Raw genomic sequence first — 138,990 nt, 5'->3', positions numbered from 1 at the left:
GTCCCTTGTGGTGTAATTTCCTACCCCTGTGCAACACAGCCAGGCCACAGACACAGAGCATGTTTGTTTTGCGCACACACACACCATATATCATGTGCTCCAGGCATGGCCAGCCAATGAAACCTACATTGAAAATAAACACCTGCTTTTTCAGTTTCTTTTACCTTTTAATCTGATGCTTTGGAGCAAACATCTTCCTCCTTTGGATGTAGTCTTACAATAGCTTTCCACTCTTGCCAAGTGGATTTGCAGACACAGCCGTGTGGATTATGCTGTGGAAGGGAGCCTGAGGGGCGCTGGACCACAAAGTTCCAAAAACTTTTTTGGGGGTGGCTATTTAAAAAGCTATTTATTGACAAACAAGTATACAAACATAACAAAAAAGAAAGAAATTTAAACTGTAAAGGACCACAATCTGGAAGGAGAAAAAGCAGTGCTTTAAAAAAAATGTTTAAGGGTACTCTCATTTTGACTCAAGAAAATCACTATTTTATAGTTAAAATCGGGAAAAATAAATACAGTAGATGGACAAAAGTACAAAGATTCACAAAATGTTTAGGGGTATGCGTACCTCTGTATGTCCCCCCCCCCCAGGAAAAAAAGCACTGGAGAAAAGTACAGAGATCCAGCACAGCTCCAAAGGATAATAGTACAGTATTTAACAAAGGTTCCCTTTACAAATAGTAATGATTTATTAAAAAATAACAACATTCTTCACCTGTAAGTTCCATCTTTATTGAGAACAAAGGTTCTACATACAGTAGTCTTAAATGAACCATATATTTGCATGTACTGATGGTACTGAGCAACCCTATGCCTCAATATTTGCATAAGAAATAAAATGCCATATGCAAAAAAACCCCAACAACCCACATTTGAGCTTTGCCCTTCAGATGCTTTGTGAGAGATCCAGACAGGCAATTTGAACCCTGCTTTTTAAGGCTTGCCATTTCCCTCTCTTAGATATTTGGAAGTCTCCACCTGCCTCTGTCGTCCCCTTTCCCCTATCCTCCTCAATGATTGACGCATTTTTTTCTTGGTCCAGGATATAGTTTGGAACATACACTGAACATACACTGCAGAGTAATGCTATTTCTGTCTTAAATGTGAGGTGCCACAGTGGGGAGTAAACGCCATGGTTGCTTCAAAATCCAAACCGTAACCAGATATATATCCTGCTTGTTATAAAGGTAAAGGGTAAAGGGACCCCTGACCATTAGGTCCAGTCGTGGCCGATTCTGGGGTTGCGGCGCTCATCTCGCTTTATTGGCCGAGGGAGCTGGCGTACAGCTTCCGGGTCATGTGGCCAGCATGACTAAGCCGCTTATGGAGAACCAGAGCAGTGCATGGAAATGCCATTTACCTTCCCGCCGGAGTGGTACCTATTTATCTACTTGCACTTTGAGGTGCTTTCGAACTGCTAGGTTGGCAGGAGCAGGGACCGAGCAACGGGAGCTCACCCCGGAGCGGGGATTCGAACCGCTGACCTTCTGATCGGCAAGTCCTAGGCTCTGTGGTTTAGCCCACTGCACCACCCGTGTCCTCCTGCTTGTCATATCTACCCTCATTTATTCACTAGAACGCATGGATATCCGATGAATCTTAAGACAGATGAAAGAAAGGACTTCTTCACACAGCACACAGTTGAACTATGGTACTTGCTCCCACAGGAGGCAGAGATGGTCACCAACTTGGATCACTTTAAAAGAGGATTAGACAGATTCTTTTTTAAAATTTTTATTCTTTATATTATAAATTTTATTAGTATTTTCCACACAACAACACAAAAAATATTGAAAAATAACAATACACAAAACACAAAAACCAACATTCAAAAAAAACATACACAAATCCATATCTTACAAGTTAATAATATAAACACTAAAAAGAAAAACAAACATTGACTTCCACCAACCCCACAGCACCTCCTTTATCTCTCATTGTGTCTTCCTGTTTTCCTGATCATCTCTATCCTAGCATCTAGATATAAATCCCTCTTTCTTATCCTTTCACTTCACAAGGTTATTCCAGGCTCGGCCAGTTTTTCTGTCCTCGAACCTTGGCTTTTAAGGTATTCATTTAGACACTCCCATTCCTTTTTCACTTCACTTTTGGGTTTTTGTCTTATTATATCTGTCAATTTGGCTAATTCTAAATATTCTGAAAGCTTACATAACCAGGATTGGACAGATTCATGGAGGAGAGGGCGATGGATGGCTACACAATGGCTATGCTCTGCCTCCAAAGTTTGAGGCAGGAGTGCTTCTGAATACCAGTTGCTGGAAACTACAGGAGAGGAGATCACCCTTGTGCTCAAATCCTGCTTGTTGGTTTCCCACTGAGGCATCTGTTTGGCCACCGGGAGAACAGAACTAGACGGGCTCCCTTGGGCCTGATCCAAAAGGCTCATCTTGTTGTCGTTTAGTCGTGTCCGACTCTTCGTGACCCCCTGGACCAGAGCACGCCAGGCACTCCTGTCTTCCACTGCCTCCCGCAGCTTGGTCAAACTCATGCTGGTAGGTTCAAGAACACTGTCCAACCATCTCGTCCTCTGTCATCCCCTTCTCCTTGTGCCCTCCATCTTTCCCAACATCAGGGTCTTTTCCAGGGAGTCTTCTCTTCTCATGAGGTGGCCAAAGCATTGGAGCCTCAGCTTCAGGATCTGTCTTTCCAGTGAGCACTCAGGGCTGATTTCCTTCAGAATGGGTAGGTTTGATCTTCTTGGGACTCTCAAGAGTCTTCTCCAGCACCAGAATTCAAAAGCATCTTATTCATGCCAAGTCCTCCCACACTGAACCCTATATTGTTTGTGCAATTGAAAGTGGAAGGCACCAGACTTCTTGAGGGTGAATTCACACGTGACTTCCAAAGGCAGCACAGCTGGAGGCCAGAGCGGAGGTTCCCTCCAGAACAGTGTGGCAGGATCCCAGAGGAGCCATAACTTAGCTGGTCCACAGCTGGCTGCCTCATCTGTGCCGGCCTCGTTACTCCCACACAGCCAGAAGGAGTCAACCGAAAGCGACCCAAACCAAGCTTGGAAAAGCTGCTCCACAGTGACTCATGAAAGGACCTCTTGTCTGGAAGATGAGGGTAGGTGTTTTGCTCCAGTCTCAAGAGGAAAGGAGTCTGGAAACACTGGTGGGAACAAGAAACAGGCCTTTGCAGGATGGAGCTTTTGCATCCCGACCTACAGAATTTTGTTTTGTGATCTGAAGTCATGGGACTTCAATCAGAGACAGCTATATTGCCAACTGAGGGCTTAGGTGATTGTTGTTACTTTTTTAAGGGTTTAGGCCACACACCGTAGCCTAGAAACCTGCTTCAGTGTAGAGGGGAAATGTTAAGATGCTTATTATTAGCCATTTTCCAGGACTGATCTCAGTTCTGAAAAACAGGTTTCAGGGCTGGGGCCTGATCAGCACCTCTCTGGTTGCTCATAAGGAGGACCTGCTGGATCAGAACAATGGCATCCTGTTCTCACAGTGACTAATCTCATGCCCATGGGAGACCTTCAGGCAGGACTTAAGCATGAGAGGATTCTTTCTGCCCCTTGTGGAGTCCAGCAATTGGGCTTGCTAACTTGCAAGAGCTTCTGGGCCAGACACTAGGCACTTCCTGTGTCCTGCTTTTGCTGTACAGTGGTACCCCGGGTTACAGACGCTTCAGGTTACAGACGCTTCAGGTTACAGACTCCACTAACCCAGAAATAGTCCCTCGGGTTAAGAACTTTTCTTCAGGATGAGAACAGAAATTGTGCGGCAGCAGCAGGAGGCCCCATTAGCTAAAGTGGTACCTCAGGTTAAGAATGGTTTCAGGTTAAGAACAGACCTCCAGAACGAATTAAGTTCTTAACCCCAGGTACCACTGTATTTCCCCTCTGAAAAAGCAGAGCAGCTTTCAACAATTAAACGTAAAACCATACGGTAAAAAAGGGTTGCCATATGTCTGTAATTCCCCAGACATACCCGGAAAACGGCAGTTGGAAGCAGCGTCCGGGCAGAAATAGCTGGAGTGCCTGGGAAAATCTGGACGTATGGCTAAACTTCCTTTAAAGAGCTCCACAACTTTTGTGTCCGGATTATAACCTTTTGAAATATGGCAACCCTGCTAGAAACCGTATAAAAATTAAAATCAGAAATCAGTGAACGATTATGGAAGGATGCATTCTTAATTGCCTGCGCAATCCTGATCGAATAGAAAAGTCCGTAGTTGAAACAGAAAGCAGCTGCTGAATCTCTCCTGGCAGAGCATGCCACATGACAGGGGTGATAATCATTTTCCTGGCTCCCATCTCTGCCAGTAGCTTTTTAATCCCCAGAGGTCATCAGAAATTCCCCTGTTGTGATTGTACGTGGCCATCCTTCAAAGGCGACATGCCTCACATGAGGGGTAACTGGGTACTTAGGTTTCCACCGTTCAGCCTCGAAGAGTTCGCATGTCCCGAGTCACAGGGCTTAATGAGCCTAGTTGCGTAACCCCAGCGCATGTGAGCATGTCCTTCCAAGGTGAGCCCTACAGACTCCGCCTGCCCAGGGGGAAAGGGCTGCAAAGACCTCGTTGCCCTCTTGCAAGCCAAAGCCTCCCCACCCAAGATGTACCAACAGCTGCCGGCGAAAAAGTTAAGAATTAACAGAGCCAACCCTTCTACCAGCCCATCTCCAAAGCCCTCCAGAGAGATGATTAAACTTATTCCAGAGTGTGCACATGCATGTCTTTTGTTCCTTTCCACAATGAGGCAGCATGCAATTTCCCTAGTGGCCCAGGATAAGGTTGCTGCCTCACTGTGATCACCATTCTGTTCATCTGTTGATGTTTCCCCCAGGTACCTGGACATGCAGACATACATTCCTGGCGATCCTATGTGCATTGGTGGAGCTATCTGAGAACAGACTTCCCCGGGCTCTTGTCCCAGGGGAGCTAGAGCAGGACCGGTCCACCCATTGGCCTCACGGGGGCAGTCGCCTCAGGCAGCAGATTGGGGATGGCTGGGAGGGGTGGCAGATCTGGAAAAAAGAGCATCCTTATGTGCTTTTGATGCTCCTTTGGCTGCAGATAGTAGTCGCCATAGCCACCCCAGTTATCCCTCAGGACGGGGAGTTCCCTCTGCCACTTCCTGCTCCTCTCCAGCCTCACCCCCCCCCCAAAGCTGCAGCATGCCCCTCAGGCCACCTGCAGTCACCTCAAGTGATGGTAAAGGAGGTGAAATAAAAAAATTTAAGGTCATATATATAGGGACACGGATGGCGCTGTGGGTTAAACCACAGAGCCTAGGACTTACCGATCAGAAGGTTGGCGGTTTGAATTCCCGCAATGGGGTGAGCTCCCGTTGCTCGGTCTCTGCTCCTGCCAACCTAGCAGTTCGAAAGCACCTCAAAGTGCAAGTAGATAAATAGGTACCGCTCCATCGGGAAGGTCAACGGCGTATCCGTGCACTGCTCTGGTTCGCCAGAAGCGGCTTAGTCATGCTGGCCACATGACCCAGAAGCTGTACGCTGGCTCCCTCAGCCAATAAAGCAAGATGAGCGCCGCAACCCCAGAGTCATCCACGACTGGACCTAATGGTCAGGGGTCCCTTTACTCTCTCTCTCTCTCTATATATATATATATATTCATAAATGTACCAACAAAGCGCATACATAGATGTGTGGACCACATGTCTGGAGCAGACAGGAGGACTGCCCTGAAACCATTTTCACTCCCAAACGGACCAAATGTTTTCTCTGCAAGGATGGAGGAGGTGGGGGAGCCTTCCCATTGTCTTTTTGTTCACAAATCCTGTCTTAAGGGTATGTCTATACATGAATAGGGTGAGCCTGTGACCTGGCTCAGGAACTAAGTATTTGTCATTACAAAAGACTGGCCAGGCTCCCCAGGGTATCCAATCAAGTAAGCATTAACAGGTAACCTGCCAGACAGGAGGTAAACAACGCACTCAGATTTCTGTGATGTAGGTATGATGTATCTGTGGGGTGGTCTTAAGCTACACCCCTTCTGTGATGTAGTTATGATGTTTCCGTTTAATACAGAGGTGAAATGTATTGGGCCAGGCCTGAGCTGGAGGGAATTGTCCCTGCTGCTGGGCAGCAGGTAAGCATCACCCACCTTCTGTCAGGCTCTTTCCTGACCTAGGAGAGGCCTCCTTTGGGAAAGAGGCAGGAGGATCTGTGGAGGAGCCCAGCGCCACTGAGGAAGGACCTGCAAGAGTCCTAAGGCAGCCTGCTATAATATATTAAGATTAAGGATCAGGATAAAATAAGGAGGGAAAGGAATTGCCGAACTAATAAATTGAACTGGAATACAAAAAAGGGAGGTATGAGGAGGTCTGGGAAACAAGTAAATGAAAGATAAGTGACAAAAAGATGGAATGTTTTTAACTGTTTTTTATTTTGTATTTTTTCTTTTTTCTTTTTCATTATGTAATATTGTGAAAACTTTAATAAATATTTATTTTAAAAAAAGAGTCCTAAGGCAGCCTGAGGGAGGGCCTCAGTACGGGGCTCCCCTATACTACGACGCATCCAGCCATGTCCTGAGCCCCACTGACACTCCCACTTCACCCACTAGGCCTCAAGATCAATAGCCAGAGGCCTCAGAAGCCTGGAGTCAGCCTACAAGCACTCACTGGGCTGCCCAAAGGCTCTAGCACAGGAGGAAGGGTCTGCTTGGAAGAAGGGAGAAGATCTGGCTGTAAGCAATGACTCTGCAGATGACCAGGGAGAGGAAATGCGGCCATGAGGATGCTGGCCTCCTGATCATCGTAGGGTTCACCTCGCTTGCTCCAGTTCCTCACTTGTGGGGATAGTCATGGGAACCCTCTCACAGCCATGGCAGACTTCTCAGGCCATGTTGTTGTTGTTTAGTCGTGTCCGACTCTTCGTGACCCCATGGACCAGAGCACGCCAGGCACTCCCGTCTTCCACTGCCTCCCGCAGTTTGGTCAAACTCATGTTTGTAGCTTCGAGAACACTATCCAACCATCTCGTCCTCTGTCGTCCCCTTCTCCTTGTGCCCTCCATCTTTCCCAACATCAGGGTCTTTTCCAGGGAGTCTTCTCTTCTCATGAGGTGGCCAAAGTATTGGAGCCTCAGCTTCAGGATCTGTCCTTCCACTGAACACTCAGGGCTGATTTCCTTCAGAATGGATAGGTTTGATCTTCTTGCAGTCCATGGGACTTGACCCTGATACAAGTCCTTATTCCGAACAGGCTTGCAATGCTTCCTAATCTAAGACACTGCAGTAATCTGGAGTTACCAAAGTTTAATATGCCCCTCCTGTAAAAGGAGTGGGTTCCACATAGACAATAGTAAAAGCAACTTAGAATTTAGGGAACAAGCAAAGATAACCAGTTCATTTCTCACTAGCATTATATTATTTCAGCTTACAACTAAGTTTGACCAAACTGCGGGAGGCAGTGGAAAACAGGAGTGCCTGGCATGCTGTGGTCCATGGGGTCATGAAGAGTTGGACATGACTAAATGACTAAACAACAACAACAAAGTCAGGTAAGCAGAATACAGTGGTACCTCGGGTTACAGGCGCTTCAGGTTACAGACACTTCAGGTTACAGACTCTGCTAACCCAGAAATAGTACCTCGGGTTAAGAACTTTGCTTCAGGATGAGAACAGAAATCGTGCTTTGGCGGCGCGGCAGCAGCGGGAGGCCCCATTAGCTAAAGTGGTACTTCAGGTTAAGAACAGTTTCAGGTTAAGAATGGACCTCCGGAACGAATTAAGTTCTTAACCCAAGGTACCACTGTAGCTGGCAGACACAAACTTGTAAGAAATGAATAATCAAGGTGTTCTTACCGAATTACTCATCTAAAATACCCCCTTCCCTTCTCCATAAGCTAACATTGGCCCCTGCCTTCCTCCACCTGGAGGACTGGGGTTTTAGGGGGGAAGTTTTGTTGGAAGCTTTTGCTGTTGTTATTGATGTTAACTGATATTACTGATATTAACTTTTTGTATCTTTATCTTTATGTGGAAAATGTTCAGTTTGGTTGTGTAGTTTTTAATGTGTTTTGTTTATTTTTACGACTACTTTGCTTTACTTGTAATTATGTAAATCTTTTCATACTTAAGCCGCCTTGAGCCTTGTTTTAACTGTGGAAAGGCAGCATACAAATAAAATGATGATTTTCAATGGCTGCTCCAGCATGGACCCCTTTTTACTCTGTGCTCTGTAGGACCAGCCTGACAGCTTTGCTTCAGGTATCCGCTCCCCTCTCCCTTTCTTGCTCTACTTTTAGACTGAGTGTGTCAAACGTCACACATTCTCTGTCTAAGCTTTTGACAAGGAACCTCCTTGTCCTCTTTAGATCAAGCTGTGTTTGTAGTGTGCAAGTTGCTGCCTGCTTCTACTGTAACTTTGCTCTCTGAAGCAGCATTTACCGTATTTTTTGCTCTATAACTCACTTTTCCCCTCCTAAAAAGTAAGGGGAAATGTGTATGCGTCTTATGGAGTGAATGCAGGCTGTGCAGCTATCACAGAAGCCAGAACAGCAAGAGGGATTGCTGCTTTCACTGTGCAGCGATCCCTCTTGCTGTTCTGGCTTCTGAGCCAGTGTGGTGTAGTGGTTAAGAGCGGTAGTCTCCTAATCTGGGAAACCGGGTTCGTGTCTCCGCTCCTCCACATGCAGCTGCTGGGTGACCTTGGGCCAGTCACACTTCTGTGAAGTCTCTCAGCCCCACTCACCTCACAGAGTGTTTGTTGTGGGGGAGGAAGGGAAAGGAGAATGTTAGCCGCTTTGAGACTCCTGAAGGGGAGTGAAAGGCGGGATATCAAATCCAAACTCTTCTTCTTCTTCTTGAGATTCAGAATATTTTTTTTCTTGTTTTCCTCCTCCAAAAACTAGGTCGTCTTGTGGTCTGGTGCGTCTTATGGAGTGAAAAATATGGTATATATGCTGTCAATTTCATCACTACTACTATTATTCCCCTTCGTGGATCACTGCCTTGCCGTGGTGAAGGGGCTTGAATAACTCAGAGAAGCTATGAGCTATGCCTTGCAGCGCCACCCAAGATGGACAGGTCATAGTGGAGAGTTTTGACCAAACGTGATCCACCTGGAGCAGGAACTGGCAAGCCACTCCAGTATCCCTGCCAAGAAAACTCCATGAGGCTCCAAGACTTTGGCCACCTCATGAGAAGAGAAGACTCCCTGGAAAAGACCCTGATGTTGGGAAAGATGGAGGGCACAAGGAGAAGGGAACGACGGAGGACGAGATGGTGGGACAGTGTTGTCGAAGCCACCAGCATGAGTTTGACCAAACTGCGGGAGCCAGGGGAAGACAGGAGTGCCTGGCTTGCTCTGGTCCATGGGGTCATGAAGAGTCAGACACGACTAAACGACTAAACAACAACAACTACTACTACTACTACTATCTGAAGGCAGCCCTGTTTAGGGAAACTTTAAATGTTTGATTTATTACGGTATTTTAATATTTTGTTGGAAGCCGCCCAGAGTGGCTGGGAAAGCCCAGCCAGATGGGCGGGGTATAAATAATAATAAATATTAGTATTATTATTATTATTATTATTATTATTATTATTAATTGCTTTAGCAGCCCAGGGCAATCAAATCTATATGCATATATGCTTCTGAGAGTACAGTTTCACTTTTTAAAAAATGTATTTTTATTAAAGATTTTCTTGGTTTACAAAAGTATGTGCAATGTCTCTCTCGCTCTCTCTTTTTTCTCCAAGTAACATTTTTTTACAGATCAATTTCATCTGTTGAGACATTAGGAAGAAGAGAGGGAAAGTAGGGGAGGAGTACAGTTTCACTTATAGCAATTAACTGCTTAGGAGCATTCTCACCAGGGAACTAAGCCAACCTTTCTTTATCCCTTGTGTGAGTGAGCTTTTGGGGGTAGGGTTAAGGGGGGAAACACATATTCATAACAAACACACACTATAACTCTAGCAAAAGGTCCTAAAGCTCTTGGTAGTGTATGTAAGGATATGAGTGCTAGACATGTATCTTGTAACAAACTTACTTGGGTACAGTGCCCAATCAGGTATATCATTTGAACAGATCCAGAGCTTTTGTCTTGGTTACTTAATGCTGCAGTCTTGGCTATACAATACTATCTGGATTGTACATGTTGCTGTGTGTGAGAGAGAGGTGGGGGAATCAAATAATCCTTCTCAGTACCCAGTTCTGGGACCTGGAAGTGCTCATGGATCCAGAAGACTGAATCATAGCCTGGAGGAACCTCATCAGCCCCTCGCTGAATGGAAGAGGCCACAGGGGAACCCAGAATGGGTCACCTTGGGGTCTCTGGTGAAAGGGAAGTGAGATGTAAATGTAGCAAATAAATAGATGTATTAATTGGGCCTCTGAAGGACTTGCCTGAGTGGCCTTTAGCTTCTAAAGCTGAGAGTGAGACAGAGATAAAAGACTTTCAGTTGAGGAACCCAATGGCCCAACTGGGCTGTGTTGACATCCAAAGATCTAGGACCAGAGTGGTTGGGTGGGAGGAGCAGGATTGGCGGAAGCTGCTCTGACCTTTGAAAGGTCCTGAGGTGGGACTGTGTGCTCCAGCCAGCTGGCAAGGAGTGTTGAACTTAGTGCCTTGTTGGGTTGAGCAACTAGTCAACAGGTGAGTCACACAAGTGCAGCAAGTTTACTGTGCCCTCGTGATGACTTGTGGTCATGATGGTGTTTGGGTGGTTATACGCAGTCTCGCTTTCAGCACTGTTGGCCCTTGCAAAAGTAAAGGCAGGGGACAGCTTGCTTCGCCTCCAATTTGCTTTCTGCTACAGTCCTAAAACTTTTGCATACCGCAGATGTCCCAGTTGTTGTTTGTGGTCCTGCTTTTCTTATGCTGTAGTGCAGGAGTGGCTTTCCAGTCAGCCATAATTGCATAAACCTGGAGGAAAAAACCCATGAGGCACAGATCTTCCATGCCCTCAGACGAGAGCTCTCTCCAAGGATAACAACAGTCCGAAAGGATGAGGCATAAACAAGACCCAACGGCCAAGCCTGGAGGATAAAGGAGTGTCATATTGCTCTCTCTCGGGAGTTTTCCACCAGCCAGAAGGCAGTGACTGTGCCCTAACAGCTCCCACCAACTGAACTGGAATCCTGCATGGTTAATACTATGCGTTAACTACCTGCAGTTTACAGTTTCTAAGGATCAGGGTGACTGGAGGAAAGGTGGGAAAGGACCTTTTAAGGAAAAGCAATTTCCCCCTGTTTAATAAATGCTGTTTTATTTTCTCCATTACAGTGGTACCTCAGGTTAAGTACTTAATTAGTTCTGGAGGTCCGTTCTTAACCTGAAACTGTTTTTAACCTGAAGCACCACTTTAGCTGCCGCTGCGCCACCAGAGCACGATTTCTGTTCTCACCCTGAAGCAAAGTTCTTAACCCGAGGTACTATTTCTGGGTTAGCGGAGTCTGTAACCTGAAGCGTCTGTAACCTGAAGGTACCACTGTATGTGTATTGAGCAATGCCGGTGACCAGGATTTGTACTGCCTTTTGGAGCTTGCCTGTTGACTTTGTTGGAAGATTCAAGACAGATAAAAGAAAGGACTTCTACAGGCAGTGCATAGTTAAACTACGGAACCACCTTCAACAGGAGGCAGTGATGGCCAATAGCTCAGGTAGCTTTAAAAGAGGATTAGACAAATTAATAGAGAGGGGTTATCAAGGCTACTAGCCATGACAGCAGTGGTGGACCTTGGGGTCTCAAATTTCAGCAGACCCCTTTTCCAACTCCAAAATTCGCCCACCGCCTCTCACCTTCAATCCTACGTAACAGCTGTGGTGCCCACAAGAAGAAGAAGAGTTTGGATTTGATATCCCGCCGTATCACTACCCCAAGGAGTCTCAAAGCAACTAACAATCTCCTTTTCCCTTCCTCCCCCACAACAAACACTCTGTGAGGTGAGCGGGGCTGAGAGACCTCAGAGAAGTGTGACTGGCCCAAAGTCACCCAGCAGCTGCATGTGGAGGAGCAGGGAAGTGAACCCGGTTCACCAGAATACGAGTCCACTGCTCTTAACCACTACACTACACAAGTCTCTGCACCCAGTGTAACTGAACCGGCCACACATCCTCCTCTGGGGATTGCTATGCTCTGCTCCACAGCTGAAGGCAGCAAACCACCGGAAGGGAGAGGGCTCTGCTTACAGGTTTTCTTTTGGGGCATCTGGTTCACCACTGTTAGGACAGGATGTGGGACTGGATGGGCGATTGGCCTGATCCAGCAAGCTCTTGTTATGTTCTTATGGCTCTTTTTTATCTATTGGGCGAGACACCTGGGACCTGGATCTCACCCGAATTTGCAATTGTGAACATTTAAGCGTTTTGACAGCAAGGCGTGCTGTGGCATTAAGAAGAGACATATCCCTGCAGTGGGAATGTAGAGAAATTTGGGAAATGATATACAATGAGTTGAAGAAAATGTTTAAAATGACATTTGTAAAAAAAAAAACCAAACCCAGATGCATTTTTGTTAGGGATTGTAGGACAAGACCTGCCAAGGAAAATAAACAACTTATTTATGTATGCGACAAGAGCGGCAAGAGTCTTAATAGCACAAGGATGGAAGAATGAGGAAACCCCGACAAAAGAACAGTGGCAAGAGAAATTGATGAACTGGTGAAATTGGCATGCAAATTGCGAGATAAGGACAGGTGTTACTTTAAAGAAGAATGGGAGCCTTTTGCAAATTATTTTAAAAGATAACAAAATGAACTGGACTCCTTGGCAGCTTTTGAATAAACATACAAATTGATGGTGTTTCCTGCTTGGCAGGGGGTTGGACTCGATGGCCCTTGTGGTCTCTTCCAACTCTATGATTTTATGATTCTATGATACACAAATTTATTGAGGGTTAATATAGTAGATAATATAAGGATGTATAAAATTTTACAATATGCAGAGAATAACATGAGATGAGAAATCAGAGAGAGGAGCTGAGGGAAGTCTTGGGGGAGGGATGGAGGGTTTGCTGGGGAGGTGGGAGGGGAAAAAAGGGGGAAATAATGAAGATGATTTGTTTTAATAATTTGTTATGCTGAAATTGTTAATATTTTTTTTTAATAAAAAGAAGAGACATATCCCTATCTAAACACAACCAAGTAGACGGAAAGAAAAAGAGCCCTGCTGAATCTAGCCCACTTCCTCTTATCTCCATGGCCAGCTAGATGCCCGAACGGGAAGACCACAAGCAGGTAAAAGTAAAGGTAAAGGACCCCTGACCATTAGGTCCAGTCGTGACTGACTCTGGGGTTGCGGCGCTCATCTTGCTTTATTGGCCAAGGGAGCCGGCGTACAGCTTCTGGGTCATGTGGCCAACATGACTAAGCTGCTTCTGGTGACCCAGAGCAGCGCACGGAAACACCGTTTTACCTTCCCGCCAGAGTGGTACCTATTTATCTACTTGCACTTTGACGCTTTTTTGAACTGCTAGGTTGGCAGGAGCTGGGGCCGAGCAATGGGAGCTCACCCCGTGGCGGGGATTCGAACCACCGACCTTCTGATCAGCAAGTCCTAGGCTCTGTGGTTTAACCCACAGCGCCACTCGCGTCCCAAGCAGGACATGAGTGCAAACATGGCACCCTCCCCACTGGTGATTCCCAGGAACTGGAATTCAGAACCAGACCACCACTTAAAGCAAAATCATGGTGGCTATCAGCCACCCACCGCCAGAACACCAAGCAGTGAATGCACATCAAGCATGGTGCGTTCAGATGCCGCCGCCCCTGACCTTGCTTCTTCTTCCACACCACAATTTTAAAATAACGCTGTGCCTAGCATAACAAGCCCTGGAGCAAAGATTCTCACCCTCCAAGAATGTTGCTTTTAACACACACATAATGGCAAGAAGAATCATGCAGGAAACACTGAATTTATTTAGATGTAACCCGACATTTAAGCAGTCTGAACTTAGCAAGGTGCAGAGAGGCTTGCAACGGCCACAGAGCCTGGATCTCTCTGCACATGCACCAAAGCTGAACCGGACACCATGAGGCCTGCCAAGCTCAAAGGCAAGAGAGGATTGGGTTTGGGGGTGTGTGGAGGGTGGCTGCTTTCTTAAGCCCCGTTGGGCCAGCCTGGGAGTCTCAGGACGGGATCTGCATCCTGGACCAACCAGTGACAAAACGTGAACCTGGGTCTTCTGTGCCCCACCGTTGCAGACGCTGCACTATGCCCAGTTGAGCCAGCATGCCTGCTGAGGAATACCCAGCGGCCAGAGGGCTAGTAGAGACCAAAGAGGCTTGCCAAAGCTACCTTAGCCTTTGCATGTTCTGCAACCTTGTCCTTTCTCTGCATGGGCTCCCATAGTTTTCCAAGCAGGAAGAGGCACCAGCCACCCAATGAAATTTTGCTGGGAGGAGGGAAGCAATCTTAAGGCGCACCAGTCATGCTTCTGAATACCAGTTGCGAGAGACCACAGGAAAAGAGTGTTATTGTGCTTGAGTCCTGCATGCAAGCTTCCCACAGGCATTTGGCTGGCCACTGTGAGAATACAATGCTGGGCTGGATGGGCTCTTGGCCTCATCCAGTAGTAGTTCTGTTCTCATGCAAAAGAGCATCTACAGAGGGCTTTTCATGAGACCACTGAACGTTTCAAGGATATGGTTCATGAGGAAGCTTGACACAGAAATTCCTTTTAGTCAGTAAGGGAAATGGGTTTGTTTATTTATTAGTTTCTTCTGTTTACATCTTGATGATCTTAGAGCAGGTTACATTTTAACACACTACTATAAAACAATACAGTGCTATTTTTAAAAGATAAAGTAGCACAAACATATCTGCAGTGATAAGATTGCAGCAGAACAGCACTAGCAGCCAGTGGAACATTTGCTTGGCTCTCCCCTCTTTGCATATGATGATAAAAATATCTTTTGGGGTTGTTGTTTTTTGCATCATATTCAAAGCAAGTTCCATGGAGGAAAGGAAGGAAAAACTTATTGGCAGCTTTATTTGAATGCCTGGGGCCAAACTACAAGTTCAGTCTTTTTCAGAAAAGCAGCCACCGGAGGGAGCAAGTTTGGATTGGAAGGACGATCTAACCCAGGGCTAGGCAACCTAAGGCCCGGGGGCCAGGTGCGGCCCAATCACTTTCTTGGGAATCAGTGTGCTTTTACATGAGTAAAAAGTTTGCTGGCCCCTGATCTAACCATTTGCCCCAACGCAAATCCTCTTCCCTTGACAACTGCTATAACATGTAGGAGGAAAAGTCTTTAAGAGGTCTGGATTGGGAGAGGATTTTGGCCAGGGCTTAGGCACAGAGGTTAGGCTGCTTCCCCTGCTCCCCCGCAGCATGGCCAGGATCCAAATTGTCTCTTCTAGTGGGTTGCTTTTAAAAACAGAATACAGTATTGCAATAAGCAGTCGTGGAGCTTTCAATACCATGTGTGGTTTGTTCTTGAGATTTCGTGGGTTACAAAATATAAAAGCACAAAACCAAAAAGTTACAACAAAGTGCTACTCTCATTCTAAGAAAGTAATACTGGCTGCCCCCCCAACCAACCTGTGGTGGCAAAAAGACTGCTTTTCTGGGTTGCAGACCTGTGAATTTCAGTTCTGCCTCCTATGACAGCCATGCTGCATTGGAAGAAGCGCTGCTGGTTATGGAATAAATGAAAGTAAACAACCCCATGTGCACATCAAATTGTGGCATAGCAGTCAACCTTCCCTTTTTTGGTGGGAAATTCCCTTATTCCAGCGCCGTTTCCCGCTGCTATCCCGGATTGTTAGACATCCCGTAGGCTGTCCCCGGGACAGGTGAGGCTGCTGATCCCTTATTTTCAAGGCTACTGATCCCTTATTTTCAAATTCAGCTATGAATTGTGGTCCTTGCAATCAGAATTCCTGCAGAATCTGGGAAGCTTATGTTTTGATCAGAAGCCCAGTAAGCCAAAGCAAAATTTGTTGTTGGACTGCCTTGTGCCTGCTGGAATTTGTTTGTTTTAAAAGCCTGTTTTGTACCCTCTTAAGCAAGAGCACATGCTCAGGATAAAAGATTTGCTTACTCTAACGATGATATTCAGGATATGGACTCATGTTCTAAGTTTGTAACACACATCAGTGGGTCTCAAGGAGCTGTGATTCCTGCCTCGCAGGCGGTTGAACTAGATGATTCTGGGTCCTTTCCAACTCTGTAGTTCCGATTCTATTACCCTGCCCCCTACAACAAAGAGGACCTGCCAATTTTGCCACCGGGATGAGCTCCCACTGGCGGCTGAAAAATCATTGCAAGCAATGATTTGGCACTGCTTTTGACCTCTCCTGTGCACATCGGCCACTTCGCTTGACAGACTTCCACCTGCACGAAGTCAGAAGCTGGGCATCATTCGAGGAAATCCAGAGGTGCCAGACAGTTACTGAAGCCAGGCAACCCACCTAAAGCCAAGATAATTATCCATACACAACTGCTCCAAGAACCCACTGCTTGCAGACCTTGTCCTGGAAGATGAGAGGTGGTATGCTTTTGAATGCCAGATGCAGATGTGGGGATGGGGGTGTTGCTTCTGTGCTCCTGTTGTTTGTGGGCGACTTTCCATTGGGGCACCTGGGTGGCTGCTGTGAGAACAGGATGCTAGTCTAGATGTGCCCCCATTAGGTTGATCCAGCTGGTACTGGGCTCTTCTTCAAACTCCCCCTATTTGAGTTTGTGGGTACCCATGATTTGCCAAACATCAGATTACTCCGCCAGGAGGGAGGCAAAAAGAGAAGCAACGGGACTACCAGGGGCTCAAGCACTCCTGGCTTTCCTAAACTGCTTTGATGCAGTCAGTGGGCTGCAGAGGGTCAGATCTCATTGACGTTAATGAGCAGGCTTTGGACTGCAGTCTGAAAGTCAAAAATGTCCCTGCACACCGCAGGACATGCAGAAGAGTGATATGAAGGAGGAAGCGCAAAAATACCCCACTGTGGGCGAGGGTCTGCTTACATGTGCAAAGGCATGGATCAGTGGGAGAGGACCAGTCTGGCATACAGGTCCCAGCTTCCATCCCAAATGGAATCTCCCAGTGGGGCTGGGCGTGTCTCCTGCCTCAAACCTTGGAGTGTCAGTCACCAACGGCCAATGAGGAAAACACTGAGCTTGACAGAGTCAGGTCACTTCTGCCAGAAACCCTGGAGAGCAGCTGTTGGTCAGTATAGATGGACAAATGGTTTGATTCAGTATTAAGGCAGCTTCTATGCTATGCTCCTGCCAACCCAGCAGTTCGAAAGCACATCATATTGCAAGTAGATAAATAGGTACCACTCTGGCGGGAAGGTAAACGGCGTTTCCGTGAGCTGCTCTGGTTCGCCAGAAGTGGCTTAGTCATGCTGGCCACATGACCCAGAAGCTGTACGCTGGCTCCCTCGGCCAATAAAGTGAAATGAGCGCCGCAATCCCAATCGGCTACAACTGGACCTAATGGTCAGGGGTCCCTTTACCTTTACCTATGCTATGCTCAGAGGACCAACTTCTCCACAGGATTGGGGGGGGGGGAGCTGACACGATGGTGCAGAATGTCCAGACCTGTCATGAGGAACTAGGGGGCTGGCTCCCTCAAAAACTAAATGGGGGGGATTGTCTTGGCCCCCAGGAGTCAGCGTCTATGGCTATGCTATTATGTACAGGTAACCTAAATGTGTATTTTCTTGCCGGGGGGGGGGGCTGGTTACAAATTTGCTGAGTTCCCCTTACTCTGCTGAGAAAGTTCCCACCCAGGCCTGAGAAAATTGTCTACACTCTTCTGAGAGGAACAATTTGTTGCTAGGCCTGTAATCCATCAGGATGGGAGGACGCTGGTGGTGGTTCCCACTTTTAGTAATATCAGTCGCCACAGACTGAACCAAAGCACAATGAGCAAGTGGCCATTCAGGCTTCCTCGACTGATCCAAACCTCCTTCATCCACAGATCTGGAATCATCCATTCATCTGAACCATTTCCCTGTTCCAAAATGAGTGTTTGTGAATGCTTCAGTGCTGGTTGGCAGACCCTCCTGCTTTTGGAGGTGAGCTTTTGACAGCAATAGGGCTGCAGTCAGCACAACTCCCTCCACATGCTCTCTGTCCAGGTATGCCAGCTCCCTCCCTGGCCAACCAGCCCGTTTTCAGGAAGGAAGGAAGGAAGAGGGCAAGCAGGGTTGCACAAGCAGAGTTGCACAAGCACAGCTGCTAGGTTTTGGCCTCATCTCAGGGCGGCACACAGGGGAGGGAGAGAGCTTGCTTAGTGTTCAAGCCAAGGAAGCCCATGCCAAGAGTGACCAGCTTCCACACTTGCCCACCTGTCAATGATTGACTCTCTGCAACTGCCTCAAGCCAGTTTCCTGGCTGCCACCTGCCCTCCATTGGCACCCAGCCTGGCCAGTCACTGAGGCAGCTGTTGAGATGGTGGAGAAACGGAGGCCAAAGGAGTGTGTAGCTCATATTCAAGGCCCTCCATTGACCCACATCCAATTGGGGCTCATGCACCACATGCAACTCAAGCTCAGGCACAGATCCCTGGATCCCTTGGCAGAGTCTGGGCTCCGCCCACAAACCTATCAAATAACACACAAGAGCTTCTGAGCATGTGCAGAGACCTGCCTCCTGGATATAGCAGCAGGGAGGTATCATTATGGCAGGAGTGACAAGATAAGATCTGATGGGCCTCTTCAAATACAGTGGTATCTCGGGTTACATACACTTCAGGTTACATACGCTTCAGGTTGCAGACTCTGCTAACCAAGAAATAATACCTTGGGTTAAGAACTTTGCTTCAGGATGAGAACAGAAATCACGCGGTGGCGGCGCAGCAGCAGTGGGAGGCCCCATTAGTTAAAGTGGTGCTTCAGGTTAAGAACAGTTTCAGGTTAAGTACGGACCTCCGGAACGAATTAAGTACTTAACCTGACGTACCACTGTACCTAAACGGCTGTCACATGGAAGACGGAGCAAGATTGCTTTCCGCTGCTCCAGAGGGGAGGACCCAAGCCAATGGATACAAATTATAATAAAAGAAATTCTGACTAAACGTTAAGAAAAACTTTCTGAAGTTAAGAGCAGCTTGACAGTGGAACCGAATCCCTTAAGTGGTGGTGGACTACCCTTCACTGGAGGTTTTTAAACAGAGGTTGGAAGGCCATCTGTCAGTGATTCCTTGGCTGTGGTTCTTGCTTGCAGGGGGTTCTATTAGATAGCTCATGGGTCCCTTCCAATTCTCCAATGATTCTATGACCTTCTTTATTGTGAGGACAGGATGCCCCCAGGAGTGTCCACAACCACTAGGTGCAGTGGAAAAAGCACTAAGCACGTGAGGTCTACCCCCCCCTCAAAATGCCGCCTCCCCCCTCCCCCAGCTATCAGCTGGGAAGGGAGGAAGAAGCCTCCCTTCCACCACACCCAGCACAGAAAACAGGCAGCCGGTTTGTGCAATGTGGGCCTACAAGCCAACTGCTTGCATCATTCTTTCAGCTCCCTAATTTTTAACAAGGTCAGTGGCTGGGCACTTGCCCTATTTACCACTCCAGCACAAAAGTGACGGCATAATCCAGACCGTTCTCTCTTTCTTTTATGGAGGAGAGCCAAAGACAATTGCTTTATAGCGCATCAAAGACAGTTATTACTCATAATACTGCCCAGGACCCAGCTGCCTTATACTGCTCCAGGGAATTTACATTTCCTGTATCTGTGCTGGGAAAGTACAATTCTCTGCTGTGTTGGTGCTAGCTGGGTGCTGGCTGCACAAGTATGAGTGGCCCCAAGCAAAGAGTGATGTCACCGTCACTGATGACAAAGGACAAGGTCCACAACCCATCTATCAGAAGAGCAGCAAAAAACACACAAAACCTCTCCAGGGCGCAAGACTGGGCAGTGTGTACGGAGGTCCAGGGCTGTCCAGATGACAAGACCCCCCCAGCCTTACTGATGTGGTCCAAAAGAAAGCAGAGAAGTACATTTGGCACCAGCTTGGCTGCAGGAGTTGCCGGAAGGAGGCGTACAAGGTGCCACACAACCGTCTTAGGGACTCCGCTTCAGATTTGTATAGGGTTTACTCCTTGGCCTTTTCTTCTCCCAGAGAAAAGCGTCCAGTTCCCTGAACAGTAAAGTTATCTCCTGCAGAAGGAATGCACTGCCACCCACTGCCTGTGTGAACCAGATATTCTGTAAAGGTAAAGGGACCCCTGACCATTAGGTGCAGTCGTGGCCAACTCTGGGGTTGCGGCGCTCATCTCGCTTTATTGGCCGAAAGAGCCGGTGTACAGCTTCCGGGTCATTTGGCCAACATGACTAAGCCGCTTCTGGCGAACCAGAGCAGTGCATGGAAACGCCGTTTACCTTCCCACCAGAGTGCTACCTATTTATCTACTTGCACTTTGACATGCTTTCAAACTGCTATGTTGGCACGAGCAGGGACCGAGCAATGGGAGCTCACCCCATCACGGGGATTCGAACCGCCAATCTTCTGATCAGCAAGTCCTAGGCTCTGTGGTTTAACCCACAGCACCACCCACATCCCTAATATTCTGTAATTGGCACCAAACGGAAACCTGCAGGACCACCCCAAAGAGGCTGCCATATAGGAGGGGATGCTTTGAGCAGTTTCTGCACCACAGCTGCTATAGCCACAAAGATACTTCAAGCCCCTGCCTGGAGCAGGGCTAAGCCCAATGGATGTCAACAGCTTCTGGGATGCTCCTGGCATATAAGTCAGGAGTCCAGGAAAACAGATCTGGAAAGAGCCACAAATAAGGGGCACAAACATTCTTTGTTTGGATTTCAACAAAAAACCCCAAAACCCCAGCTCCTTTCACAGCAAGAGTCCAGGGCTCAGTCATTCTCTGAGCCTTCACAAGCAAACTGAGTGTCTTCCTTACAAGGTGGCAGCCAAGAAGAAGTTCCCAGGTGCCCATAACTCCCTCTGAAGTCCCTGGCTGGAAGGCTCCTGCTCCTGGCTCAAGAAGCAGGGGACCCAGCTGGGTCTTGGCTCAAAGACAAGCTCTCCCCAGCAGGGACGTCCTGAACTAAATATACTTGTAGACCACCTTCTCACGAACCGTCTGCACTTCCATCTTGACGGGGCACTTGTACAGAAAGGAGAGCAATGTCTCTGTGTAGCCAATCAGGAAGTAGAACTTGGAAGGCCGCAGCTTCTGCAGGAAAATGGCGCAGATTATCAGCGTGTTGGCACGGCGCTTCAACACAATATCGCTGGCCAGGCAGCCATGGAAGGTGCCGTAGATTAACTTGCGGATGAAGACATCCTCCACAGAGCGTTCAGCTGCCCCTCCTTCGCCACTCAGGTTACCTACAGGGCAGGCAACAAGACCAGGGGAAGGGGGGGAGGTCATTAATTCATTAATTATTGTATTTTGATCCCAATTTTTCCTCCAAGGAGCTCAAGGTGGTATACATAGTTCTCATCCTCCCCATTTCATCCTTACTGTGAGGTAGGTTAGGCGAGTGTGAGTGACTAGCCCAACATCACCCAGTGGGCTTCAGGGCTGAGTGGGGATTCAAACCCTGGTCTCCCAGGTCCTAATCTGACACTCTAACCACTACACCACACTGCCTTTCTGTATCAGGGAGCACCAGCCTTGCTGTGCTCTGCATTCAGGGGGGTCATAGCTAGTGCTGGTGGTTTCAACCAGCCCTTTGGTTCACAACTTTCACTGGGTGGCAAAATGGCCGAGCCAATGAGGACATGGCTCTCAACCTAGGTCAATTCCAGGGGGAATTATTATGCCTTTATCGAATTGCATTAATTGTTTTGATGAATTGATGGTTGTCTTTTTGCTTTATTTATATGCTGCTGTGTTCGATATGATCGTGATTGAAATGTATGTTTGTGATTTAAGGCTCTTGTGGTTGTTGTGAGCTGCTTTGAGCTCAGCATCTGTTGTTGGAAAAGCAGAATTACAAATGTTAAATCAAATCAAAGTGACTGAATACCCTTCCAAGGAGACCAGGTTTGGAAGAACTTTGTATGCAGCTCATAACGAGTCCCAAGGAAGTATCTATACCTACCAAGAAAACCCCCCATTGCAGACAAGAACACTGAATGAGTTTCTCCTTTCAAGACACAAGCAGTGTGGAAGATGTCAGGAGTGATGACCCCCACCCCCACCTCCTTTCTCCAACAATAGCGTCCTAGGCCCCGTTTGATGACAACAGCCCCAAACCCAAAACCTTCCAGGAAGGAGTGGCGGCAGACCACTTGTACATCTCCACCTTTTCCAAATACAAGTGCCAGAACAGCCCATTCCCTCCCCCCCCCCACTGCCCCCCAACTCACTTGTGTGCTGGGAGAGCCAGCCCTTGCGGTGTGCAATGAAGTGGGGTGGGTGGGCTTCCTCATAGGTTACGGGCTTGTCTCCTTTCCCAACACGAACCCGAGCTGCTCGGTTCTGCAAGAGAGGTGTTGCAGGAGGTGTTTACCTCTCTCACACAAACAGCATGTGTGCGCACAGGAGAATCCTATGCCATCTTTATAATAATGGAAGGCATCTTGCCCTTGCCTGTAGTGCCACAATACACAGGAAGCCAGGGGTAGGCAGAGCCTCACAGCCCTCTGGGTGATTTACAATACATCCACAAGGACCTTTGACTCTGGATTTGGCACCAAAGGGAGTGGTTTTTTTCTAATGCAGATTGCTGTGCAAGGAACTTTTATACAAGAGAAAGAAGACTCTTGGGGAAAGAATACTCAACCCCCCCAACCCCTGCTTGAACGCTGTGGTGCTGATTATGATCCCCTTCCTGACCTGGCCTTTCTATTGAAAGGTCCTGACAGGGGTGGGGGGTAGAGGCTCCCTTGAACCCAACTCAGCTGTGGCATGCTCAGGGCCCCTCACAGGCCTAAAAGGAAAGGTAAAGGGACTCCTGATCATTAGGTCCAGTCGTGACCGACTCTGGGGTTGCGGCACTCATCTCGCTTTATTGGCTGAGGGAGCCGGCATACAGCTTCCGGGTCATGCGGCCAGCAGGACTAAGCTGCTTCTGGCGAACCAGAGCAGAACACGGAAATGCTGTTTACCTTCCCACCAGAGTGGTACCTATTTATCTACTTGCACTTGGACGTGCTTTCGAACTGCTAGGTGGGCAGGAGCAGGGACCGAGCAACGGGAGCTCACCCCGTCGTAGGGATTCGAACCGCCGACCTTCTGATCGGCAAGTCCTAGACTTTGTAGTTTAATCCACAGCGCCACCTGCGTCCCTGGCCTAAATGTGAGGGGACCTAATTCATACAGAAAAATCCCTCTGCAGACAAAATGAAAGGTGCTCCCAACACCTTTTAGCACGGTATGTGGTTAGTTTTCTGCAGCAAGCAAAGTCAGAGAACCCCATTTGAAACCCTGGCCCTAGAAGGACAAAAAGCCAGTCTTTCCTGCAAAAAGGCCGAGTGCTCCACAGCATTCCCAGGACAGCAGCCACCCAAGTATCTTTTAGATCTCTCAGGCTCTTACCTTACAGCAGGCAACACTGGTCCGGAAATCCCGCCTTGTAGAGAGGTGCCAAGAAGTATTGCCAGGACTCCCTACAAAGGCCTGAAAACAGAATGAAAATCAGGTACTCATCTGACACAATGGAGAACTAAACCAAACACCTCTATGCATATTTTTAGGTTAGCTCAACAGCTCCCCTGTAGTACAGGGGACACACCACACACCACACTTTCTAGGTCTCTAGCACCCACTACTCAGAGATGCTGTTGCCTCTGAACAAAGAGGTGCCATTTAGTTATCAAGAACCAACAATTTTGGCAGCACTCATAGCCTCCAAGAAGGTTATGTCCTCAAAAAAGAGAAAAAAAACAACTAGAATTAAGGGACGATACTCAATAGCCATTACTGAAACCTGGTGGAATGAGATTCATGAATGGAATGGAGGAACTGAAGGGCTTAGATTATTTTAAAAGAACAGATCATTAAAAGGATGCATACACGAATGAAGAAATCTACAAACCTAAACACTTGGGTAAAAAGTTTTTTAAAGAGGGAAATAACAGCTACATCTTTGTGGGAGCATGCTGCAGACTGTCATGCCAAAAAGAAGACTTGAATGATGCCTTCCTAGATCTAGAATCATAGGACCCTCAGGGTCATCTAGTCCAACTGTCTACAACGCAGGAATCTTTTATCCAATGCAGGGCTTCTGTTTGAGGACCCTGAGATTAAAAGTCTCATGCTCTACCGACTGAGCTATCACAGCCAGATGAGCACATTTTCAAAGAGGAGATTTCAACTATCCTGATATATACTGGAAGGCAAGCTTTGCTGAATCTAAAATTCCTGATGCCTGGCTGACAACTTCATCTTCCAGAAGCACTGGAAGCTGCTTGCATGTGGGCTAGATAATACGGGCTATTTTTAGGTGATGGACCATACCAAAGAGTGGCTCCTGGAGAGAAGAGGCAAGTTGGATGCCCTAGGGTTCCATTCTGGGCCTGGCATAGTTGAACATATTCCTCTATGACTTAGATGGAGGATGCTCATTAAATCTGCAGAAGACACCAAACTGTGAGGGGTAGTGGATACATTTGAAGGCAGGAGAAGGATGCAATATTTATCCTGACAGGAGAAGAACAGGATGGGTGACACCTGGCTTAGCAGGAGCACGTGTGAAAAGGAACTAGGGGTCTTAGTAGAACACAAACTAAACAGGAGTCAGGAGTGCACTACTTCCGGGTTAGCGCCTCCGGCAATGGCGGATTTCCTCTGATCGGGAGGAATCTGCTCCGTGGAAATCAGGGTCTGGCCACCACGGCGAGGTGGAGACCCACTAAAAACCACAGGCGGGAGAAGCCTGTGGACGTGGGATTCGGCTGGCACCTTTTGCGCCTCCCCTACTCGCGGGGAAACTCGTTTTCGGGGATCCGGAGCGACGTGGGATGAGCGGCGCGGTGCTTCGAATCGACTGCTTCTTTCACGGAGTGAAGTCGCATTGCTGTTGCCGGAGAGCGCTGACTTTTTCCTGTGGACAATTGGACTCTAAACAACTACCCGTGAGTAGAATGGAAAATTGGATTTCTAAACTTCTTAATTTGGCATCGAAACGGGAAGGTTTCAAACAGGAAGTCCGCCTTCCTCTTTTGTAAATAGATTGAAGCAAAGACGTGGCAAGCTAAAGCCTGGAAAGTCTTTTGTAAAGAATTAAATCTCCATCGGTTAAAATTACTAAACCCCCCTTGGAAGCAGGAGAAGAGGGGGGAAATTCTAGATCATTTAATGCCTGCAGGAGAGAGAGTGAAGAAAGATAAATCACCACCGTTTCGAACCTGGGAACGGGCTGCCAGTAAGACTGACATTTTGGGAAAGTTTATTGACTGTGAATAAAACGTATGTTGACAGATAGTTAAATAAGAGAAATATATTGCTTCCATTGTTTCCTTTTGCACTTAAAAAGGAGCAAAAAAAGTAACTGAAAATCGAAACTAATTCTGTCGCTGGATCTGCGTTTAAAAGGATGGATACAAATAGAAATTGTTTCCCCTAGAAGGAGCTTTTGAAACTGTTGCAGGAGTGGAGCTGGGGAATTTTCCAGCTGCAGAGATTAAAGAGCGTGAGAATCAGAATCTGACCTTGGACAAGAATGTTGACAGAAGAAGCCTTAGTGATTGCATTTTGCAAGACAAGTGCTTTATTGGAACAGCTTCATGAGAAGATGGATGTGATGATTATTAAAATTGACAATTTGGGACAAAAAATGACTGAGTTGGGACTAAAAGGGAATACCTATACAGAAATTACTCAGGAATTGACCCAGGAATCTGTTTTGACATGGCAAGCTGTGGAGAAGACGAAGGAGAAAGTTGTTGTTGAACCTCAAGTAATTCAAGTGGAGAGAGCCCTGGCCTCACAGAGGCAATTTGATGAACATAAGCTGTTGCCCTTTATGATCGAATCTAGAGAAAGCCAGATTTGGTGGGATGGAGCCCTGCTTGGATTGGAGAAGGAAAGTTGGATAGATCCTCCTATGCAGGGATGCTCTGGCCTTTGAGATCTGGATTTGGGTCAGGGGGAGAGTGGCGCTCTGAAAAATCTTTTGGACTTTAGTTTTGACTATGGAGAATGGGCTGACCTGTCAATTAGGAATAAAGACATTGTTAGGTTGGAGTTTCCCCGAGATCTACTCCTCAGTGCCAAAGGAAGGAAATTAAGAACAAGATCAGCAGAAGATAAAGTAAAGTGCATGTATAAATATGAAGAAGATCTGCAGAAGGGACATGGAAGAGAGTTAAGAGCCTCGGACAGAAGATCACCAGGTTGATGGACTATATGGTATTGATAGAAAGGACTGACAGAATCCGAGACCAGGGAGAAGAGACGGTGGAAGACGATTGGAAAAAAAAGTTTAAAAAAATTATTTAGAGAAATGTTGCAAAATTAATGAGTGTTAGAAAAATGTTGGAATGAAATTATATGGCTTTAGTAGAAATGTTATAAGGAGTTAAGTATAAATAAGTTTTAGGGTTTTAATGGTTAAGATAAGGTTAAAATAAATTAAGATAATTAAATGACAGAAAACAGTGAAAGATGGAAAGGATTTGCTGAAATAATTAATAACTAGAACACAAAAAGGGAGGTGTGAGGAGGTCGATGAAACAAGTCAATGAAAGATAAAGATATGGAAATATTGGATGTGTTTTTAACTGTTTTTGCTTTTGTTTTGATGTATTGTGTCTTTTGCTTTTTTATATGTATTGTAATGTATTGATTTGTATTGTTTATTTTTTTCTCTTTCTTTTTTACTTTTTTCCTTAATTCTTAAACTTTTAATAAATATTTTTTTTTTTTAAAAAAAGGAGTCGGGAGTGCACTGTGGAGTAGCTAAAAAGGCTAATGCAATTCTAAGTTGTACCACCAGAAATCATACAGTGTTTAGACTGTGAGAAGCAAGGTCTCACCTGGAGTGCCCAATTCTGGGCCACGTACAGTTTAAGGATGATGTTGACATAGTGAGACATGCCCAGGAGAGGAGGAACAAAGATGGTGAAGGTGCTATGAGGAAAAGTTGAAGGCATTGGGCATGTGCAACATACAGAGACAATTAGGAGACATAAAGGTCACCTTTATATCTAGACAGCATCTTAAAAAGCAGAGACATCACCTTGCCAACAAAGGTCTGTATAGTTAAAGCTATGGTTTTCCCAGTAGTGATGTATGGAAGTGAGAGCTGGACCATAAAGAAGGCTGATCGCCAAAGAATTGATGCTTTTGAATTCTGGTGCTGGAGGAGACTCTTGAGAGTCCCATGGACTGCAAGATCAAACCTCTCCATTCTGAAGGAAATCTGCCCTGAGTGCTCCCTGGAAGGACAGATCGTGAAGCTGAGGCTTCAGTACTTTGGCCACCTCAGGAGAAGAGAAGACTCCCTGGAAAAGACCCTGAGGTTGGGAAAGATTGAGGGCACAAGGAGAAGGGGACAACAGAGGACGAGATGGTTGGACAGTGTTCTCGAAGCTACCAGCATGAGTTTGGCCAAACTGCGGGAGGCAGTGGAAGACAGGAGTGTCTGGCGTGCTCTGGTCCGTGAGGCTATCAAGAGTCAGACAGGACTCAACAACTAAACAACAACAACAAAAGGTCACCTTCAAGGTGGCGGTTGTTGGACCACAATTTCCCTCATCCCTAGCTGGGTCTGATGGCTGCTGTGGCCCAACATCTGCAGGCCACCACCCTAGCTGCCCCTGACGCACATGAAGTTGGGCAGGGCAGGAACTGAAGGTGAAGAGATTTAGGCAGCCCTGTTTAGGGAAGCTTTTAATGTTTGATGTATCACAGTATTTTAATATTCTTTTGGAAGCCGCCCAGAGTGGCTGGGGAAACCCAGCCAGATGGGCGGGGTATAAATAATAAATAATAATAATTATTATTATTATTCAGGAAAAACTTCCTGATGGTGAAAGCAGCTGAAGGTTCACCGCGCCTGTTCCAGGCTTCGTTGGAGGCTTTTAAGCGAAGGCCCCTTAAACGTAATTTGTCACGTTTATATCCCGCCTTTTCCCCTCCAAGGAGCTCAGAGTGGCGCGCAAGGCTCTCCCCACTTCCCTCAATAAATCCCACCACCACAACAACCCTGCGAGGTAGGCTGAGAGGCAGCGACGCCCCCCCCCCAGGTCACATGCGGGGAGCTTCCTGGCCGAGTGGGGGCGTCTGAACCCTCCGCGGTAGCGCGTGGAGCCCCTTCCAGCCCCACCCCCCAAAAAAACGACTTCCTGACCGCCCTCAGACTCGCCTCAAGGCCCCGCCGAGCCGCCACCGCCGTCCTCCACCAGGGGGCCGCCATCTTGGGACGCGACGTAGGGAAAAAGGATGAACCGGCCAAGTCTCGCGAGAAGAGGGGAGGGCGAAGGTGCCCGGATGTACTCGGAGACTGGGGGGGGGGGAGGAGGGGAGAACCCGAGCCTCAGCACGTTATGGGTCGAGTCCAAAGAGAGAAGCCGAGCACGTGCTGCCTCACAACTTCCGGTCGCAGTGCGACACCTCCTGGAGCATGCCAGTTCTGAATTCCAGTGACTTCATCTAGATTTAAAACGGGCATCCAGTCTTTCAGTGACTATTCCAGGGGTGATCGGAGCTGATGCGATTTCACCCGCAAGTTGCGCGGGGGGGGGGGGAATTTGTCCAGAAAGTTGTCTGGCAAGGATGGCTATATCCAGAGAGAAAATGGGCTCTTCTTGCTGTTTTTTTGTAATTTAAAAACGAAATCCAGTCGAACAGCAAAATATAAAACTTGGAATCACAGAATTGTATAGTTGGAAGGGATCGCGAGGGTCATCTAGTCCAGCCCCCTGCAATGCGGGAATGTTTTGCCCAATTTGGGGCTTGAACCCATGTCCTTGAGATTAAGAGTCTACGGAGTGAGCTATCAGTTGTTAAAACAAGAGGGAAAAGGTCATGTAATTTTCTCAGTTGGAATTCTTGTATGGGTAAAGAACATAAAAAGAGCCTTCTCCCGTTCTCACAGTGACCAACCAGATGCCTGTGGAGAATCTCATAAGAGCGCTCTCCGCAACTGGGATTCAGATCCATTATTTCTGCCTCCGACTGTGGAGGTAGAGCATAGCCATGCTGGCTAGTACCCATTGATGGCCCTCTCCTCCCTGAATTTGTCCAGCCCTCTTTGGAAGCCATCCAGGTTATTGGCCATCACTCTCTCCTGTGGCAGCGAGTTCCATAGTTTAACTGCACTGCATGAAGGACTTTCTCTTACCTGTCTTGCTTCTTCCAACATTCAGTTTCATTGGACGTCCGTGGGTTCTAGTGTTATGAGTTTCATATTCATCTTTACGCCCCCCCCCCATCCTCAGATGTAAGATGGGGCAGCTGCTGAGTGCCATATGGTAGCATATGTTCTGTCCCCTCCTCATAGGCTTGTTGTCTAGTGCCCTGTTTCTGACATCCAGGCACATTGACACCAAATGGTTTCTTTGCAAGCCCCGTCAACCAGCCAGTGATCAGCCTTGCCTTCCAGCCCAGCCATATTGAGAATGACCCTGGCATCACCCATGACACCCGAAGTTGGGCAAGCAGGTGTTGTTCTGCGGCCCTGATTAGCCCATGGCTGCTTTCTATAGGATTACTTTCATACACACCCTGGATCCACCATATGGAAAGGGGGAAAATCACTAAAGCAAAATTATATTTTATTTTATGGAGGAGAGAGTAAAACAGGGGAAGAGGGGGTCTCTATGTCTCCTCCTGTGTTCTGGAGGAAAGAAGGCACGGTGACGTCTTAGCGAAGGACCCATTTGCTGGCCTTGGAGCAGTTAGCCATTTACCTCCCTCCTCCATACCTGTCCTGTTTATATGGGGTTATGCCAAGTTCTGATGACACCAGATGTTTCTGATAAAACCAACCAGTCCACAGAAGCTTGTGACTCAAGGTCACCCTTTGCTCTCTGTTGCCCCAAGCAGGCCGACTAAGGTGAAAGCTATTTGGTAGGTTATGGGATGCGGTAGGTTAAACCACAGAGCCTAGGACTTGCTGATCAGAAGGTCGGCGGTTCAAATCCGCACAACGGGGTGAGCTCCCATTGCTCGGTCCCTGCTCCTGCCAACCTAGCAGTTCGAAAGCATGTCAAAGTGCAAGTAGATAAATAGGTACCGCTCCGGCAGGAAGGTAAACGGCGTTTCCATGCGCTGCTCTGGTTCGCCAGAAGCAGCTTAGTCATGCTGGCCACATGACCCGGAAGCTGTACACCGGCTCCCTCGGCCAATAGAGCGAGATGAGCGCCCCAACCCCAGAGTCGGCCACGACTGGACCTAATGGTCAGGGGTCCCTTTACCTTTACTTGGTAGTGGCTTCAATAGGAGGGGGTCAAAAACGGGTGTTGGGGGTGGGCCATTATTATTCCCCCTCCCGCCTAGAGCCGCAGCTCTGCAACCCTGTGCAACCTCTGAAGCCCCATTGTTAGAGGGAAGGGCAGCTTTGACCAAGAGACAAACCACCAGAGAATTGCCGAGGAACACAAAGAAATGTGTTTGTGCTGCTTTTGATCTTTATTCCATTTCCACCCCATCTTTCGCACACGGAACTCAAGGGAACGTCCATGGGGTTCTCAGACAGGCCCCAAGCACCAGAAGCACAGAAGCATTGGCAAGGCGGCCCCATCGCACATCTGTCCCAGTCTTATGTCCTGGTTCTCCTTCCTCTTCAGAGGAGCATCTTGTGGAGGAAGAAACACCTGGAGTCACATCCTCCACCAGGCTGGTGGCTGCAGAAAGTGGGGGAACCACAGGCGACCAGTTCGTGGGGTTCTCCAGCTCTTCTTGGTTGGCTGGGACAAGGCCAGAACTCTGGTTTGCAAAGCGCCCACATTCGGCAGATTCTTGCAGTTAGGAACCAGGTTCTTACGGATAACACTGTACTGTTGCGCTCTTGCTCACAGTGATGCGGGCTGGAGAATAATTATTATTTGGGGTGTGCGCACAATCACGCACACACACGGCACTCGCTTGCGGGGGGTGCTGTGGTTGCTCCCCAGACTGGCCAGCATCCTTGCTTGCCCAGAGCCTCTGTCCCGTGTCTGCCTAGATGTCCGCTCCTTCTGGGCAGCTGCCACCCACTCCTTCAGATCCCTCCTGCTTGGGCCTGTCCTTTGGAGCCTCGCTGAAGCCACTAAAGGCTTGGTTCTGGATCCCGTTGCTGCTTTCAAGAGCAAGGCTGTTGGCGATGACTAGGCTGCTTTTTGTCTTCTGCTGCACACTCAAGTGGATGCTATCAGGCCCTAGTTGGTGGGAGGGAGAGAGAAAGAGGTAAAGTCAGCCACCAGGCTCCCTAACCTCACATGAAGCACCCCCACCTCCTGGCAGGTGTTGTGTATTGAAGTGCTTACCCTGGTCACCAGGGGTATTGTGTATACAGTGGTACCTCTGGATGCGAACGGGATCTGTTCCGGAGCCCCATTCGCATCCTGAAGCGAACACAACCCGCGTCTGCGCAGGTCACGATTTGCTGCTTCCTCGCATGCACGTGACATCATTTTGAGCGTCTGCGCATGCGAGAGCCGCAAAACCCAGAAGTTACACACCCTTTTACTTCCGGGTCACCGCAGAGCGCAACCCAAAAATACTCACCCTGAAGCTACTTCAACCCAAGGTATGACTGTATTGTATAGTTTTCACTCAGGTCCACATCAGTTAATTTAGGCGGGAAACCCTGGGGTGTTGTTATCATGTTGACAGCCGGCTGCCTATAAAAGCAGGCTGGCTGAGCTGTTCAGTTCAGTTCAGTTCCAGCTTACTATAAAGAACCACTTGGAGAAATCTCTGTGTCAATCCACTACTTAATAGCAGCCATTCCGGAGGACAGTTGCTGTCTCGGTCAAGGAGCATGCACAGAAGAGAAGCGCTGACCGCCATGATTTGGTCATAGCTGTGGTCTAATTGCTGGAAAGGAGGGAGCTCATAAGAATATAAGCAGAGTCTGCTGGATCGTGGCCCATCTAGTCCAGCCTCTTATGTGACTGCCCCAGATGCCTCTTTTGGGAGACCAGCAAGTAGGATTTGAGCACAACAGACCTCTTCCCTCTTGTGGTTTCCAGCAACTGGGATTCAGAAGCATTGCTGGCTTCAACCGTGGAGGCAGAGCAGAGCCATTGTGGCTAGCAGCCCTTGATAGCCCTCTCCTCTGTGAACTTGTCTTTTAAAGTGATCTGAGTGGGAGGCCATCACCAAGTTGGACGACCATTGCTGCCTCCTGTAGGAGCAAGTTCCATAGTTTAGCTCTGTCCTGCATGGCGTGGGGGGGGGCCTTAATAATAATAATAATAATAATAATAATAATAATAATAATAATAATTTGTTCCCCAGCCACCCTGGGTGGCTTCCAACAAAGTTTACAAATACATTAAAATGTCACACATTAAAAACTTCCCTGAATAGGGCTGCCTTCAGATGTCTTCTAAATGTCAGGTAGTTGTTTATCTCTTTGACATCTGATGGGGGGGCGTTCCACAGGGCGGGCGCCACTACCGAGAAGGCCCTCTGCCTGGTTCCCTGTAACCTGACTTCTCGCAGGGAGGGAACCGCCAGAAGGCCCTCAGCGCTGAACCTCAGTGTCCAGGCTGAACAATGGGGGTGGAGACGCTCCTTCAGGTATACTGGGCCGAGGCCGTTTAGGGCTTTCAAGGTCAGCACCAACACTTTGAATTGTGCTCGGAAACGTACAGAGAGACAGGCACTGTGCTGAGCAAGTGGGGACTTGGTACAGAGCAGTGCTGCCAACTCTTCAAAAGTGGGGTGTATGCTAAATAAGCAAGTTAAAGCCGGCACTGAAGATTAAACTGGATTAAACAGCTTACATGTGTTTTGCTGTGCTATTAGGAAATTCTTTTTGCACAGTATGGTTTTGAAATGCATTGTTTTCTTTGCTGCAAGCCACTGTGAGCATCTTTTCGTGTGGGTGTGAGAAAGTGACATGGGGAAAAAAGCGAATGAATGAAAGCTCAGCTGGATTTGCATCTTTCCGAAACGCTGGAGAAGAGAGGAAGAGATGGGCCCGTTCGACAGGAGGAGAACCCAGAGTGAGGTCTCATGGAGAGAGGAACCCCCTGCAGCAAGCAAACTACCTCTGCAGAGCACTTCCTTACAGTAATTCAGGAAAGAGCAGTCCTCTCCCACCTCGCCCCACCCGAGCAATGGTGGGCACCCACTTGCCCTTCCTGTCACAGGCGGATTAAACTGTGCCTCCATCCCCCTGTGCCCCTGCCCTCTTTGCCCCTCATTACAGGCTGTCTTGGGACGCGGGTCGCGCTGTGGGTTAAACCACAGAGCCTAGGACATGCCAATCAGAAGGTCAGTGGTTTGAATCCCCACGACGGGGTGAGCTCCCGGCGCTCGGTCCCTGCTCCTGCCAACCTAGAAGTTCGAAAGCCCGCCAAAGTGCAAGTAGATAAATAGGTACCACTCCAGCAGGAAGGTAAACGGTATTTCTGTGCGCTGCTCTGGTTCGCCAGAAGCAGCTGAGTCATGCTGGCTACATGACCCGGAAGCTGTACGCCAGCTCCCTCGGCCAATAAAGTGAGATGAGCGCCACAACCCCAGAGTCGGCCACGACTGGACCTAATGGTCAGGGGTCCGTTTTACAGGCTGCCTCAGCAATTGCCCCTCTTTGTAGGGGTCCGGCTTGGGAAGGCAAACTGGCTCACCGAAATAACTGAGGGCCACAGGCAGGAAGACAAGTCCATGGAGCATCCCCAGCAGTGTGATGATGAGGTTGAGGCGGAAGAAGAAGATCTGGATCAGCTGGGCTTTGGCAAAGGCCAGGACTACAATGCCCGGGAGGTTAGTCATGGCTACGCCAGCAAACACCTGGAGGGGGAGCAAGCAGACAGCACAGGCTGGTTATACCCAGAAATCTCCAAATGGGGGAGAAGGGGCAGAGTTGGCTCACACAGCAGGGACTGCCTCTGCAGGCAGGTGAGGAGTGCTATGGCCTTGGCAGCCTCACCAACACAGCCCAACGCCCAGTTGGCTGCCCACCAGATAGGCATAAACAGCTCCCAAGAGTGGAAGTTGGAAAGTGGAGGGAGAGGCTGAAGAGCTCTCATGCCTATTTGGAGCTGGTTCTGGATGACCAAAAGCAATGTGTTTATTTGGGAGTGCAGGGGGGTGAGAAGAGCACAACTGATTCTGGAGAGGGGGAGCAGAGGTTTGGACAGCCATCCATCGGATTTTTTAGCTGTGATACCTGCAACACAGGTGGCGTTGTGGTCTAAACAACTGAGCCTACGGCTTGCAAATCAAAAGGTCAGCGGTTTGAATCCCCGCGACGGGGTGAGCTCCCGTTGCTTGGTCCTTGCTCCTGCCAACCTAGCAGTTCGAAAGCACATCAAAGTGCAAGTAGATAAATAGGTACCACTCCGGCAGGAAGGTAAACGGCATTTCCGTGCACTGCTCCGGTTTGCCAGAAGCGGCTTTGTCATGCTGGCCACATGACCGAGAAAAACTGTCTGTGAACAAACGCTGGCTCCCTCAACCAGTAAAGCGAGATGAGCGCCGCAACCCCAAAGTCGTCCGTGACTGGACCTAATGTTCAGGGGTCCCTTTACCTTTACCTTACCTGCATTACAGGGAGATGACACTTGGGGTCCCTTAGGTAAAGGGACCCCTGACCATTAGGTCCAGTTGTGACCGACTCTGGGGTTGGGGCGCTCATCTTGCTCTATAGGCCGAGGGAGCCGGCATACAGCTTCCGGGTCATGTGGCCAGCATGACTAAGCTGCTCCTGGCGAACCAGAGCAGTGCACGGAAATGCTGTTTACCTTCCCGCCGGAGTGGTACCTATTTATCTACTTGCACTTTGACGTGCTTTCGAACTGCTAGGTTGGCAGAAGCAGGGACTGAGCAACGGGAGCTCACCCCGTCGCTGGGATTCAAATCACACTCTACAATTCACTGATTCTACGAACCAGCTCCAAAGGCCCCATGAGGGCAGGGCCTCTCCAGAGGCGGATTTAGGGCACCGTGACCAGTTACACCACACTGGGCACCAAGCCTAGGGGGCACCGCAGGGCATCACAATTCTGATGCAATGAATTGAGCAGAATGGAAGGGGAGAGGCAAGAGAGGGGTATGTCACCGTGGACATTTGAAAGACCAAAGCTTGGTCTCTCTTCCCGGCTCCAATGCACCCAAGCAGCATCCTAAACGAAGCCAAAGACCTCCCACGTGTGCCCCTCTCCCCACGACTCACCGCACTCCCCATGTTGACTGTGGCCTCTCTGGCTCTCTCCACTTTGGTGGGCTGTGTGCTGATAGCGAAGGAGCGGGTGATGTGGGAGACAAACTCCACCGAAATGCCCACAGCCTGCCGGGAGGAACAGACCCTTTGTCAGAAGGATGAGCAGCTTTATTATTATTATTAAATCATTTATTATTATTATTATTATTATTATTATTATTATTATTATTATTATTATTATTATTGCAAAGCCCACCAAAAAGCCCCAGTTGTTTTTTTGTACCATGTGTGGCAATTTCGACCTGATCAGCAACGGGCACAAAAATTGCACCTTGCACATATGTGGTGCACCTGTCCCAAGGTGAAAGACTTCTGGGAAAAGATTTATAATGAATCGAAAAAATGTTTAAATGCACATTTATTAAGAAACCAGAAGCCTTTCTGCTTGGAATAACAGGTTTGGAATTGCCCAAGAAATATTGTTTTTGTATGCCACAACTGCAACTATAATTTTTTTGGTCATAAATTGGAAATTACAAGAAGTACCAACAGTGGAGGAATGGCAGATGAAGATGATGGACTTTTGGGAGCTAGCTGACCTGACCGGAAGAGTCCGCAACCAGAAGGAGGAGGAGTACCAAGAGGAATGGAAGAAATTCAGTCTATTTAGCTAAATATGTTGAGATAAATATAATTACTTGCAAGTACAGTGGTACCTCAGGTTAAGTACTTAATTCGTTCTGGAGGTCCGTTCTTAACCTGAAACTGTTCTTAACCTGAAGCACCACTTTAGCTAATGGGGCCTCCCGCTGCGCCACTGGAGCACAATTTCTGTTCTCATCCTGAAGCAAAGTTCTTGACCCGAAGTAATATTTCTGGGTTAGCAGAGTCTATAACCTGAAGCGTATGTAACCTGAAGCGTATGTAACCTCAGGTACCACTGTATCAGATAGGCCTAGGATTTAAATATGTGATGTTGTAGAATACTATGTTGTTAAAATGAAAAGAAAGAAAGATGTTAATCAACCAAGTAAATTCTATGTAAAAATAGTTTTGGAAAACTGCTACAATGATTTATATGGAAACTCAGCCAGGGGGATTCGAGGAAGTCACCCAACAATGTTAACAAAAGTGGAATTATGACAGGATAAATGTTTGTTTGTTTGTTTGTTTAATGTTTTCTTTTCATGTTTGTGGATTTATGTGTCATAAATTTGGAAAACTAATTAAAAAAATTGGGGGGAGGGGAATGCACCTTGCTTCTGTCGCGACTGAAGGAGACATATGGTCCAACCTAACCTGGGCACCTGGTATGGAAGCGAGAGCTGGATCATAAAGAAGGCTGTTTGCCGAAGAATTGATGCTTTTGAATTATGGTGCTGGAGGAGACTCTTGAGAGTCCCATGGACTGCAAGAAGATCAAACCTCTCCATTCCTAAGGAAATCAGCCCTGAGTGCTCACTGGAAGGACAGGTCCTGAAGCTGAGGCTCCAAGACTTTGGCCACCTCATGAGAAGAGAAGACTCCCTGGAAAAGACCCTGATGTTGGGAAAGATTGAGGGAACAAGGAGAAGGGGACGACAGAGGACGAGATGGCTGGACAGTGTTCTCGAAGCTACCAGCATGAGTTTGACTAAACTGTGGGAGGCAGTGGAAGACAGGAGTGCCCAGCGTGCTCTGGTCCAGGGGGTCACGAAGAGTCAGATGCAACTAAACAACTAAAGAACAACAACCTGGGCATCAGGTGCGTTTTGTCCAGTGGTTACAATGCTCATAGATTAATTGGTAAAGGAAATCATTGTAATCAGGAAAATGGAGAGGGGGAAGAGAAGCAGCAGCAGGTTTTCCCACCATTACCCATCAAGCTGCTGTGTCGCGTTCAGAATATTTTTTTTCTTGTTTCCCTCCTCTAAAAACTAGGTAAACTTGTCCTTTATATTTGCAAGCCGGTTTGGTGTTTTGGTTTTGTTGCATTACATGGGCTGGCTTACCGTCACCAGGTTGATGAGGGAGATGGCATTGAAGGAAATGTCCCACAGGGTCATGGCTCCCTGGGTGTCCACCAATATCATGATGATGGTGAACAGGTTGATGAGTCCTGAGCGCAGGTCCATGCCCAGCAGGACACAGCAGACCAGGAAGGTGGGGAGCAAGCAGACGGCCAGGTTGATGACTCCCGCAAGGGCGATGCTCAGGAACTGCTCGTAAAAGACATAGGTGATCCTGCAGAAAAACCACAACGGCGGTGGGAACACCAGCGAGGCACAGAGACCCACTTTGACGCTCTCCCCAGAGCCTCGCTGACCCCAGGGGTGAAGATAAGGGAAACTAGGGACAGTTTCCCCCCAAAAAGGACAAGGTGCCCTTTCCGGTCCCTCCCCAGCCGCTCCCGACATCTTACGTGTATGGGAAGACCGTGAAGTCGGGGTCTGTTCCTGGCACCTGCCGCATGGCAGCGGTGATGTTGGCCGCCAGTTCCCGGGCCGCCTTCAAGGCTGCTGTGTACTCCTGCGAGTTTTTGAGGGGTGTGTGGTATGCCATGAAGCGGGATGCTGTGGAGAGAGGAGACAGGCGCTGCAGTGACCCAGCCACCCAGAGGGGCTTCACCCCTTTGGAGGGGCATTAACTACCTCCCTACTCCTGCAGCCTCCCACCTCTGAAGTGGGGGGCCAGGGAGATGGCACTGGCATGTATATGAAGCCAGAAGCCCACCTCCCTGTCTGCATATCCCTCCATCCACCCTGGTTGCCACAGCAAGAGAGTCGGTGCCCTCCTGGCAGGGCAGCGGAATTCGCACCTGGGGCTTCTTTTTATTCTGGGGGATGGGAGGGGGGAAACACTCACCTATGATTTCCCCATCTGGCCCCAGACGCACAGACGTGTCATAGGCACCACGACCCCTGGAGAAAAAGATGGGGGGGGCACGTTGAGTGTCAGAGAGACGCACTCCCCATGGCAGACTCAATGCAGCAGGTGCAAACTGGAAATGGCCCCAGAGGACTTTTTATTGTATTTTATTGATTTATTTATTGCGATTATTATCCCGCCTCCTTTCCCCCAAGGAGCTCAAGGTGGTATACATACTCCTCGCCCCCATCCTGGCATTTTAACCTCACCACCACAACAGGTTTCCCGTAAGGCACGCTAGGCTAAGAGACACTGTGACTGGTCCAAGGTTACCCAGCGAGAGGGGGGATTCGAACCCTGGTCTATCTCAGGTCTTAAATACAGCACTCGAACCACTACACCACACTGGCTCAAAGCCCAGGATAGGAAAGGCTTTGGGCATCCCAGCTGGCTAGCAGGCAGCCAAGCTGTTTGCCGCCTACAGTTCTCCAAACGGCTTGGAAACAGCCTTCCCCCAGCCCCATGGATGGTTCACACATCAAGACCTTCCTCAGAGGTCCCTCCCTCAGTGCCTGGATTTGGAGCTCTCACCCCACAGAGACACGGGTGGCGCTGTGGGTTAAACCACAGAGCCTAGGGCTTGCCGATCAGAAGGTCGGCGGTTCGAATCCCTGCGATGGGGTGAGCTCCCGTTGTTGCTCCCTGCTCCTGCCAACCTAGCAGTTCCAAAGCACCTCAAAGTGCAAGTAAATAAATAGGCACCGCTCCGGCGGGAAGGTAAACGGCGTTTCCGTGCACTGCTCTGGTTCGCCAGAAGCGGCTTAGTCATGCTGGCCACATGACCGGAAGTTGTACACCGGCTCCCTCGGCCAGTAAAGCGAGATGAGCGCCGCAACCCCAGAGTTGGTCATGACTGGACCTAATGGTCAGGGGGTCCCTTTACCTTTTACCCCACAGAGGTCAAGCTGCCCCCAGGAAAAAACCATGCGCTCCATAACAATCTCCAACCTCCTTGTGGGCCATTTCCTGCAAAATCCACCCACAGCCTGCCTACCCTGGCCTGGCCTCGTGGGCTCCACTGGCTCAATCTGGCCGCTCCTCAGCCTCCGAGCTCCAGCTGGCCCCCCCTTCCGGTAGGGGTGCCTCTACAACGCACAACCAGGCAAGGAGACCCTCTCTGGGGAGGGGGGTCATTCCTTGCTGTACGAACAAACGCCCAGACCCGAATCCTGACCGGCAGACATATACATACACCCCCCCCTGGTGCTTGCAGTACTCACGCCTTGGGGCATTTCAGGTTGGGCATGTCGTGGAGGAACCAGGGCAGGAACCGGTGGAACTCCTCGACACTTGGCCGGAGGGTCCCACTCGTCGGAGCCATGCACTTGTTGAACAGGCAGGACAGGGAAGCTGGGGGAGAGAGAGGCAGAGGAGAGGCAGAGCCCCAGGTCCAGGCAGGAATCTCTGGTCCCCTCCAGCTCCAACCTCGGGCAGGGAAACCCCCAGGGGACGTCCCACCGCCCCCTATACTTTCACAGAATGATAGGGCTGTAGAGTTGAAAGGGCTCCCCAAGGGTCATTCAGCCCCACCCCCTGCTATGCAAGAATCGCAGCTGAAGAATCTCTGGCGGGTTTCTCTGCTTACTGTCGGTGGAGGGGCAGAACTGGCCCCTATCTGGGCCAAAGCTGTGGACGCGGCAGCAGCTGGAAAAGGGGCTCAGCCAGTCGATGAAGTCGTCCACCCAGGAAGAGGCAGGGATGGCCAGGAAGGACCTGGGGGGAGAGACAGCGACATGGAGGGGGGCCGAGGCCCACGGCCAAAGAGAGAGCGCAAGGCTCGAAGGGCAAGAGCGCAGGATGGAGGTACAGGCAGTGGCGTAGCGTGGGGGGTGCAGGGGGGGCCGGCCGCACCGGGCGCAACATCTGGGGGTTAGGGGGCGCAAATCCACGGGTTAGGGGGCGCAAATTACTTGCATTGCCCCGGGTGCTGACAACCCACGCTACGCCACTGGGCACAGGGCACTTGCTCGTCCTGGGCTGCCTCGGCCGTCTCACAGGCCTCCAGGAGCACCACCTGTGGTCTGCGGGGTGGGGGCTGCCCTTGGAGGAAGGGGCAAAATGAAAAGGGGCAGTGGCGCTCGTGGACTGGCTTGCCAAGCCCAGCCTGAGGTGCCACTGGTGAGGTGGAACGAGGAGGGGTGGAGCTGATCTTGCAGTGATCGGATGCAGGAAGCTGGGCACATCCTGCCTGAGAAGGGCGTGGGGTGCCAGGCACCTGATCCTGGGCCCGATGCTGAACCTCAAAATATCAGGAGAAGCTGCTCAATGCTTGTCTGGTCCTCAGCTGCTTGGGGGCTGCTTTGATTTTGAGCTTATTGCCCTCTGGAGCCCCACAGACCACGAAAAATCTCCTGTGCCTCTTCTAGAGGCTGGAGGGCCAGACCACACTACCTTTCCTGTATGAATAATAATAATAATAATAATAATAATAATAATAATAATAATAATAATAATATATTATTATTTGTACCCCGCCTCTGATTGTGGAGGCAGAACATAGATGTTGTGGCTAGTAGCCATCAATAGCCATCTCCTCCATGAATTGGTCTGTTCTCCTCTGAGCTAATAACAACAACAACAACAACAACAACAACAACAACAATAATAATAATAATAATAATAATAATAATTTTTTATTTGTACCCCGCCCATCTGGCTGGGTTTCCCCAGCCACTCTGGGCGGCTTCCAACAAAGATTAAAAATACATTAAAATGTCACACATTAAGAACTTCCCTGAACAAGGCAGATGTTTTTTTAAATGTCAGGTAGTTGTTTATCTCTTTGACATCTGGTGGGAGGGCGTTACACAGGGCGGGCGCCACTACCGAGAAGGCCCTGTGCCTGGTTCCCTGGTATGAAGCAAACTCCAGGCTGCTTTCTAGCATCTGCCTGGGGGTCTGCGGCTCCTTCTCCCCCAGGAAGGGTCCGGGCAAAAGAGCTTCTGCAACTGCTCTTTTACCACCATGCCCTCCCCGGTCAAAGCATCTTTCTCTCTGCCCCTGTAGGATGAACCCCCCAGGAACCCTCCCTCTCTCTATTTTTTCTTACATTTCCTGGCAGGTTTGTGAAGGGAAGAGCATGCAATAATATTCTGGCGTATTTGAGGGCAAAACTGGGGGGCGGGCGCTTTTGTACACCCACCCACCCACCCCTTTTTTACAGGAGCAGAACGGCGCCTCCAAGCAACTTACACGTTGGGGAACTGCACGGCGGACTGGATCTTCTGCGTCAGGGAGTTGTCATCGCAGCCTGAGCTGGAGCAGACACCGTTCATCCCTTCCACCGTGGAGAAGTTGTAGCCCGGCGTGGTGACAAAGTAAGTTGGTGCCCCCACCATGAAGTACGTGTTCAGGTACTGGAAGTACTGCAACATGTAGGAGTCCTGGGGAAAGCAAAGCATAAGAACATCAGAACCACCTAGGACATGTGATAAAATGGGGGAAAAATTGGGTCCATCTCCTTCCCTCTCCTTGCTACCTTTGCCTTGAAGGAGCAGCCCGAGAGCAGAGCCCCAGCAGACTCTGAGCTGCTCTGCCCTCCCTGTGCCCAGGCCAGCCCTTAACATCACCCTCCCTGCCTCTTTCATCCCTCAATGAAGGCTCTTTGCCCTTCGCTACTGGAAATTAAACAGAGAATGGAGGACCGGAGGTGGACATTTAAAAAACTGTCCCCATAGGCACAGCCACTGGAGATCTTGTAATAGATATTTATTGAAGTTTCAGAAATTATATACAAAAGAAAAACAAACAAAACACAGACAAAAAATAACAAGTATAATTTCAATCCCTTATTTTCTTATGCCTTACTTCGCTGACCTCCTCCTCCTACCTCCCCTTTCTGTATTCCAATTTCAAAACATTTATTCAGCAAGTCCTCTCCCTTAATTTCATTTAGTTTTAACCTTTCTTTTCTTTTAACTTGAACATTATTGCTATAAACCACCTAGCTTCTAAGCCATCATCTTTCTAACATTCATTAATTTTGCAGTGTTTCTCATCCCTTTCTTCAGTTTATTTTTGATAACCTTATTTTCATTTAGTTTAATTCATTTACAAAATCCAGTTTTACCTTATCCAAACTTAATCATCGAACTTATACATCAGTTCTTATTCTTAAACCATTTTTTCTAAGGCCGACCAAGGTTCCCTTCCACGAATTTCCCAATTTACATAACAATGATAAGAAAAAATAAAAGCAACAGAATAAATTGTAATTATAAACCCTTTGGAATCCCAAACTCCACCCCCCCTTTCCCGGTTTCAGTCCCCAAAAATGTCCATCAGTCTTAATCTACTATCAGCCTGGAGATCTCACGTCCAGCCACTGGAGATCTTGAAAAGGGGTAGAGGGAGGGGGGCTCAAAGACCCTGGAAGACCCTGGATGCTACCTGGGAAGGCTGGTATGTAGGAAAGAGATGGGGGAGGTCAGCAAATCTACCAGCACATCACTAACTGGCAGCCCTGCTGACCCATACTTCTTTAAACGGGAAATACTATTTTTCATGTTGCTGTCATTTTGCTTGCTTGCCGTACGATAGAACTGTTGTTCATTGGACCTGTTTATATTGTCATTTTTTTTGTATTCATGCTTTTCTGTTTCTTTTTATTACTCCGTCCACTGCTCTGGGACTGAAAACATTCTATGAAGAGTGAGCTATAAATACTGCAAATAATTTAGTTAACAAAGCTACTGGAGGAAGCCAGGTGGAATTAAGCAGCTTCCTTCTTTAAGGTGCAGAGCACTCGGACTCAGCCAAGTCCTCAAGTTCCCTGAAGGAACTTCCTTGTGGAGAAGCCCCTTGGGGAACCATCATCATCATCGCTGCCCCAGAAGACCAGCAAGTCAGCCAGCTCTTACCGTGGGCATGGCCAGCTCCTGATTCAGCCCCACTTCGACATGCAGCATCAGGAAGATTCCAGCGCAGAACATGAAAATGAAGATCAGCATCTGAAGGTAAGAACGCAAGAGGTTCTCTGCAGGTGAAGCAGCAGGATCAGGCCAAAGCGTCTAGTTCAGCATCCCAGTCCTCCTTTGCCCGCAACCAGGGACCAACCAGAGGCTTCCAGGAAGCACACAAGTCTCACTTGAAGGCCATTATTTTATGTGTTAGATGGATTCCCACCCACATTCTCTCCACCCGTCATGGGTGGGTCTGTGGGCTTCTCAGGTGGTGTCTCATCCTGACCAGGGCCTGCTTAGTGGTGGCTCCCCTGGACCTTCAAGTCATACCCTCTCCCACCTCTGATCCTAGAGGAGGTAGATATGGACTACAGTAGCTTGGACTACTGCAATGCGCTCTACGTGGGGCTACCTTTGAAGGTGACTCGGAAACTGCAATTAATCCAGAATGCGGCAGCTAGACTGGTGACTGGGAGTGGCCGCCAGGACCACATAACACCAGTCCTGAAAGATCTGCATTGGCTCCCAGTACGTTTCCGAGCACAATTCAAAGTGTTGGTGCTGACCTTTAAAGCCCTTATCGGCCTCGGTCCAGTATACCTGAAGGAGCGTCTCCACCCCCATCGTTCAGCCCGGACACTGAGATCCAGCACCGAGGGCCTTCTGGCGGTTCCCTCACTGCGAGAAGTGAGGTTACAGGGAACCAGGCAGAGGGCCTTCTTGGTAGTGGCGCCTGCCCTGTGGAACGCCCTCCCAGCAGATGTCAAGGCAATAAACTACTATTTTACTTTTAAAAGAAGTAGGGAAGTTTTTACTGTCTGACGCTGTATTGTTTCTGATATTTGGTTGGAAGCCGCCCAGAGTGGCTGGGGAGACCCAGTCAGATGGGTGGGGTATAAATTATCATTATTATATTAGATATGGCTTCCAAGACTAACAGCCACCGAGGGGGAGTTGGTTAAGAAGGCTCAGAAAGAAGGATTCTTCTCCCTGTACCCTATGTTCTCTCTTGCCTCTCTCTTGCCACCTTGCCTGCTCTCCACCTTGGATTCACACACACACACCCGAAAACCACCCTCTGCCACCTAGCCAGCAACACTCACCACCATGAACCGGACGAAGTTGTTGAGCAAGAAGGGAGCATAGAAGCGTTCGATGAAGGTGCGAAGGAGGCTTCTTTGCTCCTTCTCTGGGCTCTTCTCCTCCAGCTGGATGCAGCAACACAGGTCAAAGCGAGAGGCCTGTGGGCAAAAGGGGCGCCAGCTGAGGACCCCATTGGAGTGTGGGGCTGGGGAGGAGGAGGAGGGGTGGTTGTGGAAGCCTGCAACCCCAGTCAGTAAGGAAACCCTCCCGCCTCAAAAACGCACTTTAAAAGAAAGGCCCCACCCACCTTCTGCCTGCGGGCATCCAGAGACAGCAAGGCCACAAACATGGACACCTGGAGCAAGAAGTCAAAGAGGACGGCCAGGGCAGCGTTCAAGGCAAAGGTTCGGACAGCCGGCATCTCCGACAGGCCACCTAGAAGCAGGAAGGGAGGCGTAAGGTCCAGCAGCAGATCCTGGCTGCTGGATCAGGCCAAAGGCAGAGGTCCACCCTGTCCTCGCAGTGGCCAACGAGCTGCCCTATTGGGAAACCCATAAGCACGATCCAAGCACAAGGGGCCTCTCCCCAACTGTGGCTTCCAGTAACTGGGAATCAGAAGCACTGCTGCCTCTGACTGTGGCAGCAAAACAGAGCCATCCTGGCCAGTTGCCATCAACAGCCCTCTCCTCCTCCAGCCTCTTTTACCTCCATCCAGGTTGGGAGCCATCACTGCCATCTTTGAGGGGGAGACCCACTGTTTGTCTATGCGCTGCATGAAAGTCCTAGCTTTTACCTGTGCTGAATCTTCCAACATTCAGCTCCATTAGATGTCCATGAAAAAAAGGTACAGGGTGGACCTCCTGGGCTCTCTGGCCACAGGGCGAGTCAGGGTCAGCTTTAAGCTTTGGGTTACTGCCACTGCCTTGTTTTCTTCTTTTCATCTCTCAGGGCTGAGCCCACACTGGGGTTCTCCTGGCTTTTCAGGACCCCAATCCCCTTGCAGCTTCGCCTGCTCCAGCGCTTGCTCACCCCCAGGCAGGCAGGGCTTGTCACAAGCTGGGATGAGGGCATCCCTGCAAGAAAGCCTTTGGCCCATTCTAACTGAGGGACACGGGTGGAGCTGTGGGTGAAACAACAGAGCCTAGGGCTTGCCGATCAGAAGGTCGGTGGTTCGAATCCCTGCGACGGGGTGAGCTCCCATTGCTCGGTCCCTGCTCCTGCCAATCTAGCAGTTCAAAAGCACTTCAAAGTGCAAGTAGATAAATAGGTACCGCTCCGGCAGGAAGGTAAACAGTGTTTCCGTGCGCTGCTCTGGTTCGCCAGAAGTGGCTTAGTCATGCTGGCCACATGACCTGGAAGCTGTACGCCGGCTCCCTCGGCCAATAAAGCGAGATTAGCGCCGCAACCCCAGAGTCGGTCACAACTGGACCTAATGGTCAGGAGTCTCTTTACCTTTAACTGAGGGATCGTCACATTTCCGCATTCTGTGCAGTTTTCTATCAGCCCCGCCCTTTCCCCAGTAAAACCTGCTCTTTAGCACTGAATCAGTGCAAACATCCATCTGCAGAAAACCTGCAGATTGACGTTTGCTCTGAGATTGAAAAGCAAAGACGGGCTTTTTCCGGAGAGAAGTGGCAGGATGAGCAGAAGTCTAGGTGAGCCCCGCGAGCCCTGCCACCCTTCTCTGCCCAAACCTGGCTGCATTTGGCCACCCGGGTTTTGTACCCGACTCCATCCTCAGAGAAGCAGTGGCTTTGCTTACCCAGGAAGAAGCAGATGACTTCAGAGAGGCTGCAAAGGAGCATGCTGGGCGCCACGTCACCCAAAACCCGCCCGATGTGTTGCTCCGTCGTCTCCCCAGGCCGTGGCTCACACCGCTGCAGTGGGAGGCAGAGGAAGGGGGTCTGAGAAACGGGGGGGGGTCCTCACCCACAGAGCAGCAAGGCGGAGAAGTCGAGGTGTCTGCTGGGGTTCTCAAACAGGGGTGGTCTGGCCTCAGCTGGGTGCAAAGGTGTCCCTCCAATCTGGGGTCTCTCAGACCCCCTTCTCCTTCCCCAAGGCCCAGCAGTCCTGAAGTAGGAGAGCTGCTCTGTTCCGGGACAGGGCCAGCCTATCCATGAGGCTGGGTGAGGCAGTTGCCTTGGGCAGCAGGCTGGGGACCGTTGGGAGGAGTGGTAGATCTGGACCCCCAAGCAGCATGCTGCTTGCCGCTGCTTGCTTAACAAGAGCAGGGCCATGGCTGCCACTGCTTGTGCCTCTTTAGCCTCCGTTCCTCCTCCCGCTCAAGCGGCAAAAGCACCTTTGTTCTGGACATGCCAAGCCTTGGGAGCCCTCCCGGCATTTCTCGCACCTGGTACTCCAGCACGAAGATGAAGATGTTGTCAGCACCGACCGCCAGCACCAGGAAGGGGACGACCTCGATGATGATGAGGGAGGAGGGCAGCCCTATGTAGGAGTAGAAGCCCAGGGACGACAGCACAGCCCCCAGGACCACCAGGATTCCTCCGAAGCCCAGCGTCACCTTGGAGTCCACCTGAAAAGATGAGGCAAGGCGTGGTGACGAGAGGATGCTCCTCAGCAGCGAGGACGCAAGGGGCAAGCCCAGTCCTTGCACCTGCTTCTACACCCAGAGAGGCATGAAGCCTCTTCCAGGTGTTGTGCTGGGTCCAGGAGAAGAGCAGGGCTCTCTCCGTGGTGGCACCAAACTCTGGAAGCACTCGGAAAGCAGCTGCTCCTTAAGTACTGGAAGCCTTGATGCTGCAGGAGGGACTGGAGCTCCTCTGCCCCCCTGCTTCTCCTCCTCCTCTTGGGTCTGGCCACCTCCACCCGCCTTGCCGTGGGGCAGCCCCTTCATACCAGGATGCGCTTCCAGCTGGAGTACTCGCCCAAGGCCAGTGCAATGTACACAAAGATCACCAGGTAGCTGACAGCAAAGATGGGGAGGTCCTCCCAGGTGGTGCGGTTGATCTCATCCTCCAGTGAACGCTGCAGGTATTATGGGGGGGGGGAATAAGAGGGCCTTAAGAGTCTATAGGGGAGAGTCTGCCGGAGCCATCAAGGGGAAGACTTTCCACCTGCCTTCCCCACCCCCTTCCTGGCAGGTGTGGGGCAGATATTGCTTTTGCTGCAATTTGGATGTTTGCATTTTATTTGGATGTTTGCATTTTATTGTTTCAGTGTTTATTAGCATGAGATGTTTGCCCTAATGATATTACGCCTGACTTTTTGGTTCAATCGTGCCTTGTTCCGTAACTGTTAATGCATTATCTCGAAATGTTTTTATATATTTATTTTGTACGTTGATGTGAGCCACCTTAACAGTGTTAGAAACTGAGATAGGAAAGCTAGGAGCTGAATGGCACCTTAAACCGAGGTTATGAGCTCAACAACGGAATGTCTAGGCGCACTTTTTTATATAACAAGAATACAAAGCTGAAAATGAACAAACTGCAGCTGAAATAATATGTTCATTTTTCCTTCCCCTGCCCGCCCCCCATAATCTTCTTAAGAGGGTCCCTTCTCCAGTCTTCAGAGCAGCTGGAAGTGGGGAGGCAGAAAAAAGTCCTCCTTTCCTTCCACCCTGCAGTTTTAATCTGAAATCTCAGGCACAGCACTGCGCCCAGAGCTCGCACTAATGAATTCCCCTGTCGCATAACAATGGGAGTTTCGAATACTGCACCTTGAGCATGGAAAAGCAGCCGGGGAAGGACAACCAATGTGAAAGGCTCAGGATTGGTTTCTCAGGCACATAAGATGCTCAAAGTGCATAACTCAGGCCGGCCCTCCGCATTCCTTGCACCAGCCGAGAGATGCCCCTGATTCTGTGCCCGTTCAGCTCATGCTCTCCAGGCACACAGGGATGAGAGGGACATACAGTGGTACCTCGGGTTAAGAATTCGTTCTGGAGGTCTGTTCTTAACCTGAAACCGTTCTTAACCTGAGGTACCACTTTAGCTAACGGGGCCTCCTGCCGCCGCCACACAATTTCTGTTCTGATCCTGAGGTAAAGTTCTTAACCCGAGCTACTATTTCTGGGTTAGCGGAGTCTGTAACCTGAAGTGTCTGTAAACTGTAGCGTCGGTAACCCGAGGTACCACTGTACAGTGGTACCCCAGGTTACATACGCTTCAGGTTACAGACTCCGCTAACCCAGAAATAGTGCTTCAGGTTAAGAGCTTTGCTTCAGGATGAGAACAGAAATCGGGCTCCGGCGGCACGGCGGCAGCAGGAGGCCCCATTAGCTAAAGTGCTGCTTCAGGTTAAGAACAGTTTCAGGTTAAGTACGGACCTCCGGAACGAATTAAGTACTTAACCTGAGATACCACTGAAAATTGAAAATTCCAAAAGTTTAAAAATGATGAACATCAGGCTCTCTGGGCAGGTTTTCTCCTCTCCTCCGTCAACAACTTGACTGATTTGGGCAGCGAAGGCAAAAAAAGAAGAAGAAGAAAGTAGACACAGTACAGAAGGGGAGCAGAAATGGAATATAACCTTCTCCAATCAGTCTAGCAGGTCACTTTGGGGCTGACCGGGCACCCAAATCTGGCGTCCACTGGTCAGTGGAATGGGCTGGTTCTGGCCGGCAGATGTTGGGCACGGCTGACCACAGTGGTGTGAGTAGCCCCAGCCCCCAATGGCAAATGGGAGGCACGGGGGTCCTTGGTGGGGCAGCAGCAACACCCACCTCTGCCATGTAGGCGACCGTGTAGCTGTCCTCATGTTCCCGCTGGAATTCCTGCACAATCTCCAGGAACTGCTTCTCCCACAACATGGCGAAGTCGAATCGAGGGTCACTGGGAGGGAAGTTGTTCAATGAGAAGGTCAAGATGAGAGCCTGGCCTTCCGAGTACTCCTCCTCTGTCAGGCAGAGAAGAAGGAGGTCACAGAGAGGCAGGTTGGGGGTGGCACATCCGCAAGGCAGCAAGCCCCCCCCCCCCGAGAGCCCCAGTTCCCTCACACAAAGCCCCCCATCTTCTCCCTCAAACCACAGGTGTGGTGGTTTCTCCAGGCCCCTCAGGTGCCCCTGCTGGGCCTGACTAGGTGGGGCATCTTGAGACCCTCAGGAATTTCCTCTCTGGATAAGTATAATGATAGAGGGCCTTCTCGGTGGTGGCACCCGCCCTGTGGAACACCCTCCCACCAGATGTCAAAGAGAAGAACAACTACCAAACTTTTAGAAGACATCTGAAGGCAGCCCTGTTTAGGGAAGCTTTTAATGTTTAATAGGTTATTGTATTTTAGTGTTTTGTTGGAAGCCGCCCAGAGTGGCTGGGGAAACCCAGCCAGATGGGCGGGGTATAAATAATAAATAATAATAATAATAATAATAATAATAATAATAATAATAATAATAATTATTATTATTATTATTATTATTATTATTATTATTATTTGTTGTTGTTGTTGTTGTTGTTGTTGTTGTTGTTGTTGTTGTTGTTGTTGTTGTTATTACAGTGCTTGGAATGAGTTTATACAGAATATATTAGGTGATGGATAAAGATTATGCACGTCTGGATACAAATGTGCAGAAATGTAATTTCTTTTATTTTCATTTTCATTTGTGTTTTCACCACCACTCATTTCAAAAAAAGAAAGGAAGGGGGAAAGAAAGAAAAAACAGGAAAAAATGGGAATAAGCTATTTTCTTTCAATTTTCTTTCTTTTTTAGAAAGGAGCAATGGGGGGCAAAGGGGGGGGGCATAAGCTGTGGTGCTAGAAATTGTGGACGACCAATGCAGCTGAACACTGGAAGATTCGGAATAGATAAAAGCAAGACCTTGACACCCTGCAAAGTTGAAATGTGGAACTTTTATTTAAACAAACTTTTTATAAAGAAACCAGAAGCTGTCCTATTGGGCATATTAGATTCAAATACTCCAAATGAAAATAAGAGCACATTCTTATATGCAACAATGGCAACAAGAATAGTAATAGCTAAACATTGGAAAAGTGAAATAGTACCAACAAAAAAAGAGTGGGAGGACAGACTATTTGAATATTTTGAAATGGCAAAACTCACGGATACAATTAGGGGGCAGTCTAACTAAAGGTTCCAAAAAGAGTGGGGAGTGTATAGAGATTACCTAAAAAACCAGTGTCCTCAAATCAAAACTGAACTTGCATTGAGTAATTTTCGCAAACCACAATATGGTCTATAACTAAGTCCAGTAGATGGAGAAGGGTAGGAATGATGAAATGAGAAAGAAACAGATGAACAAACAGGAAAATAGACCCGCTTTGAGGAGGAAGAAGTAATACTAGAAAAGAATAAGAATGGGAAATATAATATTGGGCTAACATAATTCTGTGTGCAAGAGCGTACGGATTCATGGCTTTATGTGTTTGTCATTTGTTTTGTGTTTTCTTTTTAGTTTGTTTCTTAATTGTCCTTACATGTTAGTGTGTGTGTTTATGTGTTGCAACAAAAACTTACCCGGTAATAAAAAGCATTTTTTAAAAAAACACAGAAGCTCTGGTGGTTGCCACAGTACCAAAATAGCACATGTGCATGTGCGCACACACACACACCGCCCTGACCTTAAAAAATGTCTTAATACCACTTATAACCGCAGCCCCTTGCGGCCTGGGCAGCCCAATCTGTGCATGACACAAAAGACCCAATCTTTCCTCCCAGGGGGTGGGCATGCCTCTTACCTGGATACCCCCCCACGGCCAGGAAAGGGAAGACAGGCCCTCCGTACTCTGCCATGCAGCTCAGCTCCAGCGTGGTGATGTCTTGGAAAGAGAGAGGTGAGCTGTGAAGGCAAAGGAATTGAGCGCCCAGTGAGAAACAGGCATTAAGGACGCTCCGGAAAGCCCTCCTGATTTCAGAGGAAGGGAGCCGCCTCGTTCACCAGGGACAGCAGAGGAGGCTGCCTTTGCCAGTACCAGCCCATCAAGCTCTGCGCTGTCTGCTTCAGGGGTGGAGAACCTCCTGCCCACAAGCCAAAATTGCCCCACCAGGAGTTCAGCTATGGCCCCCCATATGCAGTCACTTCCCCACACCTGAAATTGCAGGTGGGGCGGGAAGAGAAGCTGCGAGCAGGGCACAACTAGGAGCCTTAAACTGCTCAAGGACAGGAGGGCCAAAGCCTGCACACACCAGGAACTCGCTTGAGCAACCAGTGTCTGAAAAATGAAGGGTCACTGGCTGGGGCGGAGGCGTGGGGCTTGCAAGGTGCTTTGCGCCAGACCCTGTTTCCCATTGCCAGTCCTGGATTTACAGAAGCCATCATCCCAGTTCCTCACTTGATCCCAGAATGTCCTGCTTTTCCTTAAAGGTAAAGGTACCCCTGACCATTAGGTCCAGATGTGGCCGACTCTGGGGTTGCGGTGCTCATCTCGCTTTATTGGCCGGGGGAGCCGGTGTACAGCTTCCGGGTCATGTGGCCAGCATGTCTAAGCCGCTTCTGGCGAACCAGAGCAGCGCACGGAAACGCCGTTTACCTTCCCGCCGGAGTGGTACCTATTTATCTACTTGCACTTTGACGTGCTTTCAAACTATTAGGTTGGCAGGAGCAGGGACCGAGCAACGGGAGCTCACCCCGTCACGGGGATTCAAACCGCTGACCTTCTGATCGGCAAGTCCTAGGCTCTGTGGTTTAACCCACAGCGCCACCTGTATGCTTTGCAAGGTGCTTTGCGCCAGACCCTGTTTCCCATTGCCAGTCCCAGATTTACAGAAGCCATCATCCCAGTACCTCATTTGATCCCGGAATGTCCCGCTTTTCCTTAGGACGTCCCTATTTCGATCGGAGAAGTGCTGGAGGTTATGGAGTTATGCCACCCCTGAGCCAAGGAGATAACTATAGAGTGGAACCTCAGTTTTCGAGTGTCTCAGAAGCCAAACGTATTGGACGCCAAAAACCCAGAAGTAATTGCTTCCGTTTTTGAACATGCCTTGGAAGCCGAACGGCTTCCGCTGCGTGTTTCTCTTTTTTTCTCAATGGATTTTGCCCACCGCCAGTTACTCCTCAGTTTTTGAACGTTTCGGAAGTTGAACAGTCTTCCGGAACGAATTACATTCAAAAACCGAGTTTCCACTGTACATCCTTTAGAAGACATCTGAAGACAGCTTGTATAAGGAAGTTTTTTAATGTTCACTTATGTTTTTATAGGGGACACGGGTGGCGCTGTGGGTTAAACCACAGAGCCTAGGGCTTGCCGATCAGAAGGTTGGCGGTTCGAATCCTCGCTACAGGGTGAGCTCCCATTGCTCAGTCCCTGCTCCTGCCAACCTAGCGGTTTGAAAGTGCAAGTAGATCAATAGGTATTGCTCCGGCGGGAAGGTAAACGGCGTTTCCGTGCGCTGCTCTGGTTTGCCAGAAGCGGCTTAGTCATGCTGGGCACATGATCCAGAAGCTGTACACCAGTTCCCTCGGCCAGTAAAGTGAGATGAACGCCGCAACCCCAGAGTCAGTCATGACTGGACCTAATCGTCAGGGGGTCCCTTTACCTTTATGTTTTTATATGTGTTGGAAACCACCCAGAGTGGCTGGGGCTACCCAGTCAGATGGGTGGGCTATAAAACAGAATATCATCATCATCATTATGGAATAGGACATCCCTATTTTCATGCTGTGTTCTGATTGGTCTCACCACCTGTCCACGTTGGCATGGAGGGGTGGGGGCCACAGAGCCAAAATATTTTTCCCCTCCCCCTCAGTCAACCTCAGTTTGCAGCGGCTCTCCAGGTTCCCAGACCTTTCTCAACCCTACCTAGGGATGATGCTGGGGACGAACAGAGGACGTTCCGCTTGCCGATCAGGGGCTCTAAGCCTGAGCCACGGGCAAAGGGACAGCAACACTTGTGGGAGGAAGGACTCTGCTCTTGCTGGACTGCAGTAAGAGCTGTTGGACAGTGGAATTTGCTGCCAAGGAGTGTGGTGGAGTCTCCTTCTTTGGAGGTCTTTAAGCAGAGGCTTGACAACCATATGTCAGGAGTGCTCTGATGGTGTTTCCTGCTTGGCAGGGGGTTGGACTCGATGGCCCTTGTGGTCTCTTCCAACTCTATGATTCTATGAGCAGAGACTCAGAGCCAGCAGTTGGTTGCCAACCCTCCACTTTGAAGGCCGCCTCTGGGCACTGCCAACAAAACCAGGCTCCCGGGAAGGCCCAGCCTCACCTCCCACCTCAAGGGCTGTGCCAAGCTGGCGCAGGAGGTAATTTGTTCCTGACTCCAAACATAGGACTCAGCCAGACGCACACCCCCTGCTCCAGCTCAGCCTGATCAAAACAAAGGCCGCTGTCCCACTAAAGTGTATATTAAAAAAGGGGGTCCCCTGGGGGCCAGGGCTTACTTGACGCAATAGAGGAAGTGGTCCCGCCAGTCCACGGTGCCATTCTTGCCCCTCATCGTCTGGTTGGCCATCATATTCAAGCGGGTCACGTTGTTCTGAAAATACTGCAACAGGCTGTTGACGCAGCAGTCAGAGAGGGTAGAATTCTCAGGGTTCAGGGGGGCATAGCAGATGTCCTTCAGAGAGATGTTCCTGCCATACTCCGCAGACCAGACCTCGATGGCTTGCAGCCTCTGCTGCAGGTCCAGCAGGTCCAGTAGAACCTCCATGGAGAGGATGCCGCTGAAATTCTTATTGCCCAGGATGAGGGAGTCGTAGGTGTAGCTGGGACGGTCCTTGGCGGTCATGATGACCTGGTTAGTCCTGAAGAAGGGCCCAAAGTTCTCGTCATAGAAGGTCTTCTCCTTCCGGGCCTGGCTGTCGGGTTTGGACCACAGCTCCACAGGGTCTGTGGTCAGCTGGATAAAGACCAGCCCGCTGGAGAGCCCTATCACCACCACCACCGAGATGGCGATCACCTGGATGGGGTAGGAGGCCACCAGTGTGCCCCAGCAGCTGAATGTCCTGGCCAGGAAGTCGTGGGTGGCCTGGCTCACTTTCTGAGAACAGGTTGGCTTGGGCATGGCTTTCTTGGGGCCTTTGTCCTTCTGTTTCCGACACGAGCAGGAGCACCCTCGCTGGATCAGGAAGGCCACAAACAGCACCATGAGGAGGCAGAAAAGGAAGATGCACAGGAACAGGACCCCACCCATTCCCCCCACTTGGAAGGGCTTCTGGGCAGGGTGAGGGTCCAGGGCTGCAGGACATGCCTGGGAACAGTCCTGGCAGGAACACCTCTCCTTGGTCCCATTGCCCACTGCCTCGCTGCACTTCCAGGCCGTTCCGTTGAAGGGCACGATGCCACCCTGAATTGGGGCAGAGCCTTCGGGCACCAGCTGGAAGGAGATGGCCAAAGGGGCCAGCCCATTGCTTGTGTCCCCCTGGAAATCCAGCCACCTCTGGCTGTTGCACAAGGTGGCCCCATATTTGCCACACATGGTGCTGATGGCGTAGCCACCCGTGGCTGGCATCCTCACCCCTTTGCAAGAGTCGAAGGACTCCTGAGCAAAGCGCTGGCTGTAGTAGCACTGGTACTCCAAGACCCCTTGCTTCTCCTCCCCCTGGATGGTCCGGTTGAAATAGCGGGTGATGTTGGTGAAGAGGCTCTGGTCTGGGCTGCAAGTGCTCTGGCAGTAGATGCTGGCAAAGTTCTCCGAGCAGGACGGGCAGCGAGACAGAATCGCCTGGGACATGGACAGGCTGGCCTGCAGGTCTCGCAGCTGGGCCTCGGAGCAGCAGGCGAAGGTGTCATTGGCCCCCGTGAACAGCATCGGGCAGATGGTCTGGAGCAGGTTGAGGTGGGAGCCATTGACTTTCCGGGCCGGCGTGTTGGAGATGCAAGGGACAACTGCTGGGAGAAGACTGGAACTGATTTCGGGGTTCTTGCCGCACACTCCGTAGAAGGAACAGTATTTTGCCTGATGGATTGGTGTGAGGGCAGCAGCCTTGGTCCCATAGGAGGGGGAGGGAGAGATGTCATACAGAACCGGTCATTTCTTAGTATTTATTTTGTCAGTTAGGTCTAGACTTTTTTGTCACCACTATTGTGCTTCAGTTCCTCAAACTTCCTTCCCATCAAAGTCTCTTCTATTGTGAAGACAGAAGTGGACCTAAAGGGGCGTCTCCACCTCCATCGTTCAGCCCAGACACTGAGATCCAGCACCGAGGGCCTTCCGGCGGTTCCCTCATTGCGAGAAGTGAGGTTACAGGGAACCAGGCAGAGGGCCTTCTCGGTAGTGGCACCCGTCCTGTGGAACGCCCTCCCATCAGATGTGAAGGAAATAAGCAGCTATCCTATCTTTAAAAGACATCTGAAGGCAGCCCTGTTCAGGGAAGTTTTTAATATTTAATGCTGTATTGTTTTTAACACTTGATTGGGAGCTGGGGAAACTCAGCCAGATGGGCGGGGTATAAATATATTATTATTATTATTATTATTATTATTATTATTATTATTATTATTATTCTGCTTCTCTGCAGTCGCCTTATTCTCCTTTGGCACAATTTTGCCCCCCTCATCACCCAAAGACCCCCCACTGCCTCCCTAACTGGCTGTCTGCTAGCAACATACCTGAGAGCTTTCATTGCTCGTGGTCTTTCTGTTTTTAGCAATTTGCTCCTCAAATACTTTTCTTTTTGCATTCCTTACTGTCTGCATACTTCTCTCTGTATTTTCATGTTCCTTTTTAGTCTCATTTGAACAAGACTTCCATTTTCTAATGGAAATTTTCTTGTCTCTATAACAGCTTATTTGACCACATTGGCACCCTGCCAGTACCTCATTTGATCTACAGTGCATACATTCTAGCTAATACTGTCGTTTTAAACAACCCCCCAAATATTTGGAGCGAATTGACCCTCTTGACTTTGACCCTTGCAACTTCCTTTTTGTCCCAGTCCTCTCCGGTTTAGGAAATTTCAAATGTGACCGCTAGATTTTCTTTGCAATTGTCTATTTGCACATACACTGAATCAGATAGCACTATGGTCACTGTTCCCAGTTGGTTCAAGATCACTTGCACCAAGTTCTGGTGCCATTTAAGATGAAGTCCCGGGCACCCTGCTCTGTTCCTAGGGCACAGACTTTGAGGGCATGTAGAAATGCTACCCCTACGTGTGATGGGTACGCAACAGCCTAGACCAGGGGTCAGCAACCTTTTTCAGCAGGGGGTCAGTCCACCGTCCCTCAGACCATGTGGGGGGCCAGACTATATTTTGAAAAAGAAAAAAAGGAATGAATTCCTATGCCCCACAAATAACCCCGAGATGCATTTTAAATGAAAGCACACATTCTACTCATGTAAAAACACGCTTATTCCTGGACCGTCCGCGGGCCGGATTGAGAAGGCGATTGGGTGTGTGTAACTGAAGTTGCCTATTACTATAGCATTTCCTCTTTTGAATGTTTCCTTGATTTCGTTCTCCATCTGAATATCTCCCTGAGCACTTTCGCCAAGGGGATAACATGTCCCCAGTACAAAGTTACTCTTGGGACCCAGCATTACCGCGCACAACGATTATTCGGAGCGATGCTGCTCTGTGTCCTCTTTGACACAGTGCAAGACCACCTCCAGAAAGCCCTCTGCCCTATTCTTCCTATTGCGTTTGCATCCACAGATAATTGTGTCTCACCGGCCCACAAGGTTTCCCCTTGGCTGTGAGAAGCTGCACTAAAATCCCTGTTTCCTCTTAAAACGCGCACATTAAAATATATTTGGAGGCCTTGTTTTTGAGCCAAGAACTGCACTGGAACTGTGGGGAACTGTGAAAGTACCTAGATCAAGGGAAGTAATAGTGCCACTGTATTCTGCTCTGGTCAGACCTCACCTGGAGTACTGTGTCCAGTTCTGGGCACCACAATTCAAGAAAGACACTGACAAACTGGAACGTGTCCAGAGGAGGGCAACCAAAATGGTCAAAGGCCTGGAAACGATGCCTTATGAGGAACGGCTAAGGGAGCTGGGCATGTTTAGCCTGGAGAAGAGGAGGTTAAGGAGTGATATGATAGCCATGTTCAAATATATAAAAGGATGTCACATAGAGGGAGAAAGGTTGTTTTCTGCTGCTCCAGAGAAGCGGACACGGAGCAATGGATCCAAACTACAAGAAAGAAGATTCCACCTAAACATTAGGAAGAACTTCCTGACAGTAAGAGCTGTTCGACAGTGGAATTTGCTGCCAAGGAGTGTGGTGGAGTCTCCTACTTTGGAAGTCTTTAAGCAGAGGCTTGACAACCATATGTCAGGAGTGCTCTGATGGTGTTTCCTGCTTGGCAGGGGGGTTGGACTCGATGGCCCTTGTGGTCTCTTCCAACTCTATGATTCTGTGATTCTCTATGAGTACAACTGAATTCTGATCCGTCCAGGAGGGTGGATCTCATCAGACTGATTTGGAATTTGCAAGAACTCGGACTCTTCGAGACGGGGGAGGCACCTCTTCCACAAGGCTTTCAATATTGCTTGCTGTATTGTCTCCTGTGTATCTGCTATCCTATTTTGTTACTGATAGTGGAAGCTGCTTTTCCACCGCTCTGGACGGTAGGACCCAAACCAGTGGATTCCAGTGACAAGAAAAGAGATTCCAGCTAAACCTTTCTGACAGTAAGAGCTGTTTGACAGCACTGACAGACTCCCTTGGAAGGTGACAGACACCACTGGCGATTTTAAAGCAGATGTTGAATAGCCATCTGCCAGGGATACTTTGGCTGCAATTCCTGCCTGCCGTGCAAGGATTTGGACTAGATGACCCTTGCGGTCCTTCCCAACTGTATGATTTCTGCCTTCGTAAACCAGTGTGAACGTCTTAGGAAAGGAAAGTTGAACAAGGCCTGTCTGTTGTTCCCTGGCAGTCCAGAGATATAGGACCCATTTTCTGTGGGCAGCTGAAACCGGACAGAGATGGACTTGGGCTGCCCATTTAGTTCCATCTCATCCTGCTCCCCTAAGAAACAGCTCGGTTGCCCAAGGCCCTTCGAAGGCTGTTGCCTCCTGAAGCCCTCTTGCCCTTCCCTCCATCATCCACCCCCACCAGGCCCCTGACCTCACTCACCAGGCCCAGCCCGGCCCTGGAAAGCACCAAGGCAAGCAGGATGGCGCTCAGCATCCTGGCAGCTTGTCCTCAGTCCCAGACAGAAGCTTCAGAAAGGAGGGAGTGCCCAAGACTTGCTGTGCCAAGGTGCCTGTCCCGAGTCCACCCGACGCCCAGTTATTAGCAGACCTGGTCTGACATCTGTGGAGCCAATCAGGCTGCGCCAAGGCTGTAAAACCCCTGCTATCATTAACCTGAAAGTGGAGCTGAGGTTCTTCTGACTTGCTTCGGGGAGACCTACCTGTTGTACGCTCTTCAGTCACAAGAACGTAATAAAATCCTGCTGGATCAGGCCCATGGCCCATCTACTCCAGCGTCCTGTCCTCACAGTGGCCAGATTGGCACACCAGAACCCTCCCATCCTGTGGCTTCCAGCAACTGGGATGGCTGCCTCCAGCTGTGGAAGCAAAGCCATCATGGCCGGCAGCCATGGATGGCCCTCTCCTCCTCCATGAATTTGTCCAACCTTCTTTTAAAGCCATCCAAGTTGGTGGCTATCATTGCCTCCTGTAGGAGCAAGTCCCCCACTTCAGCTGTGCAGGGTGTGGGCAAGACCTCCTCCATGGAGGCTGCCATCTTGAGTTCTCTTTGCCGGGAGGGTCACAGGGATGGAGAGGGTGCCGGCAGTGGCAGCAGCAGCGATGTTTTCTCATTTGGCCGTGCGTGCTGGTGGCCTGAAGAGCTTGGTGCCCGCTCTTGCCCGTGGGGGCAGTGCAAATATTAAGACCACTTAACACAAGTCAGCAACGCTTCGCTCCTGTGCCACCTCTTCCAGAGTCAGGAAGAAAATTCTGCCATGGAATATTCCCTGAAGAAATTTTCCAATTCTTATACCCTAAAACAGGAGTCGCAGGCCCCTATATATATGGGAGTGGGCTTCTGCTCTATATGGTCTCTAAGGAACTTTACATAGTTAACCATGAAACAATCGTTGGAGGTGTTATGGCGGGAATTCTCATCTACATAATTAAGAAGCACAGTGCAGATGTAGCAGCTTTTGCTGACAAGCTCAACGAGGATACTATAGCACAAGCAACATCTGGGAAAAATGCGATGATAGCTAACCACACTACAGCTATTGAAGAGAAGAAAGAGCAGTGGAGAGTTGAGGGTCTTGGTGCTGTGGGTTAAACCACAGAGCCTAGGACTTGCCGATCAGAAGGTCGGCGGTTCGAATCCCTGTGACGGGGTGAGCTCCCGTTGCTCGGTCCCTGCTCCTGCCAACCTAGCAGTTCGAAAGCACCTCAAAGTGCAAGTAGATAAATAGGTACCACTCCGGCGGGAAGGTAAACGTCGTTTCCGTGCGCTGCTCTGGTTCACCAGAAGCGGTTTAGTCATGCTGGCCACATGACCCGGAAGCTGTACGCCGGCTCCCTCGGCCCATAGAGCGAGATGAGCGCCGCAACCCCAGAGTCGGTCACGACTGGACCTAATGGTCAGGGGTCCCCTTTACCTTTACTATCTCTTTGCTATAATGCTTGAGAGAAACTACAGAGAGAGGCTGTTTACTGTATACACAGAAGTGAAGAAGCAGCTGGATTATCACGTGGCAATCTCAAGCGGAATATGGAACAAAATCACATGATCATCTGGGTCGAGCAGAACATTAGGCAGAGTATTACAGCCCAACAAGGGGGGGGGGCATTGCTAAATGCATCTTGGACCTAAAGGCATTGTCAAAGTCTGCACAGGCAACTGTTTAAAAACAAATGTGACCTCTTAAACCATGTGATGGCAAATCTTAATTAAAACATATATATCTTTAAAAAACAACAACTGTGCAGGGCATCAAGGACTTCCTTTTATCCATCCCAAATCTTCCAACTTTCAGTTGCACTGGACGCCCACACGTCCTAGCACTGTGAGAGGTGATAAACTTCTCTCTCCATTTTATCCATGCTGTGCATTATTTTACAAATGTACATTATGCTGCCTCTTTACCTTTTCGCTAAACTAAAATTTCCGAAATGCTGCAACTTTTCCTTGTAGGCGAGTCGCTCCATCCCTTTGATCATTTGGGTTGGCCATTTTGGATCGTCTTCCAGCTCCACAATATCCTTATTCAAGCGTGGCAACCAAAACTGCACACAGTATCCCAAATGCAGTTGCACCAGATTTGGTATACAGTGGTACCTCAGGTTAAGCTCTTAATTCGTACCGGAGGTCCGAACTTAACCTGAAACTGTTCTTAACCTGAAGCACCACTTTAGCTAATGGGGCCTCCTGCTGCCGCCGCGCTGCCGGAGCACGATTTCTGTTCTCATCCTGAAGCAAAGTTCTAAACCGGGGTACTATTTCTGGGTTAGTGGAGTCTGTAACCTGAAGCGTATGTAACCCGAGGTACCACTGTACTGGCATTGAAACAGGCAAGCTATAAGCTGCCTAACACACCCCACCGCATCCTGGCTGCCCAGAACTCCCCACCGTGGCCCCTCCAAAGACGGGTGATCCTCTTCAGGTAAGATGGAGCACCTGGCGGACTCTGCCCCAGCACCCAGCACCTGCTCAATTCTCCCTCCAGGATCCCCTGCCTCAAGCATTTCACTATAGTCATACCTCGGGTTGAGGTTGAGTGCTTTCGGGTTGCGCTCTGCGGTGACACAGAAGTAACGGAACGCGTTACTTCCGGGTTTCGCAGCTCACGCAGACGGCCAAAATGATGTCATGCGCATGTGCGGAAGCGGCGAATCACAACCCACGCAGACGTGGGTTGCGTTCGCTTCAGGATACGAACAGGGCTCCGGAACAGATAATAAAAATAATTTATTATTTATACCCCGCCCATCTGGCTGGGTCCCCCCAGCCACTCCAACAAAACACTAAAATACAATAACCTATTAAACATTAAAAGCTTCCCTAAACAGGGCTGCCTTTAGATGTCTTCTAAAAGTTTGGTAGTTATTTTTCTCTTTGACATCTGGTGGGAGGGCATTCCACAGGGCGGGTGCCACTACCGAGAAGGCCCTCTGCCTGGTTCCCTGTAACTTGGCTTTTCGCAGGGAGGGAACCGCCAGGAGGCCCTTGGCGCTGGACCTCAGTGTCGGGGCAGAACAACGGAGGTGGAAACGTTCCTTCAGGTATACAGGACCAAGGCCGTTTAGGGCTTTAAAGGTCAGCACCAACACTTTGAATTGTGCTCAGAAACGTACTGGGAGCCAATGCAGGTCTCTCAGGACCGGTGTTATGTGGTCCCGGCGGCCACTCCCAGTCACCAGTCTAGCTGCCGCATTCTGGATTAGTTATAGTTTCTGGGTCACCTTCAAAGGTAGCCCCACATAGAGCGCATTGCAGTAGTGCAAGCAAGAGATAACCAGAGCATGCACCACTCTGGCAAGACAGTCTGTGGGCAGGTAGGGTCTCAGCCTGCGTACCAGATGGAGCTGGAAAACAGTTGCCTTGGACACAGATTTGACCTGTGCCTCCATGGACAGCTGTGAGTCCCGTTTGTATCCAGAAGCTCCACTGTATTTAAAGCAAATGCAGAAGGTGCTATTTCCCCCTTCTGGGATCGGCGCCCCCTGCCCCCCAATACACTGTAAAAATCAATACAACCCTTCAGGGTTTGTGATATTCTCAGGAACTGCTGAGCTTTAACAGGAAATGGTGTGCCCAGCTGAGGGGTGAAGAAGGCAGGCCTGGATCCTCTTTGGAACCAAACTGCTGTTGCAGCCCAGATGGGAGAACCCCCCCCCCCCCAGATGGGGCTCATTCGTTTTGCCACGTGGCAGCAAGGAAGGTGCCCGTCTCCCTCCCTCCCTGTGAAAAGAGCAGGCCTGGTAGCCCGCTCAACCGGGCAACCCACTTAAAGCAAAGCCACTCGAATTGCCAAGTCACAGCACGCCTGGCTTTGACCCTTGCAAGTGCAAAGCCACGTAAGCTTCTTGGGGAAACATCCGAGGAGGAAGCAGTGCAGCTGAAGGCAAGGAAAGCCGGGGGTGGGGGTTTAAGAACAGGCCAGGGAGTTGCGTGTTTGTGGCTTACGGTCCAAGAGGACTCGCCCAGGAGTGTCCGCAGGCTCCTGATCCTCCGTCTGCTGCCTCCACCTTGAGCCGCTTATCTTCCTTCCTCCTCAAGGTTTACAAGCCTGGCCTGGCCTTGACGCCTGATAAGGCCAAGGGAGCCTGGGCAATAGTCCACTAGTTGCCATTATTGGCAGCTATTGGCACAGGTAGCCACAAACAGAACAAGGGCCACAGGACGCACCACGGAGGCGGGGGCCCGTGCTGTGAGCAGACCTGCTATCACCCTGGAAGAGCCTTGCTGTGCCTTCACCTCAGACCCGGGGAGCAAAGGGCTGGGGTGGGGCCCAGCTGGCGAGAGCAAAGGAGTGCGATACAAGAGAACAACTCGGTTTACAGAAACCAGGTGAGAAGGAATTGCAGACGGGGCATTTGGCACATCCAAAAGCAGGGGCTGCGATTGAAGGCAAAGGATGTTTACAGAGTTTCAGGACTTCTTCCAGGCAGCAGCTGCTGCCAGGAATCTCCACGGGAGGAACCCGGCTTCCAAGACAAAGCACCTTCACCCACACAAGGAACCCTGCACCCACCCACCCACCACCTGGCCCAGAGAGGCAGGCACAAGGGGCCCAGAGCTACTCCCCAGGCAGTGTTGCCAGGACAGAGGAGGCAGCTCAAACAAAAAACCCCACAAAGACTTGAGAATGCAGGAGAAGTTGCTCCCGGCCTTAAGGCACTACAATGGCCATGGGAGGTCAACCCCTTTAATGTTCTTCTGAGGAAGGCCTCCAAACCTGACAAGATGGTGGACAAGCACAAACAGCTGTCCTTTATTTACATCAAATATCCTGCCCCCAAAACAGGGGCCCAGCGCCAGCCTCCTCCCCGACACAGTTCAGCTGTAAGTGGCGGTCAGGATCCAGGCGTTCCAGCGGCCGTCCGGTGCCTGGCTGACCGGTGCTTGGCTCCCGACCTCTGCTTCGTGCACCTGAAGCTCCGCAGGGGGTTCCGCTGGCCCTATTGGGGGAGGGAGAGACAGTGTAGAAGTGGATCTCACCGTGGGGGGGGGGGTTGCCTGACCACTGGGCTGCTGGGTCCCTTACCCTGCTGCCGCAATCACAAATCCAAAAGGGCTCTGGCAAAGGTTCTTGAGCTTTTCGCTTGGTGATTGGGTCTGCAAACGGCACCCGCCCACGGGCCACACTATTCGTCCTCAGCACTTGGACTCCCCCCATGAAGGTACAGTACCAGAAGCACCACAGAAAGGGGCAGAATAACTGCCTAAGGCCCCACATGGCAGGCCCCAAACTCAACCCACACCCAATGTAGCAAAGAGTGGAGATCCCAGGAAACAGCAGAGGTGAGATTTTTGCTCTTGCACCCCAAGGAGTAAGGGGGTGAAGGAACAAACACAGAGGAGGGGGTGAAATAGGGCCTCTGGAGGAGCACAGAAGGCCCTCCAGCTATCAAGCCCTCCACAGCCACCCCCCCCCAATTGTCAAGCCTTCTTTACAGGACCCAGCACATGATCGATAGCAGTTCCGCAAACTTTCCCAAGCAGAGGCTGGGCAACAGGGAGCCGTGCCCGGTTCTGTAAAGTTTTGCGAAGAAACCTTCCCTGGGCCTGTGCCAGGGTGTGAGGAAAGGCAGGCCAGTCCCCGCTCCCCCTCCAATTTGAGGTCAGCAGCAGAGGAGCAAGACATACCCTGGTTTTGGGTGTCAGCGGCTTCCGTCGTCTGCGCTTGCTGCCCAGGGGCTGTGCCACAGCCCGGAGGGTGGGAGGCACTGGGGAGAGAAGAGGAGCAGACGCTGCTGGTTACTGGCCCAAACAGGAGGCGGAAGACCCCCTCTTGCGGCCCATTCTCGAGAGGCCTGCGATGTTTTTGCATTAGCTCTCTCCCCCCCCCATACCCGGCCGCCTTTGCTGCACTTTTTCTTCTGCACCACAGCTGAGAAGCAAGAGCTTGCCCTCGCACAGCTTAAGCAGCCTTGGAGATTTGCATGGACAGTGGGAAGGGGGCGTGGACTCCAAGGTAAGGACTGTGCACGAGAAGCAGGGCTCCCACTCTTTCCCCCTCGGAGGAGGGAAGCCCAAGTCCCGCCCCAGAGCTCATTAAACGCAGCACTGAGCCCCCCTGCTGAGGCCACAAATGCCGCCCCCTCCTACCCAGGTACGCTGGCACGTTCCGCAAGTGGGGCTTGACAATGGCTGGGTGAAGAGGCTTGTCATGGCGCAGGAGGTCCAAGTCCCGCGGATTGTCCTCAAAGTATGTCTGGCAGGAGAGAAATGGAGGTCAGCAGCAGCTCCTCAACAACCGCCCCTCCCTGACGACCCCCTCCAACTCTCTCAGGTCCCTCTGCCCTCCCCACGCCCAGGTGCTGTGCAGGCCAATACCTTCAGCTTCTCAGAGTTGAGCAGCTCCTCCTTGATCTCCCGGAGGCGAGCTTCCTTGATGGCCTGCTTGGTGACGGACCGCATGGCATCCTGAGAACAAAGGACCCAACTGAGGACTGGGCAGAAGTGGGTGGTTTAAAAGCAATGGGGAGGGGGGCACAGGACTTACTCCGTCCCCGTGATTACGAAAAGCAGCAGATGAGTCGGGAGAAAACAAGAAATAGCGGGAGGAGGCAACCCCTCCGAATCACGCCGTGGCATCCAGAGAACTGGATCCTGTGCTTTACAATTCCTTGCCAAACGTTCCTGCCGCCTCTGAGATTTCCCCTCTCTAGCGCCTGGCAAAACCACTCAGGGAAGGGGATATCAGGGGGCTCCCTGAAGCAGGGTTGTCCTCAACACGGAGAACCCGAGATCTGCCTGAAACAGCTGCCTTTTAATAATAATAAAATTTATTTATACCCCTCCCTCCCCAGCCAAGACTGGGCTCAGGGCGGCTAACAACCAATAAGAAAAACAAGTTGATTAAAATACAACTTAAAAAACAAGATTAAAATACAAGATTAAAACATTAAACTGCAGCCTCTTCACAGAAGACAGGAAAAAAGAAAGAGGGGGAGGGAGTCAAATTAATTCTAAGCCAAAGGCCAGGCAGAACAACTGTTTTACAGGCCCTGCGGAAAGAAATCAGATCCCGCAGGGCCCTGGTCTCATGAGACAGAGAGTTCCACCAGGCCGGAGCCAGTGTTGAAAAGGCCCTGGCTCTGGTTGAGGCTAATTTAACTTCCTTAGGGCCCGGGACCTCTAGGGTGTTGCTATTTATGGACCTTAAGGTCCTCCGTGGGCCATACCAGGAGAGGTGGTCCTGTAGGTGCGAGGGTCCTAGGCCATGAAGGGCTTTAAAGGTCAAAGCCAGCACATTAAATCTGACTCTGTACTCCACCGGGAGCCAGTGCAGCTGGAGAAGCACTGGACCCATGTCGACCTCGCCCCCAACCTGCAGTCTGCCCTGCCAATGATGGCTCTGAAGCATCACCTGTAACAGCTGCCTCTACCGCCCCGACCCCTTTGCCCCCATGCAGGAAGAGGGCAAGAGGAGGTGGTGCAGCTGCAGCCACCTCCCAGAGCAGCCAGGCCGTGCCCACTCACCCGACAACGGTACCGAAGGCCCTCAATCTCCTCCATCCGGAACAGGTAGGGCCGCAAGGGAGTGTCGTCGCTGCCTGGTGGGGGAGGATTGGGACCGGTTAGAGCAACGGAAAGGCAAGCAGCCACTGCACGGGGCAACTCTCGAATTGGGCAATTCTGCGCCCAGAGCCAAGCCAGTGCCCCGTGCTGACCTCACCGCCCCTGTACCCCCGGGGGGAGGTGTTCCCTCTGCCCGCTTGGAAGACCTTCCGAGGGCAGCACCTCCCTGCCTCGCGAGAACACCCACCTCCTCCTGTGAGAGCCGCCTCAATCTCAGCCAGCACAGCCTTCTCGGAGGGCAGGACGAAGGTCAGGGCAGTGCCCGGGTTGTCTGCACGGGCAGTCCTGCAAGGGAGGAAGACGACAGGTGGTCAGGCAAGGGCAGGGAAGAGGCAAGAAGGGACTCAGGAGAGGCACCAGGACTGTGCGAAGGGAAGGCACGCTCCGTGAAAAGGGAGGCAGGACACAAACACTCTGGGCCCCTTTCCCCTGAAACAGCTTTATGAAAATTACCAGCTAATCAGAGAAATAGGTCTTTGATAACCGACTCAAGAGGAAATTCAGAGAAGGCTGGGTTCTGTGCCAGGCAGCTTGCAAAAAAACCGAAGTCCCAGATGACACAGAGGCATCAGGTGACCTTTGATTAAGTCCCTGTTCTTAGAAAACCAAGCGTGGCCTCATCCCGGGAATGTGGAATTCACGGTTCTGTAAATGCAAGGCCACCTGCTGCTCACCTGCCTGCTCGGTGAATGTAGGACTCCACTGAGGGAGGGAAGTCAAAGTTCAGGACAGCAGAGACGTTCTGGAAGTCGATCCCACGCGACACTCCGTATTCCTGGTCTTTGCCCCTGCAAGGGAAGCAGCAGAAGAGAGCACTGAGGGCAAGGGGCGACTCTCTCCCTCTCCTAGGTAGCAGGACAAGGAAGAGGTCCCTCAGAAGCATCCGGGCCTCTGCTAACCAAGCCACTTGGATGCATCCTGCAGCCCTACTTATATACCACTTAGTAAAGGTAAAGGGACCCCTGACCATTAGGTCCCGTCGTGACCGACTCTGGGGTTGCGGCACTCATCTCGCTTTATTGGCCGAGGGAGCCGGCATACAGCTTCCGGGTGATGTGGCCAGCATGACCAAGCCGCTTCTGGCGAACCAGAGCAGCGCATGGAAACGCCGTTTACCTTCCCGCCGGAATGGTACCTATTTATCTACTTGCACTTTAACATGCTTTCGAACTGCTAGGTTGGCAGGAGCAGGGACTGAGAAACGGGAGCTCACCCCGTCGCGGGGATTTGAACCGCCGACCTTCTGATTGGCAAACCCTAGGCTCTGTGGTTTAACCCACAGCGCCACCTGCGTCCCATATACCACTTAACTGCAACTAAAACCTCGAAGCTGCTTATCAAAGAGTGTTAAAAAATGCATTTTCAACAAAAACCAACACTTAAAAACAAATTTCATAACCAAAGTCAATAAAATCAACACTTAAAAGCATACATTATGAACTCAAGTTACCATGCAAAACGAACGCCAGCTTCTTGGGAGAAATCACCTTTAAAGTTGCATTTACTCAGAGAGGGGTTGTTTTATACGCAAGATGTTAGGGAAGTGTTGCGTTTCCATACCGAATACCCTGTGGGTTCAGTTCAAACGGCCAATAAAATCCAAACTCCAAACTTGTCAGTCAAACAGGATGTTTATTTAGGCGTTGCAAGGGGAGGGGGGGTTCGATACAACCTCTGCCAGCAAGTAGTTGAGGGGGTGGCACACCAAATATGAAAAAAAACACAAGTCTCAAGCGAAAAGGCAGTTATGTCCACGTATGGCAGTATTTCCTTCTACTTGCCTCTACCGACTGAATCACGAGGCATAAAAACTTCCTTATCTTTCCCTCCTTCCTTTGTCCTCAACCGTCATAGCAGTTGCTCTTGCGTACATGTCATTCCGCACTTCTCTCATGGTTCTCTTGCGAAAACAACCTGGCTTAGCCTTTCCTCATGTGCATTTCAATTTTATTTAATTCCTTCATAATTTTATTCTCCTTCCACAAAGATATTAGAGTTTACGTTAAAGCCCTAAACGGCCTCGGCCCAGTATACCTGAAGGAGCGTCTCCACCCCCATCATTCTGCCCGGACACTGAGGTCCAGCGCCGAGGGCCTTCTGGCGGTTCCCTCATTGCGAGAAGCAAAGCTACAGGGAACCAGGCAGAGGGCCTTCTTGGTAGTGGCGCCCACCCTGTGGAATTCCCTCCCATCAGATGTCAAGGAAATAAACAACTATCTGGCTTTTAGAAGACATCTGAAGGCAGCCCTGTTCAGGGAAGTTTTTAATGCGTGACATTTTAGTGTATTTTTGGTCTCTGTGGAAGCCACCCAGAGTGGCTGGGGAAACCCAGCCAGATGGGCGGGGTACAAATAATAAATTATTATTATTATTATTATTATTATTATTATTATTATTATTATTGCTTAGGCAGGGTTATTAGAAAAAAGCACAATTCTCCAGTTGGTGGCTGGCAGCTGCCAGTTGCTTAATTGCAAGAGGCTGCTATTTATGCTGTGCTAGGAGGTTTGTAAAATTCACTTCTGACTGGCCAGCTGGGTAGATGTCATTGGATCACTCACTGGATAGAAAAAAGTGGTCTGAGGTGAGGAGAGAATTCTATGCCACCCAAATCGGATCGGCTGAAGGGTAGGCCGGCTGGAACATAAATAGGCCACCTCTGCCACCACAGATGTGTGAAGCCACAGGAACCAGTCACCTGCCATGATTCAAATTCAGCTTATTTCCTTGTGACGCAGTGGGACATTGCGCTGTCTGTTAACCAGAAGGTTGGCGGTTCAAGCCCAACCAGTGGGCAGGATTCCTGCACTGCAGGGCATTAAACTAGACAACCCTTGGCATCCCTTCCAACTCTACGACTCTATGATCTACCCCACCATTTATTCCAGGCCCTAGTCCAGTGCCCACATGGCATTTCCTGATTATGGAGAAGTAGACCTGAGGGTCAGCTGCACACCGATGGCACCTAGCCCCCCAATCTCCCATTTCACACCATCTGTTGTCAAACAGAACGTATTTGTGGCTCTTAAGCCAAACCTACTTTCCTGCTTTGTTGCCCTTCCTCTTCCTCTTCCCTCTCGTCGGTCTCTCTTTCTCTCCCAGGTCCTGTTCGTCGGTGGCGATGATGTAATCACAGAAGCCCCGATTGAACTGGCTGATGATGTGGCACCTGGAACAGATCAATTGATGGAAACTGTGGTTTCGCCGGGGGAATTCACCTCTGGATATGGCAGGCAGTGCGTGGGGCTGCATCGTGGCCAGGCACGGATGCCACGGCCCGCCAGTTTGTTCATCTCTCCTACGTGCCCCCTTGAAGGCCAAAGCACCATACCTGCAGCTCCTTTTCCCATCTCCCAGGATGGCAGCTGCTGCTGCTGCTGCCTCCACCACTGCCCCCACAGCTACCAGCAAGGCTCACCTGGACTGAACAGGCAGCTCGGAGTTCAGGACACAGGCTGGGATGCTGAACTGCTCCAGGAAGAGCTTGAGGCGGTAGCAGCGATCAATGGTGCTGACAAAGAGGATGACTTTGCCCTTCACCAGCGAAAGCTTCAGCAGTGCGTAGAGCAGCAGGAACTTGTCGTCCTCCGTCTCGCACCGGATCTGGAACTGGCACAGCTTGGAGCTGTCTGGCAGCTGCGATTCCTGCAGCTTCAGGGTCACCTGTGCAGGAGGTGAAAAGAGGCTTCATTTTATTTTGGTGTATTTATACGCTGCCTAACCACCAATGGTGTTGAGGCAGCTTAAGCTATTATAGTCGTTACTGCAGCGGGGCCAAGGCATATGTGAATGGAAGGAAGCTTATATTATTTTGATTCCAAAACCAGATACAGATTTGACCTTGGTCAAAAACTATAGACCTATTTTATTACTGAACAATGATTATAAGATATTTGCTAATATTTTAGCTAATAGATTGGAAAAGGTCTTAAATGTTTATATACATCCAGACCAAGTGGGATTCCTTCCAGGTAGGCAGATGAAAGATAATATAAGAAATATCTTAAACGTAATAGAGTATTTAGAAGTAAGAAATGAGAAAAAAGGAGCAATGATGTTTACAGATGCGGAAAAAGCATTTGATAATGTATCTTGGGATTTTATAAAGTGATGGCCAACACGAAATGCTGCTGTATAGGGACAGAAGTAGCAGCAGATGCAGGTGTAGAAACTGTGCTGTGTGGGAGCAGCTATGGGCGTGCAAGATTCCAAGGATCGTAAATCACCGGGGTTAGAGGAGGAGAAGGAGGAGGATTTGACCGTGGATCAAATCTATGCTTTCAGGTGTCATAAGAAAGCTGCAGAGATAGTGCAGGATAGTACGCACCCCGGAAATGATCTCTTTCAGCTTCTGCCTTCTGGAAGAAGGTACAGGGTTATAAAGACTAGGACTAGCCGCCTGAGAAACAGTTTTTATCCAAATGCGATTTTGGTTTTAAACACAGTGTAAGGTAGTCTCTGTGGGAGTATATCGTATTTAATTATGGGGTATCAGAGTTTTTAGGGGGTTAACCAGGCTGGGATAGGAGGCTTATTGGTTTTTGAATGTCTGATGTACATTTTTTCAATTTCATTGTTCTGTATGGGACAATGATAATAAAGATTATCGTATCGTATCGTAAATGGAATATGGAGAAAAAATTATAAAAGGGATACAAAATGTATATACAAAGTGCAAAATTAATTATTAACCAGGTGATAACGAACCAATTTAAAATAGAAAAAGGAACGAGACAAAGATGTCCGTTATCACCTTTATTATTCATTCTGGTCTTGAGGTTTTGAACAGAAACATAAGAGCAGACTGGAGGCGCAGGTCAATTCTGTATCCAGGGCAGCTGTCTACCAGCTCCACCTGGTACGCAGGCCGAGACCCTACCTGCCCGCGGACTGTCTCGCCAGAGTGGTGCATGCTCTGGTTATCTCCCGCTTGGACTACTGCAATGCACTCTAAGTGGGGCTACCTTTGAAGGTGATCCGGAAACTACAACTAATCCAGAATGCGGCAGCTAGACTGGTGACTGGAAGTGGCCGCCGGGACCACATAACACCGGTCCTGAGAGACCTGCATTGGCTCCCAGTATGTTTCCGAGCACAATTCAAAGTGTTGTTGTTGACCTTTAAAGCTCTAAACGGCCTCAGCCCAGTATACCTGAAGGAGCGTCTCCACCCCCATCGTTCAGCCCGGACACTGAGGTCCAGCGCCAAGGGCCTTCTGGCGGATCCCTCATTGCGAGAAGCAAAGCTACAGAGAACCAGGCGGAGGGCCTTCTCGGTAGTGGCGCCCGCCTTGTGGAACGCCCTCCCATCAGATGTCAAAGAGATAAACAACTACCTGACATTCAGAAGACATCTTAAGGCAGCCCTGTTCAGGGAAGTTTTTAATGTGTGACATCTTAGTGTATTTTCTGTCTTTGTGGAAGCCACCCAGAGTGGCTGCGGAGGCCCAGCCAGATGGGCGGGGTACAAATAAATTATTATTATTATTATTATTATTATTATTATTATTATTATTATTATTATTACTACTACTACTACTATTATTATACAACAGTAGAGAAAGTGCTCAAAATGTATAAAAAGAGATCAAAAACTTGTTGGAAATGTAAAGAAAAGGATCAGACATTCTATCCATATGCGGTGGGAAATCAAAAAGATTAGAAATTATTGGGAAATGATATATAATGAATTGAAAAAAAAATGTTTAAAAATACCTTTGTTAAGAAACCAGAAGCATTCCTTCTAGGAATTTTAGACCAAGATGTAAAAAAAGAAAATTGGAAATTATTTATGTTTGCAACAATAGCGGCAAGAATTATATTAGCACAAACTTGGAAGACAGAAGAAATACCAACGAAAGAACAATAGCAAGGGAAACTTATGGAATATGCAGAACTGGCAAAACTAACAGAAAAACTACATGAAAAGGACAACAAAGACTTTAAAAGAGAATGGGAACCATTTACAACATATATGAAGAGGCAACATAAAGAAATGGACTCATTGGAAGGGTTTGAGTAAACAAGCACAACTGCATACAACAAAAAATAAGACTATATGTATTGGAAAATTTGGGGGAAACAATATGCAGGGTGAACAATATGGAAATAAAGCAAAACGGGAGTATGGGGGAAGTCCAGGGGAGGAGGGTCAAAATATGAAAAAATGTTCAAGATATATTGTTAGAAAAAGTATACATGGAAAAATCAATTAAAAAAAAATTTTTTTTAAGGCATATGTGAATCCCTTTCCTGGTGGGGGTCTCTAATGTTCCAGCCAGTGTCCCTGCAGCTAAATGCAGCTGCAAGTGAAGGCTGCCTCAATGGGCCCTGATGCTGCTGTTTCCTCTTGCATGGCAGAGCTTGGCAAGGCCATGTGGATGGACTCAGGGAGGGAGGCCTGCCTCCCAGATGACTCTCAATTGCTCCCTTTCTGTGCCACGGATTGCTAGGAGACCACCAGAACCAACTCAACGCCCGCGGGTTGCAAGAGGCAGACAGACACGGGACCATTACTATCTGCGAAGAGCATTTCCACCACCACCACAACCCCAGAGCAATGGGACAAGGAAATCCTGACCTTGCCTCCTTTGAATCCAAAGCCATTCCCACAACCTCCAACCCATTTCCCACAAACTTACAGGGTTGTGGAGCACCAGCTCCTTCAGGGCCTCGACATCCGCATTGAAGGTAGCTGACATGAGGAAAGTCTGGTAGATTTTGGGCAAGTGGCTGGAGAGGAAACAAGAGCCCATCATTTGTAAGGCGGCACCACAAGCCCCCTTTGCCCAGCACTCAGCACCCAAAGGCAGCGAACCAGATGCCTCCAGGATGAGAGTAAAACAGAGCATTGCAGGCACAACAGCCCCAACCTATCCCTCTGCTTCCATAACCTTCACTATAAACATGCTGAGCTTCTTTTCCTAGTGTGACGGCACCAACTTTTTCCAGCCTGAAAGCTAATTTCAACTCAGGATTTCTGCTTATACTACGCAATTTCCCCAATAAAATATGCCACACAAACAAAATGGATCCAACAAGCTTCAAAATGGATTCTAGGTAAAGGTAAAGGGACCCCTTACCATTAGGTCCAGTCGTGGCCGACTCTGGGGTTGCGGCGCTCATCTCGCTTTATTGGCCAAGGGAGCCGGTGTACAGCTTCCGGGTCATGTGGCCAGCATGACTAAGCCGCTTCTGGCAAACCAGAGCAGCACACAGAAACGCCGTTTACCTTCCCGCTGGAGTGGTACTTATTTATCTACTTGCACTCTGATGTGCTTTGGAACTGCTAGGTTGGCAGGAGCAGGGACCGAGCAACAGGAGCTCACCCTGTCTTGGGGGTTCAAACCACCGACCTTCTCAGCAAGTCCTAGGCTCTGTGGTTTAACCCACAGCGCCACCCGTGTCCTAATGGATTCTAGCTGGACACAAAAAGCAATTTCTCTAGCTCCAGGACTATCCCCACTTCCCCCCTTGGCATAGCATCCAACATTCAACAAATGATGGAGCAGGACACCTGAGGAGGTACTGCTCGTAAGAACTCAGAGACCTCCTAGGCCTCCCACGGAATCACAGGCTGGCCCCAGGCCTTTCAAAGCCAACAACCCAGGGCCACAATAAACTCACCACAACAGACTTTTCAAGTCTTCCTCAAAGCCAAAGGAGAAAAGGAGGTCAGCTTCATCTAACACCAGGATTTCCAAAGAATCCTGCAGGCTCAGGCTGCCAGCCCTCAAGTGAGCCAGGACCCGCGATGGCGTCCCCACCACCACATCCGGCTTCTCCATCAAGATGGGCCTTGAAGGAAGAGAATCCACAACACATAAAAGCCTCAGTAAGAGACGGGAAGGCCCAGTCTCTGTGAAACAACCACATATACTTGCCTGACCTTGAACGAAAGCTTTGGGTCTGTGATGCAACCATAACCACAGGTTGCTGATGGGAAGAGGCTGCCACCCTTAACTGGGCCACAGAGGATCTCCCCAAGAGGGCAGTGTCAACTGCAGAAGAGGACTCCCATTCATTGTTTCCACTCAGAAAGCAACCAGAGGCCACAGGCAAAATGTGAGACTACAAGAGACTCCAGGGAGGCTCTGTAATGCTTTGACAGCCTGCCAACGAGGAAGGACCCATTTGCAGGAATTATTACTATTTATTACATTTGTCTACCGTCCCTCATCCAAAGATCACAGGGCAGTTCATAACGTTAAAATACAAAATGAGAACACAAAGGACATAATAAAGCAAAAACAAACATCTCCCCCCTCTACAAAGACATATAAAGGCCATAGAATGTTAATCAGCCCAAAGCCTGGTTGAAAAGAAACGTTTTCACCTGGCGCCTCCCTGGGGAGAGCTTTTCAAACAGGCAGTCACTGCATAGAATGACTGTTCTTGTGTTGCCACCCTCCAGGCCTCTCACGGAGGAGACACACAAAGAAGGGCCTCAAATCATGATCGTAGGTCTGGGTCAGTTCATATGGGGAGAGGAGTTCTTGAGGTATTGCGGTTGTGAGCTGCTTACAGCTTTATAGGTCAAAATGAGCATTTCGAATTAGGTAGGGAAACAAATTGTCAGCCAGTGTGGTCAGGCCAGGAATCAGAAAGCATTTTGGTGTTGGGGACTTCATTAACATGGGCAGCCATCCTGCCCCTCCGCCCACCACTCACCTCTGAGCCGCCAAGTCCGCCTGGCCAGAGATGTCAACGAGGTGCAGGTCCCGGGAGCAGTAGGAGGTCAGCTGCCGGAGCATCTGCAGCACCTGCTGGCCCAGCTCCTTGGTGGGGACCAGGATGAGTCCCCGAACAGCCTGCTCCACCACCAGCGCTGACTAGGAGGCAAGAAGAGACCTGGTCAGAAGAGTCCCGCACTCTCCAGGCCATCGCAAAAGGGGCTCTTTAGGTGCAACCCCTTCACTGCGGGGGCCTGAGCTAAATGGCCCGGGGGGGGGGGTCCCTTCCAACTCTACAGCTCCACGTTCCAGTTCTTCCAGAAAGAGCATCTCCACCCCCATCGTTCAACCCGCACATTGAGGTCCAGCGCCGAGGGCCTTCTGGCGGTTCCTTCACTGCGAGAAGTGAAGTTACAGGGAACCAGGCAGAGGGCCTTCTCGGTAGTGGCGCCTGCCCTGTGGAACACCCTCCCATCAGATGTCAAAGAAATAAACAACTATCTAACACAGGCATCCCCAAACTCGGCCCTCCAGATGTTTTGGGACTACAAAAGAGCCAGTGTGGTGTAGTGGTTAAGAGTGGTAGTCTCGTAATCTGGTGAACCGGGTTCGCGTCCCTGCTCCTCCACATGCAGCTGCTGGGTGACCTTAGGCCAGTCACACTTCTCTGAAGTCTCTCAGTCCCACTCACCTCACAGAGTGTTTGTTGTGGGGGAGGAAGGGAAAAGGAGAATGTTAGCCGCTTTGAGACTCCTTCGGGTAGCTTCTTCTTCTTCTTCAGTTCCCATCATCCCTAACCACTGGTACTGTTAGCTAAAGATGATGGGAGTTGTAGTCCCAAAACATCTGGAGGGCTAAGTTTGAGGGTGTCTGATTTAACGTTTAGAAGACATCTGAAGGCAGTCCTGTTTAGGGAAGCTTTTCTTGACTGATGTTTCAATGTATTTTTAATCTTTTGTTGGAAGCCGCCCAGAGTGGCTGGGGAGACCCAGCCAGATGGGCGGGGTATAAATGATGATGATGATGGTGATGATCAGGGAGGGAGGGAGCCGGGTCCCCAGGTCGCTCACCGCTTTCCCCCGGAGCAGGTGCTGGAGGAGCGGCAGGGCGTAAGCGCCCGTCTTGCCGGAGCCCGTCTTGGCCCGCGCCAGCAGGTCTTTGCCCTCCAGGGCCAGCGGGATGGCCTTCTCCTGGATCAGCGTCGGCTTCGCCCAGCCCAGCTCCGCCGTCGCCTGCCGGCAGAGAGAACGAAAGACACGAGGTCAGGCCCGGAGGCGGCGGAGGCCGCAGCTCCCCCCTCCCCAGCCTCGCCCGCGTTACCTGCAGGAGCCGCGCGTCCAGCCCGAGGTGCGCGAAGCTGCCCGCTTCTCCCTCCATGCTGCCCCTGTCCGCGCGGCCGCCGCTTCCGCTTTCCCCAGCCGGAAGAAGCCGCTCTAGCCGGCCAAACCGAGCAGCGAGACGCGGCCCCAACGGCGCCCCCTGCAGGCCTTGAGAGCTCGAGCTGCGCTTGCTTCGCTGGCTGCTATTGCAGCAAGGGGTCTCGGAGCCAAACGCGACTGGCTGGCTCCCTGGCTTAGCGGGCACCGGCGGAACCCCTTGCCGGGATCCCTTTCAGTACTGAAGACCTGCTCCGTAGCCTAGACAGGGGGGATGTGGGCCAAGCAAGCAGCCTCCTCTGGGTCCCGGGAGTGAAGGGGGCACCGCCAGCCAGCCAGGCAGAGAGGTGCAGGGCAATCAACACGAAATTGGTCTTTTATTAGCCCAAATCTTTTTGAATTCTGGTGCTGGAGGAGACTCTTGAGAGTCCCATGGACTGCAAGAAGATCAAACCTCTCCATTCTGAAGGAAATCAGCCCTGAGTGCTCCCTGGAAGGACAGATCCTGAAGCTGAGGCTCCAATACTTTGGCCACCTCATGAGAAGAGAAGACTCCCTGGAAAAGACCCTGAGGTTGGGGAAAGATGGAGGGCACAAGGAGAAGGGGACAACAGAGGACGAGATGGTTGGACAGTGTTCTCAAAGCTACCAGCATGAGTTTGACCAAACTGCGGGAGGCAGTGGAAGACAGGAGTGCCTGGCGTGCTCTGGTCCAGGGGGTCACGAAGAGTCGAACACGACTAAACAACAACAAGCCCAAATCTGGTTCGACTCGCCAACCTTATTTGGGTTTAGAGCAGCTACCAAGGTACCGATCCCATCACCCCAGAAATAGGTTGGCTGAAGTCTGTTGCTTCGGCTTGGCCTGCGGGTGTTGAGTTGGGAGTGGGAAACTGGGCCTTTCTCACCTGCATTTAAGCAATCTGTCATCATGCTCTTTGATCCTTCTCATGCCAGTGAGAGCCAGTGTGGTGTAGTGGTTAAGAGCGGTGGACTCCTAATCTGGTGAACCGGGTTCATGTCTCCGCTCCTCCACATGCAGCTGCTGGGTGACCTTGGGCTAGTCACACTTCTCTGCCCCACTCACCTCACCTCTCAGCCCCACTCACCTCACAGGGTGTTTGTTGTGGGGGAGGAAGAGAAAGGAGCATGTTAGCCGCTTTGAGACTCCTTAAAGGGAGTGAAAGGCGGGATATCAAATCCAAACTCTTCTTCTTCATGCCAGGCACTACCTAAGGGCCCAGAGGAACCTGAAAGCATCAGAGCCTTCTCTAGAGAGCCTGGCCCACCTTACTCCTTCCCCACAAAAAAAAGCTTTGAAGCTCCTGGTTGTGGGGGGCTCCTTTGCCAAGAAGAAGCTTGCAGGAGGAGCCTAGTCCCAGAGCCAATTATATTTTTCTCTTGAGCTCAGACCCCATACCCCCACCCAAACCCCAAATCAATAACACAAGGAAGAGAAAGCTTTTCGCAGGAAATTTTATTTCACTCCAGAACTGTAACAAGGAACATTATTAAGAATTTACTGTAGTGGGCAGGAAATAAAACACAGGGAAGAGGAGGGGGAGATAACTGCATTTCAAATTCTCCACCATTCCATGCTCCGGCTCTGCTGCCGCCCACAAATCATCAGGTATACTTTTGCATAGGTAGAGGCCTCTCTTTCCAAACTCAAGAAAGGCTGTTAAGGAGCTCCATAAATGGCAACTCACTTAATGTTGTCCTAGCAAGCTTTCTGCCATCCACACTAGTGGCATTAGCAGGGCCGTATAAAAAAAACCCCTACTCATCCAAGTGGAAACTCTTCTCTGTGCAATTAAAAGATACTACATGTGGGTATCCTTAAACTAGGCTCATTTGCCGAAGTCTAGAGATCCCTTCTGTGACAGCACTTGAAACACACCTGGAGCCTAAAGTTTTGCTAACCCCATGTTCACAATGGTTATCTAGCCCCTCCGCTGGAAACTGGGGAGGGTTACAAGAGGAGATGCTGCCAGAACCCTGTAGGCAACCACTGCTGTTGTCCTCCTAAGCAGCCCCTGCCCCAAGTTCCAGTAGGTATCAGGCCACCCCCACCCCCAGCAAGAAAAAAACCTAGTTTGAGTATAAATGTTATTCCACCCCTCCCATTTCCTCTTCCAGGCCGTTCTCCACTACAAGGGCTGGCCCCACAAACCTCATGTGTTAAGAGCAAAGAACAACAGGGAACCACCAGAACAGAACAACCCAGAAGTCACTCCCACCAATCAGGATCCAGAAACAGGAAAGCACTTTTTTTTAAAAAAAAGAGCCTACTCAGTCTCTTAGAAAGCAATTTTCTCTCTTCCTTTGGATCTGCACAAGGGCACTGCCCACAGAGGCTTTTCCAGCTGCTGCTGCAACACAGCAAAGCAAAGAACGGGGTGGCACGTGAGAGACTTCTGTGGGCAGGGCACCCCCTTCATCAGGGAAGAGGAAGTATGCAAATGCTGGTCCAAAGATGTTTCACATGCTGTGCTTCCACCTGTCCTTTCCGTTGTGCCAAATCCAGGAGGGTCAAGAAGTGCTCAGTGGAACCGGAAGAACAACGGTGCCTGTGCTGTCAGAGGGGCTACACCAATTTTTTAGCCTCAAAGAAGCTCTTCAGGTGCCTCATCTGCCAAATGCCTGTGAGGATGAGGATGATGGTCTGGGCAATGGACCACCACAGCACCCGCTGGTTGGTGCTCTCGCTGGTCATGCGGAATCTCTCCTCTCGGTACTGGAAAGTGAACACGGTGGTGAGAGTCAGAGAAGGTACTTCCCTCTCCCCTTCCCCACACCAGACCCATACAACCCAACATCTCCATCTACGCAGGTGGGTCCCTCTTGCAGATGTAGGACCTTTCCAATACTACCCCCCTCTGAACAACTCCTGCCAATCTTGTTCTATTGCAGGTATACCACCTGTAAACCCACAACAAACGCCACCCTAACTCCAGTCGGCCTGCACCAAAGCAGCTTGAATGCCCCCCTCCCAAAGAAGTTCCTAGGATTTGGCAAGTGCTTCTCTGAACTTTCAGATCAGCAAACCCTTTCAAGATGATGCTCCTTAAGTACGGTGTTTGTGATTAGGTAAAGGTAAAGGGACCCCTGACCATTAGGTCCAGTCGCGGACGACTCTGGGGTTGCGGCGCTCATCTCGCTTTACTGGCCGAGGGAGCTGACGTATAGCTTCCGGGTCATGTGGCCAGCATGACTAAGCCGCTTCTGGCAAACCAGAGCAGCGCACGGAAATGCTGTTTACCTTCCCGCCGGAGTGGTACCTATTTATCTACTTGCACTTTGACATGCTTTCGAACTGCTAGGTTGGCAGGAGCAGGGACCGAGCAACGGGAGCTCACCCTGTCGTGTGGATTCAAACTGCCGACCTTCTGGTTGGCAAGTCCTAGGCTCTGTGGCTTAACCCACAACGCCACCAGTGTGTGATTAAGTAGGAACCATTTAAACATTGAGGCCTGACAAGTTCCTCACAAACCATGGACAGGGTAGATTCCCCTCCCCCTAATGCCATTCAAGATCCCGCTCCTCCTCCTGAATGGCATTACAGTAAAAAACCAAAAGAAAGAAATCCGTTGTGGGTGTTACTTACTCTTTGGTAGTTCTGCTCCTTCTGGATCTGCTCCACCTGGTCTAAGAGCTGCCTGGCTCTTAGCTGGAGTTCGGTCAGTTTGTCCTTGGCTGCGATCTCTGGGTAATTGTTGGCGTGCTCCCCGACTTGGATATCCAAGTGCACCCGCTGAACACAACACAGCAACACACAAACCAATTCAAGAGCCACCACTGCAGTTCAACCCACTCCCCACCCCTGTCGCATCAGGGCTTTTTTCCTCCTCCCTTCCAATCAGTTGCTCAGCAAATGTAGAAAGAGCTCTACAGCAGCTTCTCTCTTGCCTTACACAAGCAATAACCAGGGTGAGGTGGGGTCCAGTTCATGAGGGCAGAGTACCTGAAGAGCAGCCCCCACCATCTCGGCTGGAGCAAGATGGACAGAGGGAAAGGGCACATAGAAACCTGCTTACCAGTTTCCCGCCTGCAAAAAGGGCCATGCGGGTGGAGTTGGAGTGGAGGCAGATCTGGTGCTCTCCTGGGGTGTGCGAAGTGAAGGTGAAGCGGCCTTCAGAGCCGTACTGCCTGGAGAGGACCATCTGAAACCATCAAGCAGCAGCAAAGTCAGGCAGGTGGGGTGTGGGGGTATCTCACCTGCTGCTTCTATTTCTGCTCACAGAGCCTAGGGCTTGTCGATCAGAAGGTCAGTGGTTCGAATCCCCACGACGGGGTGAGCTCCCGTTGCTCGGTCCCTGCTCCTGCCAACCTAGCAGTTCAAAAGCACATCAAAGTGCAAGTAGATAAATAGGTACCGCTTTGGCAGGAAGGTAAACGGCGTTTCTGTGCGCTGCTCTGGTTCGCCAGAAGCGGCTTAGTCATGCTGGCCACATGACCCAGAAGCTGTACACTGGCTCCCTCGACCAATAAAGTGAGATGAGCGCCGCAAGCCCAGAGTCGTCCGTGACTGGACCTAACGGTCAGGGGTCCCTTTACCTTTTATGATATCTGATTGGAGCTTTCGCCAGGGCTGACGACCCCAGACCATCTTCACCCCCACCAAGGAGTCGCCTGGCCCTTTCAGGGGCTTTTAATCCTCTCCCTCACCCCTGATGCAAACACCCCGCCCCCCAAACTATTGAAAGGCCCCAAGGAGGAGAGGGTGGCGGGCAGGGTCTCCCTGCTCAGCGCCCCCTTGGCTGCTGCTGTCAGGCCAAGAAACAGCAGCTCCCGCTCCCTCCTCCTCCACCTGCTCACCTTCCCATAGGGATCCTTGACCTCCACGAACATGCCCAGGCCCGGCGTGGAGGGCAGGAAGGCCTCGGACTGTTTGTCCCACAGCTGCGTCCGGTAGTTCCCTGCGGAGCGGAGGAACAGGCGCGCCACCGTCAACAGGGGACAGCCGACAGGTGAGCCGGTGCGCGCGCACCCCCCGCGCTCTCCCACACCCCCGCCCCCCTCTCCCCTCCTCGCGCATGCGCACCGATAACCATGGTCTCGTCAGGGATCTCCTCGATGAAGCAGCGCTTCTCCGTCTCCCCGATGTGGAAGTAGAGCGCCTGCGCCCCGCGGCCCGCCGCCAGCAGCACCAGCAGCGCCGCCGCCGCCGCGAGCCGCCACCTCGGCGGCCGGGCCGAGAAGGCCGCGGGATCCCCCGAGCGACACCCGCCTGCCATGGACGAAGCTGACCGACGCTGTCAATTGCTGCGCATGCGCCGAGGCTGCCTCCCCCACAACCCGCCGGAGGTGGAAACAGCGCGAGTGCTGCGCATGCGCCGGAGGGGAAACAGCGCCGGTCAGGTGACTCGGCCCGACGGAGGAGGCTGCGCGTGCGCAGAAAGCCTGGTGAGGCTTGCCCTTCCCGGAAGCCCGAGCGGAAGAGGCAGCAAGAAGGAAGGGCTCCCGCGTGGTCATCGAGCCCAACCCCAAGGCTCCTCGGGGCCCTTTTAACCCCTGCAGGGGGGAGGACGAGGAGGACTGAGGCCTCTAGGATGGGAGAACTAAACGGGCATCTGGTCATAGCTGTCAACTTTCCCCTTGTTACCGGAGAAATCTGAGGGCTCTCTTGGACAAAGGAAGACACCGACCAGAGCAATTCAGAGCAAAACAGCAGCCAGTAGGCTCGGTCTTTATTAAAAGAAGACTGTCGCGACAGGACTCCCACCGCCCACGAGGTGAAGCAAGATGGAAGCCCCGAACAAAGGGAGACCCTAACTTTTATTAGTTGCTAATCTCCTTAGCTACACCCTCAGAATTACATCATATTTACATCATGATTATATTAAAAATAGGAGGAGTTGGGGAGGAGCTGCACAGGTAACTCGAGTGTCCTGACACCTGGCCGGAGCCTCCTTCCCCCTCCCTACATGAGTCATATTCAAGAACAAGGGGAAAGGGCGAAGTTTCCTGCCCCCTGAGGGGAATCCGGTCACAGTCCTTTGTGAGAGTCCGCGCGGAATACACTATGATATGCAGTTCATTATGTCCCTGATAGCCTTCTGTCTGAGCCCATCACCGATGGCTATCAAGGTTGTCACGTATACTAGGAAGGAACACAGAGTATGTGACTGCTCCGTGAAGGGATTATGGCCGCTTGATATCAGGCCACCCCCCTTTGATAGTCCTTGCGATATGCAGTAGAATAAAAGTGGTCCGGTGAAAATCCGAAGTACGGTTGATTTTTAGTGGATTTATAAAGAATATTGTCCTTGAAGTTCAAAGCACTTTCGCCTTCAGGAAGTGGCTTGCTACATTTTGATTAAATCAGTCACGGTCAATTGAACCCGGAAACTTTGTATTGAGAGCTGTCAAAGGTAGGGAAGAAAGCGGCAGTAGCCTGCAGTACCTGCGTGGCCGCCGCAAGGGGCGCTGTTCGGTAACACAGATTGGCTGAGGCGGCCGCCGATTGACAACAGAGCTCGGTCGGCCGGTCTACTCGCAGTAAAGATAGGACTATGTGGAGCGCTATAGCGGGAAGCTGTCAAACCAGCGCTTCCTTATTTACGGAAGGCTTTAGGGATGGCCCTCTAAAAGGGACATCTCCAGTGTCTGGAGGGGGAGATGTGTGCGTGTGTGAGTGTGGTGCTTGTGTAACACGTGTCAGTGAGTTGGGGGGGGTTTCCGGCGACACCCTTTTCTTGCGAGGAATCCTATTCGGAATAAGGGAATTTCCCTTAAAAAATGGGAAAAGTTGACAGCTATTCATCTGGTCCGGCATTTCCTCCTGCTGCCCTTCCGCCTGGGCAGGACTGAGCGAGAGGCGCAGCTGCGTTGGAGTTTGTTGTTGTTGTTGTTGTTTAGTCGTTTAGTCGTGTCCGACTCTTCGTGACCCCATGGGCCAGAGCACGCCAGGCACTTCTGTCCTCCACTGCCTCCCGCAGTTTGATCAAACTCATGCTAGTAGCTTCAAGAACACCATCCAACCATCTCATTCTCTGTCGTCCCCTTCTCCTTGTGCCCTCCATCTTTCCCAACATCAGGGTCTTTTCCAGGGAGTCCTCTCTTCTCATGAGGTGGCCAAAGTATTGGAGCCTCAGCTTCACGATCTGTCCTTCCAGTGAGCACTCAGGGCTGATTTCCTTCAGAATGGAGAGGTTTGATCTTCTTGCAGTCCATGGGACTCTCAAGAGTCTCCTCCAGCACCATAATTCAAAAGCATCAATTCTTCGGCGATCAGCCTTCTTTATGGTCCAGCTCTCACTTCCATACATCACTACTGGGAAAACCATGGCTTTTACTATACGGACCTTTGTTGGCAAGGTGATGTCTCTGCTTTTTAAGATGTTGTCTAGGTTTGCCATCGCCTTTCTTCCAAGGAGCAGGCGTCTTTTAATTTCGTGACTGCTGTCACCATCTGCAGTGATCATGGAGCCCAAGAAAGTAAAATCTCTCACTGCCTCCATTTCTTCCCCATCTATTTGCCAGGAGGTGATGGGCCCAGTGGCCATGATCTTCGTTTTTTTGATGTTGAGCTTCAGACCATATTTTGCGCTCTCCTCTTTCACCCTCATTAAAAGGTTCTTTAATTCCTCTTCACTTTCTGCCATCAAGGTTGTGTCATCTGCATATCTGAGGTTGTTGATATTTCTTCCGGCAATCTTAATTCCGGCTTGGGATTCATCCAGCCCAGCCTTTCGCATGATGAATTCTGCATATAAGTTAAATAAGCAGGGAGACAATATACAGCCTTGCCGTACTCCTTTCCCAATTTGGAACCAATCAGTTGTTCCATATCCAGTTCTAACTGTAGCTTCTTGTCCCACATAGAGATTTCTCAGGAGACAGATGAGGTGATCAGGCACTCCCATTTCTTTAAGAACTTGCCATAGTTTGCTGTGGTCAACACAGTCAAAGGCTTTTGCATAGTCAATGAAGCAGAAGTAGATGTCTTTCTGGAACTCTCTGGCTTTCTCCATAATCCAGCGCATGTTTGCAATTTGGTCTCTGGTTCCTCTGCCTCTTCTAAATCCAGCTTGCACTTCTGGGAGTTCTCGGTCCACATACTGCTTGAGCCTTCCTTGTAGAATTTTAAGCATAACCTTGCTAGCATGTGAAATGAGTGAAATTGTGCGGTAGTTGGAGCATTCTTTGGCACTGCCTTTCTTTGGGATTGGAATGTAGACTGATCTTCTCCAATCCTCTGGCCACTGCTGAGTTTTCCAAACTTGCTGGCATATTGAGTGTAGCACCTTAACAGCATCATCTTTTAAAATTTTAAACAGTTCAGCTGGAATACCATCACTTCCACTGGCCTTGTTATTTGCAGTGCTTTCTAAGGCCCATTTGACTTCACTCTCCAGGATGTCTGGCTCAAGGTCAGCAACCACACTACCTGGGGTGTACGAGACATCCATCTCTTTCTGGTATAATTCCTCTGTGTATTCTTGCCACCTCTTCTTGATGTCTTCTGCTTCAGTTAGATCTTTACCACTTTTGTCCTTTATTATGGTAATCTTTGTACGAAATGTTCCTTTCATATTTCCGATTTTCTTGAACAGATCTCTGGTTCTTCCCATTCTGTTGCTTTCCTCTATTTCTTTGCATTGCTCGTTTAAGAAGGCCTTCTTGTCTCTCCTTGCTGTTCTTTGGAAATCTGCATTCAATTTCCTGTATCTTTCACTATCTCCCTCGCATTTTGCTTGCCTTCTCTCCTCCGCTATTTGTAAGGCCTCGTTGGACAGCCACTTTGCTTTCTTGCATTTCTTTTTCATTGGGATGGTTTTAGTTGCTGCCTCCTGTATAATGTTGCGAGCCTCCATCCATAGTTCTTCAGGCACTCTGTCCAGCAAATCTAAATCCTTAAACCTGTTCCTCACTTCCACTGTGTATTCATAAGGGATTTGGTTTAGATTGTATCTTACCTGTCCAGTGATTTTTCCTACTTTCTTCAGTTTAAGCTTGAATTTTGCTATAAGGAGCTGATGATCTGAGCCACAGTCAGCTCCAGGTCTTGTTTTTGCTGACTGTATAGAGCTTCTCCATCTTTGGCTGCAGAGAATATAATCAATCTGATTTCGATGTTGCCCATCTGGGGATGTCCATGTGTAGAGTCGTCTCTTGTGTTGTTGGAAAAGCGTGTTTGTGATGACCAGCTTGTTCTCTTGACAGAACTCTATTAGCCTTTGCCCTGCTTCGTTTTGATCTCCAAGGCCAAACTTGCCAGTTGTTCCTTTTATCTCTTGATTCCCTACTTTAGCATTCCAATCCCCTATAATGAGCAGAACATCCTTCTTTGGTGTCACTTCGATAAGGTTTTGTAAGTCTTCATAGAACTGGTCAATTTCAGTTTCTTCAGCACCAGTAGTTGGTGCATAAACTTGGATTACTGTGATGTTAAAAGGTCTGCCTTGGATTCGTATCGAGATCATTCTATCATTTTTGAGACTGCATCCCAGTACAGCTTTCGCCACTCTTTTGTTGACTATGAGGGCCACTCCATTTCTCTTACGGGTTTCTTGCCCACAGTAGTAGATATGGTAGTCATCCGAACTGAATTCGCCCATTCCCGTCCATTTTAGCTCACTGATGCCCAGGATGTCAATATTTATTCTTGCCATCTCATTTTTGACCACATCCAACTTACCCAGGTTCATGGTTCTTACATTCCAGGTTCCTATGCAATATTTTTCTTTACAGCATTGGACTTTCCTTTCGCTTCCATGCATATCCACAACTGAGCGTCCTTTCGGCTTTGGCCCAGCCGCTTCATCAGCTCTGGATCTACTTGTACTTGTCCTCCGCTCTTCCCCAGTAGCATGTTGGACACCTTCCGACCTGAGGGGCTCATCTTCCAGTGTCATAACTTTTATATGCCTGTTGTCTTTGTCCATGGAGTTTTCTTGGCAGGGATACTGGAGTGGCTTGCCGATTCCTACTCCAGGTGGATCACATTTGGTCAAAACTCTCCACTATGACCTGTTCATCTTGTGTGCCCTGCTCGGCGTAGTTCATAGCTTCTCTGAGTTCTTCAAGCCCCTTCGCCACGGCAAGGCAGTGATCCATGAAGGGGCCGTTGGAGTTTACTGATCATTTACTAGCAGAAAAATAACATTGAATCGCAGAATATTTAAATTCTGGTGGAGTGGGGGCGGGGAACACACATTTCCCCCCCCCCCCGGCACGCATATATTCCGGCATTTGAAGACCGCTGGCGTGCCTTCCGTTTAATCAGGGCTTCTCCTGCAGTTTTTCCTGCCTTGCAGGGGGTTGGGCCAGGTGGTTCCAGCTCTACAATTCTTTGATTCTCCAGGTTAAGGCGAAGCTGGCTCCTTCCAACCATTCCGCCTGGTTTTCTAGCCACCCCCCTCACTCGCCTGGCTGCCCTCCTCTGTACATGTGCAGTGGACCCAGTAGGCTCTTGTAACGTGGCACTCAGACGGTGGCCAGAGCAATGTGGAATTGAGTAGGACTGGTTGCTTCCTGTGATCTAAAAGCCTCCGTTTCTGTTAACACGATTAGCATAACCACTGCTGGATCGTGTTCAGCTGGTGACACACAGCAGAAGTGACCACAGGCGTGCATAATTTTTTTATGGGGGCTGGACATGCGTTGCACAACATCTTGCAGCCATGCGTTCCTGAATATGGACAAGTCTTATTGGAAATGATCTCATTTCCTCATAGCTTGTGTCCACAGGAGACCATTTCCTACACGATTCTGGTGTATGAGTAAGCATCATGTACTCTTTCAGCGTAAGCCAATCTGAAGTTCCTTTTTTCTCAGAATAGCAGCTTCCTTTTCACTTGAGACAAGCTGTCCTGGGTAAACATACCTTGCTTCAGTCATTTATATATCAAACTACAGAAAGCTTAAAAAATAGCTGTATTTTGGAAATGGTCTAGTACTGCCAGAGAGTCCAAGCCTGGCAGAGGGGACTCAGTGATGCACACTGTGTCCTTAGTCACCCAGTCAATGCACGCTGCCCACCACACGCAGCCAGTCACAGATGGATGTACACAAAAAGTGCCAACAGAGCATGATGCTGTAAACAAGCCCACACGAAGCTGCTGATTCCTCCCAAGGACCCCAAGTTCAGAATCAGAATTGTGCAATGCAGGAATCTCACCTAAAGCATCCATAACAAATGACCAGCCTCTGCTACAAACCTCGCAGGAAGGAAAGTCCACCACCGTTCCACTGATAGCTCTTACTGTCAGAAAGTTCTTCCTAATGCTTAGTTGGAATTTCCTTTCTTGTAACTTGAATCCAGTGTGACGCGGCAGCTAAAAAAGCCAATGCAATTCTGGGCTGCATCAATAGGAGTATAGCATCTAGATCAAGGGAAGTAATAGTGCCACTGTATTCTGCTCTGGTCAGACCTCACCTGGAGTACTGTGTCCAGTTCTGGGCACCACAATTCAAGAAGGACACTGACAAACTGGAACGTGTCCAGAGGAGGGCAACCAAAATGGTCAAAGGCCTGGAAACGATGCCTTATGAGGAACGGCTAAGGGAGCTGGGCATGTTTAGCCTGGAGAAGAGGAGGTTAAGGGGTGATATGATAGCCATGTTCAAATATATAAAAGGATGTCACATAGAGGAGGGAGAAAGGTTGTTTTCTGCTGCTCCAGAGAAGCGGACACGGAGCAATGGATCCAAACTACAAGAAAGAAGATTCCACCTAAACATTAGGAAGAACTTCCTGACAGTAAGAGCTGTTTGACAGTGGAATTTGCTGCCAAGGAGTGTGGTGGAGTCTCCTACTTTGGAGGTCTTTAAGCAGAGGCTTGACAACCATATGTCAGGAGTGCTCTGATGGTGTTTCCTGCTTGGCAGGGGGTTGGACTCAATGGCCCTTGCGGTCTCTTCCAACTCTGTGATTCTATGAGTCTCACCCTCCAGAACAGGTTTGCTCCATCTTTCGTGTGACAGCCCTTTAGGCATTTGTCTATAATATCTTACTGGTCTCTGTAATATCTTCTCATGTCCCAAACAAACTCAGCTGGCACCAGCCCCCCTACAACCATACACAGAGCAAGGAACAACCATCACTCTGGGAGATGCTGAAGAAAGATTTCTTGCAAGCATAGAAGGAGATACAGATAAAAATAGCAGAGCAGTTCAGAGCAGGGACGGAATACCCCCTTTCTGACACTCCCTAAAACAGCCTCATCAAGCTCTACCATGAACAGCAGGCAACTCCTCCACTGCTGGATTTAGGTGATCTGGGCAATTCCCCCCATAAAGGTTGCAGAGCTGGAGGGGTGCAAAATTGAGAAGATCCATAATTGAGCAACACTGCAAAGGGCCACTCAAGGTTTGGGGAATGACTCGAGAGAGCTTAGTCTCAAGATGCAATTATCTCTTGCATATTTCGCGATTACACTTTTCTGTCGACACCATCCCAACCAAGCCTGGCCACGCCTCCTAAAAGTGCTCCATAAATAGCTGGGGTGAGGCCCACAAGGCCACCCAGGCACCAGGATTGAAACCATGTGTGACCAGCAGGAGCAGGAACCCTCCAACTTTGCTGGTACAGTATGGCGTGCTTTAGTGTACTCGAGTGTTGCCTCTTTTCTAACTTTGGTCATTTGCAAGACACCAAGTCAAGGGAGCAAGACCAACTGCTTCTCATTCTCGCCTTGTGGTGAATTGGTTCATTCTGTAAGCGGAAATGCCGGAACAGGGTGGTTGGGTAGCCGAGTGCAGAAACTGGGACCGTCGGTGAGCCTATTTTAAACAAAGAGAGACCAGCTGTTGCTTTGCGATTTGAGATAATGCTCTGCTCAGATGGGGTTGCTGGCTGCGGCTCTTACCAAGGAATTGAGTCTTTGCTTTCTTTTGAAGAGTGAAGCATTTGGAATATCTGTATTCCCTGCTATGGGCATAATTTAAAAATGCGTCAGGGTTTCTTGTCACTCCGTTTATGTGTTACTTTTTCCTCCCCTTTGCACGTAGCAAGAGGAAGGAGCTTCATCTGTCATTTTAGGGAACTTTAGTTTCAGCGTCCAAAGTTGCGACATGAATTGCAACATGCAAAAGAGCTGCTGGAAACCCTGGGACCCAACCACAGAATTAATTACAGTGTCTGGCAATCATGTACATTCCCACCCAGTGGCTGTCGAGGGAACTATAAAAAGGGATCAGCCTCACTGGTCAAGCAGAGCTACCAGGTAATGCCTGATTTAGAATGGAGTCTCACAAATACCCTGGGAGTCACATCCTCCTCTTCCTCCTTTCTGTTCTCTGTCCAGATGGGGAGAAGAAGGTCTTTGCCCAGGTAGCCGTCTTCAGGTCCAGGTAAGTGCCCTGGGCCCAGTTGTGTGCAGGTGGTTTCCATGGCAGAGTGGGTGCTTCTTCGTAAGCGGCAAATGTAACCTGGGAGGGAGAGGGCGCTAACTGGATGCTTGTGAGAACACAGAAACATCTGTGCCCACCGAAAAACTTCTCTGTCCTGGGACTTCCTAGTCAAGGTTGTTCCAGCCTCCACAAACTGGATAGAAGCAGAAAACCCTGCACGTTTGACAATGCCCGATTTCTGCTTTTTTGCCTGCAATCAGGTGTTGCTCTTAAGACCAAACAAGCTTCTCATCAAAGTAGATGAGTATTGAGTCTTGCAGCTAGTGAAGAGTGTGAAAGGGAATCTCTCGTCTCATGGGATGGATTGACAACACACCTTCCCTCCCCATTCACACTGCCCAATGCAAGAATACAGCTCTATTTTATCACATTAGGAAAGCAGGGTGTTTCTTTTCAGTCCAGTTTGGCATCTGATTTTCAGAGTTGAGGTTGCCTGGCAATGCTGCTAGTACAAGGGGTTGGGGAGGCAAGCCTGATGAGTCAAAGGGGAGAGGAGTTGCTGGGGGTGATGAACCGCTGCCGCCCTGCCTAGAAAGGAACAAGCATCGCCCTGGCATTGCCAGGGCTGGCGGGTTTTGTAAATGGCATACTGTGCCTGTGGAGACAGGTATGGGCAATGAGGTGTCCATGCTGATTGGTCAATTCTGAGGCAGTTCGGTCCTCTGTGCATGCATGCACACCTAAAGATCTGGATAATGCTGAGGATTATACTAACAGTTTTGTGGCAGGTGAGAGAAAAGGGAAAGGTTTTTTTTTTGTAAAGGCAGCCTTGTTTGTTTTCAGAATCTGGGATGTCAACCAGAAGTCCCTCTACCTCCAGAACAATGAGCTGGTAGCTGGATACCTGCAAGGCCCCGATTCTGCCCTGGAAGGTGAGTCGGCAGAGTTTTGCTTTCCTGAAGCTTACAGGCTGGTGGGAGAAGAACTATTCCTCATGGGTTGGATGTGACCCATATTGTGGACACAACCAATGCCTCCTTCCCACCGGGCAGACAGGACCTGGGGTTGGGCCACTTGGGGAGCCTGGAACATAACTGTGATTCCTGCATTGCAAGGGCTTGAATCAGTGGGGTCCCTTTAAATTCTATGATATCTCAAAGGGAGGCCTGCAACTTTCTCCTTCCATTGGCACAGCCTGTTCTTTTCCTTCTGCGTTGGTGCTGCCCTTGATTGCCTGCCTGGAACAGAATGCGTTTGTGTGTGCCCATGTGTGCACCACTGTGTGCTCCTGCCTCCACCATTGCTTCCCTCTCCTGCAGACTTTCTCCTGCTCATTCTCACACTCTTGTTCGGCCTCTTCACCGCTTCTGCCGTCCCCAACTTCTATCAGCTCTGGAGTTCTCTTATGGGCTCCCGTGTCTTCGCATCAGTCGCCAGGAAAGGAAACTGGACACCCTCCTTTTCCCTGGCTGTGGCCCTCTAAGCTAGAGGCAGGTTGTGTATGCAAGGCCACCACCATCCTGGGCTTGAAGGTCGTCCCCCACCTCCCTCCAGGTCAGCAAAAGAGGCAAGGGTAGACCACGCCCTCATCCTCTGACTGCTGAAAGGTAAAGGGACCCCTGACCATTAGGTCCAGTCGTAACCGACTCTGGGGTTGCAGTGCTCATCTCGCTTTACTGGCCGAGGGAGCCGGTGTACAGCTTCCGGGTCATGTGGCCAGCATGACTAAGCCGCTTCTGGCGAACCAGAGCAGCGCATGGAAACGCCATTTACCTTCCCACCGGAGTGGTACCTATTTATCTACTTGCACTTTGATGTGCTTTTGAACTGCTAAGTTGGCAGGAGCAGGGACCGAGCAACGGGAGCTCACCCCGTCGCAGGGATTCGAACCGCCGACCTTCTGATCGGCAAGTCCTAGGCTCTGTGGTTTAACCCACAGCGCCACCCGCGTCCCTCCTCTGACTGCTACTGAGCCCCTAACCCTGACATCACCCATCAGTATGACCTCTGGGAATGCCCTCACACCTCCAGCCTCTCTACTGGGATTCCCCACAGGATGGCAACAGACTCTCTCACCTACTCTTTCCCATCCCTAGAGAAGATCTACTGGATTCACAACCGGGCCTTTGACCACGAGAAGTTCTCCATCATCTTGAGCATTCAGGACGGGAAGAGGTGCCTGGCTTCCTCTGCCGGCGCCTGGCCTGCGCTGCAACTTGAGGTGAGGAGAGGCAGTTTGGCATCCCCGTAGGATGTGCTTGCGGAGGGGGCGGGAAGCCTCACCGTAATTCCTCCTCCTGCCACGTGCCAGCTTAAGAGCAGAGAGCCAGGGATGGGTGGTGGGAGGAGGAAGGACTCTACCCTTCAGCAGCAGGCTGGCCTTGGAAAGAGTCTGGGTAGCTGCTACCTGACAAGTCCATGACTTCACATCAGGCATCCCCAAACTCGGCCTTCCAGATGTTTTTGGGACTACAACTCCCATCATCCCTAGCTAACAGGACCAGTGGTCAGGGATGATTTGGAACTGTAGTCCCAAAACATCTGGAGGGCCGAGTTTGGGGGTGCCTGATTTACATGGAGAGGGCCATTGCAGCAGCTAGACTGGTGACTGGCAGCGGCCGCTGGGACCACATAACACCAGTCCTGAGAGACCTGCATTGGCTCCCAGTACATTTCTGAGCACAATTCAAAGTGTTGGTGCTGGCCTTTAAAGCCCTAAATGGCCTCGGTCCAGTATACCTGAAGGAGCGTCTCCACCCCCATCGTTCTGCTCGGACACTGAGGTCCAGCGCCAAGGGCCTTCTGGCGGTTCCCTCATTGCGAGAAGTGAGTTTACAGGGAACCAGGCAGAGGGCCTTCTCGGTAGTGGCGCCCGCCCTGTGGAACGCCCTCCCTTTAGATGTGAAGGAAATAAGTAGCTATCTTATTTTTAAAAGACATCTGAAGGCAGCCCTGTTTAGGGAAGTTTTTAATATTGAATGCTGTATTGTTTTTAACACTCGATTGGGAGCCGCCCAGAGTGGCTGGGGAAACTCAGCCAGATAGGTGGGGTATAAATATATTATTATTATTATTATTATTATTATTATTATTATTATTATTATTATTGGCTACTAGCCATGATAGGCCTGCTCTGCCTCCACAGTTGGAGGCAAAAATGCTCCTGAATTACTATTTGCTGGAAACCACAGGATTGGAGAGGGCTCTTGCGGTCGAATCCTGCTTGCGGGCTTTCAATTGGGGCACCTGGTTGGCCTCTGCGAGAACAGGATGCTGGGCCACGGGGGATGTGGGCCTGATCCAGCTGGTTCTTCTTATGTTCTGTCTTCCTTAGGAGCTCTCTCTTGCCCCTCACTAGTCAGGGGGACGCTAGCCCAAAGCAGACCAGGGGTCAGCCTCCTTCTCCCTTTGCCTGCCTCCCTCCCTCACCAGATCGCTCCCTATTCTCTCCTCCTCCTCAGACCGTCAACATCACAGATCTTCCCAAAGGCGGCAGGAAGGAGTCCAGCCGCTTCACCTTCTTCTCCTCTAACAAAGACGGGGCTTGGCGGTTTGAGTCGGCGGCCCATCCCGGCTGGTTCCTGTGCACCTCTTCCAGAGCCAACGAACCTTTGGGCCTCACGCAGCTCCCGGGGCCTTCTCATGTGGTGGACTTTTATTTTCAGCCTTGCTGAGCCTTGAGGGGCACCCCCCGCCCCCAGACCTGCCCAAGTGCCTAGCACAGCTGCACCGAGGGCTCCTGAGGCACCTGGGAGGATTCCCAAACTGCCACTCTCTTTTTTTCCTCCTCTCTCAGCCATCCTAGCCCTCCCACCCTCATCAAAAGTGGACGCTTTCGGATGGAGCAGCTCTAAAGGTGGCCAAGTGTGGAGAGGCCTCCGGACATCCCTCTCAGCCATCATGGGGTCCTCTCCAGGCAGGTCATTAAGGGCAAACAAGTAGCCTCACAAGATCCAGCACTTATTATCCAGGTAGATGCCCCTGGGACGAAGCCTCAGGCTGTGTGTGAATAGCCCCTGGATTAGTCTCCAGCACTAATCCTGCCACCCCTGAGCACGCAGCTTCCCTTCTGAAGCCACACTGTGCCGTACAGCCATGGTTTCTGTGGCATGGCTGAGATCTCCAGTGAGGTCACTGCGGGTCTTCAAATTTTCTGCCTTCAAATTCCCCTCCACTGAACTCATAAGGAGAAAAGACCTGGGGCATCAGGGCTTGAACATAATATTTGTTTCAAAAGAAATTAGCAGAAAGTGAAGAACTCAGTTAAAATGAAGGGTAGGCCTTCTGCTGGGCTTGTGACCCCCCTGCCTCAGTCGTGCCACTGAGCAGCCTTTGGGCAGACAGGTCACCTGTGGACACAGCCCTGAGCAGATTCTGCATGTCTTTTTAAGATGCCGCCTCTCTGGAAATTTTGCTCTCGTTTTTATTATGTTTAACGTGTTTATGTATAATCTTGCATTCGTATGTTTTGAACTGCCCTGAGATCTACAATATGAAGGGTGCTGTACAAATGTTATTAACAATTAAATAAATAATATAAATGAAGGAATCTGGTATTATTTATCTACAAGTTGCTTGGGGGGGGGGACGACATTGCAGGACAACCATAAGAGAGAACCACTGCAAGGAAGTTGAAGACCCCACCTCACAACAATAGCAGGAGTCTGAAATATATTTCCCAGGGCACCTGAAAACGGGTAGCTATGACATTTTAACTGTTGATGATGCATGCACATCTTTGATTTCCTTCTTTTGTGACCTTTTAAAACAACATTACATTGATTATCGTGAATTATGGATACAATCCATCTGTGATGCTTGGCGATGGTTCTTTAATGTTCTTGTGTGTGTTTGTGTGTTGTGTCGCTCGGAGAAATGGAAGCATGGCTAACCATTCATTCATAAATTTACTTGTATGCCACTTTACTACACACATCATGCTCAAAGCGGCTTACAACCCCAAAAATGCATTTCAAAATCACGCAATGCAGAAAACAATGTCATTATAATGGAATAAAACAACACAAGAAGAAACAGAACAACATTCCAACACTGTTACACCATTACATCAACACCCAACAGCAAAAATAACAAGGGAGCTGCAGTTTCACCTCGGTCCTACCAGCTCCTTGGCTTCCCAGGGCCCTCCTCATCCAGAAAACACAGCAACCCTATTTTCCATTCTCCTGGATCTCGGCAACCTTTCTGCTGCAACCTGTTCCTGCCCTCCCAGCCTTTGGCTCCGGAGCCCTGGCCAAGAGCGAAGCCTCCTCTTGCGCCTGGGGAATCCACTGCCGTCAAACCTGTCTTGCCGCCTGACATGCTCCTCCTTCCCTCCATGACAGCTTTCTGCATTCTTTCTCGCTCCATCTTCAGCAGTGGGGGGGGGGGGTGTGCTTCCTCACAGCACACCTGACCCTGCTGGGACTCCAAACTCCCCCTGGATGTTGGCACTGGGACTCTGCCCACGTCTCGCCATGAAATAATGGGTAAGGAGGAGAATTGGGGTGGTGGGGGTGGTCCTTGCTTGGGTTCCTGGTAAAGAAAGGGGGAGGGGGCTTCCTGATTCAAAGGAAGGGGGTGTGAGGGCCCCTCCCAGTTGCCTAAAGCCGGCTCCCTGAGCAAAGCCCTCCTTAAGGGCCTGGGAGTGGGTCCTCTTCTTCTTTACCTGAGTGGAAGGTTCAAATGAGCCTGGTCAGCCTTCCTTGCCTGATGGGGCAGAAACACTTAAGACAGAACCCCTCCATTTGGAAACACCCCCTTGCCCCCCCACTGTTAGCTGTAATACAGTGGTACCTCGGGTTACATACGCTTCAGGTTACATACGCTTCAGGTTACAGACTCCGTTAGCCCAGAAATATTACTTTGGGTTAAGAACTTTGATTCAGGATAAGAACAGAAACCGTGTTCCGGCGGCAGCGGGAGGCCCCATTAGCTAAAGTGGTGCTTCAGGTTAAGAACAGTTTCAGGTTAAGAACGGACCTCCGGAACGAATTAAGTACTTAACCCGAGGTACCACTGTACTTTTCTTTCAAGAGCTTCCCACACTTTTATTCATTTCCTCTGTGAGAAGAAGCAGAGGCCTTGTATGACGGACTAAGCAGAAGGGCCACTGTTGACTGCTGCCTAGAAGTCAAAGCCCCCCGTCTAGGGGTTGGGGTCTCCCCTTGCACACCCTCCCTATTTTCCAAGGACAGTCCCAGATTTCAGGGGGAGAGCCACCAAGTTCTAGGCTTACACAGCCCAGGAAAGGAAAATAATAATAATCAAAAACAGGAGAAAAAGCAACAACAGCCCACAAACCCACAACATCCCTGGAAAGACCCCCACAGCCCACCAACCGGGGGATGTGCTGGCAATGACACCCACATGCCAGAGGGTGTCCTGCCATATACCAAAGCTGGTGGCTTTGGAGTATATACTTGCACTCTTAAGACAGGAACATAGGACACTGACTCACATCGAGTCGGACCACTGGCCCATCAAGTTCAATACTGGCAGCACCTCTCCAGGGTCTGCCCCAGCCACACCTGGGGGCTGAACATGCAGAACAGGTACTCTGCTCCAGAGCCCTTGGATTGGAAGATTCACTTACCTGTTTAAAACATGTATTTATCAACATACAGAATAAGAGAACAAGAAGAACTTGCGTTTAAAGAAGATTGGAAAATGTTTATTGAATATATGGGAGGGGGGGAATCATGTACACTTGAAAACGCTGGCAACAATGTGATAAATTCAACAGTGTAAATAAGTTTTAATGGATGTAATGATAGAGTACTGAATGGTTTAGTTTATATAAAATATGCAGGGATTTACATTATGCAAAATGAACCACGGAAAGAGAAGGAGGGAAGTCATTGATATTTTAAGGTTGTTTAAATGAATATTGTCTAAACTGAAAATTTAATAAAAATTATATTTATAATATTACAAAATAAAATGCATCTATCACTTTTCCTTGTAAAAAAAATCCCAGAGTAGTGCACATAAAGAATTAAATCAGCAGTGTAGTAAAATACAGAAATTATCCACGGTAAAAGTAAAGGTAAAGGACCCCTGACCAATAGGTCCAGTCATGGACGACTCTGGGGTTGGGGCGCTCATCTCGCTTTACTGGCCAAGGGAGCCAGCGTACAGCTTCCGGGTCATGTGGCCAGCATGACTAAGCCGCTTCTGGTAAACCAGAGCAGCGCAAGGAAACGCCGTTTACCTTCCCGCTGGAGTGGTACCTATTTATCTACTTGCACTTTGATGTGCTTTCTAACTGCTAGGTTGGCAGGAGCAGGGACTGAGCAACGGGAGCTCACCCCGTCGCGGGGATTCGAACCGCCGACCCTCTGATCGGCAAGCCCTAGGCTCAGTGGTTTAATCCACAGCGCCACCCACGTCCCATCCACAGTAGAGATTTTTAATTGTATTAATCTCTTATTTATCCACGGTAGAGATTAATAAAATTAAAAAGGATTACCGCAAAAAGCTAGCAAGATAAAATCGAATTCCTGATTCTTATTGCCCTGGTGTCCCCTGCTTTTCCTCCTCCCCAGGCTCAGAGCTCATTCTTGCCTCATTTGGGGGGGGGGGGAGCTTGAGCCTGCTTAACAGGGAGGGGCTCTGGCCTCCATCCCTCTTCCTCCACTGCTGGCTCCACTGACAGTGAGAAAGACCCTTTGTTCACTATTAATCTTTGCCCACAGCACTGGCAAGCAGGGAGAGCCTGTGGGGGCTCGGCTCAGCCGTGCCACTCACCACCTGGCAAAGGCCCCCTGGCAGCAGCAGCCACTCAGCTTCTCTGCCCAATGCCTCTTTCTCAAAGGTGGGAAGAAAGGTCACCATGGACTGTGCGGCTTCTGTTGCGCCTTCCCAGCTGCGGCTTCCTCTGGAGACCGCAGCAGCTGCAAGCTTGTGGCGAGAGCGATGCCAGGATCCTGCCATGGATGAGAAATCGCCAACATCCTTCCCTGTCCTGTTCTGTTCTTTCGTAGGCGTGCAGATTCTCTGCGAGAGGGAAGAAACTATGAAGCTCATTAAAAAGAGGCGAAACAGGATCAAATGACCGAGCGTGACCAAGGGGACAGGAGAGTCTTGTGAAAAGACAAACCATCTGGAGCGGAAACATTCAAGGGAGACTATATGCACCAACTCTGCCGTGAATTTTGCCCCAGGCCTATCTGACCCATCTGGACCATCTAAGACCTGGACGGAGGAACTCGGCTGGCAAAACGGGAGGTGAGTAAAGGGGAGTTGGCAGGGAACCAGCTCAGGTTTTTTTTTTTTTTTGCTGTTGGCTGCAGACCATCTTTTAAGAGCACCAGATTACTACACTCGCTGTCTCAACTGCCAAACGTGCCTTGCTGTGACTGCCAAACTTGGATACTTCCCAAAATGAAAAACAGGCGAGTTTAAGCAAAAGGTGCAACCACTCTGTCAGGCCTGCACTGGCATCGATGGATGAATCTCTCCTGCGATACACAGCACCTGCAAGGACTCTCCGATCCAAATCAGAACCATGCGATTTGCGTGCGAGTTCAAAGCCTCCTTTCCCCTCGCAATCCAACCCAATCTGAGTCCCAAGGCTGCTAGCCAGGGAAGAAAAACAAAGCTGCAACACGGCCCATCACGTGATCTGTGCACTTTGTCCCCGAGCGTGTGGTGCGGTTTGGCTTAACGCTAAGCAGGTTGCATGAGGCCCAGTGCCAGCCCAGCAGGAACCTCCCTTTCTGCAAAGGCAATTGGGATGCTGGCCGTTTTAATAGGGGAACGGCCATATAGATCAGTGGCAGAGCGGCTGCCTTGCAGGCAAAAGGTTTCAGGTTCATTCCCCCGTGGCATCTCCAGGGGGCGGGGCTAGGTCTGAAACCCTGGAGAGCAGCTGCCAATTAGTGTAGGCAGCACTGAGCTGCATGGACCAGTGGTTTGGATCAGTATAAAGGCACCTTCCTATGTTTCTATCATTGTTCCACGACTTCTTATAGTGCAGATGCTTGCATTGGATGTGACTTCAAAAAAAAACACCTTAAAGCCAAAGCTTGTTTCTGCTGCCCATCCCCTCACTTCCACAGTCTCAGATGGCTCCCAGCACCACTGTGAGGCCTGGGCCACCTGCAGCAGAGACTTTGGTGGGAGGGTGGCTGGCCACTGCATGGTACCCATGTTGTTTCTCTGGGGTGACTCAATCTGCTGTTTTCCAGTGCAGGGAGGTCTGTGAGCACCCTGGAGGCGGTTTTCCCCCAGTGCAATTGGAAAGAGGGGAGGGCAATCATGAATCAGTTGCTTGCCTTCCCCTCTGGGCGCCCTCTTCTCGCTGGGTGACCTTGGCAGAGGATGAAAAGGCACATCCTTCGGGCCAACGATTTTTTGTTGTGTCCCTGCAAGGAGGAGGGCTCCTCAGCCCCCAAAAGAGCAGTCTGACAGTTACTTCCTGAGACGGGCGCTGACGGTGAGTGTAGACTTGCAGGCAAACAGGAAGCAGCAAGTTTGCCCCATCTTTCTTGCTCAGGAAATGGACACAAGCCCTGGGCAACAGGCAGCAGTTGGGTAAGTCTGTGTTGAAACTTCCCCATCCGTTACCTAGAGCTGGGAGGTGCGGGGTGGGAAAGTAGCTCTGATGGCTGAAGCCTTCCCTGGGCAGGTCTGGGGCTGAACCCCACTGCGGGGAGTTGGGACCACTGTCCTTGAGATCCGAAGGACAGGTCGTTCTGCCCCTCCCAGGGGATGTTGCAGGGTCAGTTTGACATCCCTCCCACTGCCCAGGGCTGGCCTGGTGGTGTGCAGTGACAGAGTGGGTGCAAAGTGCTTCTGGGGCACCCCATAGCGGAGGCAGCCCGAAGGATTCAGCTGGATTTAGTTCTGTGCCAGCGGGCAATGAACACGGAGGTGAGTGATCCCCACCCTGCCCCTCTCCACAGGCCAACCTGGAAAACATCTGAATGAGAACCAAATTTGGCAAAACCTCTGTAATATTTGTTTTCACAATAATTCATTTTGGTACTGCTGCTTTTTTAATGGATCGTCTCATAAGCTAACTGAAACTTCACATTATTGAGAAAATTATTATTATTATCATTATTATTATTATTTGCCCCCCTTGGCTTGGCAGCCTGTTGTGGGGGCAGACTGGCCACACCACCCTAAACCCTGTGCTGTTGTCTAGGATCCTTGCTGAAGCAGCTGCCCAGAACCTGCCCCATTTCGTTCGAGGGGGGGAAGGCCAGGCTGGGGGCTAGAGATGGGATCCCCCAGTGAACCAGGCAAAACGGTTGCATCCTGACTGCTCTCTCGGGAAAGGGCAGAGAAGGGCTTCCTAGGCTGCCTCGAGCCCTGCTGGTGTGGAGGGGGCTGCTGCTGTGCCAAAAGCCACCCCGCGGAGACGGCTCGGGCGCAAGAGGCCACCTGCTCCGGGCTTGCTCCTTGGCGCAAAGGGCCCGTCCCCCACCTGCGCAAAGGTGCCCTCGGGTCCGGGCCGCGGAGTGAGAGCAACCGGGCCCCAGCCAAGCTCGGCCGACGCCGCCTCTCGGAGGCAGGAAGGCCAGGCGACCGGGCGCGCGGGGAATGCGGCTGCGGCCCTGGCTCTGGCCCGGCGGGGAGGGCTCCCGTCGCCAGTCCCGCCCGACGAGCAGGAAAGGCGGAGCGGAGCCGGGCGCGCCGTCGGGTAAGTGCGGCCGGGCGCGGGGCTCCGGCCGGTGGGAAGGGGCCGCTCGGATTGGACGGCCCCGGAAGGGAAGAGGTCCGGGCGGGCTCCCCTGGCGGGGCTGGGAGCGGCCTTGGCCGAGGGAAGGAGGCGCCGCGCGCTGGCGGCCCCGACGGAGGGGGACTTTGCCCGGGGAGCTGCTGCGCCCCCGAGGAGCTCCCGAGCGCGGCCCGGCTGGAGGCAGCTGGAGGGCGGAGGCTCCTCGCAGGTAGACTCTTCCTGCCCTGGGAGGCCCTAGGTGAGGACTCGGAGCCCAGTTTCTTTTCCAAAAGCCGCTTCCGGAACCGAGCAGGGGTCCCCCGCACCCCTCGGGCAGCCGGTTTCCAAGCGCCAGCCTACCTGCCTGATCTTTGCTAGTGGGAAGGCCACCTGCGCCGCGGGTCAAGTTGCGCCGATTCCCCGCCTGGGTGGGAATGCCCGCCTGCCTGCCTCCCTTCCCGGCGCCCCTGGCCCCTTTCCCACGTGCTCCCTTCCGCAATCGGAGGAGACGCCGCCCTTCTTGACGAACAAGGAGGCTGGCCGGGCAGGGTCACCCAGCTGGGCCTCGCCAGGTGTTTTGGAGCACAAGCGGCCAGAAGAGCATAATGGGGCGGGGGGCGATGGGAGTTATGGTCCGAAACATCGGGGAGGGCGCCAGCTTGGGAGAAAAGGGGGTTGTTTATTTGGAAATCGCCAGCAAGGCTCTTTTATAAGTCAGAAGGCAACAGAACAACAAAGGCAGCTGCTGTGTGCCAAACACCCGAAAACCAAAAACGACCAAATTAAAACTCGTAAAGTTCAGAAGAATGGGTTACAGAATAGTCAAGGCTGGCTATCGCTGCCTGCTGGAATCTCAGGGCGAACAAACAGGTGCTTGCCTGGCACTGAAATGTCATAGTTGATGCCTGGCAAGCCTTCCTGAGGAGGGTCTTCGATAGTGAGCCCCCTCCCTGCTCCCCACTCACTTAAGGTTGTGCACCAGGGAGGTTTGGCCTTGAGGCTGGCTGCTGGGATGAAAAGTGGCCCTTCAGGGACCAGAGTGATTAGCCGTCCAGGACCCCCTAGTTATCCGCCAGCTCTTTGAATTGTGCCCAGAAATGGATCTGCACTCGGTGCTGTGCTTTAAGTACTGATGGGATGTGATCCACATAGCTAGTCCCCATTAGCAACCTGATTTGGGGCAGAGATATGGTGTATAAATTCTTAAAATACTGAAGAGAAACCTAGTTTCTTTTCGGCAGCAAAGACATTCCTTTGGGCTAGGCTGCTCGTTTGGTCAGTCGGCACCTGCCGCTGCCTCATCTCTGATCTGCCCTGATGGGATCCCCAGAGCTGGTGAGTCTCTGTCTCCCAGCCCACTGCCACCAACCAGTTCCTCCTCCTGTAGCCCAAGATTATTAGGGCTGTTGTGGTGGTGGGGCTGCAATTCATGCCAATGGATTGGTGGGAGAAGATTTGGGCTCCTTGGATGCTGCGATTGGCTTCCACCAGCTGAAACGATGCTTTCTAGCATGATGAATGGTGGTCCATTGGTACTAGAAGAGTGTCCTTTCCCACCATGAACCCGTGGGGAGAGACCGCTGATAATGTTGAAAGTGAAATGATGGACAATTTAAGCACCCCCAATTTAAACCTGGTGACACCTGCAGGGCCCTTTCCAGCTGACCTTTTGGCCAGGTTTTGTTTGCAGCAGCTTCTCCCTCCCCGACTTCTGTTTTGTGATAACGTCAACGTTTGCTTTCTCTTTTCCAGCGACAGCAGGAGAGGCATGGATCCCGCCCGCAGGAGGCCCGTGTTGCTCAACCCTTTACAAACAAGATGAGGGCTTAGCCTAACGGGACCTTTTTGGACGTTTTCATGGTGAACGCCAGAATGGAGCCTTCTGGATCCTCCAGCCCTTCGGACCTAATAGACTTTCTGACTGATTTAGGAATAAGAGACGTGACCTGTGAAACTGGAGACAGCTTAGGAGGGGCGGGTGGCCTGCTGACACCTTCAGAAACCCCCCAGACTGAAACCATGACTCCCCTTCCATTCTTGGGCCTGGAAGACATAGACCTCCTCCAGGGTAGCTTGGGGGGCCTTGGCTGGAGCAGAGGTGAAACGTCCTCTGAGAAACCTTCTCCGCCGCTGGCTCAGAGCCGTGCTGAGGAATTCCACCCTGGAACTTGCCCTTCTTCAAAGCACCTGGAGATTGTGCAGCCTGGGAGGGAAGCATCTCAGCCGCCGCCGGAAAATCCCAAGAGCCTGGATGACTACAGCAATGATGCCACCAAAGCTCTCTTCTCGGCCAGCATCCTCCAAGCTGAGCTATGCTTCCTGGACCTGCAAGGGGCGATTGACCGCCAGAAGGAGCCACTGAGGAGTTCCTCCCCTAGCCTTCAGAAGGTTCTGGGGATGCCCCCCTCCCAGGACTCGGCCACCTCCCATGAGCCTTTGCTCCTGGAGAGCGATAGTGGGGAGGAGCCGGAGGAGGACTCAGAGAGGCAGGAGGAGGAGGAGGAGGATGAAGGCTCACTGGAGGAGGAAGAGGAAGAAGAGGAGGAGGTGGAATGCTTGTTTTACGACAACCCGCTCTTTTGCGCGAGTCCAAGAACCACCAGCTCTGAAAGACCATCTCTCTTGGGCCGTATGGAAGAAAAGGCCTTCAAGGAAGATGGGGAAGGAATCCCCACCTGTGGTCTGACCCCTACGGATTGTGCCCACGGCCTGCCGTGCCAGACAGGTGTGGCAATGAGCCTTGTGGCCATGGACTCCGAGCCTGCGCCTGAGCCAGATCCTGGTGGAAACCCGTCCCCAGGCCCTTACCCAAGTTACGTGCCTCATTACCGCTCCTTGTCTCCCCTGGTGATCACGGAAGGCGAGCTGGAAAGTGCCTGCCCGGTGGAAGAGGAGGAGAGGGAGCTGCCTCGTTGCCTTGCTCCCTTGTCGGACGCGTCAAAGGAGGTGAGTCCTGAGCATCCAGCCTGGTGTTGCTGCTGCTTCCCTGGGCCAGGCTGCAGGGAAAAGCGGCCGTAGCCCAGAGCTCAGCCTGGCCTTCGAAAGGTCAGGCAGCTGATGTTGGATCTCTTGCGTAGCCTGCCTTGGGAACGAAGGAGACCTGCTGGCTGCAGGAAGGGTGCTTAACAATCCCCCATCTTCAAAGACAGTGTAGTACTGATGCTTCTTCTCTATCAAAGCCTGGCCCGCCCACCCTCCCTCCAGCGCGGTGGCCTTCCCTACAAGCAGATGTGCTTCAGGATGGGATGCAAGGCCCTCTCGGAAGCTTCCGCCATCGTTTGCTCCCCTCCCTCCCTGGTCCAGCTGCTCACAGGCTGCCATTCTCTCCCCCCGCAGGTGCTTAGCAAACATTGCCCATTGACTGGGCTGGCAGGAGGCTCCATAGGCAGGCAGGGTCTTCCCAGGGTGGGGTGAGGGGGCCAGAGCTGGGCTGCCCTGCCCTTCTCTGACCTCTGGCTTTGTCTTCCAGGTCCAAGGCTTCTTCCCGGACCAGCCGGACCACAAACCCTCCAGCAGTGATTTGGACCAGATGACTCCCCCAGGTGAGTCCTAATTATGACAATAATATATTTATTATTTATACCCCGCCCATCGGACTGGGTTTCCGCAGCCACTCTGGGCAGCTTCCAGTTTCAAGAGCCAGTGTGGTGTAGCAGTTAAGAGCGGTAGACTCGTAATCTGGTGAACCGGGTTCGATTCCCCGCTCCACCACATGCAGCTGCTGGGTGACCTTGGGCCAGTCACACTTCTCTGAAGTCTCTCAGCCCCACTCACCTCACAGAGTGTTTGTTGTGGGGGAGGAAGGGAAAGGAGAATGTTAGCCGCTTTGAGGCTCCTTAGGGTAGTGATAAAGCGGGGTATCAAATCCAAATTCCTCTTCTTCTTCCAACCAAATATCAAAAACAATACAGCGTCAGACATTAAAAACTCCCTAAACAGGTGTCTTTTAAAAGTAAAATAATTGTTTATTACCTTGACATCTGCTGGGAGGGCGTTCCACCGGGCAGGTGCCACTACCGAGAAGGCCCTCTGCCTGGTTCCCTGTAACCTCACTTCTCGCAGGGAGGGATCTCAGGCTGAACGATGGGGGTGGAGACGCTCCGTCAGGTATAGAGGACCGAGACCATGGGCTGCAGACCATCTATTAAGAGCATCAGGTTACTACACTAACGGTCTCCCCTGCCAATCTCCTCCAGTTTGCCGAGAACACCGAAGGTTCAGCTGTTCCCAGAAAGCTGGACTTTTCCCTGGTGACTGCCACCCCACCCCCACACCTAAGAGGCCTGCTGGCTCACTTTTCAGCTGCCCTTTATCTTCCCAGAAGATTTGAAGATTTTAAAGGCAGGTCATGCTGCTATGGACTTTCGGTGAAAAGTGGTATAGAACATATGAAAATTATGAAATTATGGAACATAAGAAAATTAATTAAATGAAGTGGAGCCCTCCGGCCTGCTTGTTCAGCCCCAGTGATTGGGTGAAGAGAGATTCTGTGATCCAAAAGCCTTTGGCTTAAGAGAACACGCACACACATGCAAATTCACTCCTGCTGGAAAATATGATAAGGCTCTCTTTAGCTTCTTCACTGTGAAAATGTCCTTGCACTCATGTGCAGGGTCGCTCTCCTGAACCCACACTTTTTCTCCCCCCCCCCCACTTTTTACATTTAAAAAAAGATTTTAAACATCTTTATTGAAAGTTCAAAAAGTGCGTAATTATATAAAAAAATCCCTTCCAGTAGCACCTTAGAGACCAATTAAGTTTGTTATTGGTATGAGCTTTCGTGTGCATGCACACTTTTTGAGATACACCGAAACAGAAGTATCTGAAGAAGTGTGGATGTACACAAAAGCTCATACCAATAACAAACTTAGCTGGTCTCTAAGGTGCTACTGAAAGGAATTTTTTTATTTTGTTTTGACTACAGCGGACCAACATGGCTACCTACCGGTACATAATTATATGTGCACTAAACATTGTGAGACGTAAAAGAGAGCAAAAGAGAAACAGAATGTGTATAGAAGGGGAAATAAGAGGGGGGGATCCCCAAACTGCATACTTTACAAGGTTGTCATTGTACTTCACCAGATCTTAACCTATTGCAGTATTTGTAAGAATGGATTCCAGATAGAGTATCATTGAATTTGTCCATGGCAAGTCTGCATTTATATGCAAGTTGTTCATCTGTTGCGAGTTTGTATAAATCTTCAATCCAATTGTAGAAAGGAGCCGCATTTTTATTTTTCCAATTCATCAGTATCAGTCTTTTTGCTGTGGTCAGGGCACGGAGAGCCCACTCGTATTGTCCTTTTGTAAATATTCAAGAGGATATTTTGCTCTGTAAATGTAAGGTTGTTCCGTACAGTTCTGTTGATCATTTGTTACCTTCTGCCAAAAATCTTTCAATTTGGGCAATGAAAGAACATATGTTTTAGAGAAGCATTATCCGTATTGCATCTCCAACAGTTAGATACCTTAGATAGCCCTTTTTTAAACAAACATAATGGGGTCCAGTATATTCTAAATATTGTTTTTTGTTGCATGAGCCTCAAGTTAAGGTCCAGAGACACCCTTGTTATAGCAGTTAAAACAGATTCACACTGTGTGGTCGAAATTGAGATCTCTAAGTGCACCCACACTTTTCTTGAGGCTCCATCGCTCATGCCGGTCAAGATGGCATCGCTTCCCTTTTACCCTTGCTTTCGAGAGGCTGCTGACCCAGTGTGCACAAGACGACCTTATGCAGTTTAAAATAAACCATGCAGGGGCTCAGTTTTCAGAATTAAAAATCCAGCATTTACAAGCAGTTCTCAAAAATTATCACCTGACCGATCCTTGGTGTCGTCTCACCTCCAGCCAGGAACGGGGGCGGACTGGAAAAGTGTTGGGGCATCAGAGTAAGTGAGGCTGCAGGATGCGTCCACTGCTTCCACGGTGTAGGCGTTCAGGTCGGGGGCCTCAGCTTGTGACTCGTCCTTTCCAGGACTGAAGTTGTTAGTAGCTTAAACCTGTTAGCTTAAGCAAAGACTTCTTAATTTTCCAGTTTTAACTTTGCTGACAGTCCTTTCATAGAATCATAGAGTTGGAAGAGACCACAAGGGCCATCGAGTCCAACCCCCTGCCAAGCAGGAAACACCATCAGAGCACTCCTGACATATGGTTGTCAAGCCTCTGCTTAAAGACCTCCAGAGAAGGAGACTCCACCACACTCCTTGGCAGCAAATTCCACTGTCGAACAGCTCTTACTGTCAGGAAGTTCTTCCTAAGGTTTAGGTGGAATCTTCTTTCTTGTAGTTTGGATCCATTGCTCCGTGTCCGCTTCTCTGGAGCAGCAGAAAACAACCTTTCTCCCTCTATGTGACATCCTTTTATATATTTGAACATGGCTATCATATCACCCCTTAACCTCCTCTTCTCCAGGCTAAACATGCCCAGCTCCCTTAGCCGTTCCTCATAAGGCATCGTTTCCAGGCCTTTGACCATTTTGGTTGCCCTCCTCTGGACACGTTCCAGTTTGTCAGTGTCCTTCTTGAACTGTGGTGCCCAGAACTGGACACAGTACTCCAGGTGAGGTCTGACCAGAGCAGAATACAGTGGCACTATTACTTCCCTTGATCTAGATGCTACACTCCTATTGATGCAGCCCAGAATTGCATTGGCTTTTTTAGCTGCCGCGTCACACTGTTGGCTCATGTCAAGTTTGTGGTCAACCAAGACTCCTAGATCCTTTTCACATGTACTGCTCTCAAGCCAGGTGTCACCCATCTTGTATTTGTGCCTCTCATTTTTTTGCCCAAGTGCAATAACCTGTTGTCCCATCCATTCCTCCCTCCCTTCCCACCCAGGTGTTGACTTGCCAGCCCAGGAAGGCCTGCTCTTTTCCGTCTGCAGCACCTCCCTGGTGACCGCTTTGCTGCAAGAGCCTCTGGAGGGCCACCCTGCCCCAGAGCCTCCATCTCCTGCAGAGATCAGCTGGGCTTCTTCCAGCTTCCGGTCCCTCTCGGCTCCTGCCGCAGAGCAGAGTCGGTGGCAGGAGGAGCACAAGCCACAAGCCCCATCCCGTGGCCACCCACTGCCTTCGTGCGCATGGGTGGAGGAGCCCAGAAGGACTTCCTGCCTGCAGGAGGAAGTTGCTGCGGCAGATTTGCACTTGGCCTCCCTCGGTGGTGCGGAAGGCAAGCTGGAGAGCTCAGCAGAGGGTCTTGAGATGGTGCCCGTCGTGGATGGAGATGAAACCTTGGAAGAGGATGAGGACGAGGAGGAAGAAGAAAAACCGGCCGTACAGTAAGTTTGTTCCCTTAGGTGTCTCCTGGGGCCTTTCACCTCCGTTCATCTGCTAGACGCCCACCACATCCTCCTGGTGTGGTTAGAAGCTGGGACTGGGTAGATGCAACCCAGCAGCAGCCTCCATGTGTGGGCAAGTGTCTTCCTTTGCAGAGGCAGCAACAGCCTCACTAGCAGCTTTGAGGAGCCTCAGCTGTCCTCTGTTCGCCTGCTGCTTCCTCCTTTCCTCCTTCTGCCGGGTCCTCCGCCCTTATGAAGGCTTGACGTTTTCATTTCCCCAAAAAGTTTTTGATTTGAGTTTCCATTGAAATGAGGCTGTATTTTAATGTTTTAATGTTGTATTTTAATCTTGTTTTTCAGTTGAATTTCAATCAATTTGTTTTTATATTGGGTGTTCGCTGCCCTGAGCCCGGTCTTGGCTGGGGAGGGCGGGGTATAAATTATTATTATTATTATTATTATTATTATTATTATTATTATTATTATGGCTTGTGGCTTGTGGCTTGTGGCTCTCAGGATCTCTTTTCTTCAAGGCTGCTCCAGCTCTCTAGGCAAAGGAAAGGCTCTAAAGCCGTGTAGGGCAGAGAAGGGCACCGTGTTGCAACACCCATCTGAACAGAAGCGTTGCAAGGAAATGTGTCCCTCGGATGCTCCGTGCATCCTAGCGGGAGAAGGGCAGAGGGGCAGCCCACCGCTGGCCCACACGCGCACCCCACAGAGATAGTGTGATACTGCCAGGCAGTATCCACCTCCATTGTTCTGCCCGGACACTGAGGTCCAGCGCCGAGGGCCTTCTGGTGGTCCCCTCACTGCGAGAAGCCAAGTTACAGGGAACCAGGCAGAGGGCCTTCTCGGTAGTGGCACCTGCCCTGTGGAACGCCCTCCCACCAGATGTCAAAGAGAAAAATAACTACCAAACTTTTAGAAGACATCTGAAGGCAGCCCTGTTTAGGGAAGCTTTTAATGTTTAACAGGTTATTGTATTTTAGTGTTCTGTTGGAAGCCGCCCAGAGTGGCCGGGGAAACTCAGCCAAATGGGTGGGGTATAAATAATAAATTATTATTATTATTATTATTATTATTATTATTATTATTATTATTAGGCTGCCAACTGCAGGGGAACTCAGGGCTGTCACCGGGGGGGGGGGCGGCAGGGGTCCTGCCCCAGCAGCAGCCCGACTTGCAAGGGGCTGATGCTCCAGCGGCTGTCCTTTTCAGATGGATTAGGGCATCCATCGTACTTCTTCCCGCAGCGCGTAGTTAAACTGTGGAACTCACCACCACAGGGCCACCAATTTGGATGGCTTTAAAAGAGGGCTAGGCAAATTTGTGGAGGAGGAGAGGGCTATTGTTGGCTGCCAGCCAGGATGGCTATGGAATCAGTCACGCTTCTGAATACCAGTTGCTGGAAACCACAGGAGGGGAGAGTTGCTCTTGTGCTCTGCACAACCTTGCAGGTTTCGCATAACAGGCATTTGGTCGGCCGCTGTGAGAAGAGGATGCTGGACCAGCGTTGACCCGATACGACAGGCTCTTCTTATGTTGCCTTTTACCAAGTCCATCTTATAATAGTAATAATAACAATAACATTAGTAATAATTAATAACAACAACAACAACAACAACAACAACAACAATAATAATAATAATAATAATAATAATAATAATAATATTTTATTTACCGTATTTTGCGCCCCATAGGACGCTCCGGCCCATAGGACACACCTAGTTTTTTTGGGGGGGAGAATAAAGAAAAAAAAAATATTTCCCCCCCAGGTGCGGGGCTGGAAGAACCAGGTCGGGGAACAGTGGGAAGGCACTCTCTGCCTCCCCGGTGTCCCCCAAGCTTGTGGGGCTGGCGATGGGGAGAAGTGCGCTGATCCCGGGACTGCAGGCAGCTCTGCGCAACCCTTGGAGCCGGTCTCCCGAGGGTTGCGCAGAGCTTCCTGAAGCCTGGAGAGCGAGAGGGGTCGGTGCGCACCGACCCCCCTCGCTCTCCAGGCTTCAGCGAAAGCCTGCATTCCCCCCATAGGACGCACACACATTTCCCCTTCATTTTTGGAGGGGGAAAAGTGCGTCCTATAGGGCGAAAAATACGGTATATCCCACCCTCCCCAGCTGAAGCCGGGCTCAGAGCGGCTAACAACAATAAAATAATACAACATTCTAAAATCATTTAATTATAAAATTAATTCAAATCAAATTGATGGCAACCATTGGGCTAGAGTTCTGTGAAGATTGCCAAAGGAGGAAGTCAGGCTGTGCCTGTGGTGGAACAGCTCTGTCTTGCAGGCCCTGCGGAAAGATGCCAAGTCCCGCAGGGCCCTAGTCGCTTGTGACATGACAGAGCATTCCACCAGATCAGGGCCACAGCCGAAAAAGCCCTGGCTCTGGTTGAGGCCAGCCTAACCTCCCTGTGGCCCGGGACCTCCAGGATGTTTTTGTTTGAAAACCGTAAGGTCCTCCATGGGACATACCAGAAGAGGTGGTTCCGTAGGTCCGAGGCCATATAGGGCTTTAAAGGTTTAAATCTTGTTCAGTATTGCCTACTTTGACTATCAGTATCTGTCCGGGGGTCTTTCAGGGTCTCTCTTATGCCTCCCTGGCTCCACCTCCCTTTAGTTCCAGGGACCTCATTCCCTCAAGACTTCCTGTCAGTTCACACCAGACCACTTTCAAGGATAGGAGCACTTGCATTTCAGCCTGGCTTTGGATTGCTGGCAGTCTCTTTTTATTATCATTATTTTTTTATTTAATTTTCCATTTTGTAACATTTAGACACATCATCTTTATCCAGTTTACTTCTTTAGCTCTTAAGAGCCTGCGACTTCCCTCCCTCCCTCCCGCCTCACGGTTTTCAAAGTTCACCTTTATCTCAAAGCATTTATACACTTTCCAATTTCTTTCTAAATATCACATTTTTTAAATAAATCTCAACAGGGAAAGAACAAGTCTTTTTACAACCCTGCTAATGTTGTTAATTGCTTACAATGCTCCTTCAAATGTTGTATAAATTTACTCCAATCATTTTGGAATGCTTGATCACACTGGTTTCGGATTTTTTTCTGGTCAGCTTCGCTGATTCCGCAAAGTCCACCATCTTCATCTGCCACTCTTCTTTCATTGGGACTTCTTGTTGCTTCCATTTTTGAGCTAAAAGAATTCTTGCTGCAGCTATTGCATACATAAACAGTTTTTTTTATCTTCCTTTGGTATTTCTTCCCCTACTATACCCAGTAAAAACACTTCTGGTTTTTTAACCAAAGTATTTTTATACATTTTCTTTAATGTATAAAATGTATTTCCCCCCCTAAATTGATTTTTGAATTCTGAATTTATTGTTATTCAATTTTTATACTGTATTTTATGCTGTTTTGTTTTGTTGTTGTTGTTGTTTTGCATCAATTAAGTGTATTAAATTTGTTGTAAGCTACGCTGAGCCCGGTTTTCTGAACCGGGAAGGGCGGCATATAAATAAACATTTATTTATTTATTATTACATATCATTTCCTAGTAAGCTTTTACCTCCTTACAAGTCCACCACATGTGATAGAAACTACCTTCCTTTTCTTTACGTTTCCAACACTCCTTAGCTCCTATACAGTGCACCAATGCAGTGCATTAAAAGAAAACGTTACGAAAATGATGTATAGATGGATTGCTGACAGTCCCAGCCTGAAAGCCCCAGTGGCATCACCCTGGGCTAGACCATGCGAATTGGCCACTACTCAGAGATAAGGGCAGCAGCTTCAGTGTTTTTCCATGGGATGCGGCTGCTACCCCTCCCCACTGAAAGCTCCCCACTTTGCAACTGGCCTCTCGCTTTCCTTTCTTTTTTTCCCCTTTAAATTTTTTTATTTCAAAACCAAAAAAATTACAAACGTCAAATTCAAAAGCCATATTCATTTTCTAACATAAGCCTATTACAAAGATTACCTAAATTAAAATACATCTAATTGCTCTAGGCTTCCCTTTGCTATATTTAAATACAACACAATGAACAAATTACCGTATTTTTTGCACCATAACACTCACTTTTTTCCTCTTAAAAAGTAAGGGGAAATGTCTGTGCGTGTTATGGAGGGAATGCCTACGGGTGGCATGCCTACGGATTTTCCTCCTCTAAAAACTATGTGCGTGTTATGGTCGGGTGCGTGTTATAGAGCGAAAAATACGGTATATTATAAATGTTGTTGTTGTTGAGTCGTTTAGTCGTGTCCGACTCTTCGTGGCCCCATGGACCAGAGCACGCCAGGCCCTCCTGTCTTCCACTGCCTCCTGCAGCTTGATCAAACTCATGCTGGTAGCTTCGAGAACACTATCCAACCATCTCGTCCTCTGTCGTCCCCTTCTCCTTGGGCCCTCCATCTTTCCCAACATCAGGGTCTTTTCCAGGGAGTCTTCTCTTCTCATGAGGTGGCCAAAGTACTGGAGCCACAGCTTCAGGATCTGTGCTTCCAGTGAGCACTCAGGGCTGATTTCCTTCAGAATGAATAGGTTTGATCTTCTTGCAATCCATGGGACTCTCAAGAGTCTCCTCCAGCACCATAATTCAAAAGCATCAATTCTTCGGCGATCAGCCTTCTTTACAGTCCAGCTCTCACTTCCATACATCACTACTGGGAAAACCATGGCTTTAACTATACGGACCTTTGTTGGCAAGGTGATGTCTCTGCTTTTTAAGATGCTGCCGAGGTTTGTCATTGCTTTTCTCCCAAAAAGCAGGCGTCTTTTAATTTCGTGACTGCTGCCAGGTTCCCATATACCCCCCACTCCCCTTCACCCATGTGTGATCTCAATATTTTACTTCTTCCATCTTGTTGTGTGTTGTTACAACTGCTTTCCTTTCTTGCAGCCGCCCTGAAGAGCCACCCTCTGAGAAGGGCACCGATTCAGGGGAGAAGACGCCACCCGCCAAGGAGCAGGCAGAGCCCAACGGCATCCTCCACGCCAACGGCAGCGCCCCCCCTGCGGACCAGGCTGCCGCGGCAAGGCTGGCAACACGGCTCTACCACCTGGATGGCTTCAAGAGGTCGCAGGTGGCCTCTTTTCTCCGGAAGAAGTAAGGGGGTCTTGGATCAGGAACAGAGGCAGGGGCTTCTCTCCCGGTTGGAGTGGTATGACTCAGATCGCCTTCCTGCCCAGCTGGCTTATTTCGGCTCAGTTCCCTTTTGTGAGGTGTTCACAAAGGAAAGGAAGGATTGAACTCTGATTAATAAAAATACACCCAGAGGCTTGAACCAGCAAGACTCTGGGGAGGGTGCGTATAATAATCTCTGTCCCTCCACCCCTCAGCCCAGGTCGTTTTATTCACAAAAGAACTTTTACAGAGTGTTCGTAAGAACCAATCAGATTTCTTCTGGCAGTTCCCTCGCTATGAGAAGCCAGGTTACAGGGAACCAGGCAGAGGGCCTTCTTGGTAGTGGCACCCGCCCTGTGAAACCCCACGTGGGGACAAAGTTAAACTACAAACACTAGTTAGGCAGGCATACTTTTGGGTAAATGAATGAAAACTACAAAGGAGTGCATTCAGCAACAATCAGTCATAAACAATCAGTACATATGATAAGAAGGATGGCCAGGAGGACAGTGATCATGATCACCTTTATGTGAAACCTGTTTCCTGGCCCTAAGATTAACATCCTAAGATTAACATATCAGAAAAGCTACATCAAAGGAACTGCCCACTGTCTTTGATGACCCAGGACACCTGCCTGTCTAAGTGGGTACCTGACTTGTGAAGAAAGAGAAATGGAACAGGGATGCAGAGGTGTGGATTGATCAAGAATCATATCAAAATAGTTTAAACCCAGTCAACACAATGCTTTCATTGCTGACACAGATGGCTTGCCCTATATTTGTTATAATTCCTCATAGCAATCCCACCTGATCACTACACTTTTGCTCTCCCAGCTAGACACGGCTGCGGCCTCTTGAGGCACGTGGTTAAACTGTGGAACTCCCTCCCACAGGAGGCAGGCTTGGGCCAGCAACTTGGATGGCGTTGAACGAGCACCGGGCGAATTCACGGAGGAGGAGAGGGATATTGAGGGCTGCTAGCTAGGCTTTGCCACCACATTTGGAGGCAAAAATGCTTCTGAGTGCCTCCTACTGGGAACCACAGGAGGGGAGAGTTGCTCCTGTGCTTGAATCCTGATTGTGAGCTTCTCACGGGCATCTGGTTGGCCACAGTGAGAACAGAATGCCGGACCTGATCCTCCTTGGCCTGATCCAGCAATCTCTTCTAAGTATGTTCTTATGCTCTTGCAATGAGCCAGAGGGCAGGAAATTTAAACAAGCCAGGCCTTCCTGATGGCACCCTCTCTGGGCTGAAAAGTCATCCTGACACTGGAGTGGATCTGCATAGGCAAATGATGGCCAGCTGCTCCCTGGTGCCTGGGGTAGCAGAAGGGCAGATACAGTGGTACCTTGGGTTACAGACGTTTCAGGTTACAGACACTTCAGGTTACAGACTCTGCTAACCCAGAAATACAGTGGTACCTCTGGTTACGTACTTATTTCGTTCCGGAGGTCTGTTCTTAACCTGAAACTGTTCTTAATCTGAAGCACCACTTTAGCTAATGGGGCCTTCTGCTGCTGCCACCGCGCCGCCGCTGCGCGATTTCTGTTCTCATCCTGAAGCAAAGTTCTTAACCCGAGGTACTATTTCTGGGTTAGCGGAGCCTGTAACCTGAAGCGTATGTAACCTGAAGCATATGTAACCCAAGGTACCACTGTAGTAAGTAACTTTGCTTCAGGATGAGAACAGAAATTGCGCGGTGGCGGCAGCAGGAGGCCCCATTAGCTAAAGTGGTAGCTCAGGTTAAGAACAGTTTCAGGTTATGAACGGACCTCCAGAAGAATTAAGTTCTGAACCCGAGGTACCACTGTACCTGCTACCTGTTGTAACCCCTTCTTGCCCAGCTGTTCCTGGAAGTGCAGGAAAGGGGCTGCCCTCTTTTTGCACCTGGTCAACCTTGAGGGAGGAATACGGGGGCTGGGCTGAGGAGCCCATGGGCAGAATTGGGAGTCCCTCTACAGGCTGGGGGGGGGGAAGCAGCTGATGCTGGAGAAACCAGGGTGGTGGTGTGTGAGTTCCCCATAAGGCTGCTCCCCGATTCCTTTGGGGGGGTCCTGAGCTTCTCCTATGTCTTTGTCCACAGCAACGATTTCAGCCGGCTGGTGAGAGAAGCTTACCTGTCTTTCTTCCAATTCAGCGGACAGACTCTGGACCAAGCCCTGAGGTGATGCTCCTTCCTGTGGGGTCGTGTGTGTTTTTCCACCTTGCTCTTGAATGGGAAGGCGGGTGGCCATGTCCCCCACCCTGGGAAGTACGCTAAACCAGAGGAGGAGGAGGTCTTGGCCTCCCAGGGAACAGACCAGCGGGAGAGGCAGGGGGATGCCCTAGGTTTCTACACACCTCAAAAGGGCCCCACAGCAGGTTACAACCAGAAATTTACATTGTATTGTATTAGTGGGGGGAAAGAGAGAGCAGTAATTTTTTTGAAGGGATCACTTAATATAGCATCCAAGTGAAGCAGAGAGGAAGCTTTGTGGGAGGGGGGTGGAATTCCTGTTTTGGCTATTCTAGGAGGGCAGAAAGGGACGCGGGTGGCACTGTGGGTTAAACCACAGAGCCTAGGACTTGCTGATCAGAAGGTTGGCGGTTCGAATCCCTGCGACGGGGTGAGCTCCCGCTGCTTGGTCCCAGCTCCTGCCAACCTAGCAGTTCAAAAGCACGTCAAAGTGCAAGTAGATAAATAGGTACCACTCCGGCGGGAGGGTAAACGGCGTTTCTGTGCGCTGCTCTGGTTGGCTTAGTCATGCTGGCCACATGACCTGGAAGCTGTACGCCGGTTCCCTCGGCCAATAAAGTGAGATGAGCGCCACAACCCCAGAGTCGTCCGCGACTGGACTGGACCTTTACCTTTAGGAGGGCAGTAACAGGCCTCGCCTAGCAGGGGTCCTTGATAATTTGAGGGAGGGAAGGGGAGAGAGAGCAGGATTCTGGCTGAAGGTCCTGCTGACATGGGCAAGGAATTGGGCAGGTGAGGCGTAATCCTATCTCCCCTACTGTCCCTGGACCCTTGTCGCCTGTGTTTGCTGAGCTCCACTGTTGGGAGGTCCCAACTTCCTTCCAGCTTCGTGGAGTGATGTAGTTGACACTGGGAGCCGGCAGAAGACGGCAGTTGCCTCAGGGCTGCCTCTCCTCACGCACTCCTCTCCCTCCTCTTTGCAGGTCCTTCCTGAAGGCATTTGTGCTCACCGGGGAGACCCAGGAGCGGGAGCGGATCCTGCGGCATTTCTCCGAGCGCTATCACAGCTGCAATCCCGAGGTCTGCTTCAGCCCAGGTAAGGCAGCCAGCAAGGCCAGCTCTTCACCTGCAGCCCCAGACAGGGCTTAAATGAAGGAGGGAGCCCTTGTCCCTCGTCTCATGCCGTTTGGGTGTCAGTGTGTAAACGGTCCCAGGTGACCCATGTGTATTCTGAACTGCGCGGAATCCTTTCCACTTGGAAGGTTTTATGGCTTTAAAATAAATGTTATTCACCTTTAAAAAAAAAATTATTAACTTTTCAAGGTTTATACAAAAAAGACAAAAAACAAAAATACAAAAATTAAAAACACATATAATTTCATTCACTTATTTTCTTTTAACTTATTTCTCGGACCTCCTCATACCTCCTCTTTTTGTATTCCAATTCAAATTATTCATTCAGCAAATCCTCACCCTTAATTTTCACTTAACTTTACACCTTTCTTTCTTCTTTTTTCCCCCAATTATCTTAATCATTACAGCTGATAACCCCTTATTCAGTCCAACATCAATCTAACATTCATAAATGTTATTCACCTTTAGCTTTAATGATTACCGTATTTTTCGCTCTATAAGACACACTTTTTCCCTCCTAAAAAGTAAGGGGAAATGTGTGTGCGTCTTATGGAGAGAATGCAGTGACGGGCTGCCCTTCTCCCTCCTCGGGGAAAAGCCTGCAAGCGCCGCACACACGCTCCACGCGGCTCGTGAAAGGGAGCTCTGAGCAGAGCCTGGGATGCATACAGGCTCTGCTCAGCGCTCCCTTTAAAGAATACTTTTTTTCTTGCATTCCCCTTCTAAAAACTAGGTGCGCCTTATGGAGCGAAAAATACGGTATTGTCACAAATAAGTCATTACAGGATTCTCTGAATTCCTGAACTTTCCTCCGCCCCTATGTGGTTTCCATAGTTATTATTTTCCAACTGCATCATATAATGTTCTCCATATTTTCTTAACGCTCAGTTCTCACCATAGTTCTCATTACATTGCAAGTGTTTTTTTTAGAATCCTGCCGATGTGTTTAATTGTTTACAGTGTTCTTTTAAGTAACTTATAACTTTCCCCCATTCTTTATTGAATTTATTATCCTCTTGATCTCTGATCTTCCCTTTCGTTTTTGCCATTTTGGCATAGTCCATCATCTTTGTCAGCTTTTCTTCTTTTGTAGGTACTTTATATTCCTTCCATCTTTGGGCTAATAACATTTGCGCAGCTGTCATAGCATACATAAACAGTCTTTTCTGCTCCTTTGGTATTTCTGGACCTAGAATTCCTAATAAAAAAACTTCTGTTTTTTTCCACAAAAGTGTTTTTTTTAAATAATAATAATAATAATTCAACTCATTATAAATCATTTCCCAATATACTTTTGTCATCTTGCACAGTTGGGCCTGCCCAGTTTGCGTGTCTTTGGGGGGGGGTGTCTCAGAACCTGGGTCTGCTGGCTGCTGACTTTAATAGGGGATGGAAAATACTCGGGCCCGAAAGAGGTTCTGCTGTACATCCAATCCAGCCTGGGACATTGTGATCCTGTTAAAAGCAGGAACTGCAGGCAGGAAGATTTGTTTTCATTCCTTGGGCTCCAGCCCAACGATCCTTGCCATGCCACTTCAGCTGGTCCTGAGCCCCTTCATAGAATCATAGAATCATAGAGTTGGAAGAGACCACAAGGGCCATCGAGTCCAACCCCCTGCCAAGCAGGAAACACCATCAGAGCACTCCTGACATATGGTTGTCAAGCCTCTGCTTAAAGACCTCCAAAGTAGGAGACTCCACCACACTCCTTGGCAGCAAATTCCACTGTTGAACAGCTCTTACTGTCAGGAAGTTCTTCCTAATGTTTAGGTGGAATCTTCTTTCTTGTAGTTTGGATCCATTGCTCCGTGTCCGCTTCTCTGGAGCAGCAGAAAACAACCTTTCTCCCTCCTCTATATGACATCCTTTTATATATTTGAACATGGCTATCATATCACCCCTTAACCTCCTCTTCTCCAGGCTAAACATGCCCAGCTCCCTTAGCCGTTCCTCATAATGCATCGTTTCCAGGCCTTTGACCATTATGGTTGCCCTTTTCTGAGTAAGGGCTTTTTTTGGCGTTCTGGGAGCAGGGGGCCTGGGTCCTTTGAGCCTGTGGGCCTCCCCTGACCTTCCCCTCGGTCTCCTCCCTCCCTCTGCAGATGCTGTTCACACCCTCACCTGTGCCATCATGCTCCTCAACACTGACCTGCACGGGCAGGTAAGGCCATGGGAGATGGGGGGGTGGCTTTTGTATGCAGGGGGCCTAATGGAAAGAGGGCTTGCCTCCCACCTCGCGCTTCTGGGTCTAACTGTGCGTGTAGGGAAGGGAAACAGGAGGGGGGCCTTGGGGGAAGCACAATCTGGACGTTGCGTTACCTTGGGCCTGATGTGCACCTTTCCTCCCTTCCCTGCTTGTGACACGCAGCATAGCGGGCGGAGCATGACCTGCCAGGCTTTCCTCACCAACCTCGACGGGCTGAACGATGGCAAGAACTTCCCAAAAGAACAGCTGAAGGTAAAAAGGAGAGGGAGCCCTTTCCCCTTGTCCTGGAGGCGGGGGGAGAGAGACTGGGGGCTTAGCTTGGTTGGGCAGTGTCAGGGAACTGCCATCAGCTCAGAGGCAAGAGATGGAAGGGCAGTTGTGTTATAGGGAGCCTCCGAAAATCTTGCGAAGCAGTTCCTCCTCCAGCCAGGAGGGAAGCCCCACCTCCAGGGACCAGGGAATGCCTCAACCCCGAGCCTGAGCAGACCGGAGAGGTGGGAAGCGCACCCTTGCCAGCGCCCATTCTGCGCAGTAGTCTTTGGCACAGGGAGGGGCAGAAAAGGCTGGGGGTGACGCGACTTTTATGCTGGGGGAGGTACAAAAACCGACCACTCCCGGATTCTGCTAGCGATTGAGCCAGACATAAACTTACAACGCTCTTCACTGTGAATAGTTTGCCTGGTTACTCTCGAGCAACCGCCACACCCTGTGACAGGCAGCCTTGCTTAGGCCTTCTTTGTACGGAGGTGGGCAGCCTTCTGCCACTTTAGGTGCCAGCCAGGGGGACGACGGGCAGCCGTCCGCTTAGAAATTCCCCTGTACAAAAAAATTGTCTCTGTGTTGGGAACTTGGGACACAGAAGGGGAGAGGCTCCTGGGTTCACGTTCTCCTGGACGACGGGCCAGACCTTTTTAAGACGTGAAAATGTCTTTTAAAACGTTCTCTGTCTCGTCCAGCCAAAAGCTTGACTCTGAGCACCTCTGCCATCGTGCTTTGTTTGAGCTTCTGTCCCCAAGGGATCAGGTGCTCAGTTTTGGAGGAGAAGGGGAAATCCTGACAGACTTGCCCAGGCCCCTTCCAGCTGGCTTCTCCTTTGCCTCCTCGGGGGTGCAGCGGGTCCTGGGGGGACATGCGGCAGGGTGGGGCCTAGATGTGAAGAGGGAATCATAGACTGATGGTTCTCTTTTACACTCTCTCTCTCTCTAGGAGCTATATCATTCCATCCGCCAAGAAAAGCTGGAATGGGCTGCGTAAGTAAAGATGGTGGCAACGACGTTGGGGGGTGGGTGGGTGTCAGAACTTCTGAGTGGGCAGAAGAGAGGCCCATGGCTGCTCCTGCAAGGTGGCCCTCCAGCCCCAAATGCCCTGGGGGCACACAGAAAGAGAGAGAATTGAGGGGCCACAAACTCACTGGGAAATAATCTTCAGCCAGTCTGCTCCCAAAGGGGGGGACTTCAGGTGATGGACGGAGGCTGAGGCTGGTGGCAGCTGCCCTGGTCTGCCTTTGCGGTCTCTCCCACCATGGGGACCATAGAATTGTGGGAATGTTGTGGATAGAAGGAGAGGATATATTGATTAAATATTACCCTTCCTCACTCACACTAGTGAGTCAGTTGCAGAGTACATTCCCCAGTATATAACAGGAAGCTAGTTGGTAGAATCGTTTGAATCTCTTGAGTTAAGCAATCCAGTCTGGCTTGTCCAGATTGGGTTTGATGCTGGTGAATTCTCCTTTTATCCCTCTTAAAAAGACACAACAGTCTTCTTTTAAAAGTAATGCTAAGAAGTTTACTTACATTTAATTCACAGTAGGTTCCCTACTGGGACGCGGGTGGCGCTGTGGCCTTGTCAGTTTGCATTTCTTAGTACAGAAAGTATTGATCTGATGTGTAGAAATCTTTCCTGTTCTACTTAAATCATTAGGGTTCTGGAAGGTTTCTTTCTATGTGAAAGGAACAGGAAGAAGGTTCTTGTTTGGGTTATTCCTTCTGAGAAGCTGAGAACAGCTGGTTTAAACTGGTTCTGTTACCTTTCTGTCATAGTCATGCTGACCATAATAGTAAGGCCAGAAGGAGCCAGAGCTTACTTTCTCTTTCTATCTCTTTGTTCTGGTGTGGTGTTCTGTTCTGTATGCTATAGTGTTAAGGTTTATAAGTTACTGGAAGTTTGAGTTAAGTCTGCTGCAACTGGATTTTTTACGGACTGTGCCAATCCTGAATGTATTGGATTTGTGGCCATTATGCTCATTTGTCTTCAGTAGCAGTAAAGCTCTGCAGGATGAGATACAATTGCCTCTGGTCTGTTTTTGGGAACTCCGCAATGTGTTTAAGTCGTCCTCCTCCAACGATGACAGATACCTTTCCCCTCTGCTCCCGTAAGCGACATCAATGTTGACATCAGATTCAGCTTCCAGTTGGATCAGCTTCTGTTTGTGGGAGGGGAGGGCAGCCCAATGCCTGGGGGGGGGGTCGCCCTTGTGGCAGTCATGTCAGCTTTCGGAAAAGGAGTTGTTTTCTGCAGTGGCTGAATCAGGAGTTGTTGCTCACCCTGTCCTCTGTCCCCTCCGAAAGGCCTTTTCAGACAGACCCTCACGAAGCTTCTTTCTCCTCTTTCTGCTGCAGGGATGAGGAGGAGGAGGAGAAGTCGCTCAGCGCCGCGCTTCTCTCGCCCTCAGCATCCGGCCAGAAGAAAGCCAACCCTTTCCTGACTCTGTCGCACGACCCCGAGGCGAAAACCTACCGGCAGGGCCTCCTGGCGCGCAAGGTCCACGCGGAGGCCGATGGCAAGAAGAGTGAGTGCTGGGTCAGGGGGCACGGCAAGCAGCAGCCCACAGGGACCTGGGCCTGCGAGAGACATCAGCCGTCTCACATGCATGCCAGGCCTGGGGGCAAGCTGGGTGGGAGTGGGCAGTGGTTGGGGCACTCCTGTGCCACAGGGGTCCTAAGCAACCTCACAGGGGTCCTAAGCAGCCACAGGGGTCCGCCAGCCCCTCCTGGGCAGCCCTAGACACCAAGGTGCAGGCGGCAGACCCAACCTGACCGCTCCCCATCTCACTCTTTTGCAGCGCCCTGGGGCAAGAGAGGCTGGAAGATGTTTCATACGGTGCTGAAAGGGGTGGTTCTCTACTTCTCCAAGGTAACCAGGAGCAGGCCAGACCACCGCGGAAACCAAAGGACTTGCGCTGGCTGTGCAGTCCTTGGCCCTTCTCTCTCTTCTGGCATCTTTACTTCCCACCCACCCTTTCTGCTGACCCCTGGGGTCTCGCAGTTGCAGGTAGAGAGCTCCTGCTTTGCATGCAGAAAGTCCCAGGTTCAGTTCCGTACGGCTGGACTGGGAATGCCCTTCACCTCCACCATGAGAGCCAGTGTGGTGTAGTGGTTCAGAGCGGTGGACTCGTAATGTGGGGAACCGGGTTCGTGTCTCCGCTCCTCCACCTGCAGCTGCTGGGTGACCTTGGGCCAGTCACACTTCTTTGAAGTCTCTCAGCCCCACTCATCTCACAGAGTGTTTGTTGTGGGGGGGGGAGGGAAAGGAGATTGTTAGCCGCTTTGAGACTCCTTAAAGGGAGTGAAAGGCGGGATATCAAATCCAAACTCTTCTTCACCTGAGACCCTGGAGAGCCTCTGCTCATCTGGGTTAGGGCGTCCTGAGCTACAGGGACCATTGTGTGGTGTGTCTCTTTAACCAGGGGCTTCTTCCCAGGCTGGCTGAGTGGGACCCTCTGCCCTGGCTGCCGGCTCAGTTCCACCCAGGACCCCGTCCCCTGGCTCCGTGCATGTTATCCTGGGTCTGGCCTCCTGCCCACCCAGCCTGGCTGGCCTCGGGCGCCTCTCAGCTCATCTACCTGGGGTTAGTGCTGCAGGCAAAATCTCTGCTCTGCCCCCGCACCCCCGATTCAGCTTGCTCCTGCTGTTCTCGCAGGATGAGAGCCGGCCGGACGCCTCTGCCTCAGAGGAGCCCATCGGGGTTCACCACGCCCTGGCCGAGAAGGCCAGCAAGTACACCAAGCGGCCCCACGTCTTCCGGCTGCAGACGGCCGACTGGCGCATCTTCCTCTTCCAAGCCCCGTGAGTATTTGCAGACCTCTCTTGTATTTGCAGAGTTTGCAGGGCATCAGTTGAAGAAGGAGCAAAAAGAGCAAAAAGCGGCGCGCGCAGTTAGATCCATCTTTTAGATTTAGGGCAGCTAGTCTCAAACGTTTGTTGGGGGAGATCTAGGTGTTTTTTGTGGGGGGGAAGTTATTTGTCCTGTCTTCAAGCTTTTTATGATGGAGGACCTCTGTAGCCAACCCCAACGACACGATCTCAAGATGGAAGGGGAGGGAACAGCTGCAGTCGCCTGCGATTCCTGCGCAATGTTTGCCATCTTGCCAAAGGTTGCAGGCAGCTTTACCTGCAGCAATTGCATGTTGATTGCCCTCTTAAAAGAAGAAGAAGAAGAAGAGTTTGGATTTGATATCCCGCCTTTCACTCCCTTTAAGGAGTCTCAAAGCGGCTAACATTCTCCTTTCCCTTCCTCCCCCACAACAAACACTCCGTGAGGTGAGTGGGGCTGAGAGACTTCAGAGAAGTGTGACTGGCCCAAGGTCACCCAGCAGCTGCATGTGGAGGAGCGGGGACGCGAACCCGGTTCCCCAGATTACGAGTCCACCGCTCTTAACCACTACACCACACTGTCCAGCAACTGGAGGAACATGTAGCTACGCTCCAAAGAATTAGAGAGCTGGAGCTCTTCTTGGAAGCAACAGAGCACACCGTCTCCACCAAGGAGGAGACAGGGGACTCCCCTGAGAAGGAGTCTAGTTCACCAACACAGGAGCCAGATATATGGAGAAACGTGACTCAAAGAAGTAGGAGGCCCAGGGTTCACTCTGATTGCTTAGAAATACACAATCGCTTTGAGGTCCTCTCCCCTAGCATGGAAGACGAAGAGCAGACTCCATTTGAGGATCTCTCCCTCATTACAGTCGATCAGGTATATGAAGACGAGCAGCAAAGTCAGTCCTCAGGGAATGTGCAGGCGACCTTGGAACGGACAGCTCACAGAAGAACCCCGACCAAACCCAAGAGGAGGCGTGTAGTGGTGATAGGGGATTCCCTACTGAGGGGAACAGAAGCAGTGATCTGTGGGCCTGACAAGATGTCTCGGGAAGTGTGCTGTCTCCCCGGGGCTAAGATCCAAGATGTAACTGAACGACTGCAAGGAATCATAAAACCCACTGACAAATACCCCTTCCTCTTGGTTCATGTGGGAACCAATGACACTGCAAGCAATAGCCTCCAGAAGATCAAAAGAGACTACGAGGCTCTCGGCAGGAAATTGAAGCAACTAAATGCACAAATTGTCATCTCATCTGTCCTCCCAGTTGAACGACGTGGCCCAGGGAGAGAGGGGAAAATAGTGGAAGTGAACAGCTGGCTTCGCAAATGGTGTAAACAGGAACGGTTTGGATTCTTAGATCACGGACTGCAGTTTCTTGAAGATGGACTTCTGGCAAGTGATGGGCTGCACCTCACAACGGTTGGGAGAAATATTTTTGCCAAAAATCTCAGAAACCTCATCAGGAGGGCTTTAAACTGACTAATGTGGGGGAGGGAGACAGTACTCCTGAAGGTAGGAGTCTATCAATTAATGAAGATGATCATCCAAATGTCATAGACCAAATGGAGCAAACAGCACGCGGACCTAGTGGTGGGAGGAAAAAATCCTTAAATAAGAGACACGGGGGAATGATTAATGGACTTCAATGTCTGTACACTAATGCACAAAGCATGGGAAATAAACAAGATGAGCTTGAGCTCTTGGTACAGCAAACTAAATATGACATAATAGGCATCACTGAAACCTGGTGGGATAAGTCCCACGATTGGAATGTAATAATGGGGGGATACAATCTATTTCAGAGAAACAGACCAGACAAGAAAGGAGGAGGAGTGGCGTTATATATCAGGGATGTGTATACCTGTGAAGAGATCCAAGATTTAGATCCTCAAAGCCAAAGTGAGAGCATTTGGGTCAAAATTAAGGGAGAGAAGAATAACAGAGACCTCATTGTGGGAGTTTACTATAGATCCCCAAGCCAAACGGAGGACATAGATGATGCCTTCCTGGAACAGATGGCCAAGCATGCAAAAGGGAGATAGTAGTAATGGGGGACTTCAATTACCCGGATATTTGTTGGACGTCAAACTCAGCCAAGAGCATAAGGTCAAACAGATTCCTCACTGGCCTTGCAGACAACTTCATTGTCCAGAAAGTGGGAGAAGCAACAAGAGGAACAGCCATTTTAGATCTGGTCCTAACCAATGTTGATGACCTGGTTAGTGGGGTAGAAGTGGAAGGATCATTAGGCGCGAGTGATCATGCTCTTCTGAAGTTTACTATACAGCGGAAAGGAGCAGCCAAGCATACTAGGACTCAATTTCTTGACTTTAAGAAAGCCGACTTCATAAAACTTAGGGAAGTGCTGGGTGAGATCCCATGGACAACAATACTAAAAGGAAAGGGAGTTCATGATGGCTGGGAGTTTGTTAAGAGGGAGATACTAAAAGCACAACGTCAGGCAATACCAATGAGACGGAAACATGGAAGGTGCCTAAAGAAGCCAGGGTGGCTATCTAAAGAACTTTTAACTGAATTAAGATTTAAAAAGAATGTGTACAAAAAATGGAAAAGGGGGGAAACCACCAAAGAGGAATTCAAACAAATAGCCAGCACGTGTAGACACAAAGTCAGAAAAGCTAAAGCACAGAATGAACTCAGGCTTGCTAGAGAGGTTAAAAGCAACAAAAAAGGCTTTTATGGGTATGTTCGTAGCAAAAGGAAGAACAAAGAAACAATGGGGTCACTCAGAGGAGAAGATGGTGAAATGCAAACAGGGGACACAGAAAGGGCTGAACTACTCAATGCCTTCTTTGCCTCAGTCTTCTCCGATAATGAAAACAATGCCCGACCTGAAGAATTTGGAGCAAATGATTCAGCAAAGGAAACACAGCCCAGAATAACTAAGGAGATAGTACAAGAATATTTGGCTAGTTTAGATGTATTCAAGTCTCCAGGGCCAGATGAACTGCATCCAAGAGTATTAAAAGAACTGGCAGATGTGATCTCAGAACCACTGGCAGTCATCTTTGAGAATTCCTGGAGAACAGGCGAAGTCCCGGCAGACTGGAGGAGGGCAAATGTTGTCCCTATTTTCAAAAAGGGGAAAAGAGAGGACCCAAATAATTACCGCCCAGTCAGTCTGACATCAGTAGCAGGGAAGATTCTGGAACAGATCATTAAGCAAACAGTCTGTGAGCACCTAGAAAGGAATGCTGTGATCACCAATAGTCAGCATGGATTTCTGAAAAATAAGTCATGTCAGACTAACCTGATCTCGTTTTATGACAGAATTACAAGCCTGGTAGATGAAGGGAACGCAGTGGATGTAGCCTACCTTGATTTCAGCAAGGCATTTGACAAGGTGCCCCATGATATTCTTGTAAAGAAGCTGGTAAAATGTGGTCTTGACTATGCTACCACTCAGTGGATTTGTAACTGGCTGACTGACCGAACCCAAAGGGTGCTCATCAATGGTTCCTCTTCATCCTGGAGAAGAGTGACTAGTGGGGTGCCACAGGGTTCTGTCTTGGGCCCGGTCTTATTCAACATCTTTATCAACGACTTGGATGATGGACTCAAGGGCATCCTGATCAAATTTGCAGATGACACCAAACTGGGAGGGGTGGCTAACACCCCAGAGGACAGGATCACACTTCAAAACGACCTTGACAGTTTAGAGAACTGGGCAAAAACAAACAAGATGAATTTTAACAGGGAGAAATGTAAAGTATTGCACTTGGGCAAAAAAAATGAGAGGCACAAATACAAGATGGGTGACACCTGGCTTGAGAGCAGTACATGTGAAAAGGATCTAGGAGTCTTGGTTGACCACAAACTTGACATGAGCCAACAGTGTGACGCGGCAGCTAAAAAAGCCAATGCAATTCTGGGCTGCATCAATAGGAGTATAGCATCTAGATCAAGGAAAGTAATAGTGCCACTGTATTCTGCTCTGGTCAGACCTCACCTGGAGTACTGTGTCCAGTTCTGGGCACCACAATTCAAGAAGGACACTGACAAACTGGAACGTGTCCAGAGGAGGGCAACCAAAATGGTCAAGGGCCTGGAAACGATGCCTTATGAAGAACGGCTAAGGGAGCTGGGCATGTTTAGCCTGGAGAAGAGGAGGTTAAGGGGTGATATGATAGCCATGTTCAAATATATAAAAGGATGTCACATAGAGGAGGGAGAAAGGTTGTTTTCTGCTGCTCCGGAGAAGCGGACACGGAGCAATGGATCCAAACTACAAGAAAGAAGATTCCACCTAAACATTAGGAAGAACTTCCTGACAGTAAGAGCTGTTCGACAGTGGAATTTGCTGCCAAGGAGTGTGGTGGAGTCTCCTACTTTGGAGGTCTTTAAGCAGAGGCTTGACAACCATATGTCAGGAGTGCTCTGATGGTGTTTCCTGCTTGGCAGGGGGTTGGACTCGATGGCCCTTGTGGTCTCTTCCAACTCTATGATTCTATGATTCTATGCTACCTCCTCGGCTCAGGATTTCCTTTTGGCTCCCTCTGAGGCAGAAGCACTCCTGGGTTCAAGGGAGATAGGCCTCCCCAAACCACTGCCGCTTCCTCCTCACCTGAGCGATTCGTAAGCTTCACAGATCCAAAAAGAAAAGCAACAAAGGATGGCTTTGGGCAGGAAGCAGCAAATCGCATTCGGAAAGACGGGGTCACTTCGGTTCTTGGGGTATTAGTGACACAGCAGCAACATTCTTCATCAGCAAGCATAGAGCAAGCAGTTTTAGTTTTTTAAGTGTGTATTCAAAACGGAGAAACAGGCTTTGGTCTCTGGCGTGCCTCAAAATCTGCCCCTGTCACTTAACTATAGTCTTCGTCGGCATTCCTGGAGAGTCAAGGTTACTGCTGTTCCCATTTAACTGCGTGAAGAGGCCCAACAGTAAACAAATTCTTGCAGAAGGAGGAGAGGTATGGGACCCAATCCTGCTAGGCTGAAGCCCAGCTCTGCCTGCTGGGATGTGATGGCTCTTGGGATATGGCTGTATACAGTGGTACCTCCGGTTACATACACCTTGGGTTACAAACACTTCGGGTTACAGACTCCGCTAACCCAGAAGTAGTACCTCGGATTAAGAAGTTTGTCCCAGGAAAAGAACAGAAATCGTGCACACCGGTGGTGCGGCGGCAGCAGGAGGCCCCATTAGCGAAAGTGATACCTCAGGTTAAGAACAGTTACAGGTTAAGAACGGACCTCCGGAACGAATTAAGTTCGTAACCAGAGTAACCACTGTAAAGGGACCCCTGACCGTTAAGTCCAGTTGCGGATGACTCTGGGGTTGTGGCACTCATCTCGCTTTATTGGCTGAGGGAGCCGGCGTACAGCTTCTGGGTCATGTGGCCAGCATGACTAAGCCACTTCTGGCGAAACAGAGCAGCGCACAGAAACACTGTTTACCTTCCCACTGGAGTGGTACCTATTTATCTACTTGCACTTTGACATGCTTTCAAACTGCTAGGTTGGCAGGGGCAAGGAGCTCACCCCGTTGCAGAGATTCAAACTGCTGACCTTCTGATCGGCAAGCCCTAGGCTCTGTGGTTTAGACCACAGCGCCACCTGCATCCAACCACTGTAAAGGATTTTATTATTTGACAACCACAATTCTGTTTCTGGATTGCAATTTGAAACATAGCTAAACCTGGTGATGTGTGTGTAACTCTTGCCTGCTGGTTTGAGGGCTGCCTGGAGTAAGTCATGCCTGCTGCGTGCAGACTCCTGCTCGGATACCTCCTGTCGACTGTCTTCCTTCTGCATTTTCCTCAGACTGATGCCACCACCAAGCAAGGGCCGATGGGGCTCTTGGGAGCAGGAAAGCTTGCTAGATTAGAAACATGCATTCACTTGGAACCTTCTACCATATGTGGTATTGGGATGCGGGTGGCGCTGATGTCTAAACCACAGAGTCGGTGGTTCAAATCCCCGCGACGGGGTGAGCTCCCGTTGCTCAGTCCCTGCTCCTGCCAACCTAGCAGTTCCAAAGCACGTCAAAGTGCAAGTAGATAAATAGATACCACTCCAGCAGGAAGGTAAACGGCGTTTCAGTGAGCTGCTCTGGTTCGCCAGAAGTGGCTTAGTCATGCTGGCCACATGACCCAGAAGCTGTACGCCGGCTCCCTCGGCCTGTAAAATGAGATGAGTGCAGCAACCCCAGAGTCGTTCACGACTAGACCTAACAGTCAGGGGTACCTTTACCTTGACCTTACCATATGTGGTGGACATGTCCACAGTTTAGAAAGTTCTGGGACATGATCCATGAAGAAATAAAAAAGTTACTAAGAACTTCACATAGTAAAAGACCAGAAACCTATCTTTTGGGAATAATGAACAGTGATATTCCAAATGAAAAAAACTTATATTTTATGTACGCGACATCAGCGGCGAGAATTCTGTTGGCTAAGTAACTGGAAGGGTAACCAGGTACTGACCAAAGAGGAATGGTTATGTAAATTATGTGAATATTTGGAACTGGCCAAATTTACGGATAAGACTAAAGCCAATGAATTCAGTCAAGAAGGAATGGAATTGCTTGAATGACTATTTAGAAAGACAAGGTTCAAATGCAAAAAATTGGCTGTGTCTAGAATGACCTTGTGAATGGAAAAGGGGAAGTATACATATATGCACATCTGTATATTAAGATGAAAATAATACTGAAATACAGGTAAAATATGAAAGGTGAAAAGAATTGTGAGAGTGATGGAAGTCTATTATTTTTATTTTGTAAAATATTGTTAATTGTATTGAAATATTATATTTTCTTTATTCTTTTACTGTCTACCTTTCTTTGCATTTTTTCTTCTTTACTTTTTCTTCCTTTCTGTTTTATTGGATATTATTCTTTATGTATGGTTTTGTTTTGATGTATTTACTTTGCAATATAACAAAGATTAAAATTAAAAGGGGGGAAAAAACGAGAAACATGCATTCATATAACTCTCCCTGCCCTCTCCTGTTTACCTAGGACCGCAGCGGAAATGAGTTCCTGGGTTTCCCGGATAAACCTGGTGGCTGCCATGTTCTCTTCGCCACCCTTCCCAGCAGCTGTGGGCTCCCAGAGGAAGTTCATCCGGCCAGTTCTTCCGACGGCACCTTCCAAGAACTCCCTGGTGTGTGTTCTGGGGCTCCTTCAGCAGGCTGCTTTGCCGCTGGTGCACAGAAATGGCAGGATGGGGGAATTTGGGGTGGGCATCAGAGCGCAGCCCATGGGCTGCCCCAAACCCTTCTGTGGCTCGCTCCCCAGCTGCAACTTCCTGCCAGATCCTGGGCAGGTAAAGCCGATCAACAACCTGTTCCTCTTGCTGCAGGAGGACCAGCACTTTTCCCATGAATCCTGGATGGACCAGGTGTCAGACGACCTCTTGGAGCACCAGCGGAACCTGCCCAGCAAGCGGGGCAGGGGCCGGGACCTGGAAGAGTATCAACTCAAGAAGGAATATTTGCTCTACGAGGTGGGCAAGGACCAGGCCTGTCTTTTGCAGGGGGCGGGAGGGGAACCTGCAGAAGATGCTCCCACTGTATTCCTCCCCACTTTGAATGCTCAGAACACCTCCCGTATTTTTCGCTCTATAAGACACACTAAAAAGTAAGGGGAAATGTGTGTGCGTCTTATGGAGCGAATGCAGACGGGAGGCTCTGCTCAGTGCTCCCTTTAAAGAGCCGTGCACACGCTCCACGTGCTCTTTAAAGGGAGCACGGCTCTTGGGGGAGTCTTAGCCACGCACAGCCTCTCCTGGGCCGGGGGGTGAAGGTCCCCCCCCCCCCCGAAGAGGCTGCGTGCGGTTATCCCATTCTGGGATTCAGAATTTTTTTTCTTGTTTTCCTCTTCCAAAAACCAGGTGCGTCTTATAGAGCGAAAAATACAGTAACTTGTAAAAACATACATAACTTCTCCAGGGCAAGGTTTTTACAAACGGAGAGTTTGCATGTTGCTGAGGTCTTTGCTGGCTGCTTTGCTCTCAGGCTGCCAATTCTGAGCTTTTCCTTATCCAAATGCCTCCTCACAGTCCTGCGGTCTTTTGCAACCTTCCCCAGTGAGTGCAACACATCTGCCGCAATAAATCTCACTACTGCTCCTTTAAAAGAAAGAAAAATCTGCAGTAACCTGCCACTTTTGCATGCGGTTGTGTACCCTGACCGTAAAAGCTGTTTTGACAGTGGAATGGACTCCCTTGAAAAGAGGTGGACTTTCCTTTGTTGGAGGCTCTTAAACAGAAGGAAATAAGTAGCTATCTCATCTTTAAAAGACATCTGAGGGCAGCCCTTTTTAGGGAAGTTTTTAATATTTACTGCTGTATTGTTTTTAACACTCGATTGGAAGCTGCCCAGAGTGGCTGGGGAATAAAAAATTATTATTATTATTATTATTATTATTATTATTATTATTATTATTATTGATTTGGAGGGAGGCAGTGTGGCGTAGTGGTTCAGAGCGGCAGACTCGTAATCTGGTGAACCGGGTTCGCTTCCCTGCTCCTCCACATGCAGCTGCTGGGTGACCTTGGGCCAGTCACACTTCTTTGAAGTCTCTCAGCCTCACTCACCTCACAGAGTGTTTGTTGTGGGGGGGGAGGGAAAGGAGATTGTTAGCCACTTTGAGACTCCTTTGGGTAGTGATAAAGCGGGATGTCAAATCCAAACTCCTCTTCTTCTTCTTGAAGGGCCACCTGTCAGATTCTCCAGTTGTGATCCCTGCATCACAGAGGGTTGGGCTAGACGACTCTTTTGCGGTGTCTTCAAGCTCTACAGCTTTGATAATTACAGTGGTACCTCAGTTTACAGACGCTTCAGGCTACAGACTCTGCTAGCCCAGAAATAGTACCTCAGGTTAAGAACTTTGCTTCAGGATGAGAACAAAAATTGTGCGGCAGCGGCAGGAGGCCCCATTAGCTAAAGTGGTGTCTCAGGTTAAGAACAGTTTCAGGTTAAGAACGGACCTCCAGAATGAATTAAGTTCTTAAATTGAGGCACCACCGTACGTGATTTTAGACTACAGAAACATTAACTATGGACATATTTTGCATCCTTAATCCTGCGTGAGAAGATGGGGAGACCTCCTCCGTTAACAGGATGAACCTTCTCCCTGGTCCTGTGTCTGAGGGGCGCTGCCCTAGTTGACTCCCTCAGGTGCTGACGGCCAGAGGCGGCCTTCCCCTCCCCACCCCCCACATGACCCCCTGCCTTCTTTTGTCCCTTTGTGCAGAAGCGTCGCTACGAGACCTACGTGAGGCTGCTGGAGGTGAAGCTGGCCGGCGAAGACACGGAGGACCTTGAGCAGTGGGAGGCCCGGCTGGGGGAGGCGGGCGAGTTGCCGGCCGAGGAGGCCTGCTCGTCCCTGCAGAAGTCCCACTCCAGCCCCTCCCTGAACGTGGACGGGCTGCCTGCGGGGGTCAAGGTGAAGCGGAACATTTCTGAGCGCCGGACAGTACGCAAAATCATCCCCAGGCGCAATAAGCACTTGCTGTGAGGGTCCCTGCCCTCCAGTGCTGCCGCTGCCACCGCCGCCCTCACTGGAGATGGGAGGCCCTTCTGTCTTTCCCTCACCCCATCCCTTTGGGTCTCAGCCTTCGAAGCCCAAAGTGGACACACGGTACGAAAGGAGGAGCGCTGCCCTCTGAATCGGCGCTTGCAGAATTTGGACTCCAGGTGGCGCAACGTCTCAAGAAACAGATGGGCAGAGGCTGTTGTGGGCACAGTCTCCAGGGCATCGCCCACACCACCCGCCTTCAACGCAGAGACTCAGGGAAGTGTCCTGCCTGCTGCTGCTGGGCTCCGCTTTCGGGGGCTCCGCCTTCTGCTGCCTTAATCCCCGTCCCTCATTCCTCAATCGCTGCCACTGGGCAGCTGTGACCTTTGTGCAATAAACAGAGATATGCAGGGACTCAGCCTGGATGTTGAGGGCCAGTGGGGAGGTGGAACAGCTCCCAGGACCCTTTTGCCCCAGAGGGAGAGGGTGCCTGGGGAGAATTGAAGGCCTCTCACCCCAAAACTCCTAATATAGTGGAACCTCGGCTCCCGAACGCCTTGGGAGCTGAACGTTCCGGCTCCCAAACGATCGAAAACCGGAAGTGATTGTTCCAGTTTTCGAACGTTCTTTGGAAGCTGAACGTCCGGCGCGGCTTCCACAGCTTCCGATTGGCTGCAGGAAGTTGCACTTTGGTTCCCGAACCATTTTGGGAATCAAATGGACTCCCTGAATGGATTAAGATTCCACTGTAACTGATCCCAGTGTCTTCATGTAGATACCAAATACAGTGGTACCTCGGGTTACATACGCTTCAGGTTACATACCCTTCAGGTTACAGACTCCGCTAACCCAGAAATATTACCTCAGGTTAAGAACTTTGCTTCTTTGAGAGCCAGTGTGGTGTAGTGGTTCAGAGCGGTGGACTCGTAATCTGGGGAACCGGGTTCGCTTCCCTGCTCCTCCACATGCAGCTGCTGGGTGACTTTGGGCCAGTCACACTTCTCTGAAGTTTCTCAGCCCCACTCACCTCACAGAGTGTTTGTTGTGGGGGAGGAAGGGAAAGGAGAATGTTAGCCGCTTTGAGACTCCTTAAAGGGAGTGAAAGGCGGGATATCAAATCCAAACTCCTCTTCTTCTTCTTCAGGATGAGAACAGTAATTGTGCAGTGGCAGTGGGAGGCCCCATTAGCTAAAGTGGTGCTTCAGGTTAAGAACAGTTTCAGATTAACCACAGACCTCCAGAACGAATTAAGTTCTTAACCCGAGGTACCACTGTAGAACTGTGATTAGTCCCCCACAGCGCCCCATAGCAGAGCTGCCAGGGGGCCAGAAGACACTATCCCAGTGCTCCTCTCTGGACTCTACCCTGAACATAGGATTGGAGCAAGGTCTCTCTCCTCTCATCCCACTCTCTGCAGAAGTCATCCATCAGGGTGACCAAGGTTGACTTGGTTCCATGGCCAGATCCGGACCCAGATTGGAATGGATCTAAATAATTGGTGTTTGCAGCTGCCCCCCCTCCACCTTTGCCTAAAACTGCATCTAGTCGATAGTTGCTCCCATCCAATGGTTCCGAACCGGTTTCTTTAGGCACAGTCACACTACGGCTGCTTTCAGTGCAGCAGCGACTAGTGAAGAGTTAGCCACGCTCTAGAGCCAACCAATCAGCCCCTCTCTGCTAGATTTAATGAACCAGGAGGGGTGAGGGGGGCACACGGTCACATTGCCACCAGCACCTTGCCCACACCAGCTGATTGCATAAGGTGAAACTGGTAACACGAAACACCTGCAATGACTGCACTGGGTACTTCAACCGCAGCTGCGAGAAGTGCAGAGTCAAGACCACTCCAAAGTTGAACAATCTTTATCCTCAAAGTGTGTAGCCGGTTAGTCGCAGCGGGTCTCCGAGGACCCCAGAGGGTCCTTCCCCACAATGGGAATCAGAAACCTCCAGAATGTCCAGAATAGGTCCACTGGCCGGCTGCAAGAAGATTCAATAAAAAAGGGACCCCTGACCATTAGGTCTGGTCGCGGATGACTCTGGGGTCACGGCGCTCACCTCGCTTTACTGGCCGAGGTCATGTGGCCAGCATGACTAAGCCGCTTCTGGCAAACCAGAGCAGCACACGGAAAGGCCGTTTACCTTCCCACCGGAGCGGTACCTATTTATCTACTTGCACTTTGTGTTTTCAAACTGCTAAGTTGGCAGGAGCAGAGACCAAGCAACGGGAGCTCACCCCGTTGCGGGGATTCGAACCGCCGACCTTCTGATCGGCAAGCCCAAGGCTCAGTGGTTTAACCCACAGCTCCACCCACATCCCAAGCGGATGCAATGCAAGCTACCAAATGAGCCTTTTCTTTTGCAGCCCGCACTGCCTACCAGAACAGAAGGCCCTGAACCTAGGAGCAACCACAAACAGTTGAGAGCGGTGGTGACCCTTTCCCCATACCCCTCCCCCCCCCAGCTTTGGGGAAGATGCCTGGTGCTTGCACCCCTTGTGTGTGGCACAAAGGGGCCAGAGCAGCTGCTGTTGGGGGCGGACACAGGTACATCCTCCATCCTCCGGTGGCAAAGTGGCTGGCTAGCTGGCTCCAGGATCACCATTGCAATGGGGGGCAGGAGTGGCGCCCCCTCCCTGTTCTATCAAAGTCTACTATGAGTGGGCGGACGAGGGGTATCTCACAGAGGTGACTGTTAGGAGGAGTGGCTCAGCAGGAGAGGGAGCGACTATGGGGGGGGCACTAAGAGTTGTTCTGACTCTGCTTAGGGACCCCCAATCGCTGCCTCGGATTGGTTACTCCTGGAATCCGAAGTAGCAGCAGCACTGATTGGTTCCCCTGGCAAGGGCTGTAGGGTTCACAAAGGCGGAACTGGCCATTCCTTTGGAGGGAGGGAGGAACCTTTCAAGCCCCCGAAGGCAGGAAAAAGACAGCAAAAGAATAGCAGGCCGGAGTCGGACCCCCAACAGCCACAAAACCCGGAAACGCAGACAGCGCTTATAACTTTAAGAAGGAAAGCTCCGCTGTTTCCTTCAAGGGTTCCCCACAGAAGACAGGCGCTTCGGTAGCCATTGGCTACATAAAGCAAGTCAGGAGAGCAGAAGAGGGTCTCTGAGCCTGTGCAAAGTACCCCCGCAGAGGGAACGCCTTCTAGGCACCCGCGGCCGCCCTCCTCGAGGGGCTTTTCTCAGGTGCGCCGGGCACAGAGCGAGGACAGCGGCGCCGTCGAGCCTCTGCCGCCGCCAGTGGGAGCGCCCGTGCGCCCAGGGCGCAGCAGTTGCCCGGACGCGCCCCGGGGAACCCAGCGCAGGGCGCGGTCTCCGGTGCCGTCGGGGGCCAGTCCTGGCCCGGCAGGCTCCGCTGCCTTCGCCCCCTTCTCCTCCTCCTCCTCCTGCCCTCGGCGGGCGGGCGGCGCGGCAATTCCAGCTGCCGCCGTTGCAACGAGGACGGAGGCAATGATCCTTCAAATTGCCACATCTGTATAATCTGCCTTTGATTTTCTGCTCCATGAAGTTTTATTTCCGATTGTTCCTCTCCCCGGCCGCGGGGGCTTCTTCCGCTCTCGGCCGACGGGGCGTCGCCTTCGCGCCCCGCTCCCGCCGAGCTCTTTTCCCCGGGGGCCGCCCGACAAGGCTAAGAGAGGGGTCGCCCCCGGCATGGGCTCCCGGGTCGCGGTACCTTCCACTAGCCCCCCGGTCCGGTTCTGTGGGCAGCCTCCCGGAAGCCACGATCTCGACCTCTCTCCTGCCTGCAGTTTGGGTGCCTGGCGGAGGATGCCTGTTTCTAACCCCCAAAGGGCCGGATTTGGCCCAGCGGCCGCCAGCCGCTGACTCTTCCTTGTTCCAGTGGCGCAGGCGACCCGGCATCTCCTCCTGCCCCAGTCGCGTTTCCCGCAGGGAAGCCGATTCCCTTGGTAGCTGTTGACTCGGAGGTTTCCAAAGCGCATTAAAGCAGCGGTTCCGAACGGCTTGAAACCAGGTCAGATCACCAGCTCACCGAGCTCAGTTTTGTCTGCACTGGCTCTCCAGAGCCTTACCTGGAATCAGTGGCGTGGCGTGGGGGGTGCAGGGGGGCCGGCCGCACCGGGCGCAACATCTGGGGGTTAGGGTTAGGGGGCGCAAATTACTTGCCTTGCCCCGGGTGCTGACAACCCACGCTACGCCACTGACCTTCTCATCTAGAATTCACAGACTCCAGCTCTCCCACTGTGACATCTAAATTCTTAGGTCCCAGGGATGATATCCTTCCAATTCCCAGCAGAAACCTGATATGACCAACCATGATAAAACCGCTAGCATATTTACTACAGCTAAGCAGGGTCTGGTCTGGTTTCAAATTGGATGGGGGACCCCAATGAAATTCCTGCATTGCGGGGGGTTGGACTAGATGGGCCCTTTATTGTGTGATCAAGAGTGCCAAATGTCTTAAAGCAAGTTTATTGACTCACTTCCTTTGAAAGCACTTTTGGCTTCTTTAAAAAAGCTGAATCTTTAGAAGTTGCAAGTTTGTTTTACAAAGCATTGGCTTAAAAAAACCCCATGCTTTTTTCATTAAAAAATAAAAATAAAAGTGCAGATACTTTGAAGTTTTTGGAGTTTTTACCATAACACCTTTTGCATTATCACCACCCCACATGGGCATAGCCAGGATTTATGTTATGGGGGGGGGGCAGAACCTCAGTTAAGTACTTTTTTATTTGATATAGGGGCTATGTCCATACCACCCCAGGATCCTAGAGCAGGTGTAGAGAACTTTTGGCCCTCCATAAGTTGCTGGACTACAACCCCCATGAGCCTCAGCAAACATGGCTGATGGTCAGGAATGATGGGAGCTGTAGTTCAGCAACATCCAGAGTGCCAGATGTTCCCCACACCTGGGCTAGGGACAAAAAGATTCTTTCAACTGTCACTTGAACTTGGGACCACACAGCGTGGTTCTTCTTCCCTCAACTGGTCCCCATCTTCTTTTGCCAACAGATGGAAAGAGAAGGATTTCCCCTTCCCCAAAATGAAGGCTGAGGACCACGAGCCTGTTGGATACTTAAAATGCAGTCAAAACCAACCATGCATGGTTGCTAAATAGACACAGGACAGGACAGCTGAAGCTCAAGAGTCCTGTAAGTTTCCTGGTTGGCTTATTGCCACACCAAAGAGATGACTGCTGATATCCTGACCAAGCGTCTACCAAGAGACAGCTTCCAGAACCACCATTCCTTACACCCCACAACAGAACTCAGTCGCTGAAAGAAATTTCAGCTCAATCATGGAGATGGCAAGGTGCATGTTAAAAAGATGCATCTCTACCCCAATGCATGTGGGGAGGCGCAGCAGCAACTGTGGCGTATCACCAGAGCAGACTGCTGCTAATAGAAGGAGCTAAATGCACACCTTTTGAGCTTTGGTAATCTGTCTCCCAGGGACGCGGGTGGCGCTGTGGGTTAAACCACAGAGCCTAAGACTTGCTTATCAGAAGGTCAGCGGTTCGAATCCCCGCAACGGGGTGAGCTCCCGTTGCTCAGTCTCTGCTCCTGCCAACCTAGCAGTTCGTAAGCACATCAAAGTGCAAGTATATAAATAGGGACCGCTCTTGTGGGAAGGTAAACGGTGTTTTCGTGCGCTGCTCTGGTTCACCAGAAGCAGCTTAGTCATGCTGGCCACATGACATGGAAGCTGTCTGCGGACAAACGCCGGCTCCCTCAGCCTATAGAGCAAGATGAGCGCCGCAACCCCAGAGTCGTCCACGACTGGACCTAACGGTCAGGGGTCACTTTACCCTTTAATCTGTCTCCCATCTGAGCACAACAAAGCTGAGACAAGGAATAGTGTTGTGGACTTTTCTGAGAAATCAGAAGAAGCCAAAGACCTTATACAGTGGTACCTCGGGTTACAGACGCTTCAGGTTACAGACGCTTCAGGTTACAGACGCTTCAGGTTACAGACTCCGCTAACCCAGAAATAGTACCTCAGGTTAAGAACTTTGCTTCAGGATGAGAACAGAAATTGGTGGTGGTGATGTGGCGGCAGCTGGTGGGAGGCCCCATTAGCTAAAGTGGTGCTTCAGGTTAAGAACAGTTTCAGGTTAAGAACGGACCTCCAGAACGAATTAAGTTCTTAACCCAAGGTATCACTGTATACTTCTCATCACAAACGTCAATGTCCAGATCTGCCTTCCAGTGTCATGGCCCCCTCTGCAAGCGATTCACAAGAAGAAGATACAGAGGACTAGACTCCTGGCAGCAGCACCAGAGACGAAGGGGAGCAGCTCAGTGGAGACAAGCCTGCTGTGGAGGAGGAGGAAGCTGATGAGACCACAGGTCCAGGACTACAGTTCAGACGCTCATCCAGAACCCTACTTTGCAGGGTCGGCGTTACCTCAGGGGACCTTCCATGTGGGAAGAGATAGAGATGCCAGCTGCAGAAGTCAGTCTATGGAGGGAGGCTGCACAGGAGGAGATATGGATGCATTGCATCAAAACAACACTTGAATCCTTACCTTCTGGGAAGAAGGCCCTAGGAAGTAAGTGGGGCAACCAGAGTTGCCTAGAGCTGTCCCAGAGTGAGAAATTCCACACAAGGACAAAGCACATCGGGATGAAGTATCACTATGTACATGAGGCCATCCAAGACGGACTTGTGTAGTTGGCTTATTGCCGCATCAAAGAGATGACTGCTGATATCCTGACCAAGCGTCTACCAAGAGACAGCTTCCAGAACCTTTGAGTCAAGATGGGACTCTGGGTGGTTTCATAAAAGAGCATGTATGTTGTTTTGCCTGAGAATGGGTGCGTGGGATATTTGCAGTGCAGTCAAACCAACAATGAATGTTTGCTAGATAGGCACTGGATAGGAGCTGAAGCTCATCGAGTCCTGTAAATTTGCTAGAGAGGGCTCTGAGAGACACACCCAGGTGCCTGGTCAGGGGGAAGGTCTATGCATATGTAACATCTCACCTGGCTGCGTACTTGCTCTTTGCTCTCACCTCTATTTCCACAACGTGACTAATTTTAAACTAAAGTATGTCTTTGTAACTGGATTATCATTTTAAGCCTGCCTGAACAAAACTGCTGTATCTGTTACTCTTCAACAAGTATTCTGAGTGAGTAAATGTTATTCTTTTCTAAAACTTTGTGCGGTTATTGTTTTAAGGGAAGAAAGGGGGGAAACACCAGAAGAATCCAGTCTGCCTTGAAGCATCCAGGATTACTTAAACTAAAGGCTAAAACTAGCCTATTAAAGCTTCCCTTTTAAGGGGCAAAGGTATGGCATGCTGCTTCCTCAACATAAGGAAAGAAAGATAATATCTAATAAATATCTTCTCTCCTAGCATCTATACACATCCCTACAGAGCCAAGGGTTTCGTCATTAATACAAACTGCTTTTATTCAAAGGGATGCAGAGGAGGAGACTGTTCTGTGCTGATGGAGGCAGGGCGAAAACCCACACCCATTTCCCAGGGGTGCAGCTTGTGTAAAGTTCTGTCTATACAGCAAGAAACAAAGGCATATAGACGTGGACACACAGCACAACTCAACACCTACCATGTTCCAGCAGCTCTGCTTCAGTTTCCACTAGGTAAAGGAAGAGCTCAACCCCTCAAAAAGGACAAGGCCCTCAACATCTTGCCTTGGCAACTTTGCAGGTACCCTGCCAACCCTGAAATGAGATCAGGTCTGCACATGTTGGCAAGAGCAGTTTGCTGGCCAGATCTTGCCCCTGTATTAGAGCAAGCCAGTAAAAGAGGATGAGGGGGAAAGAGCCCACCAGGAGAGGAATTGTGAGATTTGACTTGGAGTTGAAGGCTGAGAATCCTCCACTGGGAAATTTCCCACCAGCTGTTTGTTGTGCCCCACTCCTTCTGACCGAAAGATGCTCAGCCCATCTGTCTTCGCGCCATCTGTAACTGAATCG

General features: G+C 50.1%; 7 protein-coding genes, 1 long non-coding RNA gene and 1 pseudogene across 17 annotated transcripts in view; 3 read left to right on the top strand and 6 right to left on the bottom strand.

Moving 5' to 3' along the window:
* Positions 1-20,688: 20,688 nt before the first annotated feature.
* On the bottom strand, positions 20,689-28,303 carry MRPS24 (mitochondrial ribosomal protein S24). Its single transcript, XM_082230681.1, has 4 exons — positions 28,177-28,303; positions 23,406-23,486; positions 22,235-22,346; positions 20,689-21,247 (listed from the first exon to the last, which is right to left on the bottom strand). Exons 1-4 carry the CDS (start codon positions 28,225-28,227, stop codon positions 20,964-20,966), a joined length of 528 nt encoding a protein of 175 aa, XP_082086807.1. The 5' UTR covers positions 28,228-28,303; the 3' UTR covers positions 20,689-20,963.
* LOC309536554 lies at positions 26,750-28,129 on the bottom strand. The gene is made up of 3 exons (XR_014221613.1): positions 27,832-28,129; positions 27,530-27,698; positions 26,750-27,008 (listed from the first exon to the last, which is right to left on the bottom strand). It is a non-coding gene; the product is annotated as an uncharacterized lncRNA (long non-coding RNA).
* Positions 28,304-30,402: 2,099 nt separating the features above from the next.
* Positions 30,403-58,082, bottom strand: NPC1L1 (NPC1 like intracellular cholesterol transporter 1). Its single transcript, XM_082229808.1, has 19 exons — positions 57,965-58,082; positions 53,318-54,861; positions 50,673-50,773; positions 48,703-48,875; positions 46,875-47,003; positions 46,369-46,551; positions 45,781-45,895; positions 44,326-44,453; positions 44,039-44,176; positions 42,894-42,983; positions 41,227-41,417; positions 39,620-39,747; positions 39,255-39,384; positions 37,972-38,027; positions 37,529-37,679; positions 37,119-37,350; positions 35,140-35,253; positions 33,593-33,755; positions 30,403-31,171 (listed from the first exon to the last, which is right to left on the bottom strand). Exons 1-19 carry the CDS (start codon positions 58,016-58,018, stop codon positions 30,975-30,977), a joined length of 4,017 nt encoding a protein of 1,338 aa, XP_082085934.1. The 5' UTR covers positions 58,019-58,082; the 3' UTR covers positions 30,403-30,974.
* Positions 58,083-58,644: 562 nt separating this feature from the next.
* LOC309537536 (ATP synthase F(0) complex subunit B1, mitochondrial-like) lies at positions 58,645-59,779 on the top strand (annotated as a pseudogene). Its single transcript has 2 exons — positions 58,645-59,120; positions 59,444-59,779. The product of its transcript is annotated as an ATP synthase F(0) complex subunit B1, mitochondrial-like (transcript).
* Positions 59,780-62,660: 2,881 nt separating this feature from the next.
* Positions 62,661-75,682, bottom strand: DDX56 (DEAD-box helicase 56). Its single transcript, XM_082230146.1, has 14 exons — positions 75,597-75,682; positions 75,347-75,508; positions 74,275-74,435; positions 73,231-73,401; positions 72,246-72,336; positions 69,024-69,268; positions 68,646-68,774; positions 66,280-66,393; positions 65,793-65,890; positions 65,507-65,580; positions 64,358-64,447; positions 64,130-64,235; positions 63,668-63,747; positions 62,661-62,979 (listed from the first exon to the last, which is right to left on the bottom strand). Exons 1-14 carry the CDS (start codon positions 75,651-75,653, stop codon positions 62,875-62,877), a joined length of 1,683 nt encoding a protein of 560 aa, XP_082086272.1. The 5' UTR covers positions 75,654-75,682; the 3' UTR covers positions 62,661-62,874.
* Positions 75,683-77,112: 1,430 nt separating this feature from the next.
* On the bottom strand, positions 77,113-80,904 carry TMED4 (transmembrane p24 trafficking protein 4). Its single transcript, XM_082230594.1, has 5 exons — positions 80,697-80,904; positions 80,471-80,571; positions 79,690-79,815; positions 79,260-79,406; positions 77,113-78,389 (listed from the first exon to the last, which is right to left on the bottom strand). Exons 1-5 carry the CDS (start codon positions 80,887-80,889, stop codon positions 78,240-78,242), a joined length of 717 nt encoding a protein of 238 aa, XP_082086720.1. The 5' UTR covers positions 80,890-80,904; the 3' UTR covers positions 77,113-78,239.
* A 6,639-nt stretch (positions 80,905-87,543) lies between these two features.
* On the top strand, positions 87,544-93,500 carry LOC309536434 (interleukin-1 receptor antagonist protein-like). Of its 2 annotated transcripts, XM_082230679.1 has the most exons (5): positions 87,544-88,184; positions 88,906-88,951; positions 89,795-89,883; positions 91,048-91,172; positions 92,413-93,500. In XM_082230679.1, exons 1-5 carry the CDS (start codon positions 88,145-88,147, stop codon positions 92,623-92,625), a joined length of 513 nt encoding a protein of 170 aa, XP_082086805.1. In that variant the 5' UTR covers positions 87,544-88,144; the 3' UTR covers positions 92,626-93,500. The 2 variants fall into 2 exon arrangements, with proteins under 2 accessions (XP_082086805.1, XP_082086804.1); XM_082230678.1 differs by having other exon boundaries at positions 87,544-88,951.
* A 5,932-nt stretch (positions 93,501-99,432) lies between these two features.
* PSD4 (pleckstrin and Sec7 domain containing 4) lies at positions 99,433-131,498 on the top strand. 2 transcript variants are annotated; one of them, XM_082229895.1, is made up of 16 exons: positions 99,433-99,602; positions 101,373-102,566; positions 103,090-103,162; positions 106,463-106,901; positions 111,756-111,962; positions 114,064-114,144; positions 115,140-115,252; positions 117,393-117,451; positions 117,659-117,748; positions 118,703-118,746; positions 120,118-120,287; positions 120,561-120,631; positions 121,418-121,563; positions 128,583-128,727; positions 128,926-129,069; positions 130,821-131,498. In XM_082229895.1, the coding sequence occupies exons 2-16, from the start codon at positions 101,478-101,480 to the stop codon at positions 131,082-131,084; spliced, it is 3,135 nt and encodes a 1,044-aa protein (XP_082086021.1). In that variant the 5' UTR covers positions 99,433-99,602; positions 101,373-101,477; the 3' UTR covers positions 131,085-131,498. The 2 variants fall into 2 exon arrangements, with proteins under 2 accessions (XP_082086021.1, XP_082086020.1); XM_082229894.1 differs by lacking the exon at positions 99,433-99,602 and adding an exon at positions 99,737-99,879.
* A 6,942-nt stretch (positions 131,499-138,440) lies between these two features.
* Positions 138,441-138,990, bottom strand: part of PAX8 (paired box 8) — a 36,513-nt gene continuing 35,963 nt past the window's right edge. For all 7 annotated transcript variants that reach the window (XM_082230346.1, XM_082230350.1, XM_082230351.1 and 4 more), the window contains exon 11: positions 138,441-138,990. This exon is cut by the window's right edge and continues 696 nt beyond it. The gene's annotated coding sequence lies outside the window, so the exon portion shown is untranslated.

The sequence above is a fragment of the Podarcis vaucheri genome (assembly GCF_965113315.1).
Source record: "Podarcis vaucheri genome assembly, chromosome: 7".
In the NCBI taxonomy this organism is placed as follows: Eukaryota; Metazoa; Chordata; class Lepidosauria; order Squamata; family Lacertidae; genus Podarcis; species Podarcis vaucheri.
This window is presented reverse-complemented; position numbering and strand designations above follow the sequence as displayed.

Excerpts from the sequence above, each read along its gene's own strand:
- MRPS24 (XM_082230681.1), bottom strand. The coding sequence starts at position 28,227 with ATGGCGGCCCCCTGGTGGAGGACGGCGGTGGCGGCTCGGCGGGGCCTT. Across the intron at positions 23,487-28,176 it reads CGGCTCGGCGGGGCCTTGAG|GCCTTTGTAGGGAGTCCTGG; the intron begins GCGAGTCTGAGG and ends TTCTGTTTTCAG. Across the intron at positions 22,347-23,405 it reads CCAGTGTTGCCTGCTGTAAG|AACCGAGCAGCTCGGGTTCG; the intron begins GTAAGAGCCTGA and ends CCTCTCTTGCAG.
- NPC1L1 (XM_082229808.1), bottom strand. The coding sequence starts at position 58,018 with ATGCTGAGCGCCATCCTGCTTGCCTTGGTGCTTTCCAGGGCCGGGCTG. Across the intron at positions 48,876-50,672 it reads GGCCGTGGGGGGGTATCCAG|AGGAGGAGTACTCGGAAGGC; the intron begins GTAAGAGGCATG and ends TCTGCCTGACAG. Across the intron at positions 46,552-46,874 it reads CCAGCTGGAAGCGCATCCTG|GTGGACTCCAAGGTGACGCT; the intron begins GTATGAAGGGGC and ends TCATCTTTTCAG.
- DDX56 (XM_082230146.1), bottom strand. The coding sequence starts at position 75,653 with ATGGAGGGAGAAGCGGGCAGCTTCGCGCACCTCGGGCTGGACGCGCGG. Across the intron at positions 64,448-65,506 it reads GCCTTCGGTACCGTTGTCGG|GATGCCATGCGGTCCGTCAC; the intron begins GTGAGTGGGCAC and ends CTTTGTTCTCAG. Across the intron at positions 64,236-64,357 it reads TCAACTCTGAGAAGCTGAAG|ACATACTTTGAGGACAATCC; the intron begins GTATTGGCCTGC and ends CTCTCCTGCCAG.
- TMED4 (XM_082230594.1), bottom strand. The coding sequence starts at position 80,889 with ATGGCAGGCGGGTGTCGCTCGGGGGATCCCGCGGCCTTCTCGGCCCGG. Across the intron at positions 79,407-79,689 it reads TTTTTGCAGGCGGGAAACTG|CGGGTGCACTTGGATATCCA; the intron begins GTAAGCAGGTTT and ends TGTTGTGTTCAG. Across the intron at positions 78,390-79,259 it reads AGGAGCAGAACTACCAAAGA|TACCGAGAGGAGAGATTCCG; the intron begins GTAAGTAACACC and ends TTCACTTTCCAG.
- LOC309536434 (XM_082230678.1), top strand. The coding sequence starts at position 88,842 with ATGGAGTCTCACAAATACCCTGGGAGTCACATCCTCCTCTTCCTCCTT. Across the intron at positions 88,952-89,794 it reads GTAGCCGTCTTCAGGTCCAG|AATCTGGGATGTCAACCAGA; the intron begins GTAAGTGCCCTG and ends GTTTGTTTTCAG. Across the intron at positions 91,173-92,412 it reads GGCCTGCGCTGCAACTTGAG|ACCGTCAACATCACAGATCT; the intron begins GTGAGGAGAGGC and ends CCTCCTCCTCAG.
- PSD4 (XM_082229895.1), top strand. The coding sequence starts at position 101,478 with ATGGTGAACGCCAGAATGGAGCCTTCTGGATCCTCCAGCCCTTCGGAC. Across the intron at positions 111,963-114,063 it reads GCCTCTTTTCTCCGGAAGAA|CAACGATTTCAGCCGGCTGG; the intron begins GTAAGGGGGTCT and ends CTTTGTCCACAG. Across the intron at positions 128,728-128,925 it reads CACCTTCCAAGAACTCCCTG|GAGGACCAGCACTTTTCCCA; the intron begins GTGTGTGTTCTG and ends CTCTTGCTGCAG.